General features: G+C 38.8%; 1 pseudogene; it reads right to left on the reverse strand.

The window, feature by feature from the left end:
* Window positions 1-59,042: 59,042 nt before the first annotated feature.
* Window positions 59,043-60,532, reverse strand: LOC101611210 (annotated as a pseudogene).
* Between the last annotated feature and the right edge of the window lie 83,647 nt (window positions 60,533-144,179).

Below are 144,179 nucleotides of genomic sequence, written 5' to 3' on the forward strand. Positions count from 1 at the left end.
GTGGGGGTGGGGAGGGAGGGAATTACCATGGGATATATTTTATAATCATGGAAAATGTTAATAAAAATTAAAAAAAAAAAAGAGGGGGAGAGGATATGATGGAAAGTGGAATTGTGAAGGAGAAAGCAGAGGGGGGAGGGAATTATCATGGTTTATTGTCTATAATTATGGAAGTTGTTTAAAAAAAAGTGGGGGCTGGAGAGATGGCTTAGCGTTTAAGCGCTTGCCTGTGAAGCCTAAGGACCCCGGTCCGAGGCTCAGTTCCCCAGGTCCCATGTTAGCCAGATGCACAAGGGGGCGCACACGTCTGGAGTTCGTTTGCAGAGGCTGGAAGCCCTGGCGTGCCCATTCTCTCTCTCCCCCTCTATCTGTCTTTCTCTCTGTGTCTGTCGCTCTCAAATAAATAAATAAATAATTTTAAAAATTGAAAAAAAAAAAAAAAAGGCAGCTCCAGGGCTGGAGAGATGGCTTAGCAGTTAGGGTGTTTGCCTGCAACGCCAAAGGATCCTGGTTCAATTCTCCAGGACCCACATAAGCCAGATACACAAGGTGGTGCATGTATCTGGAGCTCATTTACAGTGGCTAGAGGCCTCGGCGTGCCCATTCTCTCCCTCCCTCCCTCTCTCTCAAATAAATAAAATATACTTAAAAAAGAAACTCCAGGGCTGGCAAGATGGCTTAGCGGTTAAGCACTTGCCTGTGAAGCCTAAGAACCCTGGTTCGAGGCCTGATTTTCCAGGACCCACATTAGCCAGTTGCACAAGGGGGCGCACGTGTCTGGAGTTCACTTGCAGTGGCTGGAGGCCCTGGTGCGCCCATTCTCTCTCTCTCTCTATCTGCCTCTTTCTCTCTGTCTGTCACTCTCAAATAAATCAATAAAAATGAACAATAACAATAAAAAAAAACTCCAGATGCATGCACCACTTTGTGCATCTGCCTTTATGTGGGTATTGGGAATCAAACCTAGGTCATTAGGCTTTGAATGCAAGATCCTTAACCACTGAGCTCTCTTTCCAGTCTCCATATCTGATATTTTAAAATCTAAATTTTGGCTGGGAACGGTGGTATATGCCATTAGTCCCAGCACTTGGTAGGCATAGGTAGGAGGATCTTTGTGAGTTTGAGGTCAGTCTGGAGCTACAGATTTTTAGGTCAGCCTGGGATAGAGTGAGACCCTACCTAAAACAATTAATAAATAAAATAAAATAACTCTAAATTTTGCACATAAGAGAAAACATGAAAAAAAAAAAAAAGATTGGTGTAAAGCAAAAAGCTACAAAAAAGCCAAATGGTTTTTTTTTTTTTGCTCAAGGGCTTCGAAGTGGGTTTCTATTCAGTTAACATTTACTGAGTCTCTGCAGGGAGCCCAGCACTACAGCAGGGGCTGGAGTTTGAAGTATGCAGAAGTTCAAAATGGTCTCAGAGTTAGCTCTTGAATTTGAATGGAGAAAAATCAGAACTATTTAGCTGTATGTTTTTTTGAGTTTGTTTACTGATAAAGTATCATAATAATATTTAATCCGACTGGAAATCCCAATGGGTATGGGGCAAACAGAAGCCACTCTTTTGCAGATTTAAATTTAGAATGAAGAAATTTTTGTTATGTCAAGATGCGGCTTATATCATAGCAAAGAACTATTTAAAAACTTAAACTAAAATTAGAAAATGATAGTTTTCTTTCAGAAAGACAAACAGAAAAAATAAGACTCCTGTTCTACATGGAACTTAAGTTTCAGATTTCGACCATGTGACTCTTTAAATATAAGGTTAAACTAAAACACTCTGTCCATTTTTAACTCTATACAGATATTTTTGTCCTTTACCTTAACTACTCAATCCACCTATTTTGTTTGTTCTTTCATTTGTGACTGCTTGCTGACTATTACAATTTTCCTCAAACAAAAAAATATAGAGAAAAATCATGTTTTTGACTTTACTTTTTAATGTACCTGCTCAACTCACTACTACATTTCAGTTGTATTATAATAGTCCAATTCTTCTTATGAATGTTTAAACCTATAGCAATCATTTCAATTCTATTCTGCAAATTGCCTAAGAATAAAAGTTAGAATTAACAATTTTATTTTGTAAAACCATGGAATTTCCTATCGTGAATAATATTCTTCAGTCCCTATAATCTATGAATTTGTGATAGCAAAAGAAACAAACCAAAGCCAGAAAAACTGAAGCTCATTATGGCCTCAAATATGTAAGTAGGGTTAATTTTGTCCTGTTCCTTATGGGAAAGGAACATTTATTTTTCCTTTTTGTTCTGATGGAAGCATGTGTAGGACACTTGTCATCCAAACATAAACCATTAAAATATTTGTGGTTTGCATGTTTATAGCTGCTCAATTCATAATAGTTAAAAACTGGAACCAACCCAGATGTCCACCATTGAATGAATGGATAAGCAAGATGTGGTATGGAATTCTACTCAGCAGTAGGAAAAAAATAACACAATACAATTTATAGAAAAATGGTCGAACTTGGAAAAAATCATTCTAAGTGAACTTACACAATCACATAAAGACAACCATCGCATGGTCTCACTCATCTGCAGTTCCTAATATGGATCAGCCCAAGTTGCTGACATAACTGAATACCATCTTGAGGCTTGGACAATAGGGAGGATAGATCTTTGGGGAAGGGAAAAGGTGGGGGCGACACAAAACTGAACCCAAATTGAACTGGTTCCATAGAATCCTATATCCTGGAAATCAGACTAAAAGGTGGAACCTTCAAGAAGACCGTAGAGGGAGCATCTGAATCAAAGGGCCCTGAAGAGGGTAAGATGAAACCTAACCACAAATTTCTCCTGTTTCTCTTTTTTCTCTGTCTTTTCTTTTCCATTGGTGCTGGCCTGTAATTCCCTGTACCAGGATGTGTTCTACATCCACAATGAGCTGTTGATCAGAGAGGCATACTAGATCTCCCAAAACAAACAAGACAGACTTGTTTCAGAGCACTTGATTACCCACCAGGGGTTAATGGTAAGACTCTACTGCTGAAGACACCAAACACTGTTGGCACTGACCATAGAGAGACCTGGTTGGACTCCGGAGGACAGCTGGAAGGTGCTATATGAGCTATCAGGGGAAAGTGGCCAACATCTGTCCAAGTAACTCAAAGTCTAAATGACTCAGAAGCAAACAACCTGACCTGATGATCATACAAGTACAATAGTGGCACATAGCCATGGTGGGTAACCCACTGCTCTTTAATTGGCTAACAGATCTGCTCAGTAGAAAGGAAACCATATTTGGAAGTGGAAAACAAGTCAGAATTGCATCTAGATGAGGATTCTACTTTCCATTGTCAAGCTCCAACTAACCTTAGACTATAAGAGGGTCTACACGCTTTTAATCCTCTTTAAATTAATAGTGGTTAGCCCATTTACCTGGTGCTGACTTCATTCTCCATTGGAGAATCTGCTTCTCTTTTTCAGATGGGAACTAGATCTGAGGAGATAAATGACCCAGTACACTCCACCCTCGCCCCAGTTGAAACCACAGAGGAACTGGGGAAGTGAGCAAGAGTGCTACTTTCTTAGTAAATCTGATATCAGCACAAGGGTGATGGAGATAGACACTTAGGACACTCAACACCTATCAAACCAGAGATCCAATGGCTTCTAAAGTGCCCATCACTGAAGTAGAATTAAAATGCTCCCATCATGGCTCTGGGAATTTTGCAGATGAGAGGGCAGGAAGATTTTTAGAGCCACAAGTTGGAACATTTTGCTTAGAGACATTGCCTCTCACCCCCACACCATAAAGCATCACCCACAATCCTCATGGAGTTGACCTGCATCCTCAATGAGGAAGGCTTCTTTAGAAAAGGGGAGAAAGGAGGAAAAGGATGGTAACAACATGTGTTGTTCACATAGAATACATATGGGAATTATTCATTGATTTATTAATCCTCATTTCCCTATACATGGATGTGAACACTATGTGACAAAAATGGATACCTCAAGATAGTAAATATTTTATAGTGAATATATATGTCTATAATTTTTGTGGTTTGCTTTGGCTGCAATTTTCAAAATAGTTAATTGAGGGAAAAGAGTAATGCAGAAATGATAGCTTTGGCTTGCCAAGTCTCACTTCAGTGGCCTTGATAGGTAAACTGTCCCTGCCACCTGTTCTCCTTGGCCACTTTCTCCTTAACTCTCATCTTCCTGCATGCTGATTTATTTGCCTCTTCCCACCATTCATGGTGAGTTACTTAAACATCTCACTCTCTCTCCTTTTCTTTTTCAAGGTAGAGTCTCACTTTAGACCAGGCTGAACTGGCATTCGCCCTTTAGTCTCAGTGTGGTCTCGAGCTCATGGTGATCCTCCTACCTCTGCCTCCAAAGGGCTGGAATGGAAGGTGTGGGCCACCACATTTTGATGAAAAGAAAAGCAATTACATACCACAAAGGGTCTTACAGATCAGAATAATAGGGAGTTATTCTCATGTTTTTAATTCACCAGTATATAGCCAGTATTTTGAGAATATAGGATGGATATTTGATGAGAGAGAGAGAGAGAGAGAGAGAGAGAGAGAGAGAGAGAGAGAGAGAGAGAGAAACTGAGGACAACTCTGAGAATTTTAAGCAATTGTCAAGAAGGAATTTCATACTTGTGGAGAATCTAAGCTTCTAGCTCCATCCATCTGTACAGCCTGCTCTGCTCTTCAATCATGTCTCCATGTGCCATGAACCCAGCCTCTGGTAGCATTTTTGCAGCCTGATGCTACAGTAATGGCTGGGTGGTCAAGGTGATGGACTTCCTGAATACTCACCTATTAGACACTGGAAGTGTTCTTCAGAGGCCAAATCTCAATACATGTTCATAAAATTCACTTTTTAAAGTTCTTACTGGGCTAGTAAGCTGCCAGAGGAGTTGTCAAAATGGAGACTATTCAAACTCAGATTAAGAGAATTATTCTAGGAAAAGTGAATAGGATGAACACTTTATTAGAAAGTCAAACCACAACACCCTACAAATACTGGTGCATGCAATTAACTCTTCCATTTCATAAACTCAGTGGTTATACAGGAAGTAAAGAAGGGGAGTGAGGAAAGGAACATGGAAGTCAAACAGCAGGCCAGAGCTTTTAGAGGAAGAGAGTAAATGAGGGAAAGATACTAATTAACTGACATCTGATAGGTTGTTAGAATTTCTCTTTCAGTTTACTTAGCTAGTTAAATCAGTGCTTTATGATAAACTTGACAAACATACTACTAGTTTGCCCCTTTAATGTTTAAGTAACTCACCATAAACAGTGGGATTCAGACATGGGTAACCAAGGGCAGGTCCAGAGCACCAGCACTCTTTATGCAACTCAACAATAGATGCATTCTGAGACTGACTCTTGCCATGGCCAGAAGTAGTGGTTAAGAGCAGAGAGAAGTAGTTGGCTTAAGTGGAGAAGGACAAAGTTGATTCTAATAGGTTAGCCCATTATACAGAGAGATGGTTTGATAGACATGGACAGAAATAGGGTAATAATAACACAAAAGAGTCCAGCTTAAGGTGCTACAAGAGTGTAATAATATTCAGGGGTACAATGATTCAGGAAGTGACATAAAAGCTTTAGAAGAAACTGAGAGAAGCTCTACAATAAACATTGTAGATCTAGGATCCTTAACAAAAAAAGGAGACATAGAGAAAAGCTGGTCACACCAGGCTTTTCTAAAGTAAACTCTAAAGTAGTGCCCCTGAATCCTATCTATAAAACAGGAAGAGAACCCATGATTTAAAGTCAATGTTCTTGTCATTGTTCAAGTAGAGGAAATCTTTCAATGGGGTTCATCTTTCTGTACTCGTAAACAGCATGAATTGTAGTCAAGGGACAGAATGTGTGTGTGTGCTCGCACTTGCATGCGTGTGTCCTCATACTATATGAATCTGAGTCATAAGTCATTGTGTGAGGGTGTCTGTGGAGCCTAGCATGTGTGCACATGCGTGCTCTGTCTTTCTTTCACACACACACACACACACACACACACACACACTAATACTTGTGAACATTGAACTTGGCAGCCACTTGGTTGTCTTTCATTGAAGTCAGGGACAGGGACAAAGAGGAGGAAAAGTTTCCTTCTAAACCTAGTATAAACCTAGTATTCTTGGCTACAGCTTAACAAATCAGCTGTAATAGTTGGAACTTATTCTCTAGCCAGTTTGACAGTCTCCCCAAAGGTAGAGGAACAGTCTGTGACCTTTGAAAGTCAATTTTCTTCTCAAGATTTTACATTCTAATTATGTCTGATGAACTATTTAAATAAATGATTTTTTTTTTATTAGGAAAGAAAATTGACTAGGATTCGTTCTATTTGAGCTGCAAAAATCTGAAAGTAGGTCAACTCTTAATTATCCAGGGTAATAAGGAACATCTTGGATGGATTGTTCCAAACCACAGGTAATTAACAAAATGTGCAAATTAGGCACAGATTCATAGCATTCATAAAAATTTACATTTAAACTACGACTTAAGCAGCATACATTTGTAAATGAGCAAATCAACATGGCAAAAATAATTTTAAGATATAGACATTTTTAATAAAACATAGAGTTGAAAAATACTGCCAAAAGTTTGGACAGCTGTGTTATTTTCTGCTATAAAAATCCAGACATTTACTTAGTTTACTTAGAGCTCCCAGGACATTTGGCAGAGACAAAACAAAGATCTTTAGCCTTGAAACTCTTCTTGGATCAGTGCTTGCCCCTATCTAACATGTTGGTATCAAGGCCTATGAGGTCATCGCATCTCTCCAAGATTCATTGCTATGAAAGACTGAGGGGCAGCCTGAAGATGAGATGGAACAGAGAAGTGAGTAGGCCTTAACAGAGACATGATTAATATTGTGACTCAAATATGTTAATACATGACCTAGCTCATCCTCAAGTTTCCAAAAAGGCATCTGACTAGAAAGAATTATTGTTCTGGCAAGATTTTGTTACATTACCTTGTTATTCTATAATTGTCAAAATTATCAAATTAGTTAAAGAGATTGCTTAGTGATTAAGACTTGCCTGTGAAGCCTAAGGCTCAATTCTCTTATAAATTCTCCACATAAACCAGATGCACAAGGTGACACAAGTGTCCGAAGTTTGTTTGCAGTGGCTGGAGGCCTTGGCACACCCATTCTCTCTCTCTACCTGCCTCTTTCTCTCTATTTCTCAGATAAATAAATAGTTTTTTTAAAAAAATCATATTAATTATTTTATTGATAAAAATTGATAGCTGAAGATATATAGACTAATTTTACAGGTGATTTTAAAAAGTATTTTATTTGTTTAGTTAGTTGAGAAAGAGACCGAGAAAGAGGCAGAGAGAATGAGAGAATGCATCTCCAACCATTGGAAACAAACTCTAGATGCATTCGTCTCTTGCGCATCTGGCTTACGTGAGTCCTGGGGAATAGAGCTGGGGTTCTTAAGCTTCACAGGAAATTAACTGCTAAGCCATTTCCCCAGCCCTTATTGGTGAATTCAAAGCTTTGGGCCCAATATTATCTGTCAAACAAACTCCAGATGAATGTGTCACTTTGTGCAACTGCCTTTACATGGGTATTGGGGACTTGAACCCAGGTTGTTAGTCTTTGCAGGTAAGAGTCTTAACCACTGAGTCATCTCTCCAGCACCTTCCCTTGCTTCTTACAACAGCATCTGCCTGAGGTCCATTCTTGTTACAGCTGGTACTCAGAGGAACTCATGCTAGTATATGGCAGAAGAGACCCTCAAATCCAGGCCTGCCTGATGCCAAAACCCATGTTCTTTCTACTAGGCCTAGGTTTTCAAAGTTTTCCCGTTTATATCTCACTCCTGATCCCAGCCAATAGAAGATACATCTCCTGGGAACTTGGATATCTAATTGACATCACTGGAAACCTAATGAATCAGGAACTTTGAGATCAAGCCCCAGAAATCTACATTTTCACAGGTGATCTGGATAGTTCTTAAATTTGAGAACCACTATACTATGCCATGCTTCCTTAAAAATATCTTTTGTGGGCTGGAGAGATGGCTTAGTGGTTAAGGTGCTTGCTTATGAAGTCTAGAGACTCATGTTGGACTCACCAGATCCCACATAAGCCAGAAACACAAGGTGACACATGTGCAAGGCCGCACATATGCACAAGGGGGCACATGCGTCTGGAGTTTGATTACAATGGCTGAAGTCCCTGGTGTGCCAGTTTTCCTCCTTCCCCCAATTCTTGCTCTCACTCTTGCTCTCTCTCATAAGAAAGGTTAGTCTGTTGGGCTTCCTCAAAACTTCTTTTGTTTCTAGTCAGAGAAGTATAATTAACTGGAACTGTGCTTCTGTGAAGAGAGAAGCCCTAATGGTAGGAGAGAAACTCAGATTCTTAAATGGATCATCTATTTCTATCTCTACCATTTTCCTTACATATTTGCATTTTGCTTCCTTTTCCCTTTACTTCCCTTGTCCTTCTTTCACAGAGTCTTCTAATGGAGCTAAGAAGGAATCCTAGTTACTTAAAATCCTTGTCCCCCAAGAGGTGGGATTCCAAATGCTCATCATCATGCCTTCATGGAATTCATAATTTCTTCTGTTGTCAGTTTTCTTACTGGAAGCAGCTAGGAAATTCTTCCTTAAGAAACTGTAGGAGAAAATTAGAGATTTCCAAGGTGGATGATGTATAGTCCATGCAGGGGTTGAACATCCTGGACATTCATGGTGGTGGGAAAGAAATATTAGGATTTCAAATATTGCAAGCTTAATTTTACAAAGTATAAAATCTATTTAGGTTACTAGTGACAGCAATTTATTTGTGGATGCACAAATGTTGGCTTTCTCTTAGTTCCCTAGCTCACACTGGTTCTTCCTTCATACTCCAGCCAGTTGTGACTCAGCTGTTTTGTATATTTTTTATCTATTATTCTGGTTCTTTCTCTGCCTCCACCCAGACATATATGAATGTGTAATAAATAACTTAATAGTAATAGCAGTAGGCAAGCAGTCACCTTTGTGTCCTAGGTTGAAAATTCTGAAACACAGCCTGTATAGCTTCTTGAAGAATATCTATGGTGATGGATATAATTGGCCCTTTGTAGTGCCCTGTCTAATTCTATCTCTATGCACAGCCTTTAGGCCTGTCCTTGCTTTCCTTTCTCTACTCCTTGATCTTGAGTCCCTCTATGAGCTCATTTCTAAAAGTACATCCCTGTATGGAAGGTATTGTTTTAAGCTGTTTTGAGGAAAGGAGCCCAGGAAAAATAAGATTCATGCTAAGACATCATGAAAAGATACAAGGTAAGTATTTTGAACATTGCTGTTTTAAAATACCAATTGATAGGGCTGGGAGATAATATGGTGGTCAAAGAAATTTGCTTGTAAGCCTGTGGGCCCAAGTTTTATTTCCTAGCCACCACATAAAGCCAGACACAAAGTGGCCTAAGCATTTGTGATCCCAGAATGCCCGTGCCAATGGGAGATGGGGACAGGAAAATCTGGAAGCTGAGGGGTTAGAGTAGTGTACATGCAATGAAAAAAACAACAAGGGAAAAAGAAGATGGAAGGAAAAGCATACACCCCGAAATTGTCCTCTGACCTCTCCGCACACACTAAACACATCCCCTCACATGAATAAATAATGAAAATAAACATCAATAACCGTTTTAATATTTTATTTCTATCTATCTATCTATCATCTATCTATCTATCATCTATCTATCTATCTATCTATCTATCTATCTATCTATCTATCTATCATCTATCTATCTATCATCTATCTATCTATCTATCTATCTATCTATCTATCTATCTATCTATCTATCTATTTTTGACAGAGAAAGAGGGAAAGGGAGAGGAAAAGAAAGAGGGAGAAAGAGAGAATGGGCATGTCAGGGCATACAGCCACTGCAAACAAACTCTAGACGCATGCACCCCCTTCTGCATCTGGCTAACGTGGGTCCTGGGGAATCAAACCAGGGTTCTTCGGCTTTGCCAATCCCTCAAGTCCCATTAACCTTTTTTGAAAGAAGCAAGCCCATCTTGTGCTAATCTAATGTTTGTCCACATTGCACACCTCTGTGAATGTGTGCTGTTTTCATGAGAATTTGAGGTCTAACTCTACCTCTTTTTTTAATCACTCAAGACAGGAAAAGCACTGTCTGGGAGCATTTTTAAATTTATTCCAACTAATTTTAGGATGAACTTTAATGCTTTATTAATATCATGCTTTCTCAATACATTGGGGGGTGGTTAAATCTCGCCTTGTGCATGCTGGAGAAGCTCTCTGCCACAGCAATATATCCAGCTCTCTCACTTTCTCTCTCTTTCTGTTTCTTTTATTTTTCTTTCTCTCTCTCTCTCCTTTTTTTTTTTTTTGTTATTGTCTTTTTGAGACATGATTTCACTAAATTGCTTAAGCAGCCTCACATTGGACTTAAATCTTTCTGCCTCAGCCTCCTAAGTAGCTGGGATTACAGTCCTATATCTCCAGGCCCAGCTACCACATCTCTTTTGGCATTCAATAAATGAATATCATACCTGGATTTGTTGTGATCATTTGCACTTGAAGTGTATTTACAGCAAATATAACTAGGTTTAGAATCTGGAGTTCAATGTTAACAATTATTTTTATCTTTAAATAATGTAAGTCATTTATTTGTAAGCTCTTAGAACCTTGTACTAGAAAACACAGCAGAACTTTGTACCATTTTGTTTCCTGGTCACAAGCAGTTCAAGGATATTATAAGGACAACTATCTCTGTGGTGTTCCCTTGTAAACTAAAACTTTTAGTCATTAGAAACATTATACAAACTACAGTGAAGGACATTCTACTACATATATGTTCAGTACTCTGAACATATATGAAAGTGCCCAGTCAGGGTTAAGAAAATGGCTCAGAAGTTAAAAGTGCTTTGAGCCCAAGCATGAGGGCTGGAAAGCTGAGTCCAATCCCTAGCTTCAGCATAAACAGCTGAGTGTGGCCATGCACATTTGTAACCCCAGGCCCTATGGGACATGGCAATTGGAGAATCACTGGGGTTTGCTAACTTGTATCATGAAGAACTATATTCCCCCTTTCCCCTGTTTGGAGTATATTATTTTGTCTAATCACTTCAAGATATCAGCAATGCTAGCAAGTCTAGCTATTTCCTCAGGACAGGTTGGTTATGGACCCATAATTTTTGTTAATTATTTTTCCATTAGTCACTCTCAGTAAATACTTTTCTAGTTTCTTATGTGATGCCAAGCACTCATGAGATGAATCCTTAACTCCAATGATGTAAGCTCTACTTTTGAACAAAGTACTTCATAAGTGAGAATTTTATGATGCTATAAAAACTGCCCTTGAGAATTCTTGACAACTAAATATTCCATAGTTTTACTGCTAATTATACTGTCAAGCTGTTGCAGTCAGGTTCACAGTGCTGGCAAAAATACTCTACCAAAAGCATCTTGTGGGAAAAAGTTTTATTTTGGCTTACAGACTCAAGGGGTACCATGATGGCAGGGGAAAATGATGGCATGAGCGGAGGGTAGACATTACCTTCTGGCCATCATCAGATGGGCAACAACAACAGGACAGTGTACCAAACCTGGCAAGAGGAAGCACACTTTAACACCCATATGTCTGCACCTCAAAGTACACTGCCTCCAGGAGGGTTCAATTTCCAAATTGCTAGAATTCAGAACAGTTAAGTTTATGGGGAACACCTGAATCAAAGCACCACATTCCACCCCTGGCCCCCATAAGCTTATAACCATACATCACATAAAATACAATCAGTCTAATTTAAAAACTTCCCATGGTTTTATCAATCCCAATGATGCTTATACATCCTCACAGTCCAAAGTCTTTTAACTGAGCCATAATACCAAAAACAAACCCCAAACCCATAATGGCACAGAATAAGCTCACACTGTCAAAGATGGCACTGAGAATAGCAACCAATACAAGATTTAAACAGGGTTAACATCAAACTTTATAGCTCCAAGTCCAACAACTCTATTCAGTGACATGTCTCCAAGTCCAATAATTCTAACCACTGACTAGTCTTTGGAGTTCCAGTTCCATTCCTCCCACTAAGATGCTCACAGTCCTATGAAAAACATCATGTGGTGCCAACAGTTCTTCTTGGCAGCCAACCCAGAGTTCTGACATCTCCATTGGGTCTCACTACAACCCATGGTTCATCCTAATGGCTCTATTGGGTCTCCACACAGGTAATCAAACAAGCCTGCCTCACACTGACCATGCCCATTTCCAAAAAGCAAAACCATGTTGCAAATTCAATGAGTCTTTCCTGCATTTGTTATACTTCATAATACCTAGTTGGCTGTACTTATAGCATTGTAAGGCATCTCTTAGGCCAAGTTTAAATTTGTCCACATTCCTCCTTCAAAGCAGTTCCAAAAGGTCAAAAGCCTCACGGTCAGGATTTTACCAGTAATGACACATTTCTTGGTACCAACTTTACTACTGCACATAGGTTCACATTGCTGGCAGAAAATACCCAACCAAGTACATCTTATGGGGAAAAACTGTTTTATTTTGGCTTACAGACTCTAGGGGCAGCTCCATGATGGCAAGGGTAAACAACAGCATGAGCAGAGGGCAAACATCACCTCCTGGCCAACATCAGGTGGGCAACAGCAACAGGAGAGTGTGCCAAACACTGGCAATCCTGGAAGCTGGCTATAACACCCATATGTCTGCCCCCAACAATATACTGCCTCCAGGAGCCTTCTATTGCCAAACTGCCACCAGCTGAGGACCTAGAATTCAGAATAGGTAAGTTTATGGGGACACCTGAATCAAACATGGTAACTACTTGTTTCACGTTAAGTGAAGGATCAATGTCTTTTCTCAGAAATTGTATCATACCAAATGAAAAGTTGAAACCACAAGTCAGATTTAACAGGGCATATTCTGTTTACATGATACAATTTTGAAGTAAGTGTGAAGATGTTTGATAGAATATCTTTGTCCAAGCAGTGCTTAGGCATAACACAAGTGGCCTTAATGATGTACTTTATACCAAGGTAAGCATGTGGAGGAGCTGCATGTATGAGTATGAGTTTTAGGAAATTCACAGTCAACTGGATTTATGAGACCTGTTACTCTTGTACACCTTTGTTCCTCTACTGAATTTCATAAGCTGAAGCATGTTAACAGTTCATTCTGACTTCCTGATGTTGAGGATTCAGGTACCCTCTGGACTCACAGATCATATGTCCTTCTCTTGTTCTTACAAAAAAAAAAAAAGTGGCTCTCTGATAAACAAGTCTCTCTTGAGGTTAATGACATGGACAATGAGTTTGAAGATATTGGAAGATGCTTTGACACATTGAATGTTTAAGCTGTTCACAACAGCTACCTGTTGCTGAGGTCAGAGATGATTTGTAAAATCTAAGACACATGGCAGGCTTATTTTAATTGATTTTTGTTTCTTTACATGAAGCTATTACATGAGGCTTCTTTTTGTTTTGTTTTGTTTTGCTACCATTGATTAATTCACTAAAGCTTGCCTATGACAAGCAATCTATTTTGAGTTCATTCACATGATCATTGTGAGGATGAATTTGACATGTTTATCACAATTACATGATATGGTCCTGAAAGACATGTCTACAAATCTAATACAAGATTTCCACTATATTTAAGAAAACATTCTCGGAGCATGGTAGTCTGGAGTGAGCAGGCTGGACCCATATCTGGACTCCTTCCACCTCCTCCTTGGTCTGCGTGCCCTGCATGAGCAGTGCTTGGGCAGGCACAGAAGTCGGGAGTGAGTAGCCCAGACCCATTTCTGGTCCCCTCCTACTGCCTGGGTCTGAGTTTCTTGTGCATCAGTGTGTGGACAGACACAGGCCTCTGGAGTGAGTAGATCAGATCCCTGTATCTGGGCTCCTCCCACCTCCACAGTCTAGATTGCCTCCATGGTCCATGTCCTGGAGGGTTCAGCATGAACTAGGCCAGATCCCTGTTCCCTTACACCTCCAAGTCCCTTGGTCCTGGTATGTCCCATTGTACCTTGCTCAGGGAGGCTTGGCCCCTGTGTGAGCTGTGGAATCAGGCCTTTTGCTCTGATATCTTGATTGTCCACTAAGTAACAACATCCCTGTTAACCTTAGTGAGAGAGTGAATGGGTCAAATGATACAAACTTGCTTCCTCTTCAATAAAATAAAGATTCTTCCTAAAGTGGGTAGACAACAATGAAAAAAATAACAAAATTAATAAACAACAACAAGCTGAGGGAACTCCACCAATGATGCCTAGTCCTACTATGGAATCCTCCAATGAAATCATACAGAAAAAAATAGGAATTCTTCACAAAATGACAACACAACAACCAATGAGACTCTACTTTAAGGAAATTGCTGAACTTGAAGCAAACTATCAAAGAACCAACAATTATATTAAAGAAATTGAAAAGAATCATCTCCTAGAGAATTCAGCTTTTGACAGTAGGCTTAACTTGATGGAAGAAAATGTTAGATCCCTCCAAAGAAATATGAATAAATTTAAGTTAATCCAAGAAATTGAAGATCTTAACAACCAGTTGATTAAGCTTAATGAAGACTTGAACAAATGCAAGAATGAACTACAAGAAGCATCAAGAAAATTAGATTTGAATTGAAATCATATCTCAACAAAGAGATGGACATTATACAAAACAACACAACACAAAACAAAAATTGAATAAATTTATGAAAACCTCTCCAGAATCACTCTCCAAAGGAGTTACTCAAGTGGAAGACAGAACCTCTGACCTGGAAGATAGGACAGAAGAAATCGATAGAGAGGCCAAAAACTTTGTTAAGTTCAAAGAGTCAAGTGAACAGAATACAAGGGAACTGTGGTCATTCTAAAATGACCAAACATCTGGATCATGCGTATACCAGAAGGAGAGGAAATTCAGATCAGAGTCATAGAAAACATAATCAACAAATATAGAAGAAAAATTTCTGAGTCTTGCAAAAGAGAACCCCATCCAGATATAAGAAGCCCACAGAACATCAAACAGGCAGGATCAAAGAAGAAACTCTCCAAAACACATCATAGCTAAATGCTTAACAATGAAAACAGACCAACAGTGTTAAAAGCAACAAGAGAGAAGCAATTCACAACATACAAAGGCAATCCTATTAGAATAACATCGGATTTCTCAATGAAAAGCCTGAAAGCCAGAAGGGATGGGGAATGGAACACTTCAAAGTCTAAAGAACTATTGCTTCCAACCCAAGTTACATTACCCAGCAAAAGTATACCTCATAATAGGTGGTGAAAGAAAAACTTTCCATGAAAAAAGTCAACTTTTTGATTATATGAACACAAAACAAAACTTACAGATAATACTTGGGGGAATACTCCACACAGAACAAACTACTAATCTCAGGAGCCAATTAGAAGATCACAATAACCAAAATAAACCAGGCTGAAAACAGTACATAAAACAAGTAAGCACCCAACCCCATAAAACACCTCATCATGACAGGGATTAATTCAAACCTCACTGTATTAACCGTAAATATTAATGGTCTTAATTCACCCATCAAAAGACACAGGCTTGATCCAACCCTCTCCACTGTCTTGTAGCTCAGGTGTTTCCTGTAAGGGTCTAGTGGAGGTTCAGCCATTTGGTCTGTCTTTTAGGAAGTAGAATTTTATGGTACCATTGCTGTTTGGGTCCAGATTAGTGTTTCCCACCCCTTCGATCCCCTTCCCTCCCTCCACATCCATCCTAGTGTCTAGTCCATGAGGTGCTTACTGGGTATGTAAGGTATCTTGGGTAGATTCAGGTTAGGTGTTGTAGATGAGTGAGACTATGTGTCGATTTTTTTTCCGTGATTGAGTAAGTTCACTGAGAATGATCTGTTCCATGTTCAACCATTTTTCCTCAAATTTCTTTGTGTCGATTTTTTCTTACTGCTGTATAGAATTCCATTGTGTAGATATACCACATCTTACTAGCCCAAATCTTCTACATCTTCCCTCCCTCCCCTCCTCCATTCTCTAACTCTTATATATTTTTATGTTTTTCCTCATTTTCTTAGTGGGCACTGACCTGTAACCCCCACTACCAGCATTGGTCTATCATCCACAATGAGCTTTTGATCAGAGAAACCTACAAGGTTTCCTAAAAGAATGACAGACTTCTGTCAGAGTACTTGATGACCCACCAAAGGTCAGTGGTAAGACCCTATTGCTAAAGAATCCATAAGCAGCTGACACATAAAATGGAATGGCATGGCTGGAAGCCAGGAGAGAGTCAGTCCCCAGACAGTTAGCATGTCTAGTGCCAAGAGGCGCTACATGGGTGACTGAGGGAAATGACCAATGTCTGTCCAAGCAACTCATGGTCTAATCTAATTAGCAACAAATAACCTGTTGTGATGCCCACACAAGTGCAATAGTGGCACACAGCCATGGTGGGGAACCATCTGCTCTTGATTTGGCTAACTGATCCCCTCAGTGGCACGAGACCCATAGCTGGAGCTGGGAAACAGGTCAGAACCATATCCAAATATAAGCCCACTCTCCAATATCAAGATATCATCAATCATGGGGTACTAGAGGGCCTATACATATTAAACTCTCTATCAAAAAAGTGTTATCTCAATTTTACTCTCCATTGGAGAATCTGCTTCTCTTTTTCAGATAGATGAAGATCCTAAGGAGAGAGCTGCCCCAACAAACCTCAAAAGGGGCCCGACTGAAACTAAGGAAAATTGGTGAAAAAAGCAAGGGTGATGTTTTCCTGATGAACCAGATACCAGCACAAAGGGGAAGGAGACCAACACAGAGAAAAAGCAACTCCTACCAAATCAGAGAGCCAGAGCCTCAGAGGCCCCCAACACCTCAGCACTGAAGCAAACCAAAAATGAACCCAACATGGCTCAGGGAAATTTTGCAGAAGAGGGGGTGGAAAGAATGCCAGAGTCACATGTTGGGTCAAGATATGCAGAGACATTTATCTTACTAATAACTGTGGGCTAACTCCATAGTGCATGACCCATTTTCATCAACAAGGAGGGTCCATTGGGAGGGGGTAGGTCATGGATGAGCCTAAACAATGGTACCAACTGCTTGTATTTGCTGAAAAGAAAACTAATAAATTAAATTTTAAAAAGACAAAGGCTATCAGGATGGATCATAAAACTGGGCCCTTCTATCTGCTATATTCAAGAAACCCACCTCACTGCTAAAGATAGACACCTCCTGAGGGTCAAAGGTTAGAAGATGATATTCTAAGAAAATGGAAATAAAAAACAAGCGGGTGTTTCTATATTAATATCTGATGAAATAGACTTCAAACCAAATGTAATCAAAAAGGACAAAGAAGGTCACTTCTTATTCATCAGGGAATGATCTGACATGAGCACATCATAATCATAAACAAATATGTCCTAAACATGGGGGCACAACAGTTTATAAAACAAAATCAACTCAACAATAGAAGAGAAATGAACACCAATACCATCATAGTTGGAGACTTCAATACTCCACTATCATCAATAGATAGATCATCCAAGCAGAAAATTAATTTTGAAATAATAGAACTCAACAACACCATAGATCAACTAGACTTAAAAGATATCTACAGAACTTTCCACCCCAACTCTACATAATACACATTCTTCTCAGCAGCCCATGGAACCTTTTCTAAAGTTGTCCATATGTTAGGATATAAAGCATGCCTTCATAAAGTCAGGAAAATTGAAGTAACTTCCTGTACCATGTCATAACACAATGCTTTAAAGCTAGAAATTAACAAGAGGCACATCAAGAACACTACCAACTAATGGAGACTAAACAATACACTTTTAAACAATGAATAGGTCATGGAACAAATAAAAAAATGAAATTGTAAAATTCCTATATTTGAATGATAAAGAAAACACAGCCTACCATAATTTATTGGATTCAATGAAGGCAGCCGAAGAGGAAAATTCATAGCCCTAAATGCCTTCATTACAAAGACATAAAGATCACAAAATAAATATCCCGACTGTCCACCTAAAGGTGCTGGAAAAACAAGAAATATCCAACCAAAAGAGCTCCAGACAGGAAGAAATAATCAAGAGCAGAAAATAATGAATTGGAAACTAGGCAAACAACTTAACAAATCAATGAAACAAAGAGCTGGTTCTTTGCAAAAATAAACAAGATTAACAAAATTCTAGAAAGTGATCAAACACAAAGAGAAGTCTCAAATTAACAAAATCAGAAATGAAAAAGGAGAGATAGCAACACACACCAATAAATTGGAAGGATCATCAGGGCATACTTCCAAAACCACTATTCCAATAATCTGGAAGACATGGATGAATGTCTAGACACATGCTACCTACCAAAACTAAACTCAGAGCAGAATAATCTCCTAAACAAACCTATCACCTCCATGGAAATTGAAAAGTCAATCAAAATCCTCCCCAGAAAGAAAAGTCCAGGACTGGATGGCTTCTCAGCTTTATTATATCAAACCTTCTTAGAAGAACTGAAACCAATTTTTCTCAAACTATTCCACATAATCAGAGACCATGGAATCTACTTTGACTCCTTTTATGAAACTAGCATCACCCTAATAGCAAAACGAAATAGAGATGAAACAAGGAAAGAATATTATAGGCCTATGTCCCTGATAAACTTAGATGCAAAGATCCTGAACAAAGTCCTTGCAAACCAAATACAACAACACATCAAATGCATTATCTACCTTGTTCAAGTAGGCTTCATCCCAGGGATGCAGGGATTGTTTACCATATGGAAATCAGACAATGAAATATACCACATAAATAAAGTGAACCATAAGAACCACATGATCATCTCAACTGATGTAGAGAAGGCCTTTAAAAAAAAATACAACACCACTTCAAGATCAAAACACTGGAAAAAATAGGCACGAAGGGTTTATGTCTCAATACAATAAAGCCTATATATAAAGTTCCTAAAGCCCAAATAATTCTTAGTGGGGAAAAACTCAAGAAGTTCCCACTGAGATCTGGAACAAGACAGGGGTTTCCACTCAAACCACTATTTTTCAACATAATACTAGAAGTACTAGCCCAAGCAATAAGGCAGGTGATAGAAATAAAAGAGATTCAAATTAGAAAGGAAGAAATCAAGTTAGCCAAATTTGCAAATGACATTATCCTATATATAAGTGATGTGAAAGTCTCCATACCAGAACTTCTAAAGGTGATAAATTATTTCAGGAAAGTGGTGGATACAAAACCAATGCACAAAAATCAGTAGCTTTTCTAAATACAAAGGACAAATATACAGAGAAAGAAGTCAATGAGATTGTCCCGTTTTCAATACCAACAACAAAAATAATTAAATACCTCAGAATAACACTGAGAGGACATGCACAAACCATATAATTACAACATAAGAACACTCCAGAAAGAAATAGAGGAGAATGTAAGAAGATGGAAAGACCTTTTATGTTCCTGGATAGGGAGAATTAATATTGTCAAAATGGAAATTTTACCAAAAGCAATATACAGATTTATAATTCCAATTCGAATAAAAATACCAGCATCATTCTTCACTGTGACTGAAAAAATAATCTCAAAATTCATATGGACTGGCAGAAGATCTTGGATATCCAAACATATCCTCAGCAAAAGAAACACCTCTGGTGGTATCACCATACCTGATCTAAAGCTATATTACCATCATCGTGACAAAAACAGCATAGTTCTCAAACAAAAACACAAATATAGACCAATGAAATAGAATTGAAGACCTGCATTTTAGGGCAAGCAACTACAGCTTCTTGATCTTTGACAAAGGAGCCAATAATGTAGACTGGAGAAAAGACAGCATCTTCAACTAATGGTGTTGGACAAATTAGATGACCAAATACAGACAAAGGAAATTAGACCCCCTCATTTCACCATACAGAAAAGTCAAGTCCAAATGGAATAAAGACCTCAATATAAGGCCTGAAAGTCTTCAACTACTGGAAGAAAAAATAGGAAACACTCTCTGTGATATGGGACTGCGAAAAGACTTCCTGAACAAAATCCAAGTAGCCAAGTAAATTTAACAAGTACTCAACCAATGAGATCTCATGAAGCCAAAATCCTTTTGCATAGACCAACATGCCATCAGCAGAGCCAATAGATTACCTACTGAATGGGAGAAAATCTTTGCCAGCTATACCACTGACAGAAGCCTAATATCTAGAATCTACAAAGAACTCAAAAAACTAAACAATAAAAAAATCAAAAAAACCCATTCCAAAAGTGGGGCAGAGAACTAAATAGGAACCTCACAGAGGAAGAATTACAAATGGCTAAGACACACTTAAGAAAATGTTCAACATCCCTAACCATTAAGGAAATGAAAATTAAAACAACTATGAGATTCCATCTTACCTCAGTGAGGATAGCAAACGTTAAAAAAAACAACAAACAAACAAACAAAAAAAACAAATGAAAACAAATGTTGGTGAGGTTATGGAGAAATAGGAACTCTCATCCACTGTTGGTGGGAATGTAAGCTGGTACAACCACTGTGGAAATCAATTTGGAGACTCCTGAAAGGATGAATATAGAGTTTCCAGAAGACCCTGTTATTTCATTACTGGGCATTTATCCTAAAAGCTCCACATCTCAGTTTAGAAATATTTGTTCAACCACGTTTGTAGCTGCTCAATTCATAATAGCTAAAACCTAGAATCAACCCAGGTGCTCCTCATTGAATGAATAGGTAACCAAGATGTGGTATATCTACATGATGGCATTCTACTCAGCAGTAAGAAAAAAATAACACATTGAAATTTGTAGAAAAACAGTCGAACATGGAACAGATCATTTTAAGTGAACTCATGCAATCACAGAAATATAATTGTCACATGATCTCACTCATCTGCAATTCCTAACCTGGATCAGCCCAAGTTGCTGACATAACTGAATAGCATCTTGAGGCTTGGACAATAGGGAAGTTAGGGCTTGGGGAAAATCTGAACCCAAATTGAACTGGTACCGTAGAATCCGATATCCTGGAAATCAGACTAAAAGGTGGAACCATCTAGCCAACCTTAGAGGGTGCATCTGAATTGAAGGGGCCTGGAGAGTGTGAGATGAAATCTAACCTCAAATTTCTCCTGTTTCTCTTTCATTTCTGTCTTTTCCTTTTCCATTGCTGTTGGCCTGTAATTCCCTGAACCAGGATGTGGTCTAGATCCATGTAACAGCATGTAGTCTAGATCCACAGTGAGCTGTTGATCTGAAAGACCTACTAGATCTCCCAAAACCAACAAGACAGAGTTCTGTCAGAGCACTTGATTACCCACCAGAGGTTAATGGTAAGACCCTACTGCTGAAGACACAAAACACTGTTGACATGGACCATGGAGAGACCTGGTTGGAATCTGGAGGAAAGCTAGTATTCAGGTAAGTAGCCCATCTAGTGCTGCATGAGCTACCAGGGGAATGTGGCCAACATCTGTCCCAGCAACTCAAAGTCTAAGCAACTCAGAAGCAAACAACCCAACGTGATGCTTACACAAGTGTGATAGTGGCACACAGCCATGGTGGGTAACCTAACCATCTGCTCTTGGATTGGCTAACAGATCTGCTCAGTGGCAAGGAAACCATATCTGAAACTGGCAACCAAGTCAGAATCATATCCAGATATCCAGATTCTGCTTTCCATTGTCAAGCTTCCACTAACTGTAGACTATAAATGTGTCTAAACCCTTTTAATTCTCTTCAAATTCATAATGATTATCCCATTTAACTGGCACTGACTTCACTTTCCACTGGAGAATCTGCTTCTCTTTTTCAGATGGGAACTGGACTTGAGGAGATAAACAACCCAGTGCAATCCACCCTGGCCCCAGATGAAACCACAGAGGAACTGGTGAAATGAGCAAGTGTGCTGCTCTTTTAGTTAAGCTGATATCAGCACAAAGGTGATGAAGAAAGATACTGAGGACACTCAACACCTACCAAACCAGACAACTAGATGCTCCCAAGTGCCCGTCACTGAAGTAGACTTAAAATGCTCCAAGCATGGCTCAGGGAATTTTGCAAAAGTGAGGGCAGAAAGATTGTTAGAACCACAAGTTGGGACATTTTGCACAGAGACATTGCCTCTCCCCCATGACTGACTGCTGCCCTCATAATACATGAGCCACAATCCCCATTGGGGTTTACCTGCATCCCCAGTAAGGGAGGCCTGTTCAGAAAAGGGGCAAGGAGGAGGGAAAGGATGAAAACAACATGTGATGTTTACATACAAAATATGTCCATATATATTAATAAGTTTTAAAAACTTTAATATATGTAAAAGAGAAAACACTCTCAAATGATATCTACCAAGCTAGTAGAGAGAACAGATCTTTTAAAGACTGATGGGACCTTTATAATCCCATATCCTGCATGTATGCTTATGAAACACAGCAATGAAGTGACATGTGGGTGAGCTCAATGGCAGTGTTCCTGGAATTCAGAGTGTAGAGATTTGAATATGTGGAAGACTGTGCACACTATTGCAAGGCTTATAGAATCACTGGCCTCTCATTCCATAACTTCTAAGAACATACAACAGTTATTGAAACTAAAAGCATAATTATCCAGACATCTTAAGGTATCATTTATTATAGATACTAAAGGTACTACCTATCTTTAAGTCATTTCTGACTTGTGCAGTTTGCTTTTCAAAGGTGACTTTCATAGACAGAAATAAGAAACATACTTTCACATATAATGAAGGATACAAATGGTGGCTCTTTCTAGACTTCTGGCTCCTTCTCTGGTTTCCTCAGCCTCTCTCTATGATGACTATCTCCATTTCATACATTAAGATCATTCAATTTCCAAACTTTAAATACAAATTTAATCCTCCTAAGTTATATTCTTCTTACAGCCATTTTCATCAAGGAGACTAGATTTTCATGTGATCCACTTTTAGTGGCACTAATCCCCAGGAACAGAGTCCTATCCTTCATCTGGCACTGATATCTGATCCCTGTGTGGGTGTCCTGTGCTTTTCATTCACAGTTCCTTCACTATGTGCTGCTTCTGCCATACTTGCAGGAGCCTGTTCCAACTGGGCCATACAGTCATTCATTTTTGCTTGAATTTTTATCTGTTATCAACTACCTCCTTGCATTTGTGATTACATATATCTTTCTTCTAAAATCAAAATTCCATGGCTACTTGCTGACTGCAATTTCTGCCTAAATATTGCCTTGGGGCTACTTAGATATCTATTGCCCTAGCAGTTCTGTAACCCCTGTATATTTTATGGTAGGTTTGCCAACCCTCCAAACTTAACTGTTACCTATCTCTACTTTAGACATAATGCTGCCAGAATCAGAGAACTGTCTCTCATAAGTTGAGAAGCAAGAGTGTTGCAGTACATTAATTAAACCAAAGTAAAAACTAGTTGAGTAAAAAATAGTTTCTTAATCCTCAAATCTAGTGCTTAAAATAGTCTTAATTAAAGGAAGGGAGTGATCCATGAAAATTTACTTTAAAAATTGGAATTATCTGAACCTCTGAGGCAAGGTCTTCAGAGACTGATGGCAATGACTATTATGATTAATTTTCCTTCATAACTTATGGATTTACTCTTCCTTGACATAGAAATATCATTAACTTTACTGTGATCAACCATATTTAGGATATTTTTTGCCTCAAATAATGAAATGAAGATGGAGGGTTTTTTTTTCTTCCAAGGATAATTGGGCAAAAAATTAAACAGTGAGTGTAACAAAGAAATATTAAATATATAAATGTATTTATATATAAATATAAAGATATTAAAAATAAGTGTATGTATGTCCATGGAAATCTAACAACTTAGAGAGGACTTGAAAATTGTAGGCAATGTACCTAAATGCTATTATTAATATCATTTGGTGGAAAGGAATTTTATTTAATTCTCTTAATGCCTATGTTATTAAAATCAAGAGACAAAAAGATAACCAATGAAAATAAGTCCTCTGTATACCCTTTTAGTACCACAAACCCAGTTGTCTTTGACTCTTAGGAAATGCTTGTGTGTCCATTCAGATATGTGGTATGAGTATATAAAATTGTGGAATGTTTGTTCGTATTAACATACACATATTCATGTATAATGAAATAATAATCTGGATAGATTTGTGTTTAATTGGTTTTAAAGCCTCTGAGGTACAGAAGGTGAGGTAAGGGGATCGCTGTGAGATCAAGGTCACCCTGAGACTACAGAGTGAATTTCAGGTCAGCCTGAGCAAGAGTGAGACCCTACCTCGTTAAAAAAAAAAAAAAAAGAAGTTCAGTAAAATAGTATGACAGTTCATTGGTGTGTGTGCACGCACATGCATACATCTACTGTGTGTACATATATGAACCCACTTTCCCATACTTGCATGTGGAGATCAAAGGACAACATCCGGCTATCAGTGCTCACACTCCATCTTGTTTGAGACAGAGTTTCCATTGTTTCCTGCCAGGAACACCAGACTATCTGGCCCATAAATGTTTGGATTCTTTTAGATTTACTCTCCACATCCACTGATGCATATACTACTTGCCTCCAGATCATGTGTGTTCTGGTGTTAGGCTTCTGCAGCAAGAGCTTTGTAGTGCTGAGCCATCTCCCCAAGCCTATTATGGTTAATAGTTTTATAGTTCTCTCTCTATATATAAATATTTATTGTGTGTGTGTGAGAGATGGTGATGACGTGTGCACAGGCGTGTTCATGTCATGGTGTATATATGGAGGTCAGATGACAATCACCCTCTCCACTAGATCATGAGGGCTCCAATATAATCAATGAAACCATTTATTCCAAATTCTAATCCCTGCAGATGGTGGGACCTGGTTAGACCTGGTTAGACGATAGGACCTGTTGCCATGATCTTTTCCTGTTACTGCACTGATCTGCCTCCTACCTATCATGATGTGAGCATCTCTGTGCTTCCAGTCTGCTATACTTTCCTGTCACCTTGATGTTCTGCCCAAGTGCATGGAGTTTCAGAATCATGGACTGAATCTTCTCAAATTTTAATACAAAATAAATCTTTCCCTCTTTAAGTCACTTTTGTTAGGCTTTTTTTTTTGTATCTTTATCTTTTTCTCCCCTTTTTCCCTCCTTGCATCCCTCCCACATCTCTCTCTCTCTTTAAAAATATTTTTATTTATTTACTTACAAGCAGTGAGTGAGAGAGAAACAGAGAGAAGAGGGACAGACAGCAAGAATATGCACACCAGGGCTTCCAGCCTTTGCCGAAGAACTGTAGGTGCATGCACCACTTTGTGCATCTGACTTCATGTGGGTATTGGGAAACTGAACCCAGGTTGTCAGGCTTTGCAGGTAAGTGCCTTAACCACTTGCTCGCTCTTCTTTTCTTTCTTTCTTCCTTTCTTTTTTTCCTTCATTCCTTCCTTCCTTTCCTTTTCTTTCCTTTCCTATTTTCTTTCTTTACTGGAGATTGAGCCCAGGGCCTTGCATTTGGTAGGCAAGTACTGACACCATCTAGGGACATGTTGGGGTTCATTTGCTCTGCCAATTAAAGATTTAAAAGGCAGGAAAGGATTTAAAAGAATAAAGCTTATTCTAAAGTATGAGATAAAGAAAACAGCATGACTCCTCATAGAGGAAGGAACTACAGAGCTGGAAAATTTGCAACCCTAGTGGAAAGCCAGACTTTTTTTTTTTTTTTTTTGAATGAGAGAAGTCTACCCAACCAGATTCCATGATTGGTTCTTGTTTGAAGACTTTTAAATCTTACCTATTTTTTTTTTTTTCTGTGTGTACTCAATATTTGTATAAAATTTACAAGGATATGATTTGGCAAAGATTTATTTCAGCTTAGAACTATTTTTCAGCTTGGATATTTGGATTTGTCATTAATGGGAAATTTCCTTGAAGTATTTCATTTATTTTATCTTTTGTGTGTATGGGGGGGTTGTTTGTTAGTTTTTACAGAGATGCTTTTCATTTATGCTTATACTTTATATTTTCAAGTTATCTTTGTATTCTACTTTCTGGCACATTTTCTTAAAATTATCTTTCAAAACTGCTGATTAGGGCTGGAGAGATGGCTTAGCGGTTAAGCACTTGCCTGTGAAGCCTAAGGACCCCGGTTCGAGGCTCGGTTCCCCAGGTCCCACGTTAGCCAGATGCACAAGGGGGCGCACGCATCTGGAGTTCGTTTGCAGAGGCTGGTAGCCCTGGCGCACCCATTCTCTCTCTCCCTCTATCTATCTTTCTCTCTGTGTCTGTCACTCTCAAATAAATAAATAAATAAAATTTAAAAAAAAAAAAAACAAAAAACTACTGATTAACACCATCTGCTATTTAATTTTTAATTTTATAAAACCATTTTAAAATTGTTTTATATCTCATGGTAATTTTTTCTGTGAGAATTAATAAATGCTAGGTTTTAGTGCTTTTATTTGACTATATAATCTATTTCTCTGAAGTTATTTTTCCTGTTTATTTTTTATCTTCCTTTTTAACTGATTTCTTCAGGTATTTTTTAACTCTTGGTTGTCTGCTCACTAAAAGTGAGAGTCTGAAGCTCCTATTGAATTGTGGGAATTCAGTTTCACTCTCCCCCAGCCCTGTGTCCATATCCCATGGGCTCCAACTCCCACTCCCAACTCCTATTAAAAATAAATCTTGATGTTTACTTTTTATCTTGTAGACTGTGAATTAAACACAACTAATGATAGCTTTATATAAACCAAAACAAGATCATTGCAAGGATCAAGTGCCTAGTTGAATAAGACTATGGTAGAGACAAGATTTCAGGCTCAAATTTGATAAAAATATACTTCATGCAGGGCTGAAGAGATTGCTGAGTGGTTAAAGTACTTGACTGTGAAGCCTAAGGAGTCATGTTCAACTTTCCAGGTCCCAGGTAAGCCACATGCACAATGTGACACAAAAGCACAAGATCACACATGTGCACAAGATGGTGCATGTGTGTGCAGTTTGATTACAGTGGCCCTGGCATGCCAATTCTCTCTCTCACTAAAAACTTTTCTGAAAAAATGTACTTCATGTTTCTGAATTTCAGCACTTCCGCTTTTCGTGTGTGTGTGTGTGTAAAATGTCTGTTTGTGCCTGTATGTTGATATCAAGTACAGGTTATATATGCCACAGTGAGCATGTGGAAACCAGAGGACAGCCATGGGTGTTGGTCCTTACCTTTTACTTTGCAGCAAGGACCCTAATTTTCACTGATAATTCCTCTGATTCCTCCTTCATCTTGCCACTGGAGTTCTGAATGTAGGCATTCAGGACCCAAACTCAGGTTCTCACCTGTTCACAGTAAGTACTTTATACCTGAGTCCTCTCCCCAAATATTTTCTGTTTTATTTTCCTCCTTCCAAGTCATTAGCAGTGGTATGAACTAATGTAGCTAATGAGAAGCTTATTATCTAAAATTAATGGGAAGCAAGTTATACAATTTTGGGTGAAACTCAGGAAAAAATAGTATAACCAGAGAATTCTGGTTAAGATGGCAGTGTAGGTACCATGCCAAAGCAGCCTGGGGGGAAAAAGACCAAAAAAAACCAGCAAAATACACACTTCTACTAAAAAGTTAGGTGTATAGGAAATTGAAGCAGCAGCAGAGAAGTTGAAGAAATCCAGAGCATCCATAGCCCACACAGGCTGGCAAAAGTGGCCCCGGCAGCTCCGGCAACTGCGGCGGCAGCACACAAGAAAGCTGCCAGACTCGGCTCCAGCAACAGGAAAAGCCAGGTGTGGAGCTTCCACTCATACCGGCGCTCTCCACAACTCAAGAAACGTGAAGGGAGAGTGGCAGTGAGCAACAGAGGAGCAGACCACGAGGTAGAAGAACATGTGGAGCAGCAAGAGATCCAGAGCACCTGCAGCTCCCTCCCCACCCTTCCCCCACCACCTGAGCCCAGCTCCAGTGAACAGAGCAGCGGTCCCAGGACCCGGCCACGCCAACTTGGGCTAACAGCAGGACCCAGCAGCTCTGGCACCTGTAACAGAGGCCCCAACAGCACCAGACCCAGGAGCAGCAGCAACAGCAGACCCAGCAGCAGCAGACCCAGGAGTGGCAGCAGCGGAAGACCCAGCAACAGCAGCTTCAGCAGCAGCAGTGGCTCCAGAAGTGGCAGCTACAGCAGCAGCAGCAGAGGCAGTAGCAGCGGTGGGCACAGCAGCAGCAGCAGCTTCAGCTGCTGACAGGCTCAGCAGAGGCAGCTTTAGCAGCAGCAGTTCCAGCAGAGGGGGTGCTGATCTGCAGGGCCACAGTTGCCAGGCTTGGTTTGTCCTGCAGGAAAAGCCAGTGTGCAGCTCAAGAAATCAGAACAGCAGCCTGACGACCAGGCAGCAACTTGACTGAGACCAAAATCATCCAAGGTACCTGGGATTGTGCCAGGGAAGGGTCTCACTTGGTCACAAGCTGACTTGGATCCCTCAACAGACCAGAAATCTTAATCTCTATGTTGATAGAGGATCTGGTTGTAATAATAACTACTCTGGCATACGTACTTGGGGCTGTTTTTGATTGAATGGGTACAATGTTTAGTTAACTTTTAGAATCTACCTGTATTTTATTCCACTCAGCCTACTTGAATACTCCCATAGCAGGGAAACTCAACAACTAGGAGCACCTTTGTAGATACTCTGTGAGTCTTAAGAGCAACACCTAACATCTTAAGCTCCTACCCTGAAAATATTTAACATCAAATAAATTGATACAGCTAAGAATACCCAGCTAGCTAGAAAATCCAAGCATTAACTTAATCCAAGATGCAAAAATATATACATTACAACACAAGAAGCACTAAAAATCAAGATGATATAAATCCACCTAAAAGTATTAATGCATCAGAAATGACCTCTAGTGAGAACGAGTTAGAGGAAATGCCTGAGAAAGATTTCAAAAGAATGATTGTAAATATGTTCAAAGAAGTCAGAGAACAAATCAAAGGAGTCAAAGAGGAACTTAGAGAGGAACTCAAAGGAATCAAAGAAGATGCAGGACACCAATTTCATGAAATAAAGAAGGCAATACAACGGGCTAGAGAGATGGCTTAGCAGTTAAGGCTCTTGCTTGTGAAGCCTGAGGACACAAGTTCAATTCCCTAGTGCCCACATAAGCCAGATACACAAGGCGGTGCAGTGTCTGGAGTTCGTTTGCAGTAGTTGGAGGTCCTGGCATTTCCATTCTCTCTCCATGTACCTCTCTCTCTCAAATAAATAAATATAAACCCCCCCCAAAAAATTGTTTAAAAAAAAAAGAAGGCAATACAAGACATAAATAAGGAAATAGAAATAATAAAGAAAAACCAGTCAGAGTTACTAGCAATGAAGAACACAGTTAATGAAATAAAAAACTGTAGAAAATCTCACCAGTAGAATGGATGAAGGAGAGGACAGAATATCTAAGCTAGAAGACCAGGTGACAGTCTAATACAGGCCAACAAAGAGAAATACAAACTTATAGAAAAGTATGAGTGGGAATTTCAAGATATCCAGGACAGTATGAAAAGAACAAATATAAGAATCCAGGGTATATTAGAAGGAGAAGAATTCCACTCCAAAGGCATAGTAGGCATCTTCAACAAAATCATAGAAGAAAATTTCCCCCAAATTGGGAAAGAGGTGCCAATGCAGATACAGGAAGCCTTTAGAACCCCAGCCAGACAAAATCAGGAAAGAACCTCTCCTCCTCATATTATAATCAAACTACCAAACACACAAACCAAGGAAAAAATACTGAAAGCAGTTAGAGAGAAAAATCAAGTTACCTACAAAAGCAATCCCATCAGGATTACAGCAGATTATTCAACACAAACTTTTAAAGCAAGAAGGGCTTGCAGTGATATATTCCAAGTTCTGAAAGATAACAACTGTCAACCAAAGTTACTTTATCCTGAAAAGTTATCCATTCAAATAGACGGAGAAATAAGGACATTCCATGACAAAAGCAGGGTAAAGGAGTATTTGAAGACAAAACCAGCTCCACAGAAAATACTTCATAGAATCCTCCATGCTGAAGAAAAGGAAAAGCACACATATAAGGAACCTAGAAAAAACAAGCAATACTCAAATACTAGTTAACAGAAGAGAGCACAGGTAGAACCAGAACCACACACACACAAAAAAAATGGAAAACATAAATACACACCTTTCAATAATAATTCTTAATATCAACGGCCTCAATGCCCCAACGAAAAGACATAGGTTTCCAGACTGGGTTAAAAAAGCAGGATCCTACAATTTGTTGTCTCCAAGAAACTCACCTTTCTACAAAGGATAGACATTATCTTAGGGTGAAAGGTTGGAAGATGGTGTTTCAAGCAAATGGGCCTAGAAAACAAGCAGGGGTTGCTATCCTAATATCTGACAAGGTAGACATCAGTCCAACGTTAGTCAAGAAAGATAAAGAAGGTCACAGTATATTGATTAAGGGCACACTCCAACAGGAGGACATTACAATCCTAAACATATATGCACCTAACATGGGGGCTCCCAAATTCATCAAACAAACACTATTAGAACTAAGGTCACAAATAACACCAAACACAGTGGTGGTGGGTGACTTTAAAGTAATACTCCACTCTCATCAATTGACAGGTCATCCCGGGAAAAAATAAACAGAGAGGCATCTGGACTAAATGAGGTCATAGAAGGAATGGACCTAACAGATGTATACAGGACATTTCATACAAAGGCTGCAGAATATACATTCTTTTCAGCAGCACATGGAACATTCTCTAAAATAGACCATATATTAGGACACAAAGCAAATCTTAACAAATTCAGGAAAATTGAAATAATTCCGTGCATTCTATATATGACCACATTGGAATCAAACTACAAATTAGTAGCAAGAAAGGCTATAGAGCATACACAAAATCATGGAAACTAAACAATACACTACTAAATGATGAATGGGTCAATGAAGAAATCAAGAAGGAAATCAAAAAATTTATAGAGTCAAACGATAATGAGAACACAACATATCAAAATCTCTGGGATACAATGAAGGCAGTTCTAAGAGGTAATTTTATAGCCTTAAGTGCCTATAGTAAGAAATTAGAAAGTTCTCAAGTAAACGACCTAATGCTTCACCTTAAAGCCTTGGAGAAAGAAGAACAAGGCAAACCAAAAATCAGTAGGTGGGAAGAAATTATAAAGATTAAGGCAGAAATTAATGAAATAGAAACAAAGAAAAATCCAAAGAATTAATGAAACAAAGAGTTGGTTCTTTGAAAGGATAAACAAGATTGATAAACCCTTAGCAAATCTGACCAAAAGAAAGAGAGAAGAGACACAAATTAATAAAATCAGAGATGAAAAAAATAACATCACAACAGATTCCAGAGAAATTCAAAAATTCATAGGGACATACTATAAAAACATATACTCCACAAAGTATGAAAATCTGAAAGAAATGGATGATTTCCTTGACCTATATGACCTATCTAAATTAAATCAAAATGAGATTAATCACTTAAATAGACCTATAACAAACATGGAGGTCTGAACAGTTATCAATAATCTCCCAACTAAAAAAAGCCCAGGCCCAGATGGATTCACTGTTCAATTTTACCAGACCTTTAAAGAAGAGCTTACACCATTGCTTCTTAAGCTTTTCCAGGAAATAGAAAAAGATGGAATTCTACCAAACTCCTTCTATGAGGCCAGCATCACCCTGATACCAAAACCAGGCAAAGATAGAACAAAAAAAGAAAATTACTGACCAATCTCCCTCCTGAACATAGATGCAAAAATTCTCAACAAAATATTGGCAAGCAGAATTCAAGAGTATATCAAAAAGATCATTCACTCTGACCAAGTAGGCTTTATCCCAGAGATGCAGGGATGGTTCAATATACGCAAATCTATAAATGTAATATATTATATAAACAGGTTGAAGGACAAAAGTCCTATGATCATCTCATTGGACGCAGAGAAAGCATTTGACAAAATCCAACATCCCTTCATGATAAAAGTCCTACAGAGTCTGGGAATAGAAGGAACATTTCTCAATATAATAAAAGCTATTTATGACAAGCCTACAGCCAACATATTACTAAATGGGGAAAAACTGCAAGCTTTTCCACTAAAATCAGGAACAAGACAAGGGTGTCCCCACTTTTATTTAATATAATTTTGGAAGTCTTAGCCATAGCAATAAGGCAAGAGACACACATAAAACGGATACAAATTGGAAAGGAAGAGATCAAGTTATCATTATTTGCAGATGACATGATTCTATACATAAAGGACCCTAAAAACTCTACTAACAACCTGTTAGAGCTGATCAAAACCTTCAGCCATGTAGCAGGATACAAAATAAATACACAGAAATCAGTAGCCTTAATATATGCTAAGAGACAAACACACAGAGGATGAAATCAGATAATTGCTCCCATTCACAATTGCATCAAAAAAAAAAATAATAAAGTACCTTGGAATAAACCTAACCAAGGAAGTAAAGAATTCTACAATGGGAACTTTAAAACACTCAAACGAGAAATTGCAGAAGACACTAGAAAGTGGAGAAACTACATTGAGACGCCATCTCACTCCTGTCAGATTGGCAACCATCATGAAAACAAATGATCATAAATGTTGGCGGGGATGTGGAAAAAGAGGAACCCTTCTACACTGCTGGTGGGAATGCAATCTGATCCAGCCATTGTGGAAATCAGTGTGGAGGTTCCTAAAACAGCTAAAGATTGATCTACCATATGACCCAGCTATAGCACTCCTAGGCATATATCCTAAGGACTCATCTTATTTTCTTAGAAGTATGTGCTCAACCATGTTTATTGCTGCTCAATTTATAATAGCTGGGAAATGGAATCAGCCTAGATGTCCCTCAACTGATGAGTGGATAATGAAGATGTGGCACATTTATACAATGGAGTTCTACTCAGTGGTAAAGAAAAATGAAGTTATGAAATTTGCAGAAAAATGATGGACCTGGAAAGGATTATACTAAGTGAGGTAACCCAGGCCCAGAAAGCCAAATGCCACATGTTCTTTCTCATATGTGGATCCTAGCTACAGATGACTGGGCTTATGCGTGAGAATGAAAATACTTAGTAGCAGAGGTCAGTAAGTTAAAAAGGAGACATAAAGGGAAGAAAAAGGAAGGGAGGAGGGTACTTAATAGGTTGATATTGTATATATGTAAGTACAATGATTGTTATGGGGAGGTAATATGATGGAGAATGGAATTTCAAAGGAGAATGGGTGGGGGGGGAGGGAATTAACATGGGATTTTCTTTATAATCATGGAAAATGCTAATAAAAGTTTTTTAAAAAAAAGAAAGGTAATAGGAAATGGTGCTATTTGGGAATGTATGTCCAGTTTTACATCTAGAAATGTTGGAATAAATCTGGATTTTTCTTAAAAAAAAAATAGTGTAACCATCCTGACAGGGATGAAGAGAGTCTAGAGATACACTCATACCATTGCATATCAAACTAGTGAAATAAGGTATCCCAAGGAATCCCATGCTGGAAGAAAGAAAAGACTGAAGCCTGAAGCCAGCCAGAGAGAAAATTTGTCTCCAGGAAGAAGAGTTCCTGTCAAATCACCATGTAGGAGAGTCTAGACCTGAGATGATGATGGACAGTATGGTACCTGGAGTAACAGTGCTTACTTATGCACATCACTAGTCTTCTACTTAAATCTAACCCTCAATTCATTACCTGAAAGCTGGACTTCAGGCATCACTGGATCTCTATGTCCCTCTTCCCAAAGTGGCCACATTCAAGAGATTATTTTCTAATATTCATTATTATCTATGCTCTTTTTTTAAATTTATTATTTATTTATTTATTTGAGAGCGACAGACACAGAGAGAAAGACAGGTAGAGAGAGAGAATGGGCGCGCCAGGGCTTCCAGCCTCATGTGTCTCCAGACACATGTGCACCCTTGTGCATCTGGCTAACGTGGGATCTGGGGAACCGAGCCTCGAACCGGGGTCCTTAGGCTTCACAGGCAAGCGCTTAACCACTAAGCCATCTCTCTAGCCCTCACTATGCTCTTTTAATTAGCTTATTGAGGGTGAATAGCCAAACCTGGTTTGTTAGGGTTGTCAGAGCACAGGCTCAGACTCTAGTTCCTAACAGTAGAACAAAGGGGGTTCAAAAATATATAGATCATATTGCATTAAAAATAAGAAATTATAGCCAGGTATGGTGGCACATGCCTTTAATCTCAGCACTTGGGAGGCAGAGGTAGGGGGAATGCCATCTGTTCAAGGCCACCCTGAGACTACATAATGAATTCCAGGTCAGCCTGAGTGAGGGAGATCCTACCTTGAAAACAACAACAACAACAAAAGAAATTAAGCACAACTGTCCCCACTGAAACATTATAGTAGCTAGACAGTTTACTTAGCTAGGCCAATAAATAGGGAAAAGGGGGATGTTGGTAACCCATGTTTGCAAAGGAGGTGACTTCATGTCCTCCTCCTCCTTTCTGACTTGGGTGAATTTTCCTGCTGGTGGGATGGCTTAGATGGCTGGCTGGTGGGCTTTCTGGGACCGGTGCAGTGCTGGATGCACCATAGATCAACAGGCACTTTTACCTTCATTTAAGCTGACCTGTCATGGACTCCAAATAGGAGGACTTTCCTATTCAAAGTTCAGTTCCCACTGAAACTGTGGGGGTTTTCCAGCTCTGGAAACCTCTTTCTCTCCAGAGAAACCTGTTTTCTTTTCCTATTAGTCTAAAATGATCTCTATTCTTTTAATACACTTTTCTGCCTATTAATTCTTTAATTGACAAAGAAAAAAAAAACCCAAGACTCCCAGATGGAATTATTTTGGGGCCTCATTTGGGACTTGTGAACATTTACTCACCTCAAGGTAACTACAAATGAAAGAGGAGGTGGAGCCACCCCTTTGGTCATCTGGGGTTACCAAGGGCCCCCTTTCTTTTTATGTCTGCATAGCCAAGGAAACAGTGTAGGTCCTGTAGTGTTTCACTATTCTAAGTTTAGAATTAACTCTTTTCATCTTCCCCTCTGTCATTACCAACCTGCATCTAACTAAGCCTAGGGCTCTGAAAGTTTCTTTTGTTAAGGTAACTGTGATGTCAAGTGTCCCACTCCTCCAAAACCTCAGCACGGGGTCTAGACAGCCTGGCTACTGCAGACTCTGCCTAAATCCTGCAGCACATTGCATAGTCTGGCAGACTTCCCCAACCTTGCCAGGCATTTTTCCCAGAGGGCTTAAAAACTTCCTTCCTCACAGGTTCTTCTCTCTCCTCAGCTTCTCCTGCTCTAAGGTGTGAATAATTCCACATTTTTCTCTTTCGCACTTTCTCTTTTTGTCCGGTTCCTCTCAGCCCATGTGTTCTAAATTACTATAACTCCAAAATCTGAGGATGCTTATGAGCACGGCCCTGGCAGGAGCATGTGAAGGAGGGAGGGAGAAAGGGAAGAGAAAGCAGTATTAAAATTTACATTTTCATCCTTCCTTAATACATGATAAAAAGACAGGGAGACAATATCCATGATTAGGTGATTGCTTTCTGCTGGATTGGGTATCATGAGTTCAGGAAGCCTCTGTATCTCAGGGTGTCTGACTCAGAGGCTCATTTTTGTAATCATCAGAAGGATAAAGAAATTCACAGGGCATGCTGGTCTGTGGTATGAATGAATTGAGTTAGTAGAAGAACTAGAAAGGAGTTTATATGGATATATAACAATTACCTTCTCATTGCTGGGAAAAAAAAAAAAAGCAAAAACCAACAACTCACCTACCAAAAGCAGCATATGGGAGTGAATGTTTATTTTAGCATATAGTTTTGAGGGAACATTTCATCATGTTGGAGAAAGCAAAGCAAAAAGACAGTAGGGCATCAAATTCTGTTAATAATCTGGGAGGAAGTACTCTAATTACTGGGTTTGGAGCTGAATTATGTTACCTCAAAGCTCACCTCCAGCAACAAACTCCTAAAAGATTCACAACTGCCCCAAATTTCCACCAGTTTTGGACCAAGTATTCAAAACATATTGATGTAGGATCTAGAGGTTCAGGAGTCTCCCAAGTTTATGCGGTATGGTGAGGACCCCTGGGAAGATCACTCAGGCACCACACTGTGGTAGGAAGGAGTCTTTATCAGCTGGCCAGTGACTACACCCAAGGAGCCTGAATGCAGTGCCAAGCTGTATTTCAGGGCTCATTTTATTGGAGAAAACCACATGATTTCACATCTTAGTTTTATAGTTCAGAAGTTTAGTAATCATAATCTTACAAAAGCAAGAGTTAATTTCAGTTGATTTGAAAAAAAAGGAACTTTCCTGGAACCTCCCCTCCCTGAATTTCCCCTGCCCTTTGATGGCAAGCAAGCAGTTATTACAGAAGCTAAAAAGCACACTGAGACTCAACTTCAGTAAGTAGGGAATATAATTGTCCTGTAGAACCAAGATTTTCACAGTATTTTTTGTGCTTTTGGATATAGTTAGTTAAACAATTGATTAGGCAGGGACCCATAGTGAGACCTAATAACAGCAGGGTCTGGCCACTGCAGTTATTAAAGTAGTTAGCCATGGCGACCAGTAGATGTGGATTGATAACAATGATCATCTTCTTGCCTTCTCTCTCTCTCTCTCTCTCTCTCTCTCTTAGTCTGTATCTTACAATAGCTAGAGTTTCTCTACTATACCAGGATGATTTGCGAAAAGGGAGAAAGTTTCCCCTAAAGCCATACACAGATCCCATTGTTTTAGGAAGAGCAGATCTAGTTCTCTAAGCCCACACTCTCCTTTCCACAGAAGCTCACATTGGTCTCTCTGCAGAGCTTTCTAGAGAACCTCCATTGCCTCCAACCATGGCTTCCCATCCCCACCAGTGATTTACAACTCTTATTTGATAGGTTAAAAGGTGACAAAGACCCATCCTCTCCCCATAGAGCAAAAGCCTCTCCATTTTGCCTGGGCCTGCTTGGTCAGCAGACTGCTTACAGAATCTTATCTTTTGTAAAAGGCCAGTTTATGGTCAGGCTTCTGGGCACTAGACAACCAAAAGTGCCTCTATCTTGAGTAATGACTCCATTCTGTGATAAGTTGTCTGTTCTGGAAAGTCACAAAGCCTGCAGCTGTTGGTTAAAGTCGATAATCTTGTGGCCTTGGGCCTATGACCTTATCCTGTCAAAACAGAATTGTAGCAATACCTAAACTACTGACAAACTCCCCTGTTCTGCTGTATAAAAGATGCCCTGAGAAAAATAAAAATTACAGCTTGATCAGACTCCTGTCTTGCTGTCCATTCCTTGTGTCTCTTGTCCCTTCCATTTCAGGTTCTCCAGGGTCCATGCTCCCGTTGAAGCTCCACTGGCCGGGGCACAGAACAAGAATTAACCAAGATTAATAATGTATTTTCTGATGTATCCAGTACTCACCAGATAAGCCAATTCAGCTTATGATATTTAACTCCTCCCCAGCTGTCATGGGAGCACTATACCAACCCCAAGGAGTCCTGGAATGGCTCCACACTTACATTGGTGGTGCCCCATGTATATTAACAGAGATTGAGGCCCTTGTGGCCCTGATCAAAACTAGGCAAGACTGGGCTCTCCAAACCTTGGGCAAAGAATCTGTCACTTTCATAGCCCCCTTCTCTCTCACTGATATACAATGGCTGTTCAGGAACCACTACCGATTGATTTGAAATCAACCTAATAGGCTTCCCTGGCCAAATTGACAACCACTACCCTAATGACAAGTGGACTCCTGCAATACCCCTTCTCAAATGGCTCCCTCCCCTCCTCTTTGCATTTACTACTCATCATCTTTCTCTGGCACTCTTCATATTTTGAGACAGTATATCCCTGCTTCATGCCTGGTGCAAAGTAACCATCATATTCTCACAGGAAAAACACACACACACACAAAAAAAAACCACACAGAAAAAATACAAGCCACTATAACATGGATACAATATATCCAATATGTGGCTGACCTTTTCCCCTTTACTAACTGTCCTAATACTTCTAACTGCTTCTTTTGTGCATCCTATACCCATCCCTTGCTAACTGCAGTCCCTATTAATGCCACCCTTGAATGCCCTACATCTGTAACAAGCTATTACCAACCCTGCCTTACTACTATTCCCCTCTTTGATTCCAGTCAGGGTATACCTCTCTGTGTGTCCAGCTCTAAGCCAACCAGAGCTGAATGCCTCCTCAATATTTCCATAACCAGGACCACTTGTGTCAAGACACCTGCTTTCCTTTGGTACAAAGGGGTAACCACCCCATGCATAAATGTTTCCTCTCCCACTTATTGTTCCACAGGTGTATTTCTACAAGGAAGAAGAAGTGGCCACATCAACCTCAACCTAGGGAAATTCTCATCCCTCTGCTGGTGGGCCTCCGGTGATGCAGGAGCTGCTCTTGTCCAGACCAACCACCTTTCAGGGGACTTCTAAAACAAGCTTGACCAGGCCATGATATCTACCACCAACAGCCTCAAATCTCTGCAGAGACAACTGGACTCTGTCGTGGGTGTGGTACTTCAAAACTGCAAAGTCTTAGACCTCATTATTACTGAACATGGAAGGACATGTGTGGTCTTGGGAAAAGTATGTTGGTTTTTTTTATTGTTGTTGTTGTTAATGATCAAATGTTGTTGAACAAAATGTTAAAACTCTCAAAAAGCTCCCCAAAGAGCTGCTTGATGGCTACAAGCCTGAGGACCCCACTACCTGGTTCTCTAACCGTTTAGTCACTTGGCTTCTCCCTGTCCTTAGCCCCCTACTTTCTATAGGAATCCTATTACTTGTAGCCCCTGTATCATCAAATTTCTCAGACAACAAATAACTAATAATACTAAGGCTGCTTCTAATCAGGTCCTCATGCACCATCTAGCCCTATCTAAGCCTATGATAGACTATAAGGATCTCACTTAATATAATGACACTGCCCCATTATAAAAATAAAGGAGGAGCTATTGGACACAGGCAGGGTCCTGAGTTAAAGCAAGCCCAAGCTATCAGACATGACAAAGGGCCCCAGGATATGGAGAGGTCACAGCAGCCTGAACTGCCAGACACATCTTGGGTCCCAGACTGCCAGAGAGACTCCTCCCCCCATTTTGGGGGGTTCCAGTCAGCCAGGATACTCCCTCCATTTTGGGGGGTCACAGTGAGTCTGGACCCCTGAACAACAATCTTGGGCCTCAAGATCAGCAGGAAGTAGGGCCACTCCCTCTCCAATCCAGGACACCTGGGCATCCTCATAAGACTTAGATTTTGCTCATAGCCCTGTGAATGGTATCAGCCAACAGCCTTCTCACAGACCAACCCCTGTGACTTGTACCCCATACCTTTTCCCATGACTACATAGATCACTTGACTCTCTCTATGTGCTAGAATGAACGTCCCTAGGCATCGGCAAGCAACCTTTGGGCCCACCAATCCCCTTAGGAACCTCTTCCCATTCTCTCTCAACTGCTTATAAAAACTTAGTGCCCTGACGAATAAACAAGTTGTTCTCTGAAGCTGTCTCCTGGGTGCTTTTTCCTGTCACACTCATGGTCGCTCAAGACCCTGTTCCACAGTTGCCTGGATGCCTTCAGGGAGCTGGTAAACAATGGTACCCTGAGGAACCAGGAACCCACAGATGGTCTTCTGAGTCTGTGGTAGAGCCTTCAGGGACTTAAAGATTAAATGATTAGTTATTTCTCCCTCAGTTATATATTTTAATTTAGGGAGAATGGAGGACAACCTTCTAAATATGATAAGTAGTAAAGCCTTCCTGACACAGGGTACATCTGTTTCTAAGGAGAACAAAAAGGTATGAGGTTGGCCCAACTCTAACCTGTTTCTATAACCAGTTTAGTGACAGTTTCCTTTAATATCCTATTCATTCTTTCCACTTTTTTGTATATACTATAATAGATTTATCTTTTCCCCACCTAAGAGCCTGGGTTAGGGCAATAAGTTCAGCCTTTTGGGCAGAGCTCAATGATTGAGCTCAAACAGTCTAATCTCTGATAACAGCTGTTACCCCCACATACCCAAGGCCATACTGGAAGAAGCTGCTCCTATCTGTGAAAAACCCGATCATCAGCTTCAGTCAATAGGACATCTGTCAAGTACATTCTATAAGACTGGATTGAATCAGTCACCTCAGTATAGTCATGTCAAGGTTATTCTAGATATTCATCTGGCAACAGGCTGGCTAGTTTGAGGGCTGAAGTTTTGCAGAACCTTATTGTGTGGTTGTTCCAGGAGCAGGGCCTGGTAATGAGTTACTCAAGAATTTAACTTCCAACATTTGGGGTGCCTCTCAGAAGGGCTTCAACCAAGTGTGAAGTGGTGAGGAGGAGTTCTTCTCCTAGGGTTAATATCTTGGTCTCTTTCACTAATATTGCTGTTGCAGCTACTGCTCTCAGGCAGGCTAACCATCTTGCTGAGACTGAGTCCAGACTTTTAGGTAAATAAGCTATTGGCTGCTTCCAAGGTCCTACTGTTTGGGTGAGGATGTCTTTTGAAATGCCTGTGACTGCATCTATATATAGATGAAATGGCTTGGCGACATCTGGAAGGGCTAGTGCCAGTGCAGACACTAGTGTTTCCTTTCAGGGTCTTAAAAGCCTCTTGTTCAATCTCAGTCCATTTGAGAGATTCTGTCCCTCTGAGACTAGTGTATAGGGGTTTGGCTATTTCTGCAAATCTCAAGATCCATGAGGCAGTAACCAATTGTTCCCAGAAACTCACATACCTGTTTCTTGGTCTTTGGGTGAGAATCAGCAGGATGGCTTAGATGCAGCTCTGAGACAACGCACATCTTCCTCCTTCCAGATTGTACCCCAGACAGGTAATTCAGGGTGAACAGAATTGAGCTTTCTTAGCAGACATCCCATACCCTAGGGTTTGCAATATTTCCACAAGTCCCTCAGTAGTTTTCCTGCATTTCTCCTTTGTCTCAGAGGCAACAAGCAGGTCATCTACATATTGGAGCAGTGTGCTCCCTGGGTGGTTTAGCATTATTCCAAGAGGTCTGCTTTTAGAGCCTCATGAAACAAAGTAGGTGAATTTTTAAACCTTTGGGGTACACTAGTCCAAATCAGCTGACCCATATGCTTTTCCTTAGGATGAGTCTATTTGACTGGAAAAAGGAGCTCACTAATGGAACTAGCGACAAGAAAAAGAAAGCATTCTCCAAGTCCAGGACTGTAAATTTGTCTGTCTGGGTGCAAGAGGCTCAGGAGAGTACAGGGGTTTGGGACTGTGGGTATATGGTTTCAACCCACTTGTTGACCTCTCTGAGATCTTGCACAGGTTGGTAGTCTGTGTCCCAGGCTTCAGGACTGGGAGCAATGCTGTGTTCCATGGCGAGTGACAAAGAATAAGAATTCCTGCCTCTCTGAGTCTATGCATGCTTGGTAATTCCTCATTTATGGTTTATTGTTTAACCTGCACACGAATTGTCCTAACTCAAAAGTTGGATCACAATTGGGGTGTGATGAGCTGCCAAGCCTGGGGAGTTGTTTTCAGCCCACACATGAGGAAACAAACATTGCAATTCTTGTAGCTACTCTGAAGGCTGAGAACTCCCTTTAAGGGTTGGCCCTGACTGTAGGTGGTATTCCTCAGAGAGGGGGCAAATGATTAAAGTTTTGGTCAGTGTCAGGTTTGAGCCCAAAGTAAGGTGGGCTTCTTCTTCCCTGAAAGAGATAGTTGCTCCTAGTTTTTGAAGGAGGTCTCTGTCCAATGTGGGTAAGGGCAATCTGGTATAACTAAGAAGGAATGATTTACAGTGGTGGTGGCTCAGGGGTAAGAGTCAGTTTTACTAGTTGCTTCTTGGGTAGATAGCTTCTGGGGCCCCATGTTTTTTTTTTTTTGTTTGTTTTGTTTTTTTAGCATTGAGTAGGACACAGCAGTATCTCCAAGGAACCTGACAGGTTTCCTCCAATTTTCATTGTCACCATGGGCTCCCAGGAATGTAGCCCCAGCTTTATCATTTTTCCTCTAATTGAAGGATTGAGCAGTCAGTTTTCTTTTTCCTGATTGGGCATTCAATTTTCCAATGCCCTTTTTGCTTACAGTAGGCACATTGATCCTTTTCTCATTTTGTTCTCCCTCAGAAAGGTCTTAGATTTTGTCCCCTGGCTTTCTATTATCTGTTTCCTTTAGAGCTGCTACTACCACCTTATCCAGTTTCTTGTTTTGCTTTTCTTCTACAATATCCCTATTGTTATATACTTTTTGAGCTATTTCTAATAGCTGAGACCTGTACATGCCTGCAAATCCTTCTAACTTTTGTAATTTCCTTCTAATGTCTGGGATGACTGCAAGACAAAGGCAATATTTATGGCTCATTAGTTTCCTGCAGCATCTGGATCTATGGGATTAAAAATCTGGTAAGCCTTTCTAAAATGCTCTAGCAACCCAGCAGGTGATTCTTGAAACTTGTATCACCTTGCTTACCTTAAAAAAATTTGTAGGCTTTCTAGTAGCTGCTTTTATTCCTGCTAGAAGTGTTTGCCAAAAGTTGTCCAGGTATTCCTTACCTTATCAGAATTGGGGTTTCAAATAGTCCTCACAGAAGGAAAGAAATGCTCTATTTAAGTCTTGTAGTCAGAGTGAGGCATCACCTGGTCCAAGAACAATCTTTTTATTTTCAATTTTACTTTGGCTTCATACTTCCACCATGAATAGAGTGGCCAGGAGTTGTTGACAATCATCCCTGTTGGAGACGAGGAGATGAGCCCTGAACAGATCTTTGCCCTGAAATAACCTCTGCCCTGAGATAACTTCTGCCCTGAGCAACTTCCGACCTTTCCTCATCCCCCCACCCTGCCATACCTAACTGATTCCATCCCCTCACCCCGCCACACCTAACTAATTAACATCCTGCCTGGTGACTGCAGAGACGTGAGAACTATACCGGGAATTCTTAGAATAACTGCAAACTGTCCTAGGCCAAAGGCCAAGAAGATTCTGTAACTTTCCACCACCTGCCTCCTCCAGCCCCCCCTCACCCAAGACCCTAACCCTAACCCTTAAAAAGGCCGCTGTGGCTCAATAAAATTGGACTCTTGACAAGTGTACATTTGCTTGAGTCCCTTCCTCTCTCTCGCCCATCTTATTTCAGGTTGGGGTCCTCCTCGCCCCCACGAATAACGAGGTCCCGCGGGTCGGGACAAGTGGCGCCCAACGTGGCGGCTCGAGGTACGGACCCCTGCCGGACGGAGACCCCCAGTTCAGCGACCTCCGGAGGATTTGTTAAGTGGTCACCGCTTCTCCGCCCAAGAAGACGGCAAGACCTGGTAAGTTTTCCCTCTTCATTCCGTCCCATCAAGATGGGCCATTCATTGTCTAAAGAGGCTTAAAGCCTCTCTCAGAGAGCGAGGAATACGGGTAAAGAAAAAGGATCTTATACAGTTTTTTATTTTTTTTGATAAGACATGTCCATGGTTTATGATTGATGGACTTAACATTCATCCCAAGAAATGACAAAGGGTCAGTAAAGAATTAAATCAAAACTTACTACTGAAGAAATGGCAAAGAGTCGACACCTCTGTCTCCTGTGTGAGATATGTGTCGACCCCAGAGCTCTGGTTTCCTAAATAAAGCCTCATGCTTTTGCAGCAAGTTGGGTCTCCTGTGTGTCTTTGGGTGCGTACTATCTCGAGACTTGAGTGAAGGTCTCCCTCTGGGGGTCTTTCAATTGAGAGCTCGTCCAGGGATTTGCACGTCTACTCAGGACTCCGGAGACCCCCTTGGAGGTAAACAATGTAAATGTCTGCAGCGCTGCTTGTCTGAGTGTTTGTCTGAGTGTTTGTCTGAGTGATTTCTGTGATTTCTGTTGCTCTGATCTGTTTTAATTTCGGTTTGGGCAGCTGTTGTTCAGGACCGTGAGGACCTGACAATGGTGGTTGGCAGGACCACAGGCTGCAATCCTGGGGGACGCCCCAGGATCTGAGGAGAGTCAGGGTGGCTGACAGTCTCCTATCTGGTAAAGGAAGATTGTGTATTTCTCCTTCAGGAGAAACCACAGAGGCATCTTCCATCTGAAACTGCATTTGATTGTCTGTTCTGGACGCATCGGAGGTGTCACGGTTTTTGGTTTCTTTTTGTCAGTATCTATTTTGTGTTTGTTTGTGGACTCTTGTTTCTAATTATGGGACAGACTATGACGACCCCCCTGACTCTGACGGTATCTCATTTCTCTGAAGTTAGAAGTAAGGCTCATGACTTATCTGTAAAAATTAAAAAAGGTAAATAACAGACTTTCTGCTCCTTTGAATGGCTGCCAGAGGGAGCATTTGATCTAACCATTATTTCTGCTGTTAAGAATATTGTTTTTCAGAAGGGACCCATTCTCACCCAGATCAACAGCCATACATCCTGGTCTGGGATACCCTAGTGATGGATCCCCGGCATGGGTCAAGCCCTGGATCCACCCCCCGCCACAGTCAGGCTCCCGAGTCCTGGCAGTGGCCCAACAAGCCACGAGAAAACCAAGCTGAGTGGCCCCAGACCCCTCGGCTCAGCCCAAAATATATCCTGAAATAGAGGACCCTCCTGAGTGGCCCTCTGCCCCGATTCCATCTCCCCCACCTTAGCCCCCTGCTCTCCCTGCTCCAGCTTTGCCCGAGGGAGGAGGAGATGGGCCCACTGCAGGGACTAGAAACTGAAGGACCTGATTCCACCGTACAAGCCTTTGGTCCTCCCCCTGACCCTAGCATGTCTCAGGCCCAAATGAGTAGCCTATCTAGCTCCCAAATGAGATTGATGTGGGATTCCCTCTCACCTGACCTGAATGGAATTACAACTCAGCAGAAGGTAGGGAGCAACTGACAGTCTACCGCCAGGCTCTGATGGCAGGTCTCAGGGGAGCTACTCGCTGCCCCACGAATCTGGCTAAAGTAACTTCCCTCTATCTTTTTAGAATGCTTGATGGAGGCTCACTGGAGATATACTCCTTTTGGCCCTACTTCTCTGGGTCAACAGGCAGCGAGCGATAACAATGACATAGATAAGGCAGTCCGCTCCAGACATTAAAAAGAAATTACAACATCTGGAGGGTTTACAAGATCTAGCTTTGACAGACATAATTAAGGAAGCTGAAAAGGTTTAGCATAAGAGAGAGAGAAAAAGAAAAGAAAGACCAAAAAAAAAAAAAAAAAAAAAGGAAGCAGAAGAGAGAAAAAATAATGGGAAAAGGAGACAAGAAAGGAACTTAAATAGGATATTGGATACAGTGATTTAAAAAAAAAAAAAAAGCATCAGGATCAGGAAGACTTAGACAGCCAGGGTACCTGGGCAACAGGCAAAAAAAAAAAAAAAAAAAAAAACCTGAGGGCTTTAGGAAGCCCCTTGAGAAGGATCAATGTATGTATTGCAAGGAAAGAGGATCTTGGGTTCACGAATGCCCCAAAAAGAAAAAAAACTGGGAAGGAATTTTTCAATGTTGGGACATAGAGTGCTTGTTAAAAATGTCTTTTGAGTGGTACTTAGATCAGAATGTTAAAGTATGTAGATGAAGATGTGTGGATGAAAAAAAAAAAAAAAAAGAAAAAAAGAAAATTTTCAGGCTGAAGTATGTTGGGATAGTTTGCTTGAGCTTTATCAAATTTAAGTCATGGGTAAAACATAAAATTGTTTTATGTTAATAAAAATTTCTGTGGTGCATGAAATCAATAGCTATCAAGTTTAAGCCAAAATCATTGGTTGTCAAATAATGTTTTTTTTTCTTTCAAAAAGATTTATCAAGGGTTATATTAATATTTAGCTAGCTGTTTGGGCTCAGAAAAGACCAGATTCTATTCTGTTATATGTAAAGTAACTGTCTCAATTTTGGCATCTTAAGTCCAGTGCTTATAACAAAATTAACCCTTAAGACATCTTCCCTACTTTAGGGCACAGCCTCATGCTCAAACAATGGTTCTGTTTCCAATGTTCTCTGGGTAATTTGTACCCACACAGGTATCTGAACTAATCAAAGATGTTTTCACACAGGTGCTAAGACCTTATACTGTCTTGTTTTCTAGGTTAAATAAGTTAAGTTTGTAAATCAACTGGTACTGTTTTCAAGACTGATAACAGGTTCTGCCTATACTTATAAATGTTGGATATTTAAAATGGGAGATGTGCCTACTTTCTATACCTCAGATATATGGCTTATGCTACCACAGTACAACAAAAATTTTACAAATAGGACAAAATGATTTTAGAAGCCCTGTGCCATTCTTTAGTTAGGTCTATTTCAGTAATTAAATGTGCTCTATATGTATGTACATCCAAGCTGGTGTAACTTCCTTTCTAAGTGTGTTAATCACCTATGTAGAAGCCAAAGCCAATTGGAATCATCGGAGTAAAAAGTGTCAATATTTTGGCCTATGCTCCCATGTCATGAGGCCACTGGAGATGATGGGACACTTCTACACGGGCCCCCTGGTAAGTCACCTGTCTTCCTGAGCAGGGAGGATATGGAGACCCAAACAAAAGTGGTGTACAATGTAAAGCAGGAGAGTCACAATTGAGGAGCAATCAGTCCTCCTGACTTCCCAAAGAAGGGAAAACTACTTGGCCAGCATGGCCCTGACTCATCCTAACAGGCAAAAGACACCAGTAAGCTATGGGGCTACTCCTGTGTCCCTAAAGTCTCTTTGGAGAGCCATTAATGACCCCCAAAATTAATCCTTAATTAACTTTTGGCTATCTACAAGGTCTTAAACACTCAGAGAGAAATGTATAACCAAAGATAAAAAAAAAAATAGCTCTTTATTATTAAGATTAAATGTTATGTATATGTTTCTGATAACTCTGCTAGCATCTCATCTGTTTTACAAGCCATGTTAAATACTACTGTGCCATTTAATGAACAGTTCTGAAAGAAAATCTCAGCCAGCTCATCCTCAGATGGTCCTGAGATGATCCAAGCCTGTCTACCTGGATTCCCTCGACCTACAAAAAGACCAGTTTGCTGTGTGTTCACTTCTCAGTAACTCCTTACTTTTATTCTTTCTTTCCAAAGTTATCTTTCAAGATTATCTTCCTACACTCTGGGGTACATTAAAATAGTTCCCCTCTCTAGGAGAGATTCTCTAACTGCAACAAGTCTCCACTTCGTGTCCCGTTCAGCAGGAAGTAGTAAATGATCTGATGTCTTCGACCCAGTCCCCTAAAGCAGTTAGAGTGTCTTCTCATAAGAGGGAGAAATAAAAGGGAAATAGACTGTCTATACCATACGTTCCTGTTGTCATAGATAAAGTTTACTTAAAATAAGTTTATTTAAAGTTCCTCAAATAAAATTATAGAGCTTGATTGAAATGCCATACAGATTAAAAGTTCTAGGACCTCCCTTTTATGAGGGAATTGCCATCCTTACATCTCCTGTGTCTACTAACAGTGCAGAGGGATTATTCTGGCACTCTGCCCCAGAGGGGTGTATTACTCTTACATCCATTTCCGGCCTCGGACTGTGTCTATTAGGCCCTGATATGCTCCCTCCTCTGACTCTTGAACCAGTATGCAACCAAACTGCTATTATCAATGACTCCTTTATATATACTAAAGCCCCTAATAACTCCTATCTTGCTTGTTCCACTGGGCTGACTCCCTTTATTGTCAACAAGGACTTTTTACAGACTAAGGGCTATTGTGTTGTAGTTATAGTTTTGCCACGATTTTTCATTCATGATTCTGAAAGTTTTACAACTACTATAGATCAGGGCATTGCCATTAGACCAAAAAGAGAGCATTTAACTGCCCTCACCCTGACTGTGCTCCTGGGACTTAGTGCTGCAGGGGCCGGGACAGGTATTGCCTCGCTGGTAACCTCCCAACAGCATTTTTCACAACTCAGTGCCTTAGTGGACAGAGATCTTAACCTCATACATGAGGGGATACAAGATCTCAAAGATTCTTTGGCCTTGCTCTCTGAGGTTGTACTTCAAAACCGGAGAGGGCTAAATTTGGTGTTCTTAAAGGAAGGGGGACTGTGTGTAGCCCTCAAAGAAGAATGTTGTTTTACTTAGATAAGACTGGGCTAATACAAAACAGCCTTGATAAAGTTAAAAGAAATCTAGAGGATAGAAAAAGGACTCGAGAACAACAAGAATCTTGGTATAAAAATTGGTTTTCCACATCTCCCTGGCTAACTACTTTGCTTCACAGTCTTTTAGGCCTTTTTGTTGGATTCCTTTTGCTTATCTCCTTTGGCCCCTGGGCCTTCAGATGACTAACCAGTTTCATTAAGAGTCAGGTAGATTCTGCAATCAAGCCGGTGGAAGTCCACTACCTCGACTCGCCACAGAAGAAACATCTGCCGCTGACCCACCAAAAGAACAAGACAACCCCCCATCTCAACCCTTAGACTTTACCTCCCTGCAAAGATCCCCCCCATCTCGACCCTTAGACTTTACCTTCCTGCAGAAACCCACCCTGGGGTGGAAATTTTGGTCCCGCCCCTCCAAATAATAACTCAGGTCTCCGCGACCCCTCATACTAATTGGCTACCAAACATATTTCCTCCAGGATCCTTATGGGGCTTTGACGGTCTTGTTGAGAGCAAAATGCGTTACATTTCCACAAAGTGAGTGGTCTGGTAAGTCAGCGACGGAACGGGTGGCTAAGTCTCGACCCGCCTAAGACAGGACGACCTCGCCGAGAGGAGGCCGATCCAATGACGGGTAAGGGTCCAGCACTGCCCTTCTAACAGGCTCAGACCATTTGTGCCCCTTGTTCTAAGGTCAATCCAAATGACTTTATCAAAATCAATGACCTATGAGTAACAGCGCTCAACCTACTCTGGGGAACGCTCGCCTCTCTGATGTCAGGTTACTGTCAGGTTGCTCCTCTGGATCCATTTTTACTCTTAAACAAAAATAATCGGCCACCAAAACAAGCCCTTCTTTGGGACATCATTAAGGGGTCGCGGTAACCTCCCTATCCTGGTCCTTGTATACAGAAGAGGGGGAGATGTTGGAGACGAGGAGATGAGCCCTGAACAGATCTTTGCCCTGAAATAACCTCTGCCCTGAGATAACTTCTGCCCTGAGCAACTTCCGACCTTTCCTCATCCCCCCACCCTGCCATACCTAACTGATTCCATCCCCTCACCCCGCCACACCTAACTAATTAACATCCTGCCTGGTGACTGCAGGGACGTGAGAACTATACCGGGAATTCTTAGAATAACTGCAAACTGTCCTAGGCCAAAGGCCAAGAAGATTCTGTAACTTTCCACCACCTGCCTCCTCCAGCCCCCCCTCACCCAAGACCCTAACCCTAACCCTTAAAAAGGCCGCTGTGGCTCAATAAAATTGGACTCTTGACAAGTGTACATTTGCTTGAGTCCCTTCCTCTCTCTCGCCCATCTTATTTCAGGTTGGGGTCCTCCTCGCCCCCACGAATAACGAGGTCCCGCGGGTCGGGACACATCCCAGGTGTGTTAGTGGATATAAAAGACAGTCTTAAGGAAACTGATTAGTGCCTGGGGTTTCTCAGAGAGGGGAGTTTTGGGTCATCCAACTGTATAAATCACTAGTATAGTAAGGAACATAAACCATAAATGGACGTGGGGTTTCTGAAGTATCTGAGGCGTCCCTGCCCTGTGCTAGTAGGGCTTCTCTAAGTGGAAGGAGAGATGCAGCCCCTGCATCTAGGGGTGACTGCCTCCCTCCGTAAACAGATTCATTTCCTATATGAGATGGGAAGAGGGGGAATGCATCCTCAGCTTCTCTAAGTGCCTGATTACATCTCTGCCTCTCCATATGCAGATATGCTCTGCACCCAGGGAATGGAGGCTGAGTCTGAGGTGGAAGAAACCAGATTCCTATGTGATGTTTCCCTGGCCCCAGGACTGGGCATATGGTAGGGGAAATTTGTTCTCTTCTGGTGGAGCTGAGGGAATAAGCTTTGCTTTCTGTTTCTTCCCCACTACTGCCTGGGCTAAAAAGACATGAAAGCCTAGGAAGAGAACACAAGTTTTAAGCCATGGTGGGAGGAGGGGAGGGTGGAGGACTAAGAACAACCAGCAGTTGTTGTAGGGGAACTGATTAGGGTGTCCAGGGTCACCGGTGACTGTAAGGAAAGTGTAAGAGAAAGGCAAAAGAGAACACCAGACTTCATCTCTACAGACAGACTATTTATTGAGAGAAACAGTGAGGGGCAGCAGCCTTTCTGTGGAAAGGAGGCTGAAGCACTGAGCCAGGCTAGGGTGTAAGTTTTTAAGGAGGATCCTAAGGATAACAGACTGTACCAGGTTCAGTAGATAAGGAACTTGTAGCTGTTTGTGTCCTTGTTCAGAATAGGCTTCTTCACCAGGATTGTCTAAGGGAGGATACCCAGATTATTTTTGGTCCTTTAAGGCCACCAGAGCTAGGTGGAGTACACAAATCGTTTCTTTTATGGCCTTCTAGCAGTAAGGATAGTTATTAACTCTTTAGTTCCCTCTGGTTTTCAGGAAAAAAACTATTAATCCTTCAGTGATCAGACCATTTGTTCATCTAAAGTTCCTCCATGTGGCCAGCCACCTTTGAAGGCCAGCCAGTCTACCTCACAGAAAGTTCTGAGTTTTCCTGAGGAAGAAGTACCATAATCAGATCTACCTACAGAATCATCTTTGAAGTGTTTTAGCATGTACCTCAAAGGTGTCTTGGATCAGCTTGCTGAGTTCCCTGTGACCTACAGGTTAGGTGGAAAAGCACAAAATGACAACTTAAATGATAAGTGTCAGCACACAGCAGAATCACACAGTGCAGTGGCACAGCACACTCATACAGTGGCCACTAATTCAATCACTCTGGGCAAAAATCATGGAGCCTGATGACGTCTCACTCAGGCCTCTGGACACTGGGGTTATTACCACATATGAATCCCAATGTACCCCAATAGTGAGTTAATGCAAACAAGACCTACCTCTGGAGGTTTTCCAGGAGAGTTTCTCCTACTCTAGGCAGTGCGGGGAGATTCCTGAGGCACCTAAAATGTCTCAGGTGGCACCTCCCCATAGGATGGTCTCAGAAACACTATCTCCAATTCTGGGCATCTTAGACCACCTAGGGATCTCAATGGGGCCTCCAAGTAATATGGTAAAGACCCCCAGAGAAGACCACTTGGACACCAAACTGTTGTAGGAAAGAGTCTTTATCAGCTGCCCAGCAACTACACCCAGGAATTGGAAGCCTAAATGTAGTGCCAAGCTGTACTTCAGAACTCCTTTTATAGGAGAAAACCACAAGATTTCACATCTTAGCTTTACAGTTCAGAAATTTAGTAATCATAATCTTACAAAAGCAAGAGTTAATTTCAGTTAATTTTTTTTTAAAGGAAAACAGGAACTTTTGTCGAACCTCCTCTCCCTGAATTTCCCCTCCCCTGTGACTGCAAGCAAGCAGTTGTTACAGAAGCTAAAAATGCATTGAGCCCCTGCAAGAAAACATCCTGTCTGGTGGTGAGCCATTTTGTAAAAGCAAGTCAAGTATATAGTTCAAGTGTAGGTGAGACCACATTGTGAGGCACCAGCTAAGCTGAACTCCTTGTATAAGTTCACAATATGGAGTGACTTACATCCTTCTCCAGCTCACCTTTGTCACTATAAACTCCAATTTTGAGACCTGTTCTATTTTTAACAGAGAACGGATAAAATGGCCTCAAGAAGGATAACTTATGAATAAGTTAGCTTATTTGGGGAAAAACACAAATTATGGGGTTATTTAAGGAAAATTTGGATTTTTGAAGGCTCGAACAGAGTCATAAGCACATGGAAAGCATAACATATGCTCATGTGTAAAACATAGAATTGTCCATGAGACTTTTCTAAGAGAAATGGGTAGAGCAGAGTCGTAAAGTACTGGAGATAGAACCTAAATACTTACCTAGTAAGAGACATACAGCATCTTCCTGGAGCTTCCCCATTGAAGAAAGTTTAGAGAGCAAATGATGATGGCTTAAGGAAGAAAATAGCAGGGTGAAAATAGCAAACCAGGGATCAAAAAACAACATAGCTCAGGGAAATTTTTCAGAAGAGGGGGCAGAAAGAATGTCAGAGCCACATGTAAGGTCATGATATGCAGAGACATTTATCATACCAATAACTGTGGGCTAACTCCACAATGCATGACCCATGTACCTCAACAAGGAGGGGCCAATGGGGAGGGGGTAGGTCATGGATGAGCCCAATAATGGTACCAAACTTCCTGTACTTGCACAATAAAAAAAACTAATAAAAAAAATAAAGAAAGGGAAAAAATTCAGATGAGAAATAAGTAGTAGAGTTGTCCTCATAGTTTCTTACATTTAGAGAAATTTTATAGGTAGCAATTTCAGAGTTCAGAGGAAGCACCAGATGTAGAGTGTAAGGGAAACACACAAGTGGTAGATTCAGACACAAAAAGAAAGTCATACATATAATTAAAAATGAGAAGTTACTCCAAAGTATAAAAGCTGAAACAAGCAGAAAAGCTCAGGTCAGAAAACAGCACTCTGCTAGGTGGGAAGAAAGCCAGACTTATGTGTCTCCAAGCAGAGGTCACACAGAAGAGCAAGGGTATGGAGAGAGAGAGAGACAGAGAGGGAGAGAGAGAGAAAGAGAGAAGCAAGGAAGGCTGGGACCAGCTTTATAGCAGATTGAAAATGTATTCTTTCCTTAAATTCAGGTATGCACAGAAAAGATCTGACTAGTTTATAAATTTGAATGGTTGGCCCCAGAAGGCAGTCCACCTAGGTAGTATGCTATGCTGCAGGCCACAGGAGGCACTGAAGCTGTTGTAGACAAGTCTCAATCAGACATGAGTTCCATTCCTTCCATAAGTTCCATTCATGCCTGGGCAAGGTGGTGTCAGTTCTCTCTGGGTCTCAGTTTCTAACTGAAACTGCCTAAAATAAGCTAGTTTCTTCCTATTACTCCTTCAATATGAACCTATGGAGGACATTTCATTCAAACGACCACAGGATATAGGGATTTAAAAAAGGTCTCAAGATCCCATTGCACTTCATCCCAGCCCCAGTTGAAACCACAGAACAACTGGGGGAATAAGCAAGAGTGCTGCTTTCTCAGTGAACCAGCACAAGGGTGAAGGAGATAGACACTGAGGACACTCAACACCTACGAAAACAGAGATCCAGAGGCTGCTTAGTGAGCCCATCACTGAAGTAGACTTAAAACACACCCAACACAGATCAGGGAATTTTTCAGGAGAAGGGGCAGAAAGATTTTTAGAGCTACAAGTTGGGATGTTATTCACAGAGACATTGCCTCTCCCCAGAAACCGACTGCTGCTCCCCCAGAATTCATGGCCCATAAACCACATAGGGATGATCTGCATCCCCAGTGGGGAAGCCCCCTTTGGAAAAGGGGTAGGGATGAGGAAAAGGATGGTACCAACATGTGGTGTTTACATACTATGTCCATAATTAATAAAAATTAATATAAAAGGGAGTGAATAAATAATGCTCATAAGAAAATCATAATATGATGAAAATATGATGACATCAAAATAAAAGAAAGGTTTGGGGGGATACGATTGGATACTGGAGTTGTCAAGGGGAAAGAGGGGGTGAGGGAATTATCATGGCTTATTGTCTATAATTATGAAAGTTGTCAATAACAAAATTTTTTTTTAAAGAATTAAAAGCCAGTCACTCTGGAAGTAATAGCAGGTAATTTTGAAACTATCTGGAATTGGATCTGATGAAATGAATTGTGTATATTAAATAGGTAAGTTAAAGACAATACTGGTATTGTTAGAGAAGTTCCCATACTCATGATATGGGAAAGCAGGAAAAGATTAGTAGATGTGAACTCTGGCATACAAAAATTATTTTACATTAGAGGAAATAAGAAAGGTCTCATGCATAGGTACAGCTTGAAAAATATGTCTAGAAGAACTGTAACCCAGAATAAGGGGTGTCTCAGCTGGACAGAGAGATACCAAGTCATGTAAAGAGAAGGATAATACATTATCTACCTTAAAATGCTAACACAGACCAAGATAATTTCAGCTCTGGTCCTGTAACATTTAATTTTATGGAATTACTTGACTCAGACACTTCAGTTCTAATAATACAGATGTGGTTTTTCTGGGAACCTCTGCTTTTGTTGCCCTTTGGCCAAGCATAACATCTTGTGCATTTGTAAGTACTGTTATTATCTCATGTTCCTAGGTGGCTTACTTCTAGAATATGCTACAGATGATGCTGAATAGGCAAAAAGACAGTGAGAGAGAAAATTATTTTAATTAGAGCCAGTGGAAAGAAATTCTTGGATCCCATTACTATTGTACTACCAATAAGATCTTGATATCTAAGGTTGAGAATAGTAACTAACATAGGTGATAAGTGAGGAAACAGGGAAAACCATCTATGGAAGTCAGGAAAGCAGGCACACTGAATTTAGATAAGAAGAGTTTTAAAAAGTTTTAAATGGAAATATGACCTAAGTAAAGTAAGAAGTATAGTAAACTAATGTTTTTTATTGGTAGCTTAATCAACATCACAACTATCACATTTTTATCATTTAGGAATATATCAAGTGACATCTGAAATGTCTTATACTAGTTATAATTCCTTAAACATGAAATAATTTAGTAAATTAATCAATTTTGAAGTTTGCAGCTATAATGCTTAAAAATGCTTTATAATAGTATATTATTTCCTTTAATAGAGATGCCTCATAGTTCTTAATTTTCTTATACTATGTTGAGTACTTTGTACAGAGATCATGACTTTGTAAGTCATAGATTTAGGACAAATAATGAAGGTATGTTAGGCTGAAAAGGCCCAAAGCTTCAGTTAATTTTAATGATTTATTAGTGTTAGCTCTTTATTTACCCATCACTACAGAGGATAAAAGATCATAAGCACAATTAAAGTTTGTATAATAGGCCAAATTTTATGAATAAATGTAAATTTTTATCCATTAGAATAAATTTTCTATCCAGCAAGTGAAGGCTTTTCCCAATGAGAAAATATACAATTTTATCATTTAGATATAATTTAATTATGTGGTTTTAAATGCCTCATACAGTAACAAGTTTAAATTTAAAATTCTTATTTATAAATCTTTTTTTGCAAACATTACTAAGAGCACAATAATATGTAAGAGAATCTTCCTTTCATTAACAGAGAATCAGATGCTAGTTTAGAACACTGAAATTTTGAGCTTAGAAATTTAATATCCTTTAAAATAATGAACTTAGTTATAATCATGTCCTCACTTTTAGTTTAATTCTCATGATCTTTTAAAAAATTTTATTTTTATTTTTTATGAGAGAGAGAGAGAGAAAATGGCCATGCCAGGGCAGTTAGCTGCTGCAAACAAACCCAGATGCATGTGCTACTGTGCACATCTGGCTTATGTGGGTCCTGGGGAATGAAACTGCAGTCCTTTGGCTTCACAGCAAGTGCTTTAACTGATAAGCCACCCCTATAGTCCTCTCATAATCTGTCTATCTATCTATCTATCTATCTATCTATCTATCTATCTATCTATCTATCATCTATCTATTTATCTATAGACAACTACTACACTTACAGACAAACCATAGTATTTCCCTCCCCTTCCCTACATTCCCCTGCATAACTTTGCTCTCCATCATATCCCCTCCCTCTCTCCACTAGAATCTCTTTTAATTTGATGTCATTATCTTTTTCTCTTGTTATGAGGGTCCTGTGTAGGTATTGCTAGACACTGCTAGGTCTTGGATAGCAAGGCCAAACTCTGTCTGAACAGTTATATGTAAGGAGTCATACTCTTCCTTTGGCTCTTACATTCTTTCTGCCACCTCTTCCACAATGGACCCTGAGCCTTGGAGGGTGTGAGATGTTTCAGTGCTGGACACTCCTCCGTTCCTTCTTCACAGAACTATGTTGACTTTTGGGTCATCACCATCTGAAAAGAGAACCTTGTTTAACTAGAAGTGAGAGTACCATTAATATAAGAGCACGATCATTAAGTGTAGTGCTTTCAGGGCAATTTTGTGAGAGTAATATATGCATTTATTGAAAGAAGAGCAGGCTTTATACCCCTAAGGCTCATGACCTCCCCTTCCATAGGCTTTTGATTAAGTTTTCAGTACCAGGCATGTATTCCCTCCCATGGAGTGGGCCTTCAGTCCAATTAGAGAAGAGTTGGTTTCCCCCAGAGAAGACATGTCACTATTACACTTGTTCAGTCATTTGGCCTGTCTGGCCAAACTTGAGGCTTCCAATGTCCATTGTTTTCACCACTGATGACTTCTGTCTCCCATAAGGCTGCATACAGTGCATCTTTTTCCAGCTTTCAGTTAGCTGGACTATAGGGAGAAGGTTTTCTGCTCAGTGCCATCTGGACTTCTCAGTGACTCTGCTGCTCAGGTATGTGAAGTCTTCAGCAATAGGGTCTTACCATCTCTGTCTCATGGGAAACCAAGGGCCTTGGCAATAGTCTATAATATTTTGGAGGCAACAGTGACCTCCCTGGACAAAAACTCACTGGAATGTATCCCATACCTGGCACTGAAAATTGTCTAGTACCAATCAATGGCTTCTGGATAAGTCATTATTCAAGAAAGTAGATTTTCATATGTCCTATTCAGAATATCTTGAATTTTGATTTACCCTCCCCCTCCCACACCCTTATTTGATACAATCTCTTTCCCCTGGCCTTGCTTATGCCTTTCCCCTCCCTGTAATATGTTCTTTTTACATATATACAGTACTATCCCCTTAAGACCTTCCCTGTCCTCCCTCGCTTATAGCCTTCTTCTAGCTTATGGGCCTCTACTACCAAATTTTGGTTTCAGTTCACACATGAGTGTACACATTTGTAGCTAGGATCCATATTTGAGAGAGAACATGTAACATTTGGCTTTATGGACCTGGGTTACCTCACTTAGTATAATCCTTTCCAGATCCATCCATTTCCCTGCAAATTTCATAACTTCAATTTTCGTTACCACTGAATAGAACTGCATTGTGTAGATGTACCACATCTTTATTATCCATTCATCTGTGGAGGGACATCTAGACTGGTTCCATTTCCTAGCTATTGTGAATACAGCAGCAATAAACATGGTTGTGGAAGTGTCTCTAATGTAGTGACAAGACTTATTAGGATATGTGCCTATTTGTGCTATAGCTGGATCATATGGTAAGTCTATTTTTAGTTGTCTCAAAAACCTCCACACTTATTTCCACAATGGCTGTACTAGATTACATTCCCATCAACAATGTAGAAGGGTTCCCCTTTTACCACATCCTCACTTACATTGGTTGTCATTTGTTTTCTTGATGGGAGAGACATGGAATCTCAAGACAGTTTTAATTAGCATTTGCCTGATGGCTAAGGTTGTAGAACATTTTTTTAGATTTTTATATGCCATCTGTATTTCTTTTGATGAGAAATTTCTATGTGGGTTGCTTGATTTCTTATTGTTCTGTTTTTTGAGTTATTTGTATATTCTGGATATTCATCCTCTGTCAGATGTATAGCTGGAAAAGATTTTCTTCCATTCTGTAGGTTGTCTCTTTGCCCCATTCACAGTGTTCTTTGCTGTACAAAACTTTGTAATTTCATGAGATACCAGTCCAACGACTAGTGGTTGTATTTTCTGAGCAATTGGAGTTATATTCAAAGAGTCATTACCCATGCTAATTTGAAGGGTTTCCCTTTCATTTTCCTATAGAAATTTCAGAGTTTCATGTGTGTTATTAAGGTCACTGGTCAACTTGGATTTGATTCTTGTGCATGGAGAAAGACAAGGATCTATTTTCATCTTTCTACATATACATATCCAGTCTTCCAAACACCACTTATTGAAGAGTCTGTCTTCTCCAATGAATATTATTGGAACTTTTGTCAAAAATTACATAGCTGTAGCTGCCTGTATTAACATCTGGGTCTTCTATTCTGTTCTATTAATCTACATGTCTGTTTTTGTGCCAATGCCCTGTGTTTTTTGTTATTAGGACTTTGTGATATAGTTTAAAATAATATATGGTGATACCACTAGCCTTATTTTTGTTGCTCAAAATCATTTTGGCCATTCAAGGTTTTTTGTGCTTCCAAATGAATTTCAGGATTTTTTTTTTTTTTTTTTTTGTATTCCTGTGAAGAATGCCATTGGAATTACAATCAGGATTACATTAAATGTGTAGATTGCTTTTGGTAAGATTGACATTTTCACAATATTGATTCTTTCAATCCAAGAACATGGGATGTCTTTCCATTTCTTTGTATTTTCTGTAATTTCTCACTTGAGTGTTTTAAAGTTCTCATTGTAGAGATCTTTCACTTCCTTGGTTAAGTTTATTCCAAGGTACTTTATTTTGAGGCAACTGTGAATGGGAGAGATTCCCTGATTTCATCCTCCATGTCTACCATGTTTGGAAATTGTTCTCCACAGAACTCAGGTCTGGCTTCTAACTTGGTTTCCACTGAGGACGGTCCTTCCTCTGAGACTCTGGGACAGATGCCAACATGCTAGTGCTCTGCCGCGGCCACTGTCATCCAACAAGGAAAGGAACTAACTCATTTTATTCCATACTTATTTGCATGATTACTTACTGGTAATTAGTATTTCTACTTTTTTTTTTTAAGACAACCATTTTAGGTGACAATACATACTAGGCTAGCAGAAAAAATCTGAAACAAAGCTCTCTCCTTTGTTTTACAAAGTCATGCAGAAAGGAGAAAGCATAGCTGATTTGTTCCAGTTAGGCTTCTTAGAGTTAACAAAAGTTCTTTTCTGGCAAAGATGGAAAGCAAATATCAAGGCATGATAGTGCAAGAGGTAAGTTTTTGATTTACAAAATATTTATAGACTAATTGTGCTTAGTCTCTAAACAATTTCTAATTCATTGAAAAGAGCAGAAACCACATTGACAAGTTTAATTTTGCCCAAATTTACCAGTACATTCATGAATCGCACCAGGATTAGGACAGTTTGATTATCTCAGTTATTCTGTGAACACTGCGAACTGCATCGGGAGGGAGGGTAGGACCAGCAGACAGAAGGAGGTTCCTGTGCTGTGCACAGCACTCTCCTCTCTGAAGCCACAGCACCCGAGAAAGCAGTTCTCCCCCAGATTCAGTCCTCAACCAATTTTTAACAAGCTTTGTATTAAGAAAAGCAGTGCCAAATGGAAGACTCATTTGTTCAGTTAAATCTTGGAGGTCTGAGTGTTCCTGGGCTCCTCATCGGGATGTGTCACAGATGTGAGTATTCACTATCGGAGGGCTTTGCGGGGTCAATCAAATTTTCATAATCACTGTTGTCAGATTCATTACCACTGTCTCCCACTGCTCTGTGGGAAGTGAGAAAGTCAGCTCCGCTTACAGGATACTTCAGTCTGGCACTCATGGAAGCATAATTAAAAGAGCCCCATGTCCTGAGGGCGAAGCATGAAGACACTTCTTCCCATGCGAAAATGGCTCAGAGTCCTTTCTTGATTGTTAGGGTGAAAACCAGAGTAAGGGAGAGGAGGATCAGAGGGCTGTGTCTCCAAGTTGATATCTACCTTCAGCTGCAAACACAGAATAGGACATACGAACTGAATGCTGGCCCCACACTTTTAGCTGACATCTGTCTGCTTAACATTGCCTGCTGCAATCTTCTTTTTTGTTCCTTTTCATTCTTCCTGAGTGATTTGTCTTCTTAATTTGTCCACTTCTGCCTGACAAGATTCAACAACCCACTCACTCTTTTCTACATCCGCACACACTGCCTGTACTTTCTTCTGAAGTGTATTATAAACTTGATAAAGAGCCCTGATGTCTTTCAAGACTCCATCCTTGATAAAAAGTCAGTACCACGTTCTTTGATAACTTTGGCATAATTCTGAGAAGTGTTTGGCACTTAAGATACTTTGTACCACTGCTGGCTAGTATTGCCTAGATTGGCAATAGCAAGTGATATCCTTTGATTATACCTGTGATTTGGTCTAAAGAGAACAAATTCTAAAGCATGAATGGAATTGTTGGCAGTGGAGATGAAACTAAAGAGAAGGAACAGAAGGTCAGGCACCTGGAAGATACGGGGAAGCTGTCTGTGGATAATCTGCTCTTGATATGACATCTGCTGCTGTGTGTTTTGCTGGAATCTGTACCATCTGATGACCTTCTTCCTTAGATCTTTAAGAATTCTGTCCAGGGCTGGAGAGATGGCTTGCCTATGAAGCCTAAGGACCTCAGTTCAAGGCTCGATTCCCCAGGACCCACGTTAACCAGATGCACAAGGGGGCACATGCGTCTGGAGTTCGTTTGCTGTGGCTGGGGACCCTGGCATGCCCATTCTCTCTCTCCCCCTCTCTCTCTCACTCTGCCTCTTTCTCTGTCTATCACTTTCAAATAAATAAATAAATAAACATAATTTTAAAGAAAAAAAAAAGATTTCTGTCCAAACTCTCTGCATTAACTTTGCTTGGGTAGCATAAAAACTAAAAAGTTTGGAACAGGGCTGAGGATTATGGATTTTAATTACTTGTAGAAACTCCATGTTGCCGATTTGTAAGTCACTGATGCTAAAAGTTTCCTATTGCCTTACTTCTAGCAAAAATCCTTCATGGTCTGTGTTGCTGCTGGTGCTGTGGAAAGCTAATTTTTTTAAAAATATAGGCACTTGGAGCTTAATCCCTTTTAGGACTACCTTCATTGTGTCCCAAAGATTTTGGTATATTGTATTATAATCATTTGATTCTATGAGTTTATTGATTTCATTTTTGATTTCTTCAATGACCCATTACTCATTCAAGTGTTGAGTCTCCATGAATTTCTGCATGCTCTGTAGCTTGTCTTGTGGCTGATTTTCAGGTTAATCCCATTATGGTCAGATAGAGTACAAGGGATTATTTCAGTTTTCCTGTATTTGTGGAGATTTTCTTTGTGTCCTATTTTAGAGAATGTTCCATGTGCTGCTGAGAAAAATGTATATTCTGCAGCAATTGGATAGAATGTTCTGTAGATATCTGGTATGTCCATTTATTCCTTGACAATTTTTTAATTCAGATGTCTGTTGGTTTATGTTTTGCCAGGATAATCTGTCAATTGATGAGATTGGCATATTGAAGTCACTCACTATAATTGTGTTTGATGTTATATGTGACCTTAAGTCTAATAGTGTTTGTTTGATGAAACTGGGAGCCCCCATGTTAGGTGCATATATGTTTAGGATTGTAATGTCTTCTTGTTGGAGTATTCCTTTAATCAGTATGAAATGACCTTATTTATCTTTCCTCACTAATGTTGGTTTGAAGTTTATTCGGTCAGATATTAGGATAGCAACCCCTGCTTGTTTTCTAGGCCCATTTGCTTGACATACCATTTTCCATCCTTTTACCCTAAGGTGGTGTCTATCTTTTACTGAGAGATGAGTTTCCTGGAGGTAACAAGTGGCAGGATCTTGCCTTTCAATCCAGTCTGCAAGCCTGTGTCTTTTGGTTGGTCAATTAAGGCCATTGATATTAAGAGTTATTATGGAAAGGTATGCATTTATTCTTGCCATTTTTCTTACTTTGTAGTGTTTCCTGTTTTCCTTTACTCATTTGTTTTAACTATTTGAGTGTGGTTTATTTTTTCATATTTCCTCTTGTGTGTTTTGCTTTCTCTTCAGCATGAAGATTCCTTCAAATATTTTCTATAGAGCTGATTTAGTTGTCATAAATTCCTATAGCCTGTTTTTGGCATGGGATGTCCTTATTTCTCGATCAATTTGGATAGATAGCTTTGCAGGATAAAGTAATCTTGGTTGACAGTTGTTACCTTTCAGAACTTGGAATACATCATTTCAAGCCCTTCTGGCTTTTAAAGTTTGTGTTGAGTAATCTGCAGCTATTCTGATGGGCTGGCCTCTGTAGGCTTTTTCTCTCTAACTGCTTTCCATATATTTTCTTTGGTTTGCATGTTTAGTTGTTTAATTATAACATGGTGAGGAGAGGTTCTTTCCAGTGTGTGTTGGGTGTTCTAAAAGCTTCTTGTATCTGCATTGGCAATTTTTTCCCAAGTTTCTTCTACGATTTTGTTGAAAATATATACTTAGCTTCTGGATTAAAATCCTTCTCCTTCTGTTATACCCTGAATTCTTATGTTTGATCTTTTCATAGTGTCCTGGATATTTTGAAATTCCCATTCATATTGTCCTATTAGTTTGTCTTTCTCTTTGTTGGACTATATTAGATCTGCCACCTGGTCTTCTACTTTAGCTATTCTGTTCTCTCCCTCATCCATTCTATTGGTGAGACTTCCCACAGTTTTTATTTCACTGACTATATTCATCAGAGCTAGCATTTCAGCCTGGTTTTTCTTCAGTATTTCTATTTCCTTACTCATATCTTATAATGACCTCTTTATTTCATTAAGTTGGTTTCCTATGTCCTCTTTCAGAAGTTTGTTTCCTTCTTTAATTCCTTTGTTTTCTTCTTTGATTACCTTTATTTCTTCTCTGATTTCTTTAAGTATAGACGCCACCATTTTCTTGAAATCTTTGTCAGACATTTCATCTAAAACAGTCTCATTGATGATCATTTCTGATGGGCTTTTAGTTTTTGGTGGGACTGTATTGTCTTGATTCTTTGAGTTTCTTGTATTATATTGTACTAACTTTTGCATCCTGAATTGATTTCATGCTTGGGTTTTCTACTCATCTTCAGTGTTCCCAGATGTGGCAATCCACCTCTATATACCCTCAGTATATGAGTTCAAGGTGCCAGGTATAGCTCTTGTTCCCCAATCAAGCCAGAGAAGTAACCTAGGTGTTGAGTTTGCTTGCTAAACAAGTATTCTAGTGAACTGGGTGGAGTAATTTACTGGCAAATTATAAACTTAAACTGAGTAACATACACCATCAATAAAAACCAGCACAAAGTATGCAATTGTGGGGACTGAAACAAACAGGTAGTCTTATAAGGCCAAATTCCCTAAGGGTGCGTGTTGTTCTACACCATTAATCTTGTCAGCTGAGCAGTAGAGATTTATGTTCTGAATTGGGTTCCAGGTCAACCTGTATCTGGATCAGACCCTACCCGCAATAATGACAGAAGCAAAAGACAAGCTCCTATAAATATGAAAGCATCAAAGGCAACAATATTCAACCCCCAAATACAGGTTATTTGAAAATGGTAAAGCCAACCAAGGATATAGAACCCATAACCTGCCCTGACAAGGAAAGTGAGATTAGCTCTTCCAATTCATGTGTATGTACATGGTTTTTCTTTTTTGTTTTTGTTTTCATAATTCAGCCTCATTACCTTTTGGGGTGGCTTCCAATTTCACCAGTGCTGAGTGCCCACATTTATCCCTTGGTGTTGTGTTGTGGAGCTGGAGTTCTGATCAGCTGTGCTACCTGGGCTCCCACCGGGGGCTGAATGCTGGAGGTTCACAGTTCTGAAGGTGGGGGATGGAAGAGTTCAGACTTCTGGAGTTGCTCGCACTTTAGTAGCTCTTTAGTTGATGTCAGCTGTCTTTCCTTCAGTCCTCAACCAATTTTCAACATGCTTCTTATTAAGAAAAGCAGTGCCAAATGGAAGACTCATTTGTTCAGTTAAATCTGGGAGGTCTGAGTGTTCCTGGGCTCCTCATCAGGATGTGTCAAAGATATGGCTCTTTTGAATGTGAATCTGGTGCTGCTGCCATCTGGCATGCCTGGTGGGGCAGCATCAGGAGGGTGCGCGGATCATGGGCTACAAGTGCCTCCGTGTGACTCTGGCCATTTTCCTCCTTTCTGGAGGATCTTGGTCACTTCAGCTTCTCCACTGTGTCTAAGAATAGCTCATACTCCTTCACTTTTCAGAAGGAGAGTGAATTTTGGTGAGGTTTTGCTTAAATCTCTCCCTAGGCTAGTTTGGTGTGGTTCCTATGCTGCCATCTTACCCTGAAGTCCCATCCCTCATAATCTTTTTAAAGCACAATACAGATTTAATAGCCTTTAAAAATTTATTTATTTATTTATTAGTGAGAGTGAGAGAGAAAGAGAGAGAGAATGAACATTGCTGGGACTTTAAACACTATAAACAAACTCCAGACACATTCACCACATTGTGCATCTGGCTTATATGAGTACTGGAGAATTGAACATGTGTCCTCACATTTTTCAGGGAAGCATGTTAACCATTAAGTCAGTTCTCTAGCCCCTCTTTGACTTTTAAATTGAATATATAAGGCAATTTAAAAAGTGGGATTTGAAGTTCCCCAGCACCAGTACCCCTGCTGCTGGTATGGGCTGACCTGGACCCTGCATGGTAAGGAGGCAGACCTTTTGCTCCATCTTCTTGATTGATGGGTCCCTGGGTCCTTAACTTCTAGAACTCCTGCACAGGAGAGGTGCTAGCATAGACTGAGTAGGCCAGAGCTCCTGGTTCTTTCCTTACCTCCCAATTCCCTGATCCCAGTAACCCGCCTGCTGTCCTGAGCCCTGCATGCATGCTGCAGAAACAAGCCTTTTGCTATGGCTTCCTGGTTGACCAGTCCCTGGTATTAACTCTCTGTTCCCCTGAACCAGAAGGTGAATGGACCACTGTGGGAGCTGCCCTTTTGTTCCGTATACTCCTAGCTACTGGCTCCCCCTACCAGGTTGTCCTGTGAATAGTGCTAGAAGCAAAGTAAGTAGGCCTGTGCTCCCGTTTTCCCAGTTCCCCAGATATCCTTGATGCACTTTCAAACTCCACAATCTGTGCATCCTACTCCAATCTGGTTCAAATTTAAAAGAGAACTCACTGAAGATTTTAAAAGGACAAATACTTACTTCCTTCTAAATAAAAAAAAACAAAAACAAAAACAAAACACTTTTACCCCAAGATGGGTAGAACACAAAGCCAAAAAAAAAAAATTCAAAACCCAGAAAACAGAGATCTCTACAAAGGATGCCTAGTCCCACAATGGCAGCTTCCAATGAAAACATAGAAAAAGTAACAGAAATTGAATCCCAAAATGAAAATAAAACAACCTATGTGACCATGACCAAGCACATTGCTGAACTGGAAGTAAATCATCAAAAAACTAAACATCTCATAAAGGTAACTGAGCAGAATCATCTCCTACAGCACACAGCTTTTATCACTAGGTTTAACTTAATTTAAGAAAGTCAAAGAGGCCTCAAAAGAAGATAAATGAATAATTGAGAGTGTGTCAACAGAAAACAGAAATCAAAGAGAGCTTTTAAGAAACTGCATTAGAAACCCTCAATTAGAAACACTCATGTGGAGGACAGACCCTTTGAGCGAGAAGAAAAGACAGAAGAAATTGATCGGGAGTCAAAAAGTTTCCCAAGTTCAAAAAAATCATGCAAACAGGTTATGAGGGAATACCTGAAAATGACCAAATATCTGGATCATGGATATAACAAAGGGGAAAAATTTCAGACAAAAGTATAGAGAATATATTTAACAAAATAAATCAAGAGAAAGTTTCCCAATCTTGCAAAAGAGAGGCATGTACAGATACAAGAAACTTATAGAACACCAAATAGATAGGGCCAAAGAAGAAACTCTCCAAGGCATATCATGTTGAAAACTCTAAGCAATGAAATCAAAGAGAGAATGGTAAAAGCAGCAAGAAACAACTCATTATATACAAAGGCAGTTCCTTCAGAATGATCTCAGATTTCTCAATGGAAACTCTGAAAACCAAAAGAAACTGGATTAGAGTATTTCAAAGTATAAAAAATACTATGGCTTCTAACCCAAACTACTGGACCCAGCAAAAAAAAGTATCCCTTATAATAGATGCTGAAGGAAAACTTTCTATGATAAAAGTCAGCTCTATGGTTATATGAACACAAAGCCAAATTTACACAGGAAATATTCCACATAAAAGAGTCAAACAATCAATGTCAATAGTTTATAGGAAAAAGATCACAATAACCAAAACTATAGCTCACTCAAAAATGTACAAATCCCAAGAAAACAACAAACAACAAATCCATAAATCACCCCATCATGGCAGGGATTAAAGTGAACCTCAAATTTATATCCATAAATATTAATGGTCTTAATTCATGTATTAAAAGATACAAGTTATCAGGGTGGATCAGAAAAATGGACCCTTCTACCTGCTATCTTCAAGAAACCTACCTCACCACTAAAGGCAGACATCTCTTCAGGGTGAAAGGATAGAGAATGATAATCCAGGCAAATGGAAATAAGAAACAAGCAAGTGTTCCTATATTAATATCTGATAAAATAGAATTAAAACCAAAAGTAATAAAAAAGGACAAAGAAGGCCATTTCTTACACTTCAAGGGAGTGATCGAACATAAGGACATCACAACCATAAATCCATATGCTCAACACATATGTTGAAGTGTGCCACAGTTTGTAAAACAAAAACTACTTGACAACAAAACGGAAATAATAAACATCAACACCATCATAGTTGGGGACTTCAACACTCCACTATCATCAATAGACAGATCATTCACACAGAAAATCAACAGTGTGTGGGGGGATGGGTGGAGAGACTGCTTAGTGGTTAAGGCACTTGCCTGCAAAGCCAAAGGACCCAGGTTTGATTCCCCAGGACCCACATAAGCCAGATGAAAGGAGTGTGGGCACACACATTTGGAGTTCATTTGCAGTGGCTAGAGGCCCTGGAATGGTCATTCATTCTCTTTCTCAAATAAAACTATATTTTTAAAAGAAAAGCAACAGGGATATAATAGAGCTCAACAACATCATAGATCAACTAGACCTAACAGACATCTATAGAATTTTCCACCCCAATTCTATAGAATGCACATTTTTCTCAGGCATGTAGCCTTCTGCAAAATCGGTCATATATAGGCCTGAAGCCTATAAGTATGCCTCAATAAATTCAGGGAAATTGTTGTAACCCCCAACATCATAGCAGGTCTCAATACTTTAAAGGTAGAAGTTAACAAGAGACACATGAGGAACTCCACCAGCACCTGGAGACTGAACAACACACATTTAAAGAATGAGTGGATTGTGGAAGAAATCAAAAAAGAAATTGTAAAATTTCTAGAATTGAGTGCTAATAAAAACACAACATACCAAAAGTTATGGGACACAATGAAGGCAGTCCTAAGGCAAAAATTCATAGTGCTAAATGTTTTCATAACAAATTTAGAGAGATCTCAAAATAATAACCTAGCCATATACCTAAAGATGTTGGAAAAATGAGAATCCAACATTGAGAGTGCCAGAAGAAAATAAATAATCAAGATCAGAACAGAAATTAATGAATTGGAAACTAAGAAAACAACTAAGAAAATTGATGAAATAAAGAGCTGTTTCTTTAAGAAAATAACAAGATTGATAAACCCTTGGCCACTTTGATCAGATAAAAAAGAGAAGTTTCAAACTAACAAAATCAAAAATGAAAAAGGAGAGGTGTCAACAGACATCAATGAACTTTAAAAAAAATCTATTCCACAAAATTGGGTAACCTAGAAGAAACAGATAAATGCCTAGCCATGTACTACCTACCAAAACAAAACCTGCAGCAGATTAACCTCCTAAACAAATCTATCACAGCCATCAAGATTGAAAAGGTATTCAAAAACCTCCCCCCAAAGAAGAGTCCAAGACCAGAAGTCTTCTCAGCTGAATTCTATCAAACCTTCATTGAAGAACTGAAACCAATTTTTCTCAAACTATTTCACATAGTTACATAATCAGAGAACAGGGAATCCTTCCCAACTCTTTTTATGAAGCTAGCATCACCCTAATACCAGAACCAGACAGAAATATAGTAAGAAAAGAAAATTATAGGTCTATATTCCTGATGAACTTATATGTACAGATTCTGAACAAAATCCTCACAAACTGCACTCAAGGACACATCAAAAGCAGGATTCATCCCAGGGATTTAGGAATGGTTCAACATATGGAAATCAGTCAACATAATACCAACATACATAAACTTAATAACAAAATATACAAGATCATTTTTCAGATGCAGAGAATGTTTTTGACAAAATGAAATGTCACTTCATGATGATAACATTAGAGAGAAGAGGCATGGACAGTTTATACCTCAGCATAATAAAACATATACAAAGCACCTACAGCCCAGATAATACTTAATGGGGAAAAACTCCAAGACTTCCTATTGTAATAAGGTATAAGACAAGGGCACCCACTCTCACCACTGCTATTCAGCATACTACTACAAGTCCTAGCCTAAGCAACAAGACAGGAGAAAGACATAAAAGGGACACCAACTGGAGAGAACGGAGTTAAATTAACCACATTTATAGGTGACATGATACAACAAGTGACCAAGAAGTCTCCATCTCAAAATTTCTAAAGGTGATTAATTCCTTCAGCCTAGTGGCAGGATATAAAATCAGCACACAAAAATCAGTACCCTTTCTATATGTAAAGGGCACATATACAGAGAAAGAAATCAGAGAGACTGTCCCATTTTCAATAGCCACAAAAAATTCAAATAATTTGAAATAACAATAACCAAGGATGTAAAAGACCTATATAATAAAAACATAAAAGCACTGAAGAAAAAATTGAGGAGGACATAAGAACATGGAAAGACTTCTCATGCTACTGGATGGGTACAATTAATATTGTGAAACTGGCAATTCCATCAAAAACAATATACAGATTTAAAACAATGCCAAGAATATTTTCACCATTCTTTAAACATCATTCTTTAAACAGATAGATAAAATAATCTCAAAATTCATATAGAATGGCATCAGGCCTTAGCATACCCCTAGCAAAAGAAACACCTCTGTAGTTATCATCACTCCTGATCTAAAGCTATACTAGAAAGCAATAGTAACAAAAACAGCATGGCACTGGCATTAAAAACAGACATATAAGCCGGGCGTGGTGGCACATGCCTTTAATCCCAACACTCGGGAGACAGAGGTAGGAGGATTGCCATGAGTTGGAGGCCATCCTGAGACTCCATAGTGAATTCTAGATCAGCCTGGGCTAGAGTGAGACCCTAACTCGAAAAAACAGAAAAACAAACAAACAAACAAAAAAAACAGACATATAGACAAATGGAACAGAATTGAAGACCTGGCCCTTGTGTCAAGTAACTATAGCTACTTGATCTTTGATTAAGGTGCCAATTATGTAGACTGGAGAAAAGACAGCATCTTCAACAAATGGGGATGGAAAAATTGGATAACCATATGTAGAAAAATGAAACTAGATCCATTTATGTCATATACATAAAAATCACCACCAAATGAATTAAAGACCTCCATACAAAGCCTGAAACTCTTTAACTACTGGAAGAAAAAAAATAGGAGGAACTGTCCATGATAATAGGACTGTGTAAGTACTTCCTGAATAATACACCAGTAGCCCGGGAAATTAAACAATTACTTAATCAATGGGAGCTTATGAAACTGAAAAGCTTTGGCACAAACATTCCATAAGCAGAGCCAATAGATTACCTACAAAATGGGAGAAAACTTTTGCCAGCTATACCTCTGACAGGCCTAATATCTAGAATCTACAGAGAACTTAAAAAAAAAAAAACCAAAAAAATAAAAAAATCAAACAACATACTAAAAAAGGGGAAGAGAACTAAATAGGGATTCTCAGGGAAAGAAATACAAATGGTTAATACACACTGAAGAAAATGTTCCACATCCTGAACCATCAAGGAAATGCAAACTAAAACAACTATAAAATTCCTCCTTATTCCAGTAAGGATGATGATTATAAAAAAATCAAATGACCACAGATGTTGTCAATGATGTGGGGAAGAAAGAACCCTCATTCATTTTTGGTGGAAATGCAAAGTTGTAAAACCTCTATGGCAATTAACATGGAGATTCCTGAAAAAAGATGATAATAGAACTACCAACAGACTTACTTATTCCCTTACTGTGCATTTATCCTAAATGCTGCACACTTCACTACAGAAATACTTGTTTAACCATGTTTATAGCTGCTCAAATCACAATAGCTAAGAACTGGAATTAACCCAGGTGCTGATCATTGGAGAAAAGGGTTATAAACTTGCGGTACATTTGCATGATGGAATTCTACTCAGCAGTCAAATGTATAATGAACTTTGCATAAAAATGTGTGGACTAAAACCAGATCATACTCAGCAACACATACAATCACAGAAAGACAAATGCTGCATATTCTCACTCATTTGCTGTTTCTAACCTGGATCAGTTTGAATTACTGGCATACTGGATAGATAATGCAAAGCCAAGACAATAGAGAGGGAAGGGCTTGTGTGCAGGGAAAGGGGAGTTTGGGGGGTTGATAAACACAAAGTTAAACCCAAAATGAACTGGTACCATAGAAACAGTTCTCCTTGAAGGTAGATTTAAAAAATTTACCCTCAACAGGAATAAGAGGATTGTCTAAAATGAAGGGCACTGGATATGATGTGATAAAACCTAACTTAAAAAGAAATTGACTCTGGCCTGTAACTCCCAGTACCAGAAATCAGTGCTACCCACATTGAGGTGTTTATCAGAGAGATCTATGAGGTCCCCAAAACTAGACTGGCTTCTGTCAAAGCACTTGATACCCACCACAGGCAAAAAGGTATGATCTTATTGCTGAGGACACCATATTCTGCCAACAAAGAACATGGAGAAACCCAGCTGGAATACAGAAGAAAATCAGTTCCCATAGAGTTAGCTTGTCTAGTGCTGAAAAGCACTACATGAACTGTGGGGAAAAGTGGCAAAATGGTGTGAGTAAGCAGGGGCTCAAGCTACTCACAATCAACTAGCCTTATAAGAAGTACACACTAGTGCAACAGTGACATAGCTTTGGTGGTTAACCAATGGCTTTCCAATTGGCTTAGAGATCCACTCAATGGAAAAGAGCCCATAGGTAGATGTGGGAACCAGTTCAGAATTCTACAGACACAAAGATCATGCTCTCCAGTGTCATGCTCCCACTAGTCTTTGGCTAAAGAAGGACTACATCCATCAAAATAGATTTAAATTAATAGTGCTTATCCTATTATCCTAAGCTGACTTCACTCTCCATTGGAGAACCTTTTTTTTTTTTTTCAGAATGTGGAGAGACCTGAGGATTTAAACCACCCCTCACATTTCAATCAAGGAACAGGTGCAACCGCCAGAGGAACTGGGGAGATGAACAAGAGTGCTGCTTCCATGGTGAGTCTGACAATTAGCACCAGGGTGAAGGAGACAGACACTGAGGACATTCAACTCATACTAAAGCAGAAATCCAGAGGTTCCTAAGGGCTCATCATTGAAGTAGACTTAAAACACATGCACCAAGGCTCAGGAAATTTTGTGTTAGGGGGTAGAAAGATTGTTAGAACCACAGGTTGGGACATCATACCCCAAAGCATTGCCTCTTCCTCCCCCCCCCCCCCAGTAACTGATGCTGCTCCCACAACACATATCTCACAAGCCCACAGGAAATAACCAGCCATTCCCCTGAAGAAAGCTCTCAGCAGAATGGGGACAGGGAGGAGGGAAAAGATGTTTTAAACACTGGAGGTATCCATGCTAAGTATGGTTTTAATAACAAATAAAATAAAATAAAGGAAAATAAAATTAAAAGCAGGATTAAAGTTTGAATATTTGTTTATGCTTGTTAACTGTTGTAGTAATCATTAACAAGCAATTTTCTTTTCAAAGCCAAAAGCAGAGATGAATTATTTTAAATATATTGTAATATTTCTAAAAGTTTTAAATACATGTGTGAACACTGTAAAATCAAAGAACTTAAAGGACATAGGATTAGTCACATAGTTTTAGATATAAAAATATTTAAAGTATTTCTGAAGACTCCACATATTTGGGCTGCAAGGACACTGAAAAATCCTGTTGGAACTGAGCTCACAAACTCCTCCATGTAGACCAGCTGACAGGAAGCTGGAAGAAGCCATTGTTCATGCAGTTCAATGGGAAATGGAGAAATCACCAATGAAGATACACAACAGTGGATACTGAAAGCCTTATATTTTGTCAGCCAGACCAAATGAGCCAATGGGTGCAATAGTGGCACATCTGTCATGATGGAAACCAACTGCTCCATGGGAGGGAATACATCCCTGATACTGAAAACCTAAAACAGGGGTAGTCATGATCCCTAGGGGTGTAATGTCTGCTGCTGTCTGGCTAAATGTATATACAATGCTCATCAAACTGCCCAGTATGCACTTAATGTTCATACCTATATATTAATTTTCCTCTCACTTTTGGTAGAGAACCTTCTCTTTTCAGATGTCAGTGACCTTGGGATGACTCAGAAGGCATCATGGTGCTGGGAAGAAGTGACAGGAGTGCTCAGCACTGCAACATCTCTATAACACCTTCTGAGGCTCAGGGTCTATTGTGGAAGAAGTGGTGGAAAGAATGTAAGAGCCAAAGGAATGGTAGGACACCTTATAACATGCTTCTCCAGACACAAAATGGCCTGCATATTCATGACCTCACAGTGTCTGACACTACCTACAGAAGACCATCATAACATAGGGAAAGATCATGATATCATAATAAAAGAGAGATTGATTGAGAGGAGGAGGGGATATGATGGACAGTGGAGTTTCAAAGGGAAAGTGGGGAGGGAGGACATTAGCATGGGATATTGTTTACAATCATTGAAGTTGTTAATTACATATATATATATATGATATATATATGACATATATATATATATATATATATATATATATATATATATATATATATATGAATGGAAAAGAAAGGTAAACTCAGTTGGATGAGATGATAATGAGAAATCTGTATGTCAAAAGGATGGGCACATAGTTCAAGGTCTTCAAGACTGCCAAAATGGTAATTGATTAGTAATTCACTGCCTCAAGTCACCAGTTGGAGTGCTATCTACCCCAAAGATAATAGCAGGTGGTCTGAGGCAAAGAACAGGTTTCTCTAACTGACAGAATACTGTGGGTGGATGGGTTGGAGGAAAGTAAGTCAAGGACTGGACAGGGCAGGTCTCTACAACCTCACCCTCTCAGTTTTGGAAATACATTTTTTAAAAATTTAATTTAAATTAATTTATTTATTCAACAGAGAAAGATGGAGAGAAAGAGAGAAAATGGGCACATCAGGGCCTCCAGACACTGCAAATGAACTCCAGAAGCATGTGCTCCCTTGTGTATCTGGCTAATGTGGGTCCTGGGGAGTAGAACCTGGGTCCTTTGGCTTTGCAGGCAAACACCTTAATCGCTAAACCAGTCCTCCAGCCCTGGACATACTTTTTTTTTTTTTTTTTTTTTTTGAGACAGGTTCTTAAATTGCAACCAAGACTGGCCTGAAATCTACCACATAGGCCAGGCTGGCTTTGCACTTGTGATCCTTCTGTATCAGCCTCCAGAGTGTTAGTATTTACCAGCATGAGTCGTCAGTCCTAGCCCCATTTATGGAAACTGCACCTCCACTCTGTGATCTGGGTCCTGCTCATGTGGACACTGTAGTGTCACATCCTCTCATCAGGAAATGTGACAGTGGGGTTAATTGGTAGGAAGCTGAGCTACAGTGTGGCTACTTCTGGTTCCTTCATGCCCAGGTTTTCCTGTCAGGTTCGCGTTGCTGGTAGAAATCACCCAACCAAGAGCAGCTTGTGGGGAAAAAGAGGTTTATTTTGGCTTACAGGCTCGAGGGGGAAGCTCCCTGATGGCAGGGAAAATGATGGCATGAGCAGGGGGTGGACGTTACCCCCTGGCCAACATACGTGGACAACAGGAACAGGAGAGTGTGCCAAACGCTGGCTTGGGGAAACTGGCTATAACACCCATAAGCCTGCCCCCAACAATACACTGCCTCCAGGCGGTATTAATTCCCAAATCTCCATCAACTGGGAACATAGCTTTCAGAACCCCTAAGTTTATGGGGGACACCTGAATGAAACTGCCATACAGGGCAAACGGGCCTGGAAGGAGTTGACTGTGCTGTCCAGAATGACGAATTCTGATTATTACTGAGCAGGGGCGAGTATAGATCAAATTCAGAAATCCCAGGCTGGAGAGATTGGGTAGTGGTTAAGGCATATGCCTGCAAAACCTATGGACCCAGATTTGATTCTCCAGGTCCCACATAAGCCAGATGCACATGGTGGCGCATGCATCTGGAGTTTGTTTGTAGTTGCTGGAGGCCCTGGTGTGTCCACTCTCACTCACTCTCTCTCTCCACTTCTCTCTATCTCAAATAAATACATAAAATAGATAAGTAAAATGTTTTCTTTTTAAAAGAAATTCCTCTTTGGGGTCTTCTACACTTCTGTTTAATGTTTAGGGACTTTAAAAAGGACTTAGCCAGAATACTGGTAAAGATCATGGATGGCTCAGAACTCTCAGGAATGGAGATGTGGTTTGGGTCACATCTCTGCTCAGGTGAAAGCCAAACAAACACGACTCACCGGTTCCTCCTCCACCACACATTTCAGTCACCATTTCAGCTCATGGAAGGGACAGGAAGTCTGGCTCTGCTACAAGGGTGGGGCTGCTGGGTTATGGCAACCACAGGGTCACTTTCCTCCAGCCAGGCTTTGTGGAGTTATTCCTAAGCTTAGTCATCACCTTATCTCTTACCTTTGCCAATCAGCAGCGGATCTTTGCAGCAGGAAATCGAAATAATGTAATAATCGTATGAGAGAATTTTTTACTGAGCACTGACTGTGTCTCAGGAACCATGCTCTGTGCTAGGGACCTTTGATTTCATTTCCTTCTTTCACTAGTCCCCTAAGCTGCAGCATTTTTGCTTCTTTGTTCTGTAGTAGAGAAAGCATGGAAGCTTACAGAAGCCTCAAATTTGTCAAGCTCATGAAGATAGCAGAAAGCAGGTCAGAGAAAACTGCACAAGGCAGTCTTAACATTTTTTAGTTAAGATTACAAAATAATGTGTTATATTTTTTCTTATTATGGGAAATTAGAAACATGCAAAAATAGAGATGATATAATGAACCTTTGGGTATGGAGCATCTCGGTTTCTACAATCATTACTTTATATGGTAAGTTTCCTCAGCAACTGTGCTATTTTACCCCAGAGCTATCCCATTCATTTAAATATGCAGGACCTAGCTTGCTCTACTGAATTTTCTTGAATATGATGATGTTTAAAGATTTGCAGGCTGAGTAGGTTGTATACATGAAGGGAGTATTAACTATAATTTATGTTTTGTTCTCCAGCTACGTAAAATTTACAGCCTGTATGTCAGTATACCATGAAGAATCAAAAGGCAATCAATAAACCATTAAACTCATTTGTTAGATGAGATACTCAGTATCTTTAACCTAAAGCACTCATGCATGGTGATAAGAATAATCATCAACTGCAAAAGAAAAGGATGTGCATGTAGAGTTCCTAGAAAAAAATCCCCCTCGACTAAGCTGCTTAAATACAGTGAACATCCACAGAAGCTCTTTGACTCCTAAATGTAAGGTTTGAAAATGTGAATGTATACAATGTTGAAGAGAAGGCAATTTAGTATCCGCTAGTGAAAGGTCATTTGACAAGATGTGTTGTGGGCTAAAAGAAGTTTATATCCTTCGATTCAAAAATTCTACCAACAAGATTTTCTTTCTTCAGGAGATTATGAGTAGTGTTGGAAATAGTTCTATTCAAAGAACAGGATAAAATTAGTTTTAAGAGTAGAAATATACTTTCACCAAATTGCCCTGACACCTCTACATTTAGTGTTCACACTCATATATTAATGCTACTCTCACTTCTGGTTAGAGAAGCTTCTCTTTTCAGATGGCTATGACCACTGGGATGACCCTAAAGGCATCGCAGTGCTGAGAAGAAGGGACGGAGGAGTGTCCAGCACTGAAACATCTCTATCATACCCTCCAAGGCTCAGGGTCCATCGAGGAAGAGGTGGCGGAAAGAATGTAAGGGCCAAAGGAGGGGTACCAATCCTTACATACAACTGTCCATACAGAATTTGGCCTTGATATCCAAGACATCACTAGCAATCCCTACACAAAACCCTCTTAATAGGAGAAAAAGATGATGACATCAAATTAAAAGAGGGACTGATGGACAAAGGGAGGGGATATAATGGAGAACAGACCTATGAAAGGCAAAGTGGGGGAGGGGAGGGAAATACCATGGTTTGTTGTCTGTAAGTATAGAAGTTGTCAATAAATATATATACATATGTTAAAAATATTACTAATTAAAGAATACTTAAGGAAAAATGACTTTCCTAAAGATGAGATAACATCTAGCTGGAAGATAAACAAACTGATACAAAGTGAGCAAGAAAAGAATTAAGAAGAAAATTGATAACTTTCAAATGTTTTAAGTCTTATTATGAAATTTTAAGTGAACTACATTAGTGAAGAGAGGCAGTGAGAAGGAATGGGTAAAATGCTGGATGGATATACTCCAGGGTTGGAACGCTAGGGGAAAGATGCTGTGTGGTGTGAAATAAGTACATACTTTAAAGGTGACACATTTTTCCTTTGTATTTGGGAGAACATAACTTCAATGATAGCAGTGGTGGTAATGTGGTAGTAGCCTGCATGATCTAGCTTTCAGTACCACCAGATGTCTTCCATTACCCTCACCACTGCTACAACCACCACCATATTTATCCATTGCATTATCCATGTGGTTTCTAACATAATGGCCAGATGGCCAGTAAATGTGAGCTTTGTCCTGCAGCCTCAGGTGTGTTCATTGTTTTTCTTTTCTTTCTTTTTTTTTTTTTTTTTTGTCATGGTGGTAGTGAAGGGGTAGAAAGTTAGTCTTTATACCCAGAAAGAGGAGACAACTCCCTTCAGACTACATGTTCATTGGCCATAGGCACATAGAAAAACAAGCCAAGAAAGAAAGATAGTACTGCTCCAGAGGGTGCATGCATGGAGTGAGGAGGACAGAGCTCCAGCTTCCTTCCCACCTCCCAGTTCCCTGCTCCTGATTTGGGGCTGTCTGGACCCTGACTGGGTGCTTCCCAGGCAAACCCTTTGCTCCACCTTTATGATTAAATGGCCCCTGGGTCTCCAACTCCTGGATCCCCTGCTATGGAGAGTATACACACAGAGTAGGCCTGAGCTCCTGGTTCATTCCCCAGCTTCCAGTTCTCTGGTCTGGGTACCCCTGCTGCTGGTTTGGGGTAGCCTGGTCTTTGCATGAATGCTGAAGAATATGGCCTTTTCCTCTGGCTTCCTGACTAACCAGTCCCTGGGTCTCCAAGTCACTGTTCCCTAAGCCAAAGGATGTATGAACCACTGTAGAAACTGGACCCCTGTCCCTAGTTCCCCAGCTTACCATCTCCTGTTTCCCCAAACCCTACTTACTTTGTGTGGAAGAGTATGTGCAAGTGGAGTGAGTAAACCAGAGCTCCCAGTTCCCCAGATACCATTGATGTACTTACAGTTTCATCTCACAATCTGTGAACCTGCAGTTATAATGCCATCCTACAAAAATTGGTTAATATATAAAACAGAATATTCTCTGAAGATTCTATAAGTACAAATATTTTCTTCCTCCTCAATAAAATAAGACTTTCCCCAAGATGGGTCAACCACAATGCAAAAGTTTTTTTTTAAAAAATCAGAAAGAGCCGGGCGTAGTGGTGCACGCCTTTAATCCCAGCACTTGGAAGGCAGAGGTAGGAGGATCGCCGTGAGTTCGAGGTCACCCTGAGACTACATAGTGAATTCCAGGTCAGCCTGGGCTAGAGTGAGACCCTACCTCAAAAAAACAAAGAAAAAAAAAATCAGAAAACTGAGAGATCTACACAAAGGATGCCTAGTCTCACAATGGCAACTGCAAATGAAGTCATAGAGTAAACAACAGAAACTGAATCCCAAAATGAAGACAACAAGCTATATGACCCTGATCAAAATAATTGTTTAACTTGGATGGACAGATGGCTTAGCAGTTAAGGTGTTTGCCTGTAAAGCCAAACGATCTAGGTTTGATTCCCCAGAACCCACGTAAGCACAAAGGGCACATGTGTTTGGAGTTCATTTGCCCTGGCATGCACATTCTCTCACTGTCTGTCTCTGTTTTATCTCTCTCTGCTTGAAAATAAATTTTATATACACACACACACACACACACACACACACACACACACACACATATACATATATATGTATACACACACACACACACACACATATATATATATTTATTTATTGTTGCTGAATTGGAAGCAAAGGATCAAAAAAGCCATCAATCACATAAATGAAATTGAGAAATTTTCACCAGCTATATCACTGATAGAAGCCTAATATCTAGAATCTAGAAATAAGTAAAATAATAATAATAACAATAATAATAATAAATCAAACAATGCACAGAAAAAGTTGGGTAGAGAACTGAGTAGGAAGTTCTCAAAGGAAGAAATATAAATGGCTAATAGACACTTAAAAAAATGTTCAACACTCCTAACCATCAGGGAAATGTGAATTAAAACAGCAATGAGATTCCACCTTATTCCAATAAGGATGGCAATCATTAAAATATCCAATGACAGCCAGGCATGGTGGTGCATGCCTTTAAGCCCAGCACTTAGGAGGCAGAGGTAGGTGGATTGCCATGAATTCGTGGCCACCCCGAGACTACATAGTGAGTTCCAGGTCAACCTGGACTAGAGTAAGACCCTACTTCAAAAAAAAAAAAAAAAAATCAAATGACAACAAATGTTGGTGAGGATGTGGGGAAAGAGAAAATGTCATTTGCTTTTGGTGGGAATGCAAACTTATAAAACTGCTATGGAAATCAATATGGATATTCCTCAAAAAGATGACTATAGAACTACCAGTAGACTCAGTGATTCCCTTACTGGACATTTACCCTAAATGCTCCACATTTCACCACAAAGATATTTGCTCTACCATGTTTATGCTGCTCAATTCATAATAACTAAGAACTAGAATCAACCCAGGAGCCCATTAATATAAATGGATAATAAAATTGTGGTACATATGTACAATGGAATTCTACTCAGCAGTAAGAAGAAAACAATACAATGAAAGTTGTAGGAAAATGGATGGACTTAGAACAAATCATATTCAGTGAACACACACAATCATAGAAAGACACATGGAACATGTTCTCACTCCTGATGTGCCTAATCTGGATCTGCTTGAGTTCTTGGCATGCCAGATTGGCAACGTGGGTCCCAGAATACAGAGACGAAGGGGTTTGAGGAGGGGTAGAGGAGTGTAGGGGGAAATAAACACAAAATGAAACCCAAAATGAACTGGTACCATAGAAACCTCTTATGCTAATTTAAATAGATGGCCCCCAATATATTCAGTGTTTTATTAGTTTGTAGTTTGGATCTGCAACCACCTGGCTGAAGGAGGTGTCACTGGGTTTTGGTGGTGGTTTTAAAATTCCAATATAAAGATTTACAAAGTGCCTAGGTCCACCTGGCGTGCTTGAAGTGTGCTGTGTGTTTTTTTGTTTTTGGCTTTTCTCTCTCTGCTTGGACTTGTGAAAGCCAGCCAGCTATTTTGCCATTGTGATACTTCCCCTGGATCTATAAACTTCAATAAATATCCCTTTCTCTATAAATGTTCCTGGTTTGGAAGTTCATCTCAGTGAATCTCAAGCTGTCTACTGCTGAAATTGGTACCAGGAGTGGGGTCAATTAAACCTAGCCATTTGGATTTTGGATAGAAATCAATGTGAAAACTCCCTACTTAGCTCTCTACCCCATTTTTTCCAGTGTGTTGTTTGATATATATTTTTAAAGTTGTTTAGTTCTTTGTCTTTGTAAATTCTAGATATTAGGCCTCTGTCAGTGGTAGAGCTGGCAAGAATATTCTATCTTTCTGTGGGTAGTCTATTGGCTATGCTAATGGTATGTTTGTCTTTATAAAAGCTTTTTAAAGGGATGGAGAGATGGTTTAGTGGTTAAGTGCTTGCCTGGGAAGCCTAAGGACCCCGGTTCGAGGCTCAATTCCCCAGGGCCCACGTTAGCCGGATGCACAAAGGGACTCATGCATCTGGAGTTTGTTTACAGTGGCTGGAAGCCCTGGCATGCCCATTCCCTCTCTCTCCTTCCATCCCTTCTTCTCTCTGTCTGTCGCTCTCAAACAAATAAGTAAAAATAAGTAAACAAACAAAAAAAGCTTTTTAACTTCATGAGATTACGTTGGTTGAGAGATTATTTAAATTCCTGGGCTACTGGGGTATTGTTTAAGAAGTCCTTCCCCACTCCTACAGTGTGGACAGTTCCTCCTACTTTTTTCTTCCAGGAGTTGAAGCCTCTCAGGTCTTATAAGTTCTTTAATCCATTTGGGCTTGATTTTTGTGGATAGTGAGATGAGTGGGTCTAGTTTCACTTTTTTTTAACATTTTCTATCCAATTTGACCAGGCTCGTTTGTTGAAGATGCAGTCTATTCTCCAGTTATGAAATTAGACCCTTTGTCAAAGATAAAGTAGCTATAGCTACTTGACCTAAGGTTTGGGTGTTCAATTCTGTTCCATTGGTCTATAGTTATGTTTTTATGTCAGTACCATGCTGTTTTTTGTTACCATAGCTTTGTAATATAGCTTTAGACTGGATATGATGATACCTCCATAGGTGTTGCCTTTGCTTAGGACTTGTTTGGATATCTGAGAACTGCTGCAATTCCACATGAATTTTGAGATTTTTTTTTCTATATTCATGAAGAATGATCCTGGAATTTTTATTGGTAGTGAATTAAATATGTATATTACTTTTGGTAGAATTGCCATTTTCACAATTTTAATTCTACCTATCCAGGAGCATGAGAAATAGTTCCATCTGCCCCAATCCTTATCAATTCCTTTCTTGAGTGTTTTTATGTTTTCATTATTTAGGTCATTCACATCTTTGGTCAGTGTTATTCTAAGGTATTTAATTTCTCTTATGAATATTGAAAATGAAATAGACTTGCTGATTTCTTTCTGTTCATATTTGTCCTTTGCATATTGAAAGGGTGCTGATTTTTTGGGGTTGATTTTTTATCCTACCACTTTGCTGTAGGAATTAATCACTTTTGCACCTTTTGAGATAGAGAATTTGAGGTCATTTATGTATAGAATCATGTCATCTGGAAATAAGGCTAATTTGACAGCTTCCTTCCCAATTTGTATTACTTTTATATATTTCTAATGTCTTATTACTTGGGCAGAGCTTATACTACTATATTGAAGAACAGTGTTGAGAGTGGGCACCTTTGTATTGTTACTGATCTCAATGGGAACTCCTTGAGTCTTTCCCCATTAAGAATTATTTGGGCTTAAGGTACTTTATATATACCTTTTATTGTGTTGCGATGTAAATGTTCCATGCTTTTTCTCTCTAGCATTTCGATCATGAAGTGATGTTGTATTTTGTCAAAATCCTCCTCTGCATCTATTGAAATCATCATGTGGTTCTTGTGATTAAGTTTATTTATGTGGTGTCTTATATTGATTGATATCCATACATTGACACATTCCTGTATCCCTGGGATGAATTTTGTTTGATTAAGGTGGTTAATACTTTTGATGAATTTGGCTTGTGAGGATTTTGTTCAGGATCTTTGCTCTTTGCATCATAAATTCATCAGGGATATAGGCCTATGATTTTCTTATTGTATCACTGTCTAGTTTTGGTATTAGGGTGATACTATCTTCATAAAAGGAGTTGGGGAGAATTCCACGTTCTCTGAATATCTGAAACAGTTTGAGAAAAATTGGTTTGAGTTCTTCAATGAAGGTTTGATAGAATTCTGCTGAGAAGCCATTTAGGCCTGGCGTTTTCTTTTTGCGGAGACTTATGATTACCTTTTCAATCTCAATGAATATAATAGGTTTATTTAGGAGGTCAATCTGCTCTGAGTTTAGTTTTTGTAGGTGGTATGTGTCTAGTAATATATCCATTTTGTCCAGATTATCCAATTTTATACAGTAGAGTTTTGGGAAGTATGTCCTGATTATTCTTCCAATTTCATTGATGTCTGTTGTGACTTCTCATTTTTCATTTCTGATTTTGTTAATTTGAGAGTTTTCTCATGTCCATTTGATCACATTGGCCAAAAGTTTATCAATCTTCTTTATTTTTTCAAGTAAGCATCTTGTTGTTTTATCAATTTCCTTAATTGCTTTCTTAGTTTCCATTTCATTAATTTCTGATTTGATTTTATTATTTCCTTCTATTTGGAGCTCTTAGGGTTGGGTTATTCTTGTTTTTCCACAGATTTAGGTCATGGTTAACTTATTATTTTTATATATACCTGTTTTATTATAAAGGCATTTAATGCTATGGATTTTTCCCTTAGGACTGCCTTTGTGTTCCATAAGTTTAGGAGAGTTGTGTTTTCATTATATTCAATTTTAGAAATTTTACATTTTTTTATTTCTGTCATTACCAATTCATTGTATAAGAGTGTGTTGCTCAGTAACCAGGAGCTAGTGTATTTTGTGATGTGTCTCTTATTAACTTTTAGCTTTAAAGCATTGTGATCTGATATGATGCAGGAACTTACCTCAATTTTCTGGAATTTATGGAGGCCTAATTTTTGGCCAATGATCTATTTTGGAGAAGGTTCTTTGGTTTTCTGTGAAGAATATGTATTCTGTAGAATTGGTGTGGAAAGTTCTATAGATGTCTGTTTGGTCTAGTTGATCTATGGTGTTGTTAGGCTGTATTATTTCCCTGTTGATTTTCTGTGTGGATGATCTGTCTATTGATGATAGATGAATATTTAAGTCCCTAACTATGATGGTATTGGTGTGTATTTCTGTTTTGTTGTCAAGTAGGTTTTGTTTTATAAACTGGCACACCTGATTTTGGAACATATAGATTTTTGATTGTAATGTGCACATTTTGGATGGTTCCCTTAATGAGCAAGGAGTGGCCTTCTTTTACATTTTTAAAAAATATATATTTAATTTAATTTTTTTTTTTGAGAAAGAGAGAGAGAGTTAATAGGCATTCCAGGGCCTCCAGCCACTGAAAACCAACTCAAGGCACATGTACCACCATGTGTGTCTGGCTTATGTGGGACCTGGGGAATCAAACCAGGGTCCTTTGGCTTTGCAGGCAAATGCCTTAACAAAGCCATCTTCTCCAGACCATTTTGTCATATTTTATTACTTTTGTATTGATGTCTATTTTATGTGATACTAATATAGCAACACCTGCTTGTTTTTTATTTCCACTTGCTTGGATAATCATTTTTCATTCTTTCACCCTGAGGAGGTATCTATCTTTAGTGGTGAGGTGGGTTTCTTGTAGACAGCAGATAGAATAGTCCTTTTTTATGATCTATCCTTCCTGTTAACCTGTGTGTTTTGATGGGTGAGTTAAGACCATAATATTTAAGGTTATAACTGTGAGGGTAAATTTAATTCCTGCCATGATGGAGTTCTTAATAATAGGGCTCGTCACTTTCCTGGGATTTGGACTTTTGTGAACCTGATCTGGTTTTGATTATTGTGATCTTTTTCTTGTAGACTCTTTTGACTTTTCTGTCTGGATTATTCCCTGAAACAATCACCATAGGTTTGTTTTAGTGTTTATATAATCACAGAGCTGACTTTTATCATAGAAACTATTCCTTTCACCATCTATTATGAGGGGTACTCTCACTGGGTATATAATAGTTTGAGTTGAAAGCCAGAATATTTTAGACTTTAAAATATTCCATTATAGTCCCTTATTTCTTTCAATGTTTCTGCAGAGAAATCTGAGGTAATTTTTATGGGATTATACTTGTATATTTTTAGTCATTTCTCTCTTGCTGCTTTTAGTATTGCTTCTTTGTTTTCATTGTTAAGAGTTTTAACTATGATGTACTTGGAGAGTTTCTTCTTTCGTCCCATCTGTTTAGTGTTCTGTGAGTTTCTTTTATATGGGTGAACCTTTCTTTTGTAAGAGTGGGAAAATTTTCTGCAGCAATTTTATTTAATATGTTCTCCATGCCTCTGGGATGGATTTCTTCCCCTTCTGGTATACCCATGATCCAGATGTTTTGTTTTGTTGCCATAAGGTATCCCACAGTTACCTTGTATTCTGTTCACATGTTTGTTTGTTTATTTATTTTTAGAAAAGCTTTTGGAATCCCAATCAATGTCTTCTGTCTTGTTTTCCAGCTCAGTGATTTTGTCCTCCACATGAATGATTCTGTTAATGAACATTTCTGAACAGTTACTTTTGTTGTTTGGTAGTGTGTGTGTGTGTGTGTGTGTGTGTGTGTGTGTGTGTGTGTTTGTTGTGGTCTACATATATTGAGGTAAAAGTTTTATTTTATGGAGGAGGAAGCAAGTGTTTATCCTTGTAGTATCTTCAGTGAGTGTTCTGTTTTAATGTGATCATATTTGATTAGGATGTGGTTATAACCACAGTTGTATAGACTGTGGAGATTGCAAGTATATCAAAGGTTGCTGCTGAACTGAGAGGCTAGGAATGGGGATCTCATGCCCAATCTCTCCATTTGCTTGCACTCTTCTGAACAGGGAGACTAGGGGTTGGGGAACCAAGATCCAGGAAAATGGGGAGTCTGGAGCAACAGGCAAGCTCCCACAGTGGCCTGTGCACCCTCTGGCTCTGGGAAACAAGAATATGGAGTCCCAGGTGTCTAGCAGGAATCCAGAGAAAATGGACTGCTTCTACATCATGCACACAGGGTCCAGGCCTACTCAGCCAACAGCAGGGGTACTGGGACCAGAGAACTGGAAGATGGGGAACAAACTGGAATCTCTGGCCCATTTACTCCACATGCACACTCTCCAGAGCAGAGGATCTTTTGGAAATCTATTTTAATTATTTTTTAGATGTGATCTACTTCCATTCCGCACTCCAGATACAGTGGCTTTAATTCTAGTACTCATGAGCATGACACATGAGAATAACAAGTTTGAGTCCAGCTTTGATTATATATGCAAGAATGAACAACAAGAAGAAATTGTGAGCATAAATTATTCAAATGAAATATGGAATGAACTATAGGAAATAACTGAGAATTTATTTATATTTATTATTTATTATATTTATTATTATATTATTATATTTATTTATATTTATTATTGACCTTACATATAACTTTTTTGAGAACATTGTTGGGAAATGCTTTTCTGCTAATTTCCAGCAGTTCTTTTTGGAGCCATCCGATAGTCCAGGCTTGGTTTTCCACAGAAACCTGTCATTCAACCTCATGGCTCCATGGGGTCTCCATTGAGGGACTGCCAACAACCCTGACTCACATTGATCATGGTTACTTCCCCCAAACAATATTACATCACAAATCCAATGACCTTTTATTTCCTGTATTGCTTCTAGTCCCATAATTCAGGTTGACTTCCAATTTGTTAATCCAAGGGAATTCATCACACAGTCTCAATGCAGAAGAGCTGGCCCAATCTGTGATGGTAATCTCTTAAAAAATTGCAAATGAATGCGTGCTGTCTCCATCCTCAAACTTTCATTTCTTTCTAGGCCATATCCCTCTTCTCACACCAGTTCATTTTTATATAACTCAGTCCTACATAGAATGATCTATCAAGCTCTGCTTAAACCACTTCAATGCATCTCTTAGGCAAGACTTCAAATCTTTCTGAATTCTTCCAAATAAGTTCCAAAAGGCAAAAGCCAACCAGTCAAGTTTCTAGAGTCATCAACCACACTATATTGGTACCAATTCTATGTTGTAGTAACCTTTTAATTGCTGGCATAAAGAACCTGACCAAAAGGGGTTGATGGGAAGAAAGTTGTTTATCTGGCTTACAGTCTTGAGAGGTAGCTTAATGATGACAGAGAAAAGATGGTACAGTAGAGGCTGGATATCACCTCTGTTGTAGTTAGCTTCTTATTATTGGCAGAAACACCTGACCAAAAGTAGCCTGTGGGAGGGAAGAGTTTATTTTACCTTAAAGACTGAAGTGGAAGCTCCATGAAGGTGGTGAAAGCCAATGGCATGATCAGAGAGTGTACATCACCTCCTGGCCAAAATCAGGTGGACACAGCAATAGGAGAGTGTGCCAAACAGTGGCAAGGGAAAGCTGGCTAAAATACCCATAAGAACACCCCAACAATACATTGCCTCCGGGAGGTTTTAATATCGAAATTGCCAACAGATGAGGACCTAAGCATTCAGAACACATAAGTTCATGGGGACACCTGAATCAAACTACCACATTCCTATCCAGGCCCCCATAAACTGATAACCATCCATGATACAAAATGCAATGCATTCAGTACAACTTTAAAAGACCCATAGTTTTCATCAATCCTAATGATGTCCAAACATTTCTATAGTCCAACGTCCTTAACTGAGCCATAATACAAAAACAAACAAACAAACAAACAAACACATCCTTGATGGCACAGAAATTCACACTGCAAAAGATGGCATTGTGCATAGAAAATAAATTGAACCAATTCAAGATTTAAAATAAGCAGGCCAAACATCAAACTCTGTAGTTCCAAGTCTGACAACTCTAGCCAGTGAAAAGTCTCCCAGTCCAGTAATTCTAACCAGTGACAAGTCTGTGGAGTTTCAATTCCATCCCTCCAGCTATGCTACTCACAGTCCTAGAAAACTTCATCTAGTGCCAACAGCTCTCCCTGGCAGCCATCCCATAGTCCTGACATCTCCATTGTGGCTCCAGTGGCACTCATGGTTCAGCCTTATGGCTCCACTGGACCCAGATGTAGGTAATCCAACAAGAATGCCTCACACTGCCTATTGCTATCTGCAAAATACAAAATCAGGTTCGAGAGATTGCTTCATGGTTAAGGCACTTTCTTGCAAAGCCTAAAGCCCCAGGTTCTATTCCCCAGCACCCACCTAAGCAAAATGCACAAGATGGTACATGCATCTGGAGTTTGTTTGCAGTGGCTAGAGGCCCTGGCATGCCTATACACTCTCTCTCTCTCTCTCTCTCTCTCTCTCTCTCTCAAATAAATAAAATATTTAAAAAAAAAAACACAAAACACAAAACTGAGCTGCAAATTCAATGACCTTCATTTCCTGTGTTTTTTATACTCCATAATACCAGGTGGGCTACTATCTTGTTAATCCAAGGGGGGATAAAGCAAACTTTGAAGAACAGAATGCTCCTTCAGCATTTAGGCCCCTTCAAAAGAGTTTGCATTTTTCCTGTTGTGCCAATGCAGGTCAGGTGGCCCATTCTCAATGGTTGTAATCTCTTAAACAATTTCAGATGAATGGGCAGCAGCTTTGGCCCAACAATTTCATTTTTTTCTGTGCATTATTCCTCTGGTTACAACAGTCCACTCTATGCAATGCAACCCTGTACATATTTTCAGGACACAAGCAGGCAGAATGTAGCAAGCCTGTCATGCAAACTGTTTCTAGCCCAGTCCCTACAATGTTCTTTCTCACCATCATAAGCCAAACCTCACAGTCCATAATTCTTACTGAATTCAGGTCTTTCGACTCTGACCAGAGTGGTTCATTAAGCTGAACATACAGAACTGTAAAGTGTCTCTTAGGCCAAGGTTTTAAATCCTTCCACATTCCTCTTCCAAAAGCCAAAAGCCACACAGACAGGTTTCTTGCAGCAATGGCCCCACATAGATATGAATCATACTGTTACAGTCAGCTTTGCATTGCTGGAAGAAAACACCCAACCAAGAGCAGGAGGAAAGGATTATTTTGGCTTACAGACTCAAGGGGAAGCTCCATGAAATCAGAAGAAAATGATGGCATGTGCATAGGGTGGACATCACCTCCTGGCCAACATCAGGTGGATAACAGCAACAGGAGAGTGTTTTAAACACTGGCAAGAGGAAGCTGGCTATAATACCCACAAGCCCACTCTGAAGATGCATTACCTCCAGGATGCTCCAATATCCAAATTGCCACCAGCAGGGAACATATGCATTCAGAACTCATAAGTTTATGGGGGACACCTGAATCAAACCACCACAATCTCCTTGCCAATACAAGTGGGCGACAGAACCAGGAGAGTGAACCAAGTTCTAGCAAGGGGAAGTTGACTATGGCATCCATCAACTCACCACAAACCACCCCCTCCAGCAGGACTCTACCTCCCAAACTGCCACAGCTTGGGGTCAATCATTCATAACACATGTGTTTATGGGGGGGGATACATAATTCAAACCACCACAGTAAGTAGTTATCAATAGATAGATTCAAAAAGTATATTTTTATTTTAAGGAAAATTTGAACCATGGGCAATAACTTATATGCTTTCTCTCTTTTTCTGTGTCTAGACATACTTGCTTCCTATGAACTTGTCCCATTGGAATAATGGTATTAATTTCAGTAAGATGGTCACAGACAAAGTTAGAAGCCAAAACTTTAATTAGAAGCAAAATAATAGGCAGATTTTCAAGGATAGTTATGTAAGATATAACACCAGGATTGAACAGAGATATAGTTTCCTCAAGCTTCTAAACTTTCTTGCTGAGGATGCTAGCTGTGGATGGAGTCAGATGTCAACAATACTAATTATGCCTTCTTGGCCTTCTTAGTGGCAAATGTTCAGACAGCCCCACTTGTTCTTAGGTGAGAGTGGAGGGAACAAAGGCTACTTTAACTTTTTAATAAGATATCTTAATTTCAATTGTATTTGAGGCTTTTGCTGGAACATACAAAGTCTAATAGTACATTACTCTTTTTCAAGCAAAGAAGTTTTACTCAAAGTAAAGTAAGAGGTAGAGACACAGGCTCCTATTCAGAGGAGGAGAGCCAGAGCACAAGTATGCTACTCTCGCACTTGAAATTTCAAGACATGATTTTCTAAACCATTTTGTATGAAATAGTGAACAAATATTGATGACTTCTTAACTTACTTTATAAAAAGGTCGCAGGACTGAACATTGTTTCCATTGCTTCTCTTAGAGAAGATGTTGTTATTCTTAATGAAAAATATGTTCCAGGTACCTGGTATTGACAGCATCATTATCTTTTGCTTATGTTCTTAAGTCTACGCCTTAACATCATGTCTTCTTCTTTCTCTACAATCAATATAAGCAGTTGATAACATGGCCAGTGCTTTTCTAGGACAGTGAGGAAGACTTTAGAGATACACAGATAGTTCTGATTCCAGATGGCTAAGAAGGTGCATGTCATTTAATCCTGGGCCCTTTCAGGGTGCCAGGCTGTGAAGCATCCTTGCACAAATCTCTCAGTGATTAATGTTCTCTTTTCATGTCTACCTCTGGATGACATTTTGTGCTCTTATGTATAAATTCATACAGTTTACATTTTATTTAATCTGCTTTAAAGTGATTAGACCCAATGAAGGTCGAGTTTCCTGAGAATGGAGGGAAACTCAGTTCTTAAGCCACTCCAGGATTCCTGGGAGGACTGGGGTTATGTTTGTCCCTGTGGGTATCTTCCTCTCATGTAGCAGTATTGGAAGTAGGACAGGACCTTTTTATCCAAGACAAGTTTTAGCACCTTAACTTTTTTAATATTGAAATGGTCAGCATTCATTTGGACTTACTTTCCTAATATATTAGAGTAGCAGCTAAATTTGAAAGAGTACCATGAAATGCCATAGCCAGAAAATTGAGATGAATGTATGTGTTGGGGGTGAAGTGATACACAGGAGAGGATGGAAAGGCAGTGAGGTGCCAAGAGCAGTGGACAATGCTCAGCACAGTCACCAACAGCTTTCTGAGACCTCATGTCATCTTGGGAGCACGTTTGGGTTATGGAGTCAAGTATAGCTGAAACTCATCTATAGCAAGGAAATTGTACTGGCAGCTTTAATGTAGACTATTTGAGTTTTTTTCCCATAAACTTTCAAGATAGCTTGATTATGTATTAAGAAGGGAAAAGAAGACATTATTTCTTTCTCAAGTACTGCAAGAGGGTGACAGGTTTTCTTTTTATTCAATGTCTTCTATATTCAAAGCACAGGGGAAAATACTGCATTTACCTGGTATGACTCTCTATTTTGCTTCCTGTCACAGTACTGGAGCAAAGCTCTGAAACACTGTAGAGAAGGCACTGCTCATGACCCGATGACCTTTGGCAGGAAAAAAAAACAAACCAAAAAACACAAGTTTTTGAAGAAATAATGGCTGGAAGCCTCTTTCAATTTTGACAGAAGATACAAATAGATTTGAGATTCTCAATTAACACCAAACAGGGGAAGGAAAAAAAAATCGCCTAGGAACAGAAAACAGCCACAGAAAAATGAAGCATTGGGAGCTGGGAAGATGGCTGAGTGATTAAAGATGCTTGCTTCCAAGCCTGCTTGCCTGAGGTCCATCCTCCTCAGCACTCATGTGAAACCAGATGCAAAGTAACTTATCCATCAATCAGCAATCAAAGCCAGGAGAATCAGAAGGCTTTTGGGTCAGATAATTTAGCTCAGCTGGCCCATGCAGCAGCAAAACAGTAAGAAAGACCTTCTCTCAAAGAAGGTAGAAGGAGAGGACAGACACATTGAGGTTGTCCTTTGACCTCCAAACATATGCGAAAGTGTGTGCGCTCTCCTCCATACCTAATAAAAACAAAATGGAAAGGCTAGAGAGATGGCTCTGCGGTTGAGGTGGCTGCCTGCCAAGCCTAAGGACCCACGTTCTCTCTCCAGACTTTCAAGATGAAGCAAGAGCAAGGTAACACATGCCCACTAGATGGCGCAAGCATCTGGCGTTTGATTGCAGGGCCCCCGGCACGTGGATTCTCTCTCTCTCTCAAAATTAAAAATAATAATAATAAAAAATAATATAATAAAATGATAATAATAAATAAAAGTTAAAGAAAAAATGAAACATTTCATGTAGGTGACAAATTCATCATCAGTAAAAATATATAGAAGGCAGCAGTATATCTAAAGCAAAGCAAAGGTTCCAGAGGAAAGCCATGCAGAAATGGGGCCGTGGCAGAGGCGGCAGACGCAGGACTGCTCAGCTTCGCTCTTGTCCTGCTGCTCTCTGCGGGTCGGCTCTCATCCTGGGCAATTTTACAATGAAAGCAGGGAGACATGAGTGAGCGCTGGCCTGCTTCGCTTGTTTGCTTCCTTTCACCTGGTGCATGTATTCATCTGAATATCCATTCTCTTTTGTTTTTATGCCTTTAAATTCTGTTCACCTCCTTCCCACTTTTTAATGAAAGGTTTATTTTCATTCTTATTAACTTTGCTTCAGATGTGTCCTGCTTATTTAAAGGTCTGCTGCTCTTAAAGCAATTTCCTCTCTTCCAGGATCCCAGGGGCCTTCTTCATTCTTGGTTTGTCTCCTGCTTCACTTACTCTTTTGGTACTACCCCCACCCTTCACGGGATTTTCTTTTTTCCTCTTAGAGTTTAGCCTGAGCCTATAATGGAAACATTCGCTTCTTTATGGCATTCTTCCTTTCCTCAGGAGAAAACATTTCTTTGTATGAATATAAATAGGGTCTGTAAAGAAAGACCCATACTTCAAAACATCGTGGCAATTAATAAGGGAGAACAATAAGTTGCTGGTCAAGCACACAACATGTAATTCTGAAAACCTTCAAAAGCTTTGAAACAAAGTGCTTGCTTTGTGACAAATAATACTGAAGGAAGGAGAAAGTGCACTTATCTCTCAAGATACTGCTGAATCTCCTTCCATGCCATCACAAATAATAATGGACAATATAGTCTTGTCTACAAAAGAGACATTATTTTGTTCCATATTGCTATGTATTTTTGCCAAGTGCTCTAAGTCTGTGGTTTTAAATATATGGATGCCTTAGGGAAATTTCCTTTGAATGATTATACTGAAAAAAAAATCACATAACAAGTACTTTTCTTTAAACACTTCATTTTTGTATCACAACTAAAGCATCAAAGTTTTACCTATAGTGACCATACTCCATTTGCCAATACTATAAGACTCCTTTATGATTTGGTGGATTTCAGAAATGCTATGCTATGCTATGCTAAATGATCTTGGTCTATTATTCAGCTGCTACATTTTGTTTCTATCAGTATATGAAATGCCTGCCCAAGGGCTCATAACATTAATATATATATTTCTAATATTTAGTATGTTAGCATGCAATCAGAAACAGAGAATCCATTTATTGTAGCAGTTTGCAAATTCATACATTAAAAAAAGATGTAATGACAAAATTACCTGGTATATGAAAATGACCACTTTTCTAAAAACTTGTACAGGAAGAATGAAATATTTCCTGCATTCTTGATTTAGGAGTTACTGTAGGTCAGACACCATGCAGCACCTACTTTTACCTGTACAGTAAGCAGCACATACAATATCAAATTCCCGTTTTCTATCTTTGTCTTATATATTTTCATTCTTGAGTGACAGCTTCTCTTGGGCCATGGCTACAGTGGTCTCTTAGTGCTTGGGCAGCTGAGCATAGCAAAACATTTCCCTGGGTGGTCCTGTTCTGACAGGGCAATTCTGTTAATCTCTCTTTTAACACTATTTTCACAACTAAAAAAAAAAAAAATTCTTTCAACTTTGCACTCTGGATCCATTGATAGGTAAGGTCTTCCCCTCAAAGCAACTGTGCTAGTACAAAGTAAACAGCCTCTCTGCAGCCACACAGTGAAAAGCTTCTCATTTTTCACATTTTTGTGCTCTACTCTTTGCTCTGAATTCTCATTGTAAATAAATCTTGCTATAAAGTAGCAATAAATAACCATGCAACAACCTGAATGTCATGTTACCTGAATGAAGTTCCTTCTACTAACTACCCCATTTCTTTATTTTATTTGATTTATTGATTAATTAATTTGAGAGAGAGAGAGGGATAGAGAGAGAGGGAGAGAGAATGTGCATGCTAGGGCCTTGTACATCTGGCTTTATGTGGGTGTTGGGGAACCCACATAAATGGCATGCCCGTTCTCTCTCGTTTGCTTGTCTCTTTCTCTCTCTCAAATAAATAAAATATTTTCTAAAAGACCTTAAAGAAAGTTATGCAAATATTTAGAAAAAATATCCCAGTACTTCAAATATTTGGTGTGGGTATGAGTGTTTTATATATTTTATTTTAGAAATCTAGCCACATATAGATACTTGAGTTAGTTTTTTTTTTTTTTTTCAGTATTAAAAATGCAGGTATAACTCAGTGGTGTGGAACCCATAGCTGGAGCTGGGAAACAAGTCAGAACCATATCCAAACATAAGCCCACTCTCCAATATCAAGTTACCATCAATCATGGGGTACAAGAGGGCCTACACCTATTAAACTCTCTATCAAAAAAGTAAGTGCTATCTCAATTTTCCGGGTGCTTACTTACTCTCCATTGGAGAATCTGCTTCTCTTTTTCAGATAAATGCAGATCCTATGGAGAGAGCTGCCCCATCATACCTCAAAAGGGGCCCGACTGAAACTAAGGAAAATTGGCTAAACAAGCAAGGGTGATGTTTTCCTGATGAACCAGATACCAGCACAAAGGGGAAGGAGACCAACACAGAGAAAAAACAACTCCTACCAAATCAGAGAGCCAGATCCTCAGAGGCCCCCAACACCCCAGCACTGAATCAGACCAAAAGTGAACCCAACATGGCTCAGGGAAATTTTTCGGAAGAGGGGGCGGAAAGAATGTCAGAGTCACATGTTGGGTCATGATATGCAGAGACATTTATCGTACCAATAACTGTGGGCTAACTCCATAGTGCATGACTCATTTACATCAACTAGGAGGGGCCATTGGGAGGTGGTAGGTCATGGATGAGCCTAAACAATGGTACCAAGCTGCCTGTATTTGCTGAAAAGAAAACTAATAAATTAAATTTAAAAATAAATGCAGGTATGAGCAAATTTTGTTTAAAACTTTGTACTTAAATCTACGTCTTTAGAAATTATTTTCTTTTTAATCTGTGCTAATTTGTTTTTTATTCTTTTCATTTGCATTTGGGTTATAATTACATTAAAGACTTTTATGTACTTAATTAATTTATATTTCTTTTTAAGATATTTATCAATGTCTAATTTATGTACTTGAATTGTAATAAAGTTTCTATTCTCCTTGTTGAGATTTGGAAAAATATTCTGACGTATCCCATCTGACCATGAACAGTTCTTAGATTTCTTTGAAAAGGATACTGGCTGATATTGCTGCAACTTTTACTGGGGGTGGAACCCATCTGTCCAAATGACACAAGGTATTTTTCAATGTCTACCTTCATATGACATTGTGGGGGCACTAAAGTGGCAAAATAAAGATAGTTATGTCAGTCACATATGCTTAAAATTCTCAAACTTGGCCCTTCTTATAAGTAGTAGCTTGTGAATTATGGTATGTATTTTGAAAAGTGGTTATTCTGCGTTTAGTATTTGGAGATATTAAAGAGTACTTTGGTCACTTTAGGATTCTAATGAACTTAAACACTGTCCAATTTATCTTTTCCCTATTTTGCAGCTTTGCCACACAAATTTGTTTATATGCTGATGGGCAGGTACAAACAGAAACTAGTATCAGGCTCTACAATTACATGTCAATCATTCTCCCACCTAAAGATATATTACTCACCACTGGAATGAATCAGGAACAGAGCTTTAAATAAAAGAAGTCTTTACTTTAACTTTGATAACACTTCCCCACATAAACTTAAACATTCTTCAATGCCCACAGGGATGAACACTTCTCTTAATTATTGGGACTTTGCTGAATTTCCAGCCCCTTGACCTTTAACGCTGGCATGCAAGTCTCTTCAACCTTTAACTGAAAACTTTTCTCTCTCTCTCTCTCTCTCTCCCCTCCCCACCCCCTCTCTGCAGTGATATTCCTTCCAAAGCTATTCAGATGGTGCAGCTACATGAGAGCTATTTTAAGGTCACTTGTGGAGCCTGAGATGTATTTCTGGGTTTGCAAAGCCTCTGTATTTATGGCCAGAGAGGATCCTATACCTGATATCCCTACCACGACTGGAGCTAATAGAGGCGGTAGCTACGAGGAAGTGGCACTAAGTAAGCTGTCATAAATACAGTGCACAACAAGATTCACTGTATCCTGCCTGCTCTGATTCTAGGCAAGTGTACACATTCAGAAATATATCATCCTCACTTTCCTCATCTGTAAAACAGTGCAACAGTAGTAGATGGTTATAAAAGTTCCTTCCCTCAGTTTTCTCATCTGTATTAATCTGATCTTTCTAATTTCTACAGATTTACTTGTTTTGTTTTTCTCCTACCCTAGAACATATTTGAAATTCAAAGTTTCTACCATGTATCAACTGTAAGCCTCAGTCAAGAATCTAATCTAGTTGTTTTACTGTTGAGGCTGTTTAGGCATAGCGGAGACCCCTGGAAATACAAGCATCAAATGTCCCTGAGCCTGAAAAGGAGAATGCTCTTTTTTCCTTTAACACTTTCTGCTTAAATGTATACTTTCAGCCTCCACTTTTTCAGAGGACATAAATGTCAGAATAATCTGGTTTTATCTCTTTCTTTCTTAGGAGATAATAATCACTGCCTTCTGAGAAGGATTTTTCCCTTTCCTGGGAATGTAAAGGAATTACTGGTGGTGCTTATACAGCTGACATAGGGGCTGAACTAACATAAAAGACCTCATTTGGGGTATCTAAGTGGGCTTTACCATTCCAGGGAAACCCACTATTACCACTTCTTGGACAAGATCTCTGTGTTTTGTTGTTGTTGTTGTTTGTTTGTTTTTTTGCTTCTCTTAAACTCTATAATCTTTATAGTAAAATTTTTCTAAATTTTATCCTCTGGTGTGTGCTTTTAACTCATTAAAATTCATTGTCACCTTTCCCATACTAAAGTAGCCAATAATGTTCCTTGAAATATGAAAGAATCAAAGATATTTGATCCCACTTAGACCATTCCACCCACTGGTTTATATCTGAATCTTCTATTCTGTTCCATCAATCTACATGGATGTTTTTGAGAAATACCTGTTTTGTTTCTCTGGCTCTGCCATATATCTTGGCATCATGTTTGATAATATTTCCTGCCTTACATATGTTTCTCAGGGTTGCTTTCATTATCCTAATTTTTTTTGTGCTCCCAAATTAATTTTAGGATTTTTTTTTTTTTTTTTCTGTTTCAGTGAAGAAAGCCATTGGAATTTTGATGGGGATTTCATGAAATGTCAGGAGCCATTTGGCTGGACTTGTATCCATAGCTCTGGGCCTTTGGCAGCAACAGAGCTTTAGCAAAACTATAGCACCTACATATAAGCAAGATTATGTATATTCAGTGTTGGGAAGCCATTTGGCAGCAAGACATTAGCACCTACATGTAAGCAAGATTATGTATATTCAGTGTCCAAGCCATTTGGCTGGCCTTAATAGCCTTTTGTACTGAGAGGTGATTGAAGTGCAAAAACTGTAACAGGAAGGTTTTTTTTTTTTTTTTTTTTTTTTTGATATAAACTTGTGTGAGACTCATGGAACTTTTGTCCATGAAAAAACTGTTTGTAAGAAGATATAAAAAAAAATGCTATGAAATAAACCTTGCTTCAGTCCTGGCTTCAGTCCTGGCTTCAGTCCTGGCTTCAGCCCTGGACTGGAGTCCTTGCTTTCAGTCTTTCTTCTGTCTTTCCTTAATCCTCACTCCCCATCAGGCTCGAACCCTTTCAGCCAGCAGGCTCTGGCAATGAAATGTATTAATGACTTTTTTTTTAATTAAGAATATACTTTGGGACTGGAGAAATGGCTTAGTGGTTAAGGTGCTTGCTTGCAAAGCTAAAGGACCCATGTTCAACTCTCCAGATCCCACATAAGCCAGATGCTCAAGATGGCACCAGCACAAGGTCACACACGTGCAAAATGTGGCACATGTGGCTTAGAGCTCCATTGCAGTGGTTGAAGCCCTAGTGTGCCAGTTTTCTGTTGTCATTTGATTCTAGAAATATTTGAATTCCTTGTTGGTTTCTTCTATGACTTATTAAATAGTGTATTACTCAATTTTCATTTAATTTATTTAAATTACTTTTTAATTTACATGAGTTTGTATATGTTCTATTACCTTTCTTGCTATTGATTCATAGTTTTATCCCATTATGTTCAGTTAGAGTACAAGAAGTTATTTCAAATTTCCTGTATATGTTAAGATTTGCTTTGTGTTCTAATATATGATTGATTCTAGAGGAAGTTCTATGTGCAATTAAGAAGGTATACTCTGCATCACTTACATGGAATGGTCTGTAGATGTCTGTTAGGTACATTTGTCTATGTCATTTAATCTAGATGACTCTCTACTTAGTTTTTACTGGGATGATCTGTCAAGTGGTGAAAGTGGGGTATTGGTCACCCACTACTATTGTGCTTGGGTTAATCTGTGACTTTATATATACTAGTATTTGCAAATGAAGTTGGGTGCATCCATGTTCACTATATATATTTTTACCATTGCAATGTTCTTTTATTGGCTTGTTCATTTAATCAGTATAAAGTGACTTTTTTTTTAACCTCTTCTGACTAATGTTGGATTTCATTCTATTCTGTCAGATATTACAATAGGAATACCAACTTGTTTCTTGAAATACCATTTTCTTCCTTTAACTCTAAGGTAGCATCTGCTATTTATGGAGAGTTGTTTCTTGGTGTCAACAAACATAAGGATATTGTCTTTTAATCCATTCTGCTAGTCTGTACATTTTGGTTGGGAAGTTGAGACCATTAATATTCAATTTTATTATGAGTTTTCATTCCTGTCATTCTTATTAATTTTGTACTGCTTGATGTTTTATATTCCTCTCTTGCATTAATTATTATTCAAGCATGGAGTATTCTTTCTTGTGACCTCATGGTATGCTTTCCCTTAATTCCAGTCTGAAGGATTCATTCAAGTATTTTCTGCAGAGCTGGCTTAATGGTCATGATTTTCTTTAGTCTGTTTATATTATGAAGTTATTTTTCCTTCAACTATGACAGATAGCTGTATTTATTAGTCTGGGTTGGCAATTGTCTTTAAGAACTTTAAACATATCATCTAAACTCTTCTGATTTTTAATGTTTCTGTTGAGAAATTTGTTCTTATTCTGTTGAGCTGTAGGTGCTGCTTACTACATATATTTTCTTGTATGATCTACTTGAAAATGTTTATTTTTCTTTTAGATTGTGATTCTTCTATTTCTATGCCTAGAATTCTTTGATATCTCTCTTCAGAGTATCCCAAGAGTCTTGAAGTTTCCACTTGACCTTCTTCTTAATTTAATTTCTGTTGGAATGTTTCAAATCCTCTTCTTTGTCTTGAACAGATATACTGTCCTTTACTAGTTTCATTCTATCGGTGAGGCTTTCTACAATTTTCTTATTTGTCTTATTGTGTTTTCCATTTCCAGCATTTCAGTTTGGTTTTTCTTTAGTTTTTCTATTTTCTTACTAATCTTGTATTTATCTCCTTATTTTATTCAGCTGAATTTGTGTCTTCTGGAATTCCATCAGGGTTTTTCTTTTCTTTCTTTCCTTTGACTTCTTTGAGCATACTTATAATCATTTTTTTGAAATTGTTGGTACTTCATATAATTCAGTTTTGTTGGAGGTCATTACTCTAGGAGTTGTAATTTTTGGAATTTTTTGGTGTGGGTTTCTTATATTGCTATATTGGAATATTCATACCTTGAGTTATTTCATTGCTTAGATTTTCTGTTTAGCAATTATATTTTTAGATATGTAGGTCTGAAGTTAAATCTTTAGGATAGGAGCTCAAAGTGCCAGATGTGGCTAGTATATTACCCCTAAAATAGAGTAAGAGTTAGAGTACCCCAAGCTGGTGGATGCAACTGTATCATAAGCTAAAAATCCAATCTACTGTGTCCACCTTCCTCCAGGGCCTTTTTAAATTTTTTGGTTTTGTGAGGTAGGTTTCATTCTAGCCCAGGCTAAAAATATATGTATGTATGTATGTATGTGTGTGTGTGTGTGTGTGTGTGTGTGTGTGTGTGTATATATATATATATATATATATATATATATATATATATATATATATATATAACTATAATTCACTATGTAGTCCCAGGACGGCCTTGAGCTCATGGCGATCTGCCTACCTCTGCCGCCAGAGTACTGGGATTAAAGGCATATGCCACCACTCCTGGCCCTTCAGGCCTTCTTAACTGTTTCATATTGCCCCAAAGTACTCCCACTTCTGCTTCTGTTGCTACTCTTGCCAAAGATCTTCAGGCTTCACTGTTCACTGGATTGGAAGTCATTTTATTGGTCAGAAATCTCTGGAGGTACAGTCTCTCTAGGTTTCTATGTTAAGATGTCCCAGCACCTGGGAAGTAGACACACTATGACTTATTCCTCCTCTTCTTACTCCCCATCCTCCTCTTTGTCTTTTGCTAGACAGGTCCCAAAGCATTTCCATTTGAAGCTCAGTGTTTTAAAAATCCTTAGTACAAACAGCTCTTTTACTGTTCCTTACAACTTTTTCTGTCATAGGAGCAGTATAGAACTTACACAGTACTGTGTGAGTTCAGAAGACATAACACAAAACTGATAGATTTTAATTCTTCTGCATATCCCTAATATTTTGTAACTATTTGTTATTCTAAGGTAAAATTGATTGATCTACTTTTTACTTGGTATAAGTTTTCTTTTCTTTTTTTTTTTTTTAAATTTATTTATTTGAGAGTGACAGACACAGAGAGAAAGACAGATAGAGGGAGAGAGAGAGAATGGGCGCGCCAGGGCTTCCAGCCTCTGCAAACGAACTCCAGATGCGTGCGCCCCCTTGTGCATCTGGCTAAAGTGGGACCTGGGGAACCGAGCCTCGAACCGGGGTCCTTAGGCTTCACAGGCAAGCGCTTAACCGCTATGCCATCTCTCCAGCCCTGGTATAAGTTTTCTACAGCAGGATTTCTAGTCCCTTATGAAAACAAACATCATAGAATATGTTTCAATAGTTCATCAGGTATTTCTGAATTCCATCGAAGGCTGTGGCTTAGACTTCCACTAGAAGTTGTCACCTTCTCACACACTCCATAGCACCCCTACTTACATACCCACCCCTACTTACAGACCCTATTATATGTCCTTTCGTGAGCCTCTCTTCCATTGAATGGGTGATTCCTCTATCTAGTAATTAGGACTCTTGTGGGTAAGCAAGTAAATCTTTTCTTTGTAACTGTCATATATCTGTCATATATCTGTGGCCAGGAGAGTAAAACATCAAAGTCAGCTGTCTCTTTGAATACTGAGAGAGAAATAGGGAGTTCAGGAACTAAGGAAATCAAAGGCAAAGCCTCAGTGACATTACTTTGTACTGAGTTGGCAGAGTTGAAAGAACAGCTGAGCATAGGCTGGAGGAAGTTGCAAAGTGCAACTGTGCTGTTCCCCTGTTTCCTTGAGATCAGTGTTACTCCTTTGTGTAACTCAACAGTTTCAACTAGAAACTGAGGCTCTCTTCTCTAGGTGTAGAGTGAAGGCAAGTACAAGACTTGCTAGTTGAGGAGCCAATGAAAGCAGATGCAAGGGCCAACAGAGTACTCTCAAGTACTTGCTCCTCCTCCCCACTTGATCAAATTTCTTACTAGGTGTATCTACTCTCTTTCCCACAGGCTGTATGCTTCCCAAGATAGCTAGGAATGTGGCTCAACACACTGATAGATAACAATGTCATGTCACAGTGTTAAAAGTTTGTACATCCCTGCATCTAGTGGATGAGAACAACCTAGAGAGATTGGTATCTCTTCATATTGTTTGAGTTAATTTTAAGGTTTTCACCTCCACAGTGGAGTTGGTAGGTAGAATAGTAGTAACAGAAGTAACTCATAATGCTTTCATAATATTATGGGACATTTTTTTTTCTGCCCTGGAACACATCTCTCTTGTCTTCAGCTCTATAGATCTATAGGCATGTATTTTAACTCTTCCTTGTTACTCTCAGAACACCCATGGAGATATGCCACTCACATCTATTTCAAGATAATTTGCTGTAGGCAGCATCGTCAACTGACAGCCTCCAATAGCTATCCCTTGAATAGTGATGTCTCACTTCACTCAGGCAGCTCTTGTCTAATGATAATATACAGGCTATCCATCCCTGACTGAGGAGGAATTCCACTAATGGCCAAACTTTGTGTAGGTAGCCCTCAAATTAATGAAATAAAACCTGAATTCATAGACAAGAGTAACTAGATACCTTGGGAATACAATAGTATGGTTTCCCATTATTATGTAGAAAAAAGTCATCATTATTATGTTCCCAGATTCTTTGTGATAAGTTTTACAGGGCAAAGCAGGGATGTTTGCCTGTGGCTCATGTTGTTTGTGTGGAATCTCAATGGAAGACTCCAAGCAGGGTCTTTGAGTGGCTTTAATGAGTGAGCTGGCATAGTCTAAAGACTCATTCACTCATATGTATGATTACTGAAGCTAGCTGTCAGCTGAGGCCCTATTTGAAACACAGCTCATAGTGTGGACTTTCTTAGATGTCATTACAATGAGTATTGAGAAAGATCAAGACAGAAAGTATGCACCTCTACTGGAAGTCAGGTATTCTATTCATTCTATTTGTTGAAGCATCATGAAAGTCATCTGTCTAGGCTCATGAGGTTGGAAACAGAATCTGCCTTTTGATGGGAGGGGGACAAAATTGTTGAAAAGAATGTAGAACTAGAAATATAATTGTAGATAATTGGGAAACTAAAATTTGCCACATAAAATCATTTCTAAATAAAGACCAGAAACAACAAATGCCATCTATTTTAGAAGGTTACAACTTGCAGAAGAATTTAAAGTAAGCAAGATACTTTTATTTGAAATGATGGATAATATAAATTATACACTATACTAAATCAGACAAGGGAGTATTAAAAACCTTAAATATTAGGCATGAAAATACAGAAATAATGTGATATACATATATTTGGAAAAAATTTAAAAGAACATATTATTGAGTTAGGATATCAGATTGTAGATGAAGCAAGAAGGAAACAAAAAAATTAATCATGAGTAGAAAAATAAATACCCACTCCCTTGTCAATACACAAACCCAAGAGATATGAAACACAGCACTGTAAACCCATTTGAATATTTGTATTGAAAATGAAATACATTTGAAAATAGAGAAAAAGAAATAACTCAATATTAGATAAGAATTTCTAAGCAATAAGGAATTGTGAATGACTTTAGACTGAATGTCTATTCCCAAATGATAAGCAAATAGAAAAAAAAATCCCAAAACACACATTAAATGAAATTTACTACTAATAACAAAAGACACAATTCTAAAACATTTTTGAGTACACAGGCATGTCATATATGGTGGTTTCAATAAAATGTCCCCTATGGGCTAATCTCTTTTATTTTACTTCGTTGGCTCCTAGCTGGTGGCCATTTGGGAAGTGGAGCCTTGTTGGAGGAGGTGTCACTGGGGACAGATATTAAGGCTTATTCACCTATTCCCCTGGGTGTTCAGAGATAGTCATCTCTTCTTGCTCTCACTCTGCTGAATGAAGATGTGGTCCACTTGCAAGGCTTCTTCCACTATGATAAAACTTCTCCTCAAAACTGTTAGGGTGAAATATACCCTATGCTCCCATAAGCTGCTTCTGGTTGGGTTTTTGTCCCAACAATGTGAGGGTAACTGGTAGATGATCTATAAAGGACCAAGAATAAGAATGACATTGAGTTTCTAAATAGCAGCAATAGACACACGAAAATAATGGAGAAGCAGGATCTGGTGGTACATATTTGTGACCCTAATACATGGGAGGCTCAGGCAGGAGTATCAAGAGTTCAAGGTCTGTGTGGACTATGTAACAAGTATCTTTCTGAACAGAAAATACAGAGGATAATTTTTAAGAGACAAATGAAAAATGATGTTAAAACATGAAAGAAACATTCAAATAAGAAAAAAAATTCTGGCAATGATAATGAGGTGGTGTTAAAATGGACATTGACCACATAAAACTTTCAAGGCTAAACTGGATCATGGTGGCAGAAAGACTGTATGTCGGGCAAAACTTGATAAGATTCACTATTGTCATAGAGGAAGAAATTAGGACAAAGGAACAGATATAATTAAAGCACTAAATATCTATGCAAACTCTGAAATAAAACTATTAACTGTCAAAATGGCAGGGATGTGGGTGAGCAGATAACATGAACCAATGGCACAGAAGCCTGCAAAAGTAATTTTCTCATTAGAGGAAAATTGGAATTACTCAGCTTACGGTGTCTGCTCTTATCTATACAAATTTCCCCTGTTCTGACCTTGTCTCTGTTTCCTTGTGCACTTTTATCCAAGCCTTGTTACATGCCCAGATCTGTATCAGGTGGACAAGAAAGACACAGATATTCTGGGTCAACTGAATTACATGAGTGAAGGAAAGGTGATATGGAAACTTATTACAGTCTTGTTGCATACAGTCTGAGTTTGGTTGATGAGATGGTGGAATAGCAGCTGGCTAGGTATCTAGTTAACCAAGGCATCCAGGCATCTCCTGGGAAGGCATTCAGTACAAGGGAAGAACTGCTTGGCCCAGGCCCTACACTGTTCTCTGGGGATTAAAACTGGCTTTGAATGTAACTTTATGGGTTATTTCTGTCAAGGATGACTCTGGTAAAGTTTTAGGAGGGAGAAACCTTTTCTTTCTAAGAATGTAGAAATGGCCAGGCTTTAAAGTGACTGACTCATAAACTTAAAGTGATTATTTAAAGAAAAATTGCTCACAAGATTACTAAGGTGGTGATATTTATCAGTTGTTTCTGGCCAAAACACTGTGTGACAAACCAGTCCAATACATAGTGACTTAACAAGCATATAAAGGGGTCATCTGGGGCATGCTTGTGGCTCCCAGCTGCAGTGGGGTTGAATTTTGTCACAGCATCTCCCATCTTATTCTCCTTGGCCCTGTGAATCACCAGAAAACTTGAAATGCATTATAGCTGAATATATCAGATTTATGTCCTAACAAGCTAACTCTAATGACAATTATAGAATGACACAGGGAATAATGCAAATGTTTCACAAAATTAATTGATCTGTGGATTATATGTAAATGTTGTGTCATGGGCAGCATAGCAAAAGATACTAGACTAGAGTCTTATTGTTTTCAAATAGTTTCATTTGAAATTAATTCTATTCTCCATTGTCTAGAATTTGATGGAATATAAACTTCTAGAATAAGAAGGGATTAAAGTTAACTATTGTCCTTCCAACTTCAAGTGTGTTCATATTGCCACAGACATCCCTTCAAAATATTCACAGGAAGCTAGCATGCATGTATGTATGGTATGTATGTATTTTCTTAATTATTAATTTATGGGGAAATAGTTCATTCTTTACATAACTATGAAACAGAACCTTATAATGTTTTCTTTTCATTAAAATGAGGTTACTGGAAGAAAGGGCTTATCATAAAAGACAAAACCAGCTCTTTTACATTTAATGAAGCTTACAAGTGCCATAAGATATAATCAGACATTTCAAGTAAGCAGATTAGAGCATAGGCTTCAGGTGATAAACACAGTCCTAACTATATTTCAAATTGAGCTCTTATGTAAAAGAAACATCTGACTAGAACCCATTTTTAATTAACACTTTACTTCTAGCTTGTAAAAAGACTTAGTAAGTGACCATAAACTCATTAATTTACTTTTGCTTTTATGTCTTGTGCCAGCAAAGTACAATGAGCTGTAAAACACATATGAAAGATTAGTTACAATCTCTTAATCACATGCCTTATAAGGCTTTAAAGCTCAGTCAACATAGCTTATGCAGTTTTTCAATGAATATGGGTCAAATGGACAAATAACCAAGATGCTTAGATCAGTGGCTCTTGCCAATGCCATTATGATTATCTGAAGATTGTCCTGGAAATCTGTGGAGGAGTTTTGGGTAGTCACATGATTGGGAGTTCTCACTGTTTGATAGGTAAGGCCAAGATGTGAACAGTAAAGGCAGTTGTATAAACTATAGTTCCCATATATTTAATTTCAAGACTCCCAGCTACTCATTGGGCATTCAGACAAGTAAGATCCTTTTTTTTTAATAAATAATTTTATTCATTTTTATTTATTTATTTGAGAGTGACAGAGAGAGAGAGATTGAGAATGGGCTCACCAGGGCTTCCAGCCACTGCAAACGAACTCCAGATGTGTGCACCCCTTGTGCATCTGGCTAACGTAGGTCCTGGAGAATCAAGCCTCAAACTGGGGTCCTTAGGCTTCACAGGCAAGTGCTTAACCACTAAGCCATGTCTCCAGCCCGTAAGATCCTTCTTAAAACTAGGTGTTGATGGAATCTCTTGTTTTATATTCTGATACATTATTTTTCATTTCATAGATTTTTGTACACTGACTGTAACTTAGACATAACTGCAATGTACTTGTAAAAAAACATTTATATGAACACTTGATCAATTGCAAGAATGAATGATAAGAAGCATCAAGAAAATCAGAATTTGAATTGAAACCATACTTCAAAAAAGAGATGAACACTATATAAAACATTACAACAGAAAACAAAAATCAAATAGGATATATGAAAACCTCTTTAGAACCACTCACCAACACAGTAAATAATATGGAAGACGAAACTTCTGACATGGGATGTGAGGGCAATCTGGCTGCGACATCTGTCACTCCATTGATCACCAGGGTTGATTCAGCTGATCTGGCTGGCTAGGCGGGTGTCCCCTTCCTCCCTCACCGCTCCATATGGGTCCCTCCCGAAGCTGTGTGCTCAGTTGAAGAGGATGACCTTCCTCGAATAGAGGAGGACCGGTCTTCAGTCAAGGGTATACGAGTAGCTGCACTCCCCTGCTAGAACCTCCAGAAAGCTCTCAAAACTTCTGACCTGGAAGATAGGACAGAAGAAATTGGTCAGGAGACCAATAACCTTGCTAAGTTCAGAAAATCAAGTGAACAGAATACAAGGGAAATGTGGGACACTCTAAAATGACCAAATATTTGGATCATGAGCATAACACAAGGAGAGAAAATCTTGACCACAGGCATAGAAAACATACTCAACAAAAATATGGAAGGAAATTTTCCAATTCTTGCAAAAGAGAGGCCCATCCAGATACAAGAAGCCCACAGAACACCAAACAGGTGAGAACAAAAAAGAAGCTCTCCCAGGCACATCATAGTTAAAACCCTTAACAATGAAAACAAAGAGAAAGTGTTACAAACAGCAAGAGAGAAGCAATTCACAACATACAAAGGCAATCCCATTAGAATAACTTTCTCAATGGAAACCCTGAAATCCAGAAAAGCCTGAAAAGGAATACTTCAAAGTCTGAATAACTATGGTTTCCAACCAAAGCTATTGTAACCAGCAAAAGTTTCTGTCATAAGAGGTGGTGAAAGAAAGACTTTCCATGAAAAACAGTCAAATTTATGATTATATGAACACACAGCCAAACTTACAGAAAAATACTTGAGGGAATATCCCTTAAAGACCAGTCAAACAACCAATCTCAGGAGCCAACAAGAAGATCACAAAAACCAAATTAAACCAGGCTAAACACAGTACATAACACTAGAAAGCACTCAACCACATAAAACACCTCATCATGTCAGGGTTTAATTCAAACCTCAAAGTAATCACCTTAAATATTAATGCTGTTAATTTATCAAAAGACACAGTCTATCAGGATGGATAAAAGGCTGTACTATTCTATCTGCTATCTTCAAGAAACCCACCTCACTGCTAAAGATAGACACCTCCTGAGGGTGAAGGGTTGGAAGATGATATTCCAAGAAAATGGAAATAAAAAACAAGTAGGTATTGCTATATTAATATCTGATAAAATAGGCTTCAAACCAAATGGAATCAAAAAGGACAAAGAAGGTCACTTCTTACTCATCAAGGGAATGATCCAACATGAGCACATCATAATCATAAACATATATGTCTCAAACATGGGGGCACCACAGTTTATAAAACAAAATCAACTTCACAATAGAAGAGAAATGAACACTAATACCATCATAGTTGGGGACTTCAATACTCCACTATCATCAATAGATAGATCATCCAAGCAGAAAATTAATTGGGAAATAATAGAGCTCAACAGCACCATATATCAACTAGACCTAAAACATATCTACAGAACTTTCCACCCCAACTCTACATAATACACATTCTTCTCAGCAGCCCATGGAACCTTTTCTAAAGTTGACCATATGTTAGGATATAAAGCATGCCTTCATAAAGTCAGGAAAATTGAAGTAACTTCCTATACCATGTCAGAACACAATGCTTTAAAGCTAGAAATTAACAAGAGGCACATCAAGAACACTGCCAACTAATGGAGACTAAACAATACACTTTTAAACAGCAAATGGATCATGGAACAAATAAAAAAAAAGAAATCATAAAATTCCTAGATTTGAATGATAATGAAAACACAACCTACCATAACTTATGGGACTCAATGAAGGCAGCCCTCAGAGGAAAATTTCTTAAAAAAAAATAGACTGAAATGAAACACTTTCTTCCCATAAACTGCTTTTATTCAAGTATCATTTCCCAGCAACAAGAAGGTTAACTGCTAAATTGGAAACAAAGCAAGTCCTTACAAATAAAGAAAAATTGAAACTATCTGACTACAGTGGAATAAAACTAGAAATCAACAGCAAGAGAAATACAGAAAATATACAAACTCATGGAAGTTGAGAAGTACTCTATTGAACAATAAGTAGTAAAAAACCAAGAATGAAATTTAATATTCCCAGAATCAAACAAAAATGAACACACAATGTAACACTTATGGGATACAATGAAAAAATTTCTAAGAGAGAAGTTTATAGCTACAGGTACATATATTATAAATCAAAGAGGTATAAAATAAATTAATTAATGATATACCTTAGGGTCTTGGAAAAACAAGAAGAAGCCAAACCCAACCTCAGTAAGTAGAAAGAAATAATCAAGTTTACAGAAGAAATTAGTCAAATGGAAATGCAACAACAATGCAGATTTTCTATGAAAAATAATTGTCTATTTGAAAAGTTAAACAAGATTGACAAATGCTAGACTAATCTACTCAAAAGAAGTAGATGGTATCAGTTAATAGTATTAGTTATGTAAGGGAAATATTATAACAGATACCAATGAAATTCAGAAAAATATAAGGACTTTCTTAAAAACATATATTAGACTAAATTTAAAAATGTAAATTGTAGAGCTGGAGAGATGGCTTAGCAGTTAAGTGCTTTCCTGTGAAGCGTAAGGACCCTGGTTTGAGGCTTGATTCCCTAGTACCCATGTAAGCCAGAGGCACAAGGTGGCGCATGTATGTGGAGTTTGTTTGCAGTTGCTGGAGGCCCTGGCACACACTCATTCTCCCTCTCTCTCTCTCTCTCTCTCTCTCTCTCTCTCTCTCTCTCTCTCTCTCTTTGCCTCGTTCTCTGTCTGTTGCTCTCAAATAAATAAATAAAAATAAACAAAAAAATAAAAATCTAAATTGTAGGTGTAAACTATAAGAACAAAAATGAGAATAAACTGTGATAAAGAACTGCGGGAATATTTCTTACGGACCTTACAAGTAACTGATCTGAGATTATTGTTGTGAGATACTAAATTCCTTAGTTGTAACTTGCCCTAGGGTTAATCTGACAATGATATAATCTACCTGCTTAAAGCAATGTGACTGGGTTTCTTCGATCTTGGTGTACCTTTGGCCTGAGTAGTGCAGAAGAAATGTTAAGGGATGCTGACTTATCTTAAGCTATGCTCTTTGTCAAATTTCCTCAGTGTACTGGTTGGACTCTTGACTCAGAGCAACCATACATGCATGTGTACAAAGGGCTGACCATACTGTTTAAGACAACAGAGTCAGCAACTAAAGACCCACAGATCTGTTGCCTTCAATAGATGGGCTTAATGTGATTTCATTTGTGATCAGAGTATATGTGTATTCTGAATCAGCAGAGTCCATCAGGTCATACCCTTAAATCTCTTCCTTTAACAAATATTCAAGAATTATTTAAAGTCAAAGTTTATTTCCCTTTGTGCATACAATATACTCCTTATTCATGTATCATTGGTTTTGGGTTGTTCAATAAAAATTCCAATAAATATTTGTATGTGAAGGAAGCTACAGCTGCAGTGACTTCAAGACAATGGAAACAGCAGATACAGCATGTTTACTAGTGAGTTAAACTAAACTTCTCTTCAGTTTCCTCTTTCCTCAGGCTGCTGCTAAAGGCAGCTAGCCCACTTTGGGTGGGGCACTGCAGGGGTTAGCTCTCTCAGCTCTCAGGCTCTGTTCCTAGGAGCAGTTTTCCTACTTTTAGAAAGGAAAATTCTAGGAGTTAGTCTATAAATTCAATCTTGTGCCCCCTAAAGTGGGTAATAAATGAAATTATGAATTTCTAGTTGCATATGGACTACTAAAATTAAACTAAGATGAGATAAACAATTTCAACAGATCTACAGAAAGTAATAAAAGGGAGCAGTGATAAAAATAAATCTCAAAAATATCCAGAAGGATAACTGGAAAGATGGCACAGTAGCTGAGAAATGTGCTTGCAAAGCCTGTTAGTCTTGGTTCAATTCCCAAACTACCCACATAAGCTAGACACAAATGAGTGGCCCACATGTATGGTGTTCATTTGCAATGGTAAGAGATTCTGGTGTGACACACACATAAATCAATAAATTAAAAAAAAAAAAAAAAAAAAAAACAGGCCCTGAGGATTTCACCCCTGGATTTCTACTAGGCCTTTAAACAGCAATCCTTCTCAAATCATGCCAAAATATATAAAGAAAGGGATGCTACTAAAATCTTTTTTAAAAACCAATGTTGCCCTGACATCAAAACCAAATAAACACAAAACAATAACAAAATTACAAACTAAACTTCCTAATGAATATAGATTTAAAAAATTCTCTATAAGAATATTGCAAACCAGTGCAAAATAACACATCAAAGAGATTATTCACCATGATCACAGTTATTTTGTTACAGAGTTGCGATGGTTCAACACATGCCAGTCAATAGTTTTAATGCATCACATAAAACTTAGGAACTGAAATGACATGATCACATAAATAGGTTCATAAGAGGGTTTTGGCCAAATCCAGCATTCTTTCATTATTATTGCCCTTTAATGACTATAAATATAAATAACATAGCTCATCATAATAAAGGTTACATATGACAAAACTATAGCAAACATGATCTTAAGTGGAAACAAAAGCCCTCAAAGCACATTCATTAAAACCAGGCAGTAGATAATGCTGTCCACTTTCTTTAGTCTTTTTCAGTATAGTGCTTGGAATTTTGCTAGAACAATGAGACAAGGAAATAAAATGTATACTAACAAGAAACAAAGACATCAAAATATCCTTATTTTTAGATGATATATATTTCTCTGTCAGAGATCCTAAAGACTTCACAGGAAATCTCTTAGTTCTGACAAACACTCTCAGAAAAGAGGCATAATATCAAATCCACATGCAATAATCAGTAGCTTTCCTAGGTACTAACAACAAACATGCTGAGAAAGAAATCATGCAAACAATCCCATTTACAGTTGCATCAGAAAAAATCAAAACAAAACCATTTAATCACCAGCCAGTCAAAAAAAAAAAAAAAAAAAAGCCTCATTAAAAAAAAAAAAAAAACTAAACCATGGAAGCGAAAGATATTTACAATGAACATTTTAAAATGCTATAGAAACAAATTGAAGAAGACATTGGAAGATGTAAAGACCCTCTGTGCTCATACATTAGATTAATCAATATTTTGAAAATGGATATCATGCTAAAAACCATCTTCAAATTCAATGTGATCCCCATCAAAATTCAAATACATTCTTCACCAAAATAGAAAAAAATACTTTAAGGGGGCTTCCACGTAAGATGGTAGCATAGGAGCCAGGCCAAACCAGACTAGGGAGGGATTTAAGAAAAACCACAGCAAAATACACTCTTCTTCTGAAAAGTGAAGGAGTATAGGTGATTCTTAGACACAACAGGGAAGAAGGAGAGACCAAGATCCACCAGAAAGGAGGAAAATGTTCAGAATCCCACTGAGGTACTAAGCAGCAGCAGTAGCAGAGACCAAACAAGGGGAATTTCCAACCTCACCAGCCTCCTTGCAAAGTCAAGAAATCTGAAGGAAAGACAGCTGAGACCCATTAAGGAGCTACTGAAAGGGATACAGTGGGAGTGTGTGAGCAGCTCTAGGCTTTCTGCATCTCCCATCCCCCACCATCAGAACTGCAAGCTTCTAACATTCAGCCCTTGCGGCAGTGCTTCCAGCACAGCAGATCATAACTCCAGACCCACAGCACAACACTGTGGGATCAAGGTGGGCACTGAGTATTGGTGAGACTGGAAACCACCCCAAAAGGTAATGAGGCCAGACTGATCAAAAAAAAAAAAAAGTTATGGGTTACATATTCTTGGTTGGCTTTTCTATTTTCAAATAAGAAGTATTTAGTGGTTGAATATTGTTGACTTTGATGCTTTCATATTAATAGGGCCTTTGTCTTTTGCTTTTCTCATTATTTGGGGCAGGGTCTAAATCAGATCAAACATAAGAATTCAGGGTATAGAAGTAGAAGAATTTCAATCCAGAGGCTTAGTGGGTATTTTCAACAAAATCATAGAAGAAAAATTTCCTGAAGTTAGTTAATAAATGCCAATGTAGATACAAGAAACTTTTAGAACACCAAACAGATAAAAACTGGAAAGAGCCTCTCCTCACCATGTTATAATTAAACTACTAAACATGCAAACCAAAGAAAATATGTTGAAAGATGTTAGAGAAAAAAAATCAAGTCATCTACAAAGGTAGGCCCATCAGAATAACAGCAGATTATTCAACACAGATTTCAAACCAAGAAGGGCTTGGAATGATGTATTCCAAGTTCTGAAAGATAACAACTGTCAACTAAGATTATTTCACTCTGAAAAGCTATCTATCCAAATTGATGGGGAAATAATGACATTCCACAACAAAAACAGGCTAAAGGAATTTATGACAACTAAACCAGCTCTACAGAAAATACTTAAAGGAATCCTTTACACTGAAGAGAAAGCAAAACACACACAGGAGGAAATAGGAAAAAATAAAACATACTCAAACAATAGTTAAAACAAGCAAGTAAACAGAAACCAGGAAGAACTACACAACAAGAATGGTGAGAATAAAATTATATAACTTTCAAAAATAACTATTAATATGTATGCCCTCAATACCCTACAGAAAGACACAGGCTTGCAGACTAGATTAAAAGGCAGGATCTTTCCATTTTTTTCCTCCAGGAAATTTGTCTCTCAATAAAAGGTAGAGACTGTCTTACGGTGAAAGGATGGAAAATGGTATGTCAAGAAAATGGGTGTAAGAAACAAGTAGGAGTTGCGCTCCTAATATCTGACTAGATAGACTTCAAACAAACATTAGTGATGAAGGGTAAAGAATGTCATTATATACTGATTAAAGGAATACTCCAGCAGGGGACATTACAATCCTAAACATATATGTGCCTAACATGAGGGCTCCAAATTTCATCAAACAAACACTATTAAACTTAAGGTCATAGATAACACCAAACACAATTGTAGTGGCAATACCCCACTCTCATCAATTGACAGGTCATCTTAAAAAAGTAAATAAATAAATAGAGTTCTGGATTAAATGATGTTATGGAACAAATGGACCTAACAGATATGTACAGAATATTCCATCCAAATGCTGCAGAATATACATTTTTTTCTCAGCAGCACATGGAACATTCTCTAAAATAGACCATATATTAGGACTATTAGGACACAAAGTAAATCTCCACAAATACAGGAAAATTGAAATAATCCCCTGTACTCTAGCTGACCACAATGGGATTAAACAGCAAATCAGCAACAAGAAAAACTACAGAACATATAGAAATCCTTGGAAACTACACAGTACACTATTGAATGATGAATGGGTCATTGAAGCAATCAAAAAGGAAATCAATAAATTAATCAAATCAAATGATGATGAGAATACAACATACTAAAACCTTTGGGAAACAATGAAGGCAGTCTTAACAGGGAAATTTATAGCTTTAAGTGCCTATATTAAGAAATTAGAGCATTCACAAGTAAACAATTTAATGATTCACTTTAAGGCCTTGGTGAAAGAAGATCAAGGCACACACACAAAAAAAATCAGTAGACAGGAAGAAATAATGAGGATTAGGGCAGAAATTAATAAAATAGAAATTAAAAAAAAACAATAATCCAAAGAATCAATAAAAAAGAGTTGGTTCTTTGAAAGGATAAATAAGATTGATAAACCCTTAGCAAATCTGACAAGAAGAAAGATAGAAGAACCAAAAATTAATAAAATTAGAGATGTAAAATGCACGATTATAACAGATACCAAAGCAATTCAGAAAATCATATGGGCATAATTTAAAAATATATATGCATCTACATTTTAAAATCTGAAATAAATGGATTATTTCCTTGATTCATATGATCTACCAAAATTAAATCAAGATGAGATAAACCATTTAAATAATCCTATAACAAGTACAGAGATCCAAGCAGTTATAAAAAGTCTCCCTACTAAAAAATGTCCAGGCCCAGATGGATTCTCTGGTGAATTTTAGCAGACCTTCATGGGAGAACTAAAACCACTGCCTCTTAAACTTTTCCATATAATAGAAAATAAAGGAATTCTACCAAACTATTTCTATGAAGACAAAATCACCCTGATACCAAAACCAGACAGGCAGACCACAAAAAAAATTACAGACCAATCTCCCTCATGAATATAAATGCAAAAATTATGAACAAAATATTGACAAACAAAATAAATGAATATATCAGAAACATTATTCACCCTGACCAACCTGGCTTTATCCCATGGATTCAAGGATGATTCAACATATGCAAATCAATAAATGTAATGCATCATATAAATAGTTTGAAGGACAAATCACATGGTCATCTCAATAGATGCAGAAAATGAATTTGACAAAATCCAATATCCTTTTATGGTACAAGTATTACAGAAACTGGGAGTAGAAGGACCATATCTCAATATAATAAAGCTATTTATGACAAACATACAGCCAACATAATAATAAATGGGGAAAACCTTGAAGCTTTTCCACTAAATTCATGAACAAGACAAGGGTATCTACTGTCCCCACTTTTATTTAATATTGTATTGTAAGTCCTAGCTATAGCAAAAAGGCAAGAGACACTCATAAAAGGGATACAAATTGGAAAGGAAGAAATCAAATTATCATTGTTTGCAAATGATATGATTCTATATGTAAAGGACCCTAAAGACTCTATCAGCAAACTGTTAGCACTGATAAATACTTTTAGCAATGTAGCAGGATACAAAATAAGCAAACAGAAATCAGTAGCTTTCCTATATACTAACAACAAACATTCAGAGGATGAAATCAGGGAATCTCTACCATTAACAATTCCCTCAAATTAATAAATAAGTAATAAATAAATAAACAAATAAATAAAATATCTTGGAATAAACCTAACCAAGGAAGTGAAGGATGTCTACAATGAGAACTTTAAAACACTCAAGCGACAAATTGCAGAAGCCATAAGGAAATGGAAAGACATCTCATGTTCTTGGATTGGAAGAATCAATATTGTGAAAACGTTAATCTCACCAAAAGCAAACTAAATATTTAATGCAATCCCCATCAAAATTCCAATGGCATTCTTCACAAGAATAGAAAAAATAATCCTAAAATTCATTTGGAAGCACAAAAACCCCAAATAGCCAAAACAATTTTGAGCAACAGAAGTAAGGCTAGTGGTATCACCATACCTGATTTTAAGCTATATTACAAAGCCATAGTAACAAAACCAGCATGGTATTGACATAAAAACAGACATCTAAACCAATAGAACAGAATTGAGAACCCCGGTGTTAATCTAGGAAGCTATGGACATCTGATTTTTGACAAAAATGCCAAAAATATTCATTGGAGAAAACATAGCCTCTTCCACAAATGGTGCTGGTAAAACTTGATATGCTTATGTAGAATGATGAAAATAGATCCTTGTCTTTCTCCATGCATAAGAATCAAATCCAAGTGGATCAGGGACCTTAATATCAGACATGAAACTCTGAAGTCAGTAGAGGAAAATGTAGGGGCAACCTGTCAAATTATTGGCATAGGCAATGACTTTCTGAATATAACCCCTATTGCTCAGGAAATAAAATCACTAATCAACCACTGGGATCTCATGAAATAATAAAGTTTTTTGTACAGCAATGGACACTGTGAATAGAACAAAGAGACAACCTAGAGAATGAGAGAAAATCTTTGCCAGCTACACATCTGACAGGGGATTAATATCCATAATATACAAAGAACTCAAAAACCGGAACAACACAAAAACAGAATTCATATCTGGTACTGGCAACAAAGTCAGAATCACATTTTCAGCAAACTCAGCCTTCAGAAGGGAACTCTCACTTCTCTCTGGAGAAGAAAAGTATGCTTGCACACCAAAACAAACAAACAAACAAAATCTCTCAAATAACTATGCATACCTCCTTTAACCCAAGCTACTCTCACTCTTGGTTGGAAAATCTGCTTTATTTTACAGATGGCAGAGAAAACCAAGGAGAACTAAGATCCATCAGTAAGACAAGAATATAGCCAGTACTCACCACAAGACATGCCACCTCTACTGTATCTGTCAGGATCCAGGAGAAATTGCATAAGGAGAAGCAACATGAATACTTCTCTTACTACCAGCATGACAGCTAGTTCCAGGGCAATGATGACAGATACAGTGATCAATCAAAACCTATTGAAGCAGAAATCCAGAGACTATAGAGAACTCTACACTAAATCAGACTGCCAACAGGCCTGCCATAACTCAAAGAACATTGCAGAAGAAGGGGTAGAAAGATTGTAAAAGCCACAATGTGGATAGAAACATCCTGAAGCATGGTGTTCCCTGTTACCCCACAGGGACTTAATGAGGCTTCCATGACCATACAGTGAATACCATAACCACACTAAGGAGGGCCCCCAGAGTAATGGGAGTAGGAGCAAGAGGATAAAAAATATAACCTGCTTAAGAATATAACCTGTATAATATATAAGATATTTTATAGTATTTGTTAATTAAAATATTTTATATTTTATAAGATATATTTTTTATATTTTATATATGTGTGTGTGTGTATAAAATAAAAAGTAAAAAAAAAAAAAGTAAGATTTGAAACTGAAACATTTAGAGGAAAATGTAGGGCAATCACCTTGAGAAACAGGCACAGGCAATAACTTTCTGACTAGAAATAACCCCAATAATTGACAAATGGAATCTCATAAAAATAAAAAAAAAACACTTCTGCTAATCAAAATAAAAAGTTCATCAAGTGAAAAAACAGCCTACAGAAAAGAAGAAAACCTTTACCAGCTATCTATCTAAAAGATGATTACTATCTAGAATATACAAATAACTCAGAAACTAAGCAAAAGCAAATCAAATAACTTAATCAATAAATGGGCTAATGGAATAAACAATTCTCAAAAGATTAAATAAAAATTGCCAATACATATGTGTAAAAATTAGTCGACCTCAATAGCCATTAAAGAAATGCAAGTCAAACTACATGGAGATTCTGTCACTCCATTCAGTTATTAAGAAAACAAATAACAAATTCTAGCAAGTATGTGGACCAACAGGAACTCTTACATATGCTGGTTGGAATTTAAAGTAGTCCAGCCACTATGGAAATCAATATGGGAATTTCGGAAAAATCTAAAAATGAATCTACCATGTGGCATAGCTATATGGGAGGAGGGGTAAGAAAGAGGAAGGTGGGCAAGCATGGAGGTGAGTGTGGTCAATGCACAATCTAAACCTCGATGAAAATGTCCATGTGTAAGTAAGTACCAAACACAACGAATATTTATAATTTATAATTTTAAAAGTCAGTAGTTAGGGCTGGAGAGATGGCTTAGCGGTTAAGCGCTTGCCTGTGAAGCCTAAGGACCCCCTTCGAGGCTCGGTTCCCCAGGTCCCACGTTAGCCAGATGCACAAGGGGGCGCACGCGTCTGGAGTTCGTTTGCAGAGGCTGGAAGCCCTGGCGCGCCCATTCTCTCTCTCTCCCTCTGTCTGCCTTTCTCTCTGTGTCTGTCGCTCTCAAAAAAAAAAAAAAATTAAAAATAAAAATAAAATATTTAAAAGTCAGTAGTTAGGTGTTGCCATGGTCACTTGTAACCCCAGTCCTGTGGGAATTTGAGACCTTCTGGAACAAAGGATTGCTAGGGCTTGCTGATCAGCTTGTCTGACTAATAACAGCTGCTCTGAGTTCAGAAAGAGTCTCTGACTCAAGAAGACAGACAGATGAGTGACAAAAGGAGGACACTCAACATTTTACTCTGGCCTTGAATATGTCTGCATGTACACACATGCACACACTATATGGACACACACACACTCACACACCACATATGCATGCCAAAAAGGTGACAAAAACATTTAAATAATTAACATAGTCTTTCTTAATTGGAACTTCCTTAAAGTTCATCTACACTGAGTTCAGATTTTCAGTTTGTCATCCAGGCAATTAATTTTTCAAATAATTGTACAGACAGACAGAGAGAAAGTTTTGGTGTGCCAGGGCCTCTAGCTGCTGCAAATGAACTCCAGATGTATGTGCAACTTTGTGCATCTGGCTTTAGGTGGGTACTGAGGAATCAAACACTGGTTTATTAGGCTTTGCAGGCAAGCACCTTTCCAGCTGAGCCATCTCTCCAGCCCCCAAATCATTATCTTAATATTTGTTACTTTTCTATATGATGCTAAGGAAATTCTTATCACTCATTTCCACCAAAGTACTTTTAGCTGCCCAAGTCAGCACATGAAATATAGACTCAGTCAGTAAGATCCTATTTATAAATTAAATCATATGCAATATTAAAGATTATCTTTAAGTGCTTAGAATCCACCACACACACACACATTGTTCAGGTTTTTGACAATATAAACTGGAATCACCTTGGGATCTATTTGAAGTATAACATTTCCTTTTGATTTTGCCCCTTCCTCTCTGGCCACAGGGGGAGGTAAAAGTGGGAATTGGGAACCAGCATCCCTGTGTATGGTGCAGCTAGAAAGAAAGCTATGTTGAAAGGTATCTGGGAAGAAGGACTATTATTTCATCTCAGCAGTTTACTCCTCAGCCTGGATCTTTGCACTCATGTTGACATCCCTGGCCCTTGGAGAAAGTCTTACAGTCTGTAGGTTCCATGTTACCCTGTCAATTGATAGTGATACTGGAATCTTTTAAAGCAAAACCTGAAAGGCTGACTCCAGTGGTGCTGTCAAAGATAATATGTTCTTATTTGCAGATAATTGGGTTTTAAAGAGCTGTGCATGTCAAATTTACCAGGCTCTATTAAGGATGCAAGAAATGCTGAATCAGGGATTGCCTGAATAACAACAATGTGAAAAATGTGATCCCATAGTCTAGCATCATTATCATTTCTAATGTGTCTGCAGCATTCCATAGTTTAAAGCTCTCAGGCAGGGGTGGATTAGATACTGACTCTGACTACCTGAATTGGATATTGACTCTGAATGACTTTCGGCAAGTCAGTCATTTGACTTCAATCTTCAATATTTGTTCATGTTATTTGGGTAAGTTAATACTGTCTGAATATATACAAAGCAGCTATAAAGATTAAATAAGTGAAAAGTTTGCTTGAATGCTATACAATACAGGAGGAAGGAGTTTAAGAACAAAAACTGTGCTGAGCATGGTGGCACATGCCTTTAATCCCAGCACTCCTAGGAGGATTGCCATGAGTTCTGAGACTACATAGTAAATTCCAGGTTAGCCTGAGCTAGAATGAGATCCTACCTTGACAAGCAAAACAAAACACAAAACAAACAAAAAAGAATGAAAGATGTAAATATATGTACAAGTTGCTGTTATATTTTGACACACAAAGAAGATGAAGTTTATATATTATAGTGTCAGTGTTGCTCTCACTTAATTTTTTTTTTTAAAGATATGGCTGTCTGTTGAAACAGATGAGAGTTATGTTCTGTCTCCTTTTGTTTATGGATTGTATTTGCTAACATTAAAAAATTAAATGTAGTTTTCTAATTTGGAATCATTCCAAATTTGAAACAATGTTAAGAAGAACAGTCTTGTTACAGGTGAAAATGATTGTAAACAAGTGAACAAAACCCAAATGGATATGATGGAGTGATAATAAGAATAGATAAACAATGAGAGACATTTGACTCTAGATGAAAACTGGGGTGGAGAACATAAAGAATATTTTTGTTAAAGACATAAAAGCTAGGTGATGAAATGAAATGAAAGATAAAAGAAATAAAATAGTCAGTAGATAAAATAATTCACAGAAAGGACAGGGTCCATGATCAAAACTACAATTGTGTATACATCGATAAATTCCAAGGAGATGAGACTGTACCCCTGACTTATACCCTTTGCTCCTGACTCTGATGTCCAATGACGACTGAGTTTTTCTCCTTAGAGTCTTACAGTATTTCAAAATCAACACACCCAAAGCAACAAGCATCTCCAACACCCACCTCCCTGTCCCAGAGTTAATACAGTTGCATGTATTCAGGCCCCACCTGCTTTTCTTATTCTCTGTTCTGCTTAGTGCCATCCAAACAAGCATGGAGGTCATAAGCTTTTCTTTTTCATCCTCTCCAGTTTTAACTGACTGCAAGTTTTGATTGCATTTGCCTTCCTAATGTATCAGATTTTTCAGATCCTTAATTTGTATGATTACAGAACTCTAACTGAAAACTTCTTACTTCCAGTGTTGACTCTAATGTATCCACACTTTGATCTTTCTGAAGCTCCCATCTAATTACTTATACACCTAGGCTTAGGACTGAAACAGCTTTTGTTTCCTTAGTAGGCCTGTGGTTGTCTAGTTTTTGCCTGCTAGATGCACTTGCCACTTTCTGCTTGTGTCAGATTAGTTGCAGCTTCTTGAGTATGTATGGACGTGTTTACTTTTCTGCTTTGCACCTGCTCTTCCCTCTGCGTGTAGTGTTTTCCCACCAGTTGATAGACCTTTGCTAGTCATTTAAGAGAAAGTTTAAGAATTCCTTCATTAATAAAGCCTTCCTAGATACACACCCCACTTTACAAGCATAACATAGTTAATACCTTCTCGAAATCCACCATTGCATTCTGTAATTGCTATGGTTAAGGTACCTGAATCATGTGTGTGTCTCATCTGGAAGACTGCAAGCTTGTGAACATCACAAAACATGTTTTATGCATTCATCAGCACATAAAAGTCTCTCCATAGAGGCTTACTGAGTAATGAATGAATGTGTATCTTGAATATCTGAGCATAGCAGGTTGTCATTAACAGAACTTAGTTGTGTGTTCTAAACACATCAGTGTCTGCTATTTTCAAATTCTGGTGTTACTTTCGTGCATCACTGGAAATACCTGACTACAGTTAATTCCCAAGGATAAATAAAATTATAGCACGAGCTAGTAAAGCTGAAATGCTTTCATTACTTGTAATACCTGTCTCAATGATTACTAATTGGTGGTTACTTTAACGTATTTCTGTCATAAAGCCTAGGTTGTCCTCATGGAGGGTATGATATTTTGTTTTATCCTGGCTTCTGTTAAGGTGGGGGAACTCTAATGTCAAGCTAGAAAAGAATGGAAGCTCCATGAAAGCCAGCGTAGAGAAGAGAATCCCAGATCAAGTGGTTGAGTTTGCCCTGTTTCCAACCTACCTTCCCTCATTGGTGATCCCAATTCTGATCGAAATGTTTGGATCCATTTCCCTAGCTCCATTAGAAATGCTAATTTGCTCATTAAAAAACAATTATGTTTGCATTAAAAGCACCTGCTTAAGGAATCGGTACTTTCATGAGTTAAATCCCAAAATGCATTTTCTGTGGACTGGTAGTTTTACTGGGAACAGAATTGTGTTTATAAGTTGCTATACTTCCTGCCTTTTCTGATCTGGGTGTATCTAAATGGAAATGAAAACATCAGCAGGCAATGGATCCCTGACCAGGCACTGTGGACTCTACTTTATGAGATATTCAGAAAGAATATTTTGAGATAGAGGTATTTCCCTTTATTAATGTATTTGTTTATTAAGGGAATTTATGTATCTGCAGAGTGGAGGAGCTTGAACAGATGAAATGATTCTGTCTGGTTTGGGTAATTAACCTTGGTAAACATGGGGTGTTATACCTTAGGCAGCATAGTGGTGAGAAGCTGGGGCTCCAAGTAATATGCTTCCTAGGTAACTGGTTTTCAAATCAGAATTACCTGCTTCATCAAAGACTTTGTTATTACACGTAAGACAAGAGAGCATATAGCAAATGTTAATATCCAGCTCATGTAGTTTTCTTGGAAAGTTCTAGCTAAAGTTTATCTCTGAAGGCAACTTTTAAAGGATTCTGAGTTAGAAAATTCAGAAACATTTGAAAGGTGTGGAGAGGGCAAGATACTTTGTGAACAGAAGTTTAGATTGTGATCCAGGGAACATGATGGCCTTCCGATATATCTGCAGGTGGTTTTAACATCTAGTGATTTTGGAAAGAGGAAAAAACTTTATTAGAAAATATTTTTCTGAATAATGAATTTTGGTATTTGGAAGTAAAAAACTCATGAAATTCAGTCATGGTATTTGTGAGTATATTAATAGTTTGATTTATCATTCCAAAACAAATTAAATATATTTGAGATTCTTGTTAATTGACTAGGTTATAATTTGTCTCATCACAGAGGCTAAAATGGATAATTATGAAAATGGATATGCTAGTTTTCCCACTATAGTTTCCAATTAACTATATATACTTGACAAATATACATAGAAATATTTATTAAAAGTAAATTATAAATAATTTGCAAGTATTTTTAAAGTAGAAATATAATGGTTATATGACTTATGAATGATAAAGATATAAAAGAATTTTAATAATTTCACAAACATCCTAGTAGAACTAGTAAATGAATTTAGCAAAGTTGCAAGATAAAAATCAGCATAGAAAACAGCATTGCTATGTACAAATTAAGAAAACAATTGCAGTTCTAATACACACACATACACATGCACGTGTACACACACACACACACACACACACATGGGATATATTTAACCAAAGACTAAAAGACTTCTACAATGAAAAGTATAAAACATAGTGAAAGAAAGTAAAGGGGATGTGGAAAGAGGCTGTGTTCATGGATTTGAAGAAACACTATTGTTAAAATATTCCTATTAAGGGCTGGAGAGATGGCTCAGTGTTTAAGGTGCTTGCTTGCAAGACCTAACAACCTGGGTTTGATACCTCAGTACCCATGTAAAGATGGTCAGTGTCACATACATGTGGAGATGGTTTGCAGCAACTGGAAGCTCTGACCTGCCTTTTCTCTCTGTCTGTGTCTGTACTGTCCCTCTCTCTGCTTGTAAATAAGTAAATAAATCACGTAAATGTCTATATTTGCACTGGAGAGATGGCTTAGTGGTTAAGGTGCTTGCCTGTGAAGCCTAAGGACTCAGGTTCAATTCCCCAAGTAAGCCACATGGACATGGTGGTGAATGTGTCTGGACTTTGCAGTGTTTAGGGCCCCTGGTGTGCCTATTCTTTCTCTCTCTCTCTATCTCTCACCCCTCTCTCTTTCTCTCTCTCTATTAAATATATAAAAATAAAATATTTTTATAATGTATTTTTAAATTAATTATTTATTTATTTGAGAGCAACAGACAGAGAGAGAAAGACAGATAGAGGGAGAGAGAGAGAATGGGCGCGCCAGGACTTCCAGCCTCTGCAAACGAACTCCAGACGCGTGCGCCCCCTTGTGCATCTGGCTAACTGGGACCTCGGAACCGAGCCTCGAAGGGGGTCCTTAGGCTTCACAGGCAAGCGCTTAACCGCTAAGACATCTCTCCAGCCCAAAATAAAATATTTTTAGAAATATATTTAAATGTATAAATTACCCAAAGCAATCTATATAACTTAGATACTCTTTCAAAGTAAGTTTCTTCACACAACTACAGAAATAACCTTAAAATGCAAATAGAACTCACAAAAAAACAGGATAGCAGAAACAATTCTGAGCAAAAAGAATAACGCAGGAGGAATTAAACTACCTTACTTGAAAATATGCTACAAGGCAGTAGTAATTAAAACTTACTTGTACTGGCATAAAAACAGATTCATCAATCAATGGAATAGAATAGTAGCTTAGAATTAAACTCAGGTATCACTAGTCAAATGATCTTTGAGTACATTGCTTGAGACACAAGCCTTAAAGATAGGTCATTCTCTTCAATAAATGATACGGGGGAGGGGGGAGTTTACACACAGAAAAATGAAATCAGACTCTTATCTCTTATTAGTTCCAAAACGTAACCTCAAAAAGAGTAAAGATCTAAATGTCAGACTCAGGACTAATGGAATTACTGTAAAAAAAGTGAGGGAAAGGTACCAGGATGTTGAAATTGCATATATATATATATATATATATATATATATATATATATATATTAATAAGATCTCCCAGACCTAGAAAACTGAAGCTGATGCACACCTTTATTTAATTCCAGCACTCAGGAGGTACAGGTGGGAGGATCACCATGAGTTCGAGGCCACCCTGAGACTACATAGTGAATTCCAGGTCATCCTCACTACAGCGAGACCCTACCTTGAAATACAAAACAAATAACGAGAGAGGGAGAGAGAGAGAGAGAGAGAGAGAGAGAGAGAGAGAGAGAGAGAGACAGACAGACAGACAGACAGACAGACAGACAGAGACAGAGAGAGAACTGAAGCAGAAATGGATAAATGGGATGTTTTCACATGAATAGTCTTATATGTTAGTTAAGTAGTGTGAACATGGTGCCAGTTCACAGGTCAACAGGAGAAAATGGCAGAGAGTAGGTAAAAATGGAGAGTTGGGACTGGAGAGATGGCTTAGTGGTGAAGCGCTTGACTGTGATGCCTAAGGACCCCCGTTCGAGGCTCAATTCCCCAGAACCCACATTAGCCAGATGCACAAGGGGGTGCATGTGACTGGAGTTTGTTTGCAGTGGCTGGAGGCCCTGGTAAACCCATTCTCTCTTTCTCTCTCTCTCCCTTTCTCTCTGTGGCTGTCACTCTCAAATGAATAAATTTTAAAAATGAACAAAAAAATGGAGAGTGGTAGCTTAATTAGTTTCCTTGAATTTAGTGATTATTACTTGATCCATGCCTTTGAAAATACTTGAAAGGTGAGATTTTAAAGGTCTTATGTTATCTTTTATACCAATAAACTGTGTGGAAATTTTATGTCAATAGTATTTAAGTAGAATTTTGGACAATATTTTTCATTATATGAAAATGATTGTCACAGGAAACTTTTCCCCTTGGGTGATATGGTACACATCTTCACCCCAAATAGGGCTCAGATGGCAGACCAAAGTATGATTATACCAGTACCAGTATGGTCATCCAGTGAGTTTATTGGGGAGTCACTTACAGAGCATATAAGAGAGGTTACATATAGGAATGTGTGACCCCCAATTCAGCCACTTTGATAGAGATTCCTGTGTGAAAATTATTCCCTGGATGCACCTCCCCGAGTCTCAGGATGAGGGCTTACTTACAGAGTATCGGGACCTCAGAGCAGCTGAATCACAAAGTCTTATTCTACCCTGAACGACAACTTCCCTGTGGCTGCTAGTAGACACTCCTTCTCTCTGTCCAGGAGTGTGAGATTGCAAAGCAGCGCTTCAGTGGAGCTCACTATGCTCCTCCTCAGCCTGGGGGTGATGGATTACTTACATGGGATGAAACCCCAAAGCAGCACTTAAGTGTAGTCACTATTCCCAGATTACTCCTGTGGATGGCCCTCCCTCAGACTCGGGGTGAAGGCATACTTACAGAGCACAGAGTCCAGAGACACCACCTCAATGCTGCTCATTATTCCTAGATATTTTCCTCTCTATATACTCTATCTTCCCCCCTCAGGTCATAAGAACTTGTGCATCATTGTATACAGGTGGTGTTAGGGGTGCCTAAATCTCAGGTGTGCCATCTCTTGTGAGCTGACCCAGCTACTTTTGATAAAGCTGGAATAGTTATTTACAGCTTTCAATGAGGAAAAAATCTGCCATACAACAATGATCCTGACATGCATTTAGGATAAAAGGATTAAAAGGTCACATATGCAGTAGGATCTTGATTTTATACACACAGGTGTAAGCAAGTGTACAAGTAACCTCAAGAAACAAGGAGTTAGTGAGATGGCTCAGTAGGTAAAACACTGGTACCTAAGTTTGGAATCCCAGAACCCATGTAAAAACCCACTGCTATAATTTGATTATTTGTAATCCTAGTGTGCCTATGAAGGGAAGTGGAGACAGAGAATCTCTGGAGACTCACAGACAAATTAGCCTGGCATTTGCAATATTTAGAGACCTTTCTTCAAACAAGGTAGAATGGAAAGACTGATCTCTGTAGCTGTCTTCTGATCTCCACACATGTATGCACACATGTGTGTGTGCAGGCACACACACACACACACACACACACACACACACACACACACACAAACCCACAAAAGTTAGAGACCATCTTCAGATTGTGTTATGGTTCATTTTATGTCTCCTTTGCAATAGTCAATATATTCTACTTAGGTAATAGCAAAATAAAATCCAAGGGAGTTACCCAAATGAATATGACTGAGTGTTTTAAGTCACAGTCATAAACATGGGCATTGGATGGAGAGACATTGTGGGAAGGATATATTTTTCCTTCTGCACAATTTTACCAAATATTGATTCTAATAATTTTGATACTAACAATATATAGTATGACCATTAATTTTGTCTAAATGTGTAATGTTTTCTTTCAGAGAATGTAGATAGCAATTTTCTCAAAAGTAGAAAACAATTTACTTTTGAAAACTATAGGAAATTAACTTAGAAGTAATTTTAACTTCAATGTAAAAGAAAATAATAAATATCCAGTAATGAAAAATATAGTTTCAATTTCAGTAGAAAGGGATATTTTTCTTTTCTCCCAGGGAACTTTAAAAAATGGGTCAAATGTTTCTAGATGTCTTCTTTATGTAATCTCTTGAGTGCCTGATAATTTTAGTTTCTCTTCTTCCCACTTGATTGATTTCTCTTTTTTTTTTTAACTCACTCTTTGGGGAAAAGTCTACTGTTATGATATTAATAATACATTATGAAGTTAATTATTTAAGTAAGTTTGGGTTATAGTCCTCAAAACTCATGGCTGAAAGAAAGACTGGGTCACTGGTCCTTATGCTGAAGCTTGAAAGTCTTCAACAGTGGGAGGCTTTTATGGGCCATAGGACCAAGTGATTCTACATTCTCAATGACTTGAAAGAACAAAGTTCAGTTCTTGCTCACTCTGCAAGTCAGTATATTATGGTTGACAAGATATCTACTCATTGGACTCAGAGTCTGCGGACAGATGCTGAATGGGCTTAGAATTCCTCAAGCCAGTGACTTTCACATTCCTGTCTTACAATTAACAAATACTTGATACATGTAGATACAATGAAGAGTATATTATGGAAGATTTAAGAGAGAGTAGAAATAAGAGTACAGAAGAAAAGAAGCTCCCAAGCTGAGAAAGCCTCTCTTCAAGCTAAGAGGAGTTCCAAGTGGGGAAAATCCATATTGTGACTTGGATCAGGTCCTCCTATAACCTTACAGACATCAATTAGGCATCCAAACAGGATGAGCCTCATTACCAAGATCAAATGTATATGGGGGAACTTGAGTAGTTGGTGATCCAGGAAGGATAGTCTGTAGAGGCCAGATTCAGAAAGAGACCACAAAAAATTAAGGAGGAAGAACCAGAAAGTGTTCTCTGATCGGCATATTGAATCAGAATGGAGTTTTCTTCTAGTCTTGCCAGGGCAGGTGAGTATCTATATTCTTCTGGACCTAATGATTATCTGCAAGAGAAATTTGCTTTGTTTTAATCTCAACCAACAGGTTGGCATAATCCCACTCTCAACATGCTTCCATAGGAGAGACAGGAAGCAAAGAGTATATAATGCATCGTATATGCTTTCATGTGGTGGTCAGTCATGTGGAGCCACAGAAGGAGACAAAAGATGCTCTAAAGTTCACATCCTTACCCATCCTAGGAAATGAGGCATAGCATGGCATGTAGGAGGACCATGTGGAAAAACACCAAGAGCTGCAAGAGGCAAAGGTGCACGAGTGATAGGAAGGCGCAGGGCAGACTTTCTTGGAGTTGGCAAGGGACAAGCAAAGCAGGACAAGGCCAGGAGTGTGGGGTTTCTTACTTGGGCAATTTCAGGAAATTCTTATCTATAGATGGGTCTTTAGTAGCATAGTAACTAACCCTAGAATGAGTCAGGAAAAAACAAATTTGGTGTATATGACTGATTTCTTGGTTTGGGTCTCTCAGGATTGGCTAGTTAGTCCATAGTAGGCATGAAGCTGAGCCCATGCTATCTCTAAGACCTACCTGTTTTTGGAAGAATCTATTACCTCCCAGGGCTGAAAAGGCTTTAGGATATCAAAACTTAATATACAGAAGATAAATAATCAATAATAAGTTGGGAAGCAAACACATATGTTTAGAAAGGGACTGGTTTTTTTTTTTCAGTTTTTAATGGTCTAAGCAAGTCAAAAAATGCATGCATGATTTCAAGTGGAGGACGAGGTCAAGTCTATCAGAGAGGAGAAATTGTATTTTGAGGTAGGAAGTGTTCTCTGAGATCTCATGGTATTTTTACTGTGCAAGAGTACGTATTGCTTCATTTGGACTTATCAACATTGACAAAATAGATGTCTCACATAAGGAAGTAGAAGGCACACTCCAGAATTATAACTTGCACCAATTTGTACATCTTATCAGGCTAGTTGCTTTCATATAGCAGTGTCCCCTGCTTGCTCACAACATTGTTGGCCCATTTCCTCCAGGAGCTCATGTAGGGCTTTTCAGAAGTATTTGTGCTAACTTTCTGGGAACTGGCTTCCTTCCAGATTCCAGCCAGAACTCTTGATGGATCTGTGTCAAAAGCATGTTGTGTCTTCAGCAGTAGGGTTTTACCTTTTACTGAAGGCAGGTAATCAAGTGCTTTGAAAGACGCTTGTCTTGTTTTGGGGACCTTGTTCTCTCTGATCAACAGTTCAGTGTGGATTGTAACTGATTTCTGGTACTAGTATTATAAGCCAGAGCCAAATATTTTAGAGTTAGGCTATATTCCATGCAATATAGGGCCCTTCTTACCAGATGATCCACCCATACTCTCATTGAAGGTTGTATCTTTTAGTTTAATATCCAGGAGGAAGATTTCTATGGTACCAGATCATTTTGAACTAAGTTGTGTGAGTATCTCCTTCCACCCTCCCATCTCCCTCCCCCTCAAACCCTTCCATCCCTATCTGTCTCTTGAGTTGTCTGTTAGGTATGCCTGCAACTCAAGCTGTTACAGTTCAAAAACCATAGATCAGGGAAATCATATGTCGTTTGTCTTTCTGAGCTATGTGAATTCATTTAGTATGTTCTGCTCCAAGTCCATTTTCCTACAAATTTTATTATATAATTTTTTCCTTACTGATGAGTAGAATTCCATTGTATATATGTACCACATATTCTTATACATTTTCCAAACACTAGTTATCTGGGTTTATTCCAATTCTTAGCAACTATGAATGAGCAGTTATAGTTGAGCAAAAATCTCTGCAGTGAAGTCTACAGTGAAAAGTGGTGTTTTAGGGTAGATGCCCAGTGGAAAAATAGCTGGATTAGTTTGCAGCTCTATTTTCATCTTTTTTGGGAGTCTCCTTATTGATTTCCATAGTGGTTGTATAAGTTTTCACTCCTACCAGCAGTGAAAATGGGTTCCTCTTTCCCTACATTCTTGCCAATATCTATCATCATTTGATTTTTTAATGATTGCTGTCCTTTCTGGGGTAATGTAGAATCTCATAGTTGTTTTCATTTGCAGTTCTCCAATGGTTAAATGGGCAACATTTTCTTAGATGTGTATTAGCCATTTGTGTTTTTTCCTTTGGGAATTCCCTAATTTAGTTTTCTGTCCCATTTTTGAATGGATTGCTTGACTTTTTTTATTGCTTATATTTTTGAGTTCCTCGTAAATATTAGGCCTTCGTCAGTATTGTAGTTGGCAACGATTTCTCCAATTCTGTGGGTAGTCTGTTGGATTTGTTTATGGTATGTTTATGGTATGGTATGGTCTGCCCAAAAGCTTTTTAGGTTCATAAGATCACATTGGTTGAATGATGGTTTAATTTTCTGGGCTACTAGAGTATTGTTCAGGAAGTCTTTCCCCACTCCTATATCATGGAGAATTTGCTCTATTTTTCCTTTCAGTAGTTGAAGAGTTTCAGATCTTATAAAGAGGTTTTTAATACACTTTGCATTGATTTTTTGTGCATGATAAGAGGAGTGGTTCTAGTTTTATCTTTCTATATGTGGTTATGCAATTTGTCCAGCACCATTTGTTGAAGATGGTGTCTTTTCTATAGTATATGTTGTTGGCAACTTTGTTGAATATCAAGTAGCTCTAGTTACTTGAACTAAGGTCTGAGTGTTCAGCCATGTTCTTGGGCTGTTTTTATGCCAGTAGCATGCTGTTTTTCTTACTATGGCTTTGTAGTATAGCTTTAGATTGGGTATGGTGATACCTTCAGAGGATTTTGTTTTGTTTTGTTTTTTGCTAAGAATATATTTGGATAGCTGAGGCCATCTGCCATTCCATACAAATTTTTAGATTATTTTTCTATTTCTATGAAGAATGATACTGGGATTTTTTTTTGTTAGTTATGTACACAGTGTGCATACAGCCATGCTGGTACCATCATTAGCCTCCTCTCTGTCTTTCCCCCTCCACAGCGACCTTCTTGTTGGGGAATGTGGGTCGTCTGTGCATCATGTCCCAACATGTGGCTCTAACAACCTTTCTGCTCTCTCTCCATGAATTTCCCTGAGCCATGTGGGGTTTGTTTCATGTCTACTCCAGTGATGAGGTCTTGGGAACCTCTGTGTCTCTGGACATCTGGTTGGGTAGGAGTTGAGTGTACTCTGTGTCTATCTCCTTCACCCTTGTGCTGATACCAAGTTCACCAAGAAGGCAGCACTCTTTCCCCAGTTACTATATGATTTCAGCTGGGGCCCTGGTGAGGTGCAATGGGCTGATTCTTGCCTCAAGATCTGTGTCCATCTGAGAAAGAAGCAAATTCTCTAAATCAAGAGCAGCTTGTTATCCACCATGGTTGTGTGCCACTATCACATTTGTGTGAGCAACACATCAGGTTGTTTGCTGCTGAGTAGCTTAGACCACGAGTTTCTTGGACAGATGTTGGTCATTTTCCCCCAGTCACTCATGCAACATCTTCTGGCACTAGACAAGCAAATTGTTTGGGGACTGGCTTTCTTCCAGATTTCAGACAGGTCACTCCATGTCCTGTACAAACAGCATATGTTGTCCTTTGGCAGTAGGGTCTTACCACTAATCTTTGGTGGGTCATCAAGTATTCTGACAGAAATCTGTCTTATTTTGGGAAACTTTGTACATAGCTCTGATCAACAGCTCATTGTGGATGTTACACACATGCTGGTACAGGGAGTTACAGGTCAATGCCAAGGGAGAAGAAGGAAGAAAAATATAGGTAATATAAAAGAGAAAGAGAGAAAAGAAAGAGATAGGAACAAAAGAAAATTGAGGATAGTTTTTATCATACCTTCTCTAGGACCCTGTGAATCAGGTATTCTCTCTTAGAACCCAATAAACATTTGACTCTTTAGTATTTCTTTCAAGATGGTGAATTTTTGTGGTACCTTTTCCATTTGGGTCCAGTTTTTTTGTCTCCCCCCCCCCCCCAACATTACCCTCCCCTCATGCCCCACCATCCCTATTGTCCAGTCCTCAATATGTTTATTAGGTATGTCAGCATCATGGACAGATTCAGGATAGGAGCCATAGATGAGCGAGACCATATGATGATTATTTTCTGTGATCGGTAAGTATGCTGAGAATGATCTGTCCCAAGTTTGACCATTTTTCTTCAAATTTCATTGTGCCATCTTTCCTTACTGCTGTGTAGAATTCCATCTTGTAGATATACCCCATCTGAGCTATCCATTCATATAATGATGGAATCTGGATTGATTCCAGTTCTTATCTATGAGGAATTGAGTAGCTATAAACCCAGTTGAGCAAATATCTGTAAGCTAAGTTTTGGAGCTTTTAGGATAAATACCCAGTAAGGGAATAACTGGGTCTCTTGGTATCTGTAGCAGACAGCTTCAGGTTCGCTGAGATGAACTTCCAGACCAGGCACAGTTATGGAGGAAGGGAGATTTATTGGAGCTTACAGATCCAAGGGAAGTTCCATAATGGCAGAAGAAGCTGGCCTGCCTTCACAGCCCAAAAGCCAAAAGCCACAGCACCCTTCAGGAACTCCTGCTAGGCACATTTTGCATATCTTTAGATTGAAATCTGAAACCCACCACCACACCTTAAGAGCCACCCAGTGACACTGCCTCCAGCCAGGTGGCTAAAGATGCAAACTACAAATAAACAACTGAATATATTGGGGACCATCTATTCTATTCAAACCACCACAGTATCTGTATAGTCATCCTTTCAGGAGCCTCCCAATTTCATTTATGTCTGTTGTGATCGTTCCCTTTTCATTTCTTATTTTGTTAATTTGAAGCATTTCTCTCTCTCTTTCTCTCTCTGTCTCTTTTTTATTGCTTGATCAAATTGGCCTAGGGGTTATCAATCTAGTTTATTTTTTCAAAGAACCAGCTCTTTGTTTCATCAATTTTCTTAATTCTTTTCTTAGTTTCCAATTCATTAATTTCTTCTCTGACTTTAATTACTTCTTTCTGCCTGGAGCTTTTTGGGCTGGATACTTCTTGTTTTTATAATGCTGTTAGGTGGATGGTTAGATTATTGATTTGGGATCTCTGTCTTTGTTATGAAGGCATTTAGCACAATGAATTTTCCCCTGAGGACTGCCTTCATTGTGTCCCATAAGATTTGGTATGTTGTGTTCTCATTGTCATTCATTTCTATAAATTTTGCAATTTCATTTTTTATTTCATCGACTACCCACTTATTATTTAAGAGTGTGTTGTTCCATTTCTAGGATTTGGTTGGGATCCTGGAGAAACTTCTGTTGTTGATTTCTAGCAATATAGCAATGTGATCTGATATCAAGGAGGTAATTATGTTGCTCCTCCTAAATATATGGAGGCAGGCTTTGTGACCCAATCTATGACCTATTTTAGAGAATGTTCCATGGACCACTGAGAAGAATGTGTGATTTGGGGGTAGAATGTTTTGTAGATGTCCATTAGGTCTAATTGATCTATGGTGTTGTTGAGCTGTCTTACTTCCCTGTTAATTTTCTGTTTGGATGATTTATTAATTGCTGATAGTGGAGTATTGAAGTCCCCAACTATGAAGGTGTTGATGGTCATTTCTGCTATATTGTCAAGTAGGTTTTATTTTAAAGATTAATGATTATGATATGCTCTTGTTGGATCATTCCCTTGATAAGTAAAGAAGTTGCCTTCTTTGTCTTTTTTGATTACTTTTTGCTTTGAAGCCTATTTTATCTGATATAAGTATAGCCACACCTGTTTGCTTCTTATTTCCGTTTGCTTGGAATATAATTTTCTACCCGTTCACCCTGAGGAGGTGTCTGTCTTTAGTGGTGAGGTGGGTTTCTTGAAGAGAGCAGATTCAGGGATCTAATTTTCTGATCTACCCTGTTAGCTTATGTCTCTTGATGGATGAGTTAAGGCATTAATTTTTAGGGTAATAACTGTAAGGTTTGATTTAATACCTGCCATATTGTGGTGGCTTATGCTTGGTGTTTTCTTGGCCTTTGTAGTGTTTGTGCCTACTTGAAGTTTTGTTATTGTGATCTGCTTCTCCTAGGCACTTGAGGTTGGTTATTTGAATCTTCTGTGTGGATGATTCCCTCAAATACTCTCTGTAGGTTTGGCTTTTTGTTCATATAATTGTATAGCTGAGTTTTATCATGGGTAGTTTTTCTTCCCCATTTATTATGAGGGATACTTTTTCTGGGTAGAGTAGCTTGGGTTTTAAGCCATAAGTTCTTAGAGTTTGCCATGTTCCATTTCAGGCCTTTCTGCCTTTTTGGGTTTCCATTGAGAAGTCTGAAGAGTCTCTGATGGGTTTTCCTTTATATGTAACATGTTGTCTCTCCCTAGCTGCATTTAGGACTTTCTCTTTTTGATTTATGTTTAGAGTCTTAATGATAATATATGTTGGAGAATTTCTGATTTGGTCCAGTCTGTTTGGAGTTCTGCTACAGTCTTGTAACTTGATGTGACTTTCTTTTGAGAAAGTGGAAAAATTTTCTTCGATAATTTTGTTAAATAAATTTTCCATGCCTTTTGTCTGAATTTCTTCCCCTTCTGGTATTCCCGTGATTAGAATGTTGGGAGACTTGGGAGCATCCCACAGTTCACCCATGTTCTGTTCCCAGAAATTTTTGAACTTGTTGAAACTTTTGGACTCACAAGCTCTTTCTTCTGTTTTGTCTTCCAATTCTGAGTTTCTATCCTCTACATGGCTGACTCTAATCTTGAGAGCTTCTATGGAGTTTTGGGGCTTGTTTGATTTGATTAGTATTTTCTACTGCTTTTTTATGTAGTTTCCAACCCTCTTTCAAGTTCCCTTTCCACGTCATTTTCTGATTTTCTTATTGCTTCATGGTTATTGAGAACCTCTGTTTTGTTTTTTTTCTCTCTCTCTTTTAGATCATTTAACTGTCTTTGGAATAGTTCCTGGTTCTTTTCTAGTATGTCTAATCTAGTGAGCATACCATTTATATAATTATTCATCCTTTGTTGAGTTTCTGCAAGTTCTGCTATTTGTTTGGCTAAGGTTGCATAGTCTGTTTCTTCATTTTGGGGTTCTGATCCTATTGCCTGTTCTGTTTGATTAGAGAAATCCATTGTGGGAGTGGGTAATCTTGCTGGATTTACTTGCATCTTATTTTTCATGCTATTCTTTTTTCGCTCTAGTCTGCCCATCACAATGTTTAAGAAAGCCTAGGGTGTGGGATGCTAGCCTGCTGGCCAGGGTTGGGGGCATCTGTGATTGGGACAGTGATTACCCATGGAATTCAGTAAAGCTAGGGTGGAAACACAAGCGTGTTTCCTGTTTGGTGGTGGAAGAGGTTAGTTATGAGTTGGATGGCAATTGCTGGGCAGGAATGGCAACTGGGCCAGTGGTTGTCTGTGGGGGACAGCAAGACTGGGTGGGAGCAGTGATTGTGTGCACTCATGGGGTCAGTAAGACTGGGTGGGAACAGCAATGGTGCATGCCAGCAGGGGGCAGCATGACTGGGTGGGACCAGCGATGGTTACTCTGAGAGGAGCAGGTGGGCCCCTTTTAAGCACAACTAGGGAAATAACCGGCGAGTTAGGTAATCTTTTAAAATGATTGTCTAGGTAGGCAGCAGTTACAGTTGTACATCTCTGATTGGTTGGGGCACAAGGCACAAAGTGTTGCAAAAGGGTCATGTCTGGGTATGTTTGGACATGTCTCCAGAAACTGACTCAGCCCCCAGAGCCCACCACCTTGGACATGCCCTTTGTGGTTTTTCCCAGAAGTCTTACCTGCCTCTCTGGGTAACTGAAACTTAGGCCTAGCTGTAAATTGGAGCAAATTTGATCTTCTCAGGGAGCAGTGGTCACCCGTGCCTGTGGGGAGCAGCAAGGCTTGAGAGCAGAATGGCGATCACATGGCTGCAAGACTAGGCAGGACAGCAATTGCATGTGCCTGCTGGGTGCAGCAAGACTGGGGGAGGGGCCAGCTATGAGGGAGACTGCAGGGAACAGCATGACTGGGCAGGAACAGCTGGCTGGCAGGGAACAGTAAGGCGGGGGGGGGGGGGTGTATAGCAATTACACCCACCTTAGGGGACAGCAAACCTGGGGGAGTCTAGGGATTGCTACAGCAGCGTGGGACAGCAAGCCTCCAGGGGAATGGCAATAGTGGGCCCCTGAGGGGGACAGCAAGTCTGGGCCTGAATGGTGGGATGCCTATTGTGTCTGGAGCATTGCCAGGTTACAGGAAAGCATATGGTGGAGGACTTAGCCTTATAGCTTGGGTCCAGTTGGCCTGCAGTTAGGTCCCTCCTACTGGGACTGTGGCTATGACAGTTGCTTGAGGAGGTTGGGGGACTGTTGGGATACCAGAGCATGTAGGAATCAGTGGGTTCCCTATTTTTCTCCTCCACACCTTCCCACTGGAAGCCTACAAAGCCTACTAAGATCAGCAAACCCCTAAACAAAAAATACCCCCATCCCAACCTTTTCTTCTCCATGAGGTGAGGCAAGGTTAGGCAGACACCATCTTGACCCCTTCTTGAGTGTTTTTATGTTTTCATTATATAGAGCTTTCACATCCTTGGTTAGTGTTATTCCAAGATATTTGAATTCTGTTGTGGCTACTGAAAGAAGGATAGCCTTACTGACTTCATTATCTGTGTATCTGTGATTTGAATATAGGAAAGCTACTTATATTCTTGTGATGATTTTGTATCCTGCCACTTTGCTGAAAGACTTTACTAACTTTAGAAATTTTATGATAGGGTCTTTCAGGTCACTGATATATAGGACCATGCCATCTGCAAATAAGATTAATTTGACTTCTTCCTCACCAATTTGAATCCCTTTTATATCTTCCTCCTGTCTTATTGCTAGGGCTAGGACTTTTAGTACTATGTTTAAGAGCAGTGGTGAGAGTAGTTCCCCTGCTGTTCCTGATCTTAATGGGAACCCCTAGAATTTTTCTCTGATAAGTATGATTTTGGTTTGCATGATTTGTATATAGCCTTTTAAAGTTGAGATATAAGCACTCCATGCCTATTCTCTCCAGCATTTTGATCATGAAGTGACATTGTATTTGTCAAAGGACTACTCTGAATCCATTTAAATGAACATGTGATTCTTTTGTTTAAGATTACTTATGTGGTATATTACATTTGTCATTTTTCCATATGATGAACCATCCCTGAATTCCTGGGATGGAACATGCTTGATCAAGGTGAATGAGGCTTTTGATGTGTTGTTGAATTTGGCTTGTGAGGATTTTATTCAGGATTTTTGTATATAAGTTTATCACAGATATAGGTCTATAGCTTCCTTTATTTGCTCTCTTTCTTTTAAGCTTTGGTGTTAGGATAATGCTAGCTTCATAGAGGTTATTAGGGAGCATTCCTTCTTTGATTATGTGAAAAAGATAAAAAAAAATGTGGTTTCAATTCTTCAATGAAGGTTTGGAAGAATTCAACTAAGAATCCATCAAGTCCTGGATTTTTCCTTTTGTGGAAGTTTCTGATTAAATTTATAATCTCAAGGGATATAGTAGGTTTGTTTAGGAGATTTATGCCCTCTAAATTTAGTTTTAGTAGGTGGTATGTGTCTAGAAATTCATCCCTTTCTTTCAGGTTGTCCAATTATGTGAAGAAGAGGTTTTGGAAATATGTACTGATGATTCTTCCAATTTCACTGATGTCTTTTGTGACCTCTCCCTTTTAATTTCTAAATTTCTTATTTTGAGACTTCTCTTTTCTTGTTTGAGCAAACTGGCCAGGCTTTAACAGTATTCTTCACCTTATTCTTTTGAGACAAGTTTTCTCATTGAACTTTGAGCTCACAGATTCAGCTAAACTATCTAGTCATCAAGCCCTAGTAATTTTCTTGTCTGTGGTTTCCAAGTGCTGTGTTTATAGTTACATGCCACCATATCTAACTTTTGTGTGAGTGCTGGGGATCTGAATGTCAGTCTTCATACTGGAATAGCAAACACTTTACCCACAAAGTCATTTCCCCAGCCAGCCTCAAAATTTCTATGTGGTTAATTCCTGTGCTTTCTCTTTTATACTTGGAGATTCCATGTTTGTTCTTAGACCTTCATCTTGATTTGCTTTAGCTTTTTTTTCTACTGTTGCATTTAACTCACTGAATTTGTTTAAAACAGTTGATTTGAAGTCTTTGTCCAGTAAGTCCAATGTCTATCCTCCTTCAGAGATAGTTTCTGTTAAGTTTTTCTTTGTGACTGGGCCATACAGCCTTATTTCTTTGCATTCCTACGTATGTATGTATGTATGTATGTATGTATGTATGTATTTTCTACTTTATTGCATAACAACTATGGAGATAAGATACTTCATTCTTAGGGCTTGTTTTCTTAAGTTGTAATACTTTTTGTTAGCTATTCTCTAACTTTTATAAATAACCCCATAAAATTTATATTCTTTCCCTGGGTTGTCACTAATAAACTGTCACTTTAATTTGTGTTTTGCAAGCATTTTCTTGAATTCTCAGGAGAAAAAAGTGTAACACCAAGTAATCATTAAATTTCTTCCATAATTTCACACCTAGTCTCCTAGGGCCTCATCTCTCCTTCAACTCATGCTCGAGTACAGATCCTTTATGCATAGAATGTATTTAACCAATATACTGGAAGGGTTAGCTCTGGTTACAAAGAGAGATGAAAGGTGACTTTGGAGAGGGTCTAGAAAATAAAAAAAATCACAGTACAAATATTATTCAAAGCCACAGCATCTAATCTTATAGTACTTTGTAGAAGTATTAACTTGAATGAATTACTAAACCTTTTATCTGAGAACTACTGGACAGCAAGATGGGGACATTGTTTTGGTTTGAATGTAAACCATTCCCCATAGGCTTATGTGTTTGAACACTTGGTCCTAGTTGGTTGCACTGTTTGTATGGAATCTTTAGGAGGCAGATCATTGATGGAGGAAGTAGATCACTGAAGATGGGACTTAAGGTTTTGTAGCTTTGCCTCACTTCCTTTTCGTTTTCTGCTTCCTGGTTGTAAACACAATGTGATCAGCTCTGGTTTGATTTCTGCCACCATCCCTTCCTAGCATGTGACTTCCCCTTGAAACTGTGAGCTGAATTCGACATTTCCTTTTTTTAAGTTGCTTTTGAGAAAGTAGCTAATAACATGCTAATACATATATCATTGTTTAAGTATTCAGCCATTTTGTTGATTATAATTTAAGAAGATGACAAATAAAAGAATATGGAATGAAATGGCTAGTGGGGGAGGTCAGGGACTTCTTAGTTAAATGGTATCTAATAGGAGAAAGGTGGTATGCCAGAGCTGGTATATTTGTAGAAGGAATAACCAGGGAAAAATATCAAAGTGGGGATGAGTCTGTTACACATGAAATGGTAAAATACAGCCATATATCAGCTGAAATAAAGAAGGATGGGAGGGAGGCAGGTGAAATTGAAGAAAGAGGCAAGAGCTGGATCATATTTGTGAGAACTCAGGGTAATTCATGTCATGAACTCATGGTATTTGTCAATGGACCTCCAGCATGGGCTATGATACATTTCTAAAAACAATTTTACAAAATCTTAGTCACAGAAGTGGGATGAAAAGATTGTACCCATTTTGCTTATAAATGTTCATCCTCTGTGGAGCATCCGAGGTTGTTTCGGGAATAGTGCCCATGTTTCTATAATTTGTTATTGCTGCTTTCTACACCATCATACTTATTTTATGTAGTTACCATTGTAGCACTTCCATCATTTCATACCATACTAATGGCAGAAATATTTGAGTGATCATATGGGTCAATATTTTAATTTCATGGCTGTGTAAAAAGAGAGACTCTGAGTGAAGAATCTTCTAGTGCTCTCTGATTTACCCTTGCAGCTTCTCTTCAGTATGTGCTGCGGTTTTGTTCAGTGTTCTGACTTTTTTTTTATGATATTTTCAATCCTTCAGTATCTTTGTGGCCTTCATGGTTCCTGGTCATATCCACATATATAAGCAAGCATACTGAATATTGATTTTTTTCAGATATTTTACACATTTTCCTATATTAAGATAGGACTACTACAGAAGTTTCCTCATGATAACTTGCTATTCTGTTATAATAAATTCAGTCTGCTCAAGTTCTGTCTATTTTCCTAGGAAAGGTAAAATTCCCAGCATCTTGGCACAGCCCTTCTCTTCTGTACTCTCCTCCAAGTATTTGCTGCTTAATAAAAGCTCATTTCATTTTTTGATGACCCATGAGATTATCAACTCTCTTCAGGAAAAGTTTGTATTCCCATTCCTTTTCTTGTCTGGACTATAAATTGCTGTATACATCTACAGTTGGCCCAGGTAAAGAAATAATCTATTCTTGCCTGCTCAGTCTGATTCCATCAGCTTAGAGTCTGAGTAAAGCATCAGTTCCCAGATTCCTTTGATATTCTGAAAGCCATAGTCCAGGCAAGTTTTTCCATTATCATCCTTCCCTTGCTTTCACTCTCTGATTGTGATGCAGGGATGTTGGCACAGACTCTGGCATAATGTCATGAACAGTGAACTCTTATTTGAAAGTTGTTTCTTGGGGTTGGAGTGGGGTCATTCTTTCTCACCAAACTTTTCCAAGACATTTGCTTCTGGTTTTCTCTTTATGTTTGATAAAGAAGAAAAATGATACACAAGTATGGGAAATAAACTGACTTGAATGCTCCTCCCTAAAAACACTTTGTGCCTTTTCCCATCTTGCCTCTACATCTTTCTTTTTAGAGCCCATAGGATTCACAATAAGAAATCTTTATTTGAATTACATAGCAACAAAATATCAAATTGTAGTCAGATAACTTATTTTCTTTTATCTAAATATTTCCTTTTCTGAAAATTACCATCAGTAAGTTTAGCATCATCACAGAAAACTTCCATTGAGCACATACCGAGTACAGAGCTTTCACTAAGGGTGGAATTGTATTATTAAACACTACACTTTGATATAGTTAAAAAAATGCCCTCTAAAACACATTGATATCTCAGGATTTCTCATAAATTCTATTGATTTCTCCTTATGATATAGAAATACAATTGTATGATATTTTAATATGTGATTTATAACCTAGCATATTCCCAAAAAAAGGAGAAGGGGAATATGGCAGTCACTGATAAATTTCATTGATATAAATAGACAAGTTGGATTATTTGGAGTTTAAAAATGTATATCCTTCTTTGAGATAATTTAGCTAACTGATGAATGAAAAAATACAGTCATTATTAGAGACACAAGCTGAGCCAATTCCTAACTCTAATTCTCATAATTTAGGTTACCTCTTATTTAGTTGGTGACAGGGCTTTCTCTTTGCCTAGTCAATCTCTAAGCACATCTTTCTTGAGAAGCTGAATGGATTAGGGTAATTCTAGTAAGAGTTCTGTTGCTTTTTTTTTTACTCTTATCTTGGACATGCTTGTAAATTCATTCCTGGAAGTAAGGTAGTATATTTTTTCTGTATGTGTTTCCTTTTGTGTGTATTTATGCAACTATATGTGGCTTACTGTAGAGATACAGAGCTTATGGTACATTTTAAGTGGTATTTTTGTATGTGCTTATGCACATATGTAAAACAGCCATTATCTTAAATGCCACCTCTGTTTCCCCATCAATCAATATTTCCCCATCAGTCATATAATCATTATCTCTATTTTAAAGATAAGGAGCTTAAAGGATAGACTAATTATCGTATATCCTATAGCTTCTAAGTAACCCCCAAAACTGTGAATTGTAGATGTATAATTAGCCTTGAATATGTGTTATCAAATATATGTTGTCCTGAATACTATGTAGATTAATAACTAAGGCCAATATCAACAGAAAGAGTAAGATCTGCCTCTTTTGCTAGGCACGTGGTTTTGGTTTAAAACTGACCTGAATGCCATTTTAAGGTTGAAGATTGAGCTGGAGAGATGACTTAGGGTTAAGGCACTTGCCTGCAGAGTCAAAGGACCCAGGCTCAATTCCCTAGGACCCAAATAGGCTAGATGTACAAGGCAGCACCTGCATCTGGAGTTTTTTACAGTGGTTAGAGGCCCTAATGCACCCATTCTCTCCCTTTCTACCGCTCTCTCTCCCTCCCTCCCTCCATTTGCCTCTCTCTCTTAAATAAATAACATAAAATAAAAAGGTTAAAAAATATTGAAGATTGAAGTGTCTCCTTTCCATTAAAAAGTGTGATGAAAATTAGTATTTTATATGTGACCATATTTTAACTGTCTAGGACAATATATATGAGACAAAAGCGTCTTTTATTGAGGAATCTACTTTTATAGGATTTTCTTATTATACTAGTGAAAACCACAGGTAAAGCTGCAAACACCAAACCACCATACACATTCAGTAAATGTAAAGTGAATTCATTGGCTTTATTGACTCCTAATTATGATGTCATAAAATTTTATTTAAATAATGGATTTTTGTTTTAGCTGCAAAGATACCAAACCACAATATCAGTTGAACTGACTAACTTCTCCATTTCATTGGAATTCCTCATTTTTTGAACTTTAATAGCTTACATCAGATTCAGGCCAGGATCAGAGTTTATGACTGGGGTCATGCTTACTAGTTCTAAAATTGAAGTTCCATATAAGTCAACATGATTTATTTGTGAATGTTATTCAGTGAAACAACTCCACTGTCAATGTCATTGAGGAATTTATGAAACCAATAACTCTTTAGAGATTGTCATTTGTTTTTTTCTGTGTGACTTACATAACTGTTATTCTGTGAATAATTTGTAACTAATCATAAACACAGTAGTACTGGTAAGTCAGAGAGGAAATGTTTGGAATGAAAATATAAATCACAACCCAAAACCAAAGGGTAAAACATAAAGTTGAGAAGAGTATCTGCTAAACAATTAGGGACTAAATACTTATCTAGAAAACTGTGAGTGTATATAAAGGTACAAGTGAAACAGAAAGTCTTTGGAAAAGTTTGTGAAACCTGAAGGCATAGAAATAACAGGGTCAGAACATTCCAGAATTTTGTAAAGGATAAGGGAATAGTCATCTTTCATTACTGCTTCCTGCTATGAGGGGGCATGGTCATGTGTTTCATGGGAGGCTGGTGTCAGCAACAGGCAAGCCCCCTTGGAGGAGGCAATAGGGAGTCAATTGTGAGGAAGCTAAAAGCTGGTATTGTGTGGAAGAGGGACAGGTTAATAGAAGTTGGTTGAATGTGTGAGATTACGTACTTGGTTTTTGATGCATTTCCAAAGACAGGGGGCTAGTAACAGTAAAAGAAATATTCCTATTAATGGCCCAAGTAATGGTAGTAGCCAATGCCAAATAGTTCCAAAGATACCCCATGGTCCTTAAAGACACACCAGGATAGATTATGCCAGCCAGAGTTTGGAATTTTTAAATCTCTGATTCTACTTTACTTGATTTGTTTATGTAATAGCAACATTACTCCTTTAGAAAGAAACAGGATCCTCCTTTGTCTGCTGTGATGAGTTCTGAGGGACTAATGATGCCAATGAGGTGAGCTTTTGCTGCAGCAGGTGAAGGGCCATAGCAGAGTCGTTAGTGGCTGTACTGAGTTCTGTGGAAAGCTGTTTATATTAGGCTGTGTCCCAGCCCCTCAGCCAGCCTTGTAGCTGCTAGAGAGGAGGCAATGCTTATTCCTATTAGCACAGGTAAATGAACTGCTCTTCTGATACAATAGTTGGGGTGTTGAGTGTGCTGGAAGAGAGAGTAGGATAGTTCACCCTCCATATTAGGGAGTGAGGTTAGGTAGAATGGTGACAGACACACAGGAACTTGCATGTTTTATGAGGGATATGTAAGTGTACAGAGCAGAATCACACCAGAAGTAAATCCCTGCTAGTAGGGTGTGATTGTTAGAGATAGAGATATTTTTGAATGTCCCTGTTCAGCATTTAGAAGTGTCCTTATGTCAGCAGTCATGAAAGCCTGAAGGGGAAACAGGAGCAGAAAAGGAAGAGATAGGTTTCCAGGAATAAGTGGAGCCTAAAGTGGAGGTGACATTGAATGGGGTTATTGTAGTAGTAAGAAGCTAGTGAAGAAAGTCCCAAGGAAAGCAGGCAGTATGATTACTTGAATTAAGCTGGTGGAGCAGGGACAGTGAGGAATTTTGCACAGACATCCAAGGTGGGGTGGAAAGAGAAATGCCATAGAAGTTGTGTTAAGTATCATCATGAGCCCCATGTATAACTTGAACTGCATGTAAAATGAAATTTGGGGCTGTTATTGGCACTGTATGGAGTCACCTGATAATCTTTATTACCCCCTCCCCCCGCCCACCAAAGAGTCTGGTCCACTGTGTCTACTGAGTAGGCCACTTCCTCCTTTGCATCTGCCCATTTCTTGTTCCAGGGATTATTGATTATAAAAGTAACATTTCTCCTTCATTGTCTGAGTTGTTGTGGAGTGATGCTGCAGCCTGGACTAGTATCTGCAATTCCTTTGCATAGAAAACCTAGATATACAGTTCCTTTGGGGACATCCATCCCATTGGGTACTTTTCCTGAAGTCACACTTATCCTGGTCCTGATTAAGGTAAATAAATTTAGGCCATAATGGGTCAAGGTTACAGGAGTTAAAAACACAACTGGGAGGTCCAGTGGAAGCATTACGGATGAAGAAGGAAGAGGAGATGGATTTTGTGCATCCTGAGATAGGGCAAGAGGTACATGTAAGGAATTTGTCATTTCTGTTTGCAGCTCAGAAATCAAAATGCCAAGCACAAGGTGGGGATGGACATTAAGAGGCCAGACATCATAAGAAAAGATAGGCATGGAATTATTAGTACCCTTGGGGGAAGCATTTTGGGTGGGGAGTGTAGGAATATTGGAAATTTTGAGTTTAAGGGGATCAGCTGAGAAAGAACAGTACTTATCTCCTGTTGTGTCAAGGTCAGGCAGTGGCTTCTGGATGCATTTGAGTTGGGGAAAGATCCAGATGGTGATGACTTGCAGCTTCACTGCTGTATGAGTGGTGAGAATAACCAGATGAGGTCCAGTCCAGTGGGGTGTGAGACTCTGGGAGAAAGATTGCTTAAGGTATAACTGATCACCAGGATTAAGAGAGAAAGAGAAAGAAATGGGTTCTTTTTGATGGTTGAGGCAGAAAATGGTTGGCATGTTCTTGGAGAAGATTTCTAACAAGAGTGAATGCTCATAAGTACTCATGGAGAAGAGTTTTTGTTAGGGGAGTAAGATTTTCCATGAGGAAAGGGAAGCCACACATGAGTTTAAAAGGGTTGAGAAAAGAAGGAGCTTTGAGGGGTAGCTCTGATTCATGAACGGGCAAGTGGGAAGAGATAGGCCCAAGGTAAGTGGAGTTCAGAGGTTAACTTTGAGAGGTGGGTTTTAAGAATGGCATTTACTATTTCCACCTTGCCTGAGGATTGGGTTCTGAATGGAATATGCAGTCACCAGTCTACTTTCAGGGCTCTGGATACTTCTTTGTGTTACCTTAGAGATAAAGGCTGGTCCATTGTCATATTGGATAATAAGAGGAAGGCTGATGCAAGGTAGAATGGACTCAAGAAGGTGGGAGGCAACTACGTTTGCAATTTCCCTACTTGTTGGGAAGGCTTCAACTCATCCCAAGAAAGTTTCTACCATAGTGAGAATGTATTTAGTGTTTTGTGAGGAGACATGTGAGTGAAGTCTATTTGCCACTTAATCCTGGGCAGAGAAACCTGGTGTTGGTGAAGTTTGGAGGAAGGAGTGGCCAGTTCTACATTATGGAGAGGCT

This window comes from Jaculus jaculus, chromosome 7 (genome assembly GCF_020740685.1).
Source record: "Jaculus jaculus isolate mJacJac1 chromosome 7, mJacJac1.mat.Y.cur, whole genome shotgun sequence".
Lineage (NCBI taxonomy): Eukaryota > Metazoa > Chordata > Mammalia > Rodentia > Dipodidae > Jaculus > Jaculus jaculus.